The sequence below is a fragment of the Saccoglossus kowalevskii genome, chromosome 5 (assembly GCF_978046115.1).
Source record: "Saccoglossus kowalevskii chromosome 5, keSacKowa6.1, whole genome shotgun sequence".
NCBI classification, from domain to species: Eukaryota; Metazoa; Hemichordata; class Enteropneusta; family Harrimaniidae; genus Saccoglossus; species Saccoglossus kowalevskii.
In genome coordinates, this window is record NC_140645.1 from 31690747 (window position 1) to 31812642 (window position 121896).

Here is a 121896-nt window from a genome sequence, read left to right on the forward strand (position 1 = left end):
ACGTGAGCTCATTAATATGCGTAATCGTTATATCTCAAACACTGTTGCAGTTAGGAAGATGAATCCTGTGTCATTATGACAACAATGAACAAGAGATTTGATTAAAATAACAGATAACCATATATGGTCATGTGAACTCATTAATATGCATAACCATTATATCTTAAACACTGTCGCAGTTAGGAAGATAAATACTGTGTCATTATGACAACAGTGAACAAGAGATTTGATTAAAATAACTGATAACCATATATGGTCATGTGAACTCGTTAATATGCATAACCATTATATCTTAAACACTGTCGCAGTTAGGAAGATAAATCCTGTGTCATTATGACAACAGTGAACAAGAGATTTGATTAAAATAACAGATAACCATATATGGTCATGTGAACTCATTAATATGCATAGCAGTCATATCTGAAACACTGTTACAGAACAGGACATGTAACTAGTGTTATTATAAAGACATTGAATGAAAGATGTAACTGACATTAGAAATGGCTATATATGATTATGTAATCTCATTATTGTGCATAAGAACATGGCTCATTATATATCCTGAAAACCATATTTCGATAACCAAAGCAGGTAAATACATGGTACCAACTTTATTTCAACCTCATGTTACTGATAATTCAAGCTACCTGATTGTCTAACATGTGACCACATTAATTATGAAACAGAATCTTGTCAGCTTGGGCCCCGGTGACGCCGCTTGCGGCTTTAATTTCTTCTTCTTTCTTCCGTAACTTTTTTCGTCAAGCCGTTTGAGAAAACCGCTGAACAGAATGGTCTGACAATGCTCTATACTGATAGTCCATAATGTGAACTGGTGCAACATGCTTTCAGAATTTCGATTGGACAATTAGTTTGCCAGCCATATTGGATTGAAATAAAACCGGAAGTGGCTGTTTGACCACTTTCTGAGGGTCTAGGCGTCTAGATTTTTTTATGGTATATAGTACTACTCATGTGTAATAAATATCAGCAATAAAAACTTTAGCGGTCATGTGACTTTTCCCGCCATTTTGTTTTTCCTAAAAACGGCAAAAAACACTTGAAAATCTTCTTCTTCAGAACCACCAAGCAGAATGCTCTCGTATGTAGTATTTAGCTTCTATATATGAATCCCATTTATGTTTGAAAAAATGTTTACGATTGGTCACGTGGTTTGGCCACCATTTTGGATTTCTTCTAAACAGGAAGTAGTTTTTTACTCTGGCAACACTTGAGGGAATATTTTCAATTTTGCTTCATGGCATCTGTGTATCAAGCCCTTTCAGAAACCTAAAAAAAATTTCAGATCAGTCACATGGTTTGGCCGCCATGTTGGATTTTAAGTAAAACTTACCAAAAGTTTGGGTATTTGTTTCTCAGAGACGATTCAACCAATCTACTAGCTGTTTTTATATTTACCATGCCTGGCCTTAGCTGCATACGAGAAAAATAATATTATTTTGATCAGTCACGTGGTTTGGCCGCCATCTTGGATTTTGTGAAAATAGAAATTATGCAACTACATGTTTTGTATTAGTCTGATTTCTTTCAAATTTTGTATGTGCATTTGTGTCATCAGATGCATCATTTTGCCCCAATAGCACACTGTTAGGCCTCGTGGCTGGGCACCCATGGGGTGGGGGGCTTCTAACCTCATTAATATGCATAACTGTTATAACTCAAGCACTGTTGTAGTTAGGATGATGAATCCTGTGTTATTATGACAACCTTGAACAAGAGATTCGATTAAAATAACAAATGACCATATATGGTCATGTGAGCTCATTAATATGCATAACTGTCATATCTCAAACACTGTTGCAGTTAGGAAGTGGAATTCTGTGTTATTATGACAACATTGAACAAAAGATTTGATTAAAATAACAGATGACCATATATGGTCATGTGAACTCATTAATATGCATAACCATTATATCTTAAACACTGTCGCAGTTAGGAAGATAAATCCTGTGTCATTATGACAACAGTGAACAAGAGATTTGATTAAAATAACAGATAACCATATATGGTCATGTGAACTCATTAATATGCATAGCAGTCATATCTGAAACACTGTCACAGTTAGGAAGATGAATCCTGTGTTATTATGACAACAGTGAACAAGAGATTTGATTAAAATAACAGATGACCATATATGGTCATGTGAACTCATTAATATGCAAAGCAGTCATATCTAAAACACAGTCCCAGAGTAGGACATGTAACTCGTGTCATTATGAAGACATTGAATGAAAGATGTAACTGACATTAGAAATGGCTATATATGATTATGTAATCTCATTATTGTGCATAAGAACATGGCTCATTATATATCCTGAAAACCATATTTCGATAACCAAACCAGGTAAATACATGGTACCAACTTCATTTCGACCTCATTTACTGATAATACAATCTACCTGCAGCTGATTGTCTAACATGTGACCTCATTAATTATGAAACAGAATCTTATCAGCTTGGGCCCCGGTGACGCCGCTTGCGGCTTTAATTTCTTTCTTCTTTCTTTCTTCCGTAACTTTTTTCGTCAAGCCGTTTGAGAAAACTGCTGAACTGAATAGTCTGAAAATGCACTATACTTATAGTCCCTAATGTGAACTGGTGCAACATGCTTTCAGAATTTCGATTGGTCAATTAGTTTGGCAGCCATATTGGATTGAATTAAAACCGGAAGTGGCTGTTTGACCACTTTCTGAGGGTCTAGGTGTCTAGATTTTTTTATGGTATATAGTACAACTCATGTGTAATAAATATCAGCAATAAAAACTTTAGCGGTCATGTGACTTTTCCCGCCATTTTGTTTTTCCTAAAAACGGCAAAAAACACTTAAAAATCTTCTTCTTCAGAACTACCAAGCAGAATGCACTCATATGTAGTATTTAGCTTCTATATATGAATCCCATTTATGTTTGAAAAAATGTTTACGATTGGTCACGTGGTTTGGCCACCATTTTGGATTTCTTCTAAACAGGAAGTAGTTTTTTACTCTGGCAACACTTGAGGGAATATTTTCAATTTTGCTTCATGGCATCTGTGTATCAAGCCCTTTCAGAAACCTAAAAAAAATTTCAGATCAGTCACATGGTTTGGCCGCCATTTTGGATTTTAAGCAAAATTGACCAAAAGTTTGGGTATTTGTTTCTCAGAGACGATTCAACCAATCTACTAGATGTTTTTATATTTACCATGCCTGCCCTTAGCTCCATATGAGAAAAATAATATTATTTTGATCAGTCACATGGTTTGGCCGCCATCTTGGATTTTGTGAAAATAGACATTATGCAACTACATGTTTTGTATTAGTCTGATTTCTTTCAAATTTTGTATGTGCATTTGTGTCATTAGATGCATCGTTTTGCCACAATAGCACACTGCTTGGCCACGTGGCTGGGCACCCATGGGGTGGGGGTTTCTAACCTCATCAATATGCATAACTGTTATAACTTAAGCACTGTTGTAGTTAGGATGATGAATCCTGTGTTATTATGACAACAGTGAACAAGATATTTGATTAAAATAACAGATGACCATATATGGTCATGTGAACTCATTAATATGCATAACCATTATATCCTAAACACTTGCATTTAGGAAGATGAATCCTGTGTTATTATGACAACAGTGAACAAGAGATTTGATTAAAATAACAGATGACCATATATGGTCATGTGAACTCATTAATATGCATAACCATTATATCCTAAACACTGTTGCATTTAGGAAGATGAATCCTGTGTTATTATGACAACAGTGAACAAGAGATTTGATTAACATAACAGATGACCATATATGGTCATGTGAACTCATTAATATGCATAGCAGTCATATCTGAAACACTGTCACAGAACAGAACATGTAACTAGTGTTATTATGAAGACATTGAATGAAAGATGTAACTGACATTAGAAATGGCTATATATGATTATGTAATCTCATTATTGTGCATAAGAACATGGCTCATTATATATCCTGAAAACCATATTTCGATAACCAAAGCAGGTAAATACATGGTACCAACTTTATTTCGACCTCATGTTACTGATAATAAGAGCTACCTGATTGTCTAACATGTGACCTCATTAATTATGAAACAGAATCTTATCAGCTTGGGCCCCGGTGACGCCGCTTGCGGCTTTAATTTCTTCTTTCTTTCTTTCTTCTTTCTTCCGTAACTTTTTTCATTGAGCCGTTTGAGAAAACTGCTGAACCAAATAGTTTGAAAATGTTCTATACTGATAGTCCCTAATGTGAACTGGTGCAACACGCTTTCAGAATTTCGATTGGTCAATTAGTTTGGCAGCCATCTTGGATTGAAATAAAACCGGAAGTGGCTGTTTGACCACTTTCTGAGGGTCTAGGCGTCTAGATTTTTTTATGGTATATAGTACAACTCATGTGTAATAAATATCAGCAATAAAAACTTTAGCGGTCATGTGACTTTTCCCGCCATTTTGTTTTTCCTAAAAACGGCAAAAAACACTTAAAAATCTTCTTCCCCAGAACCACCAAGCAGAATGCTCTCATATGTAGTATTTAGCTTCTATATATGAATCGCATTTATGTTTGAAAAAATGTTTACGATTGGTCACGTGGTTTGGCCACCATTTTGGATTTCTTCTAAACAGGAAGTAGTTTTTTACTCTGGCAACACCTGAGGGATTATTTTCGATTTTGCTTCATGGCATCTGTGTATCAAGCCCTTTCAGAAACCTAAAAAAAATTCAGATCAGTCACATAGTTTGGCCGCCATTTTGGATTTTAAGCAAAATTGACCAAAAGTTTGGGTATTTGTTTCTCAGAGACGATTCAACCAATCTACTAGATGTTTTTATATTTACCATGCCTGGGCTTAGCTCCATACGAGAAAAATAATATTATTTTGATCAGTCACGTGGTTTGTCCGCCATCTTGGATTTTGTGAAAATAGAAATTATGCAACTACATGTTTTGTATTAGTCTGATTTCTTTCAAATTTTGTATGTGCATTTGTGTCATCAGATGCATCATTTTGCCCCAATAGCACACTGTTAGGCCACGTGGCTGGGCACCCATGGGGTGGGGGGCTTCTAACCTCATTAATATGCATAACTGTTATAACTCAAGCACTGTTGTAGTTAGGATGATGAATCCTGTGTTATTATGACAACCTTGAACAAAAGATTTGATTAAAATAACAGATGACCATATATAGTCACGTGAGCTCATTAATATGCGTAATCATTATATCTCAAACACTGTTGCAGTTAGGAAGATGAATCCTGTGTCATTATGACAACAGTGAACAAGAGATTTGATTAAAATAACACATAACCATATATAGTCATGTGAACTCATTAATATTCATAACCATTATATCTTAAACACTGTCGCAGTTAGGAAGATAAATCCTGTGTCATTATGACAACAGTGAACAAGAGATTTGATTAAAATAACAGATAACCATATATGGTCATGTGAACTCATTAATATGCGTAATCATTATATCTCAAACACTGTTGCAGTTAGGAAGATGAATCCTGTGTCATTATGACAACAGTGAACAAGAGATTTGATTAAAATAACACATAACCATATATAGTCATGTGAACTCATTAATATGCATAACCATTATATCTTAAACACTGTCGCAGTTAGGAAGATAAATCCTGTGTCATTATGACAACATTGAACAAAAGATTTGATTAAAATAACAGATGACCATATATAGTCACGTGAGCTCACTAATATGCGTAATCATTATATCTCAAACACTGTTGCAGTTAGGAAGATGAATCCTGTGTCATTATGAAAACAGTGAACAAGAGATTTGATTAAAATAACACATAACCATATATAGTCATGTGAACTCATTAATATTGTAATGGAATTTATTCGGGGCTCCACTACAAAAAGAACGTTACCCGGCCTAGTAATTTAGGGGCGATAAACGACGACACTTTTTACCGCGATACTGTGTCGCACGGTGTTTTGGCGGACACACAGCACGCACTTTCTTCTCTCAGGGGGATCCTGGTACCGCCTCGGTTCAACCACTTCACGATGTTATCTGAATAAAACAATTCACACACGGATTGTGGATGAAAACAGAGTAGTTATATTCTCCATGAACCATCACATCAACGCCATGCTGCTCGAACAGAATTACAGAGTGCGTACATGTCAATCAAAAATAGTCATGTGATATTATATACTCAACCCGATAGGCTAATATCTGTAATAGGCGTACATCTAATACATATATGGAGTGGAATATTCCACCACTACCTGGCGACCCGAAAGGTCTACCTAGGTTAACAAATATCGTAGTTTAATAATATAATAAAGCACAGGTTTCCATTACACTCCTCCTCCCTAGACCAAACTACATCCTGTGTTTGAGTCGTAATCTCAACAGTAGTTACAACAAGTCTAGATTCACATAGGTTACCTACAATAAACATTGTCAATCCTACCTGTATATACCTGTAAAAGAAATAGTTAACAATAAATCACAAACACATAACTCTAAATAGACTTGCATGCATGCAGGCTGCTGGTCTATATAACATCAATATTTTCACACACAAAGAGTTCATGCATCTAAAACAAAAGTAGTTTTCTACAGATCAGTGTTTACATAAAATGTCCAAATACATTCTCAAACTTGATGAACATCTTCATCATCCAGGTTTACACGTCTAATCCTTCCGAACCCATAATAATGTGTTTGTTTCCGATCTCGTCTTGGGTACTTAGACTGTCTGTCACTCTGGTTGTTCTTCTCACAATTATTATCTTCACAAGGCACAGTCTTGGTCTCAGTTTCAGTGTTCGCTGGCTCTTCTGGCCCTCCATGTGGGTCTAAAGGTGGAGTTTCAACAGCTTCTTGCTCTGTGCCACCAGTCACATCCAGTTGGTGATCACAGGTAGCGTCTGTGTTCACATTGGGCTTCAATAAAGTTGTTGAACAATCTTCCACTGGTGCATCCGGCAACATGACAGGACTTAATGATTGGTCAGCAGAAATCTGGTCCGTCACCTTCGTAGTTTGGAGTTCTTCTGGGTGACCATCTTGTATTCTCTGTTCCAAGACTGCTAATGGTACACGGTCTAGCCAAGGGGGGATTGGTTTTCCTTGGTATCTTTTCAGTTTCTCATAATGAACTACTTTAAACTTGCTGCGGAGACTACACTGGATGCGGTAAACCACATCAGATATTCTACTGACAACCATATATGGACCTTCAAAGTTCATTTGTAGTTTGGGGCTGAGACCTTTCCTCCTCCGTTCTTCCTTTAGCCACACAAACTCTCCGACTAGATACCCTTTCTTATCGAGGTAACGGTCATAATGTCTCTTTTGATGACGAGCACTTGCACCTAATCGTTCTCTTGCCAATGCATGTGCACTCTGCATTTTGGCCTTTAGATCCAAAATATAGTCAGATTTACCACTGTCACACTCATCGTTGTTGACTTCAAACATTAAATCTACCGGTAATGTTACTTCTCGTCCCAACATCAAAAAGTTTGGGCTTTCCCCTGTAGATGCATGTACGGATGAGCGATAGGCCATGGACACATATGGCAAGTACTGATCCCAATCACGCTGGTGGGCCAATGGGTCTAGATAAGACTTAATTACTCCCACTACGACCTTCATATGCCTTTCTACCATTCCATCACTTTGAGGGTGTCGTGGAGTGGTGTAGGTTTTGGAAATTCCCAACAATGAACACACTTCCCGGAAGGTAGATGAGATAAAATCTCGTCCTCTGTCTGAATGAATTTCACTTGGCATACCAAAACGACTGAAGACAACACTAACCAAAGCTTTGGCAACTGTTGTTGCTTTCTCATCTTTCAAGGGTATACATTCTAGCCACTTAGTAAAATAGTCAGCAAAGACCAAGACCTTTTTGTTTCCCTCAGAACTTTCAGTAAAAGGCCCCAATATGTCAATTGCCACTCGCTCCATTGGATTTCCTACCAAGTCTGTTTGTAGTGGTGCCTTTCTTGGTTTTCGTGCAGATTGACGTTGAGCACAAACATTGCAAGACCTCACATATGCCCGCACATCTGAAGCCATGCCATACCAGAAATATCTCATTTTCAGTCTAGAAAGGGATTTTTCCATTCCCAAGTGACCTCCAGATTTAGCAGTATGTAATTCTTGCAGTACACGTTCTCGACACTCAAATGGAAGGAACATTTGCCACCTCACCCTGAGACCATCAGGTGTTTCAAACAGGCGATACAAAACTCCATTATTTACTCGCAGATGATCATACGCAGCCCAGCACATCTTAACCTCATGTGAGAACAATGAAATGTCTTTCCAAGCAGGTCTCTCTGCACCGGTTTCCACAGCAGAAATCAAAATTTTCATACCATCCACCTGAAGTTGTTTTACACGAAGTTCCATGTTGGTCCATAGTGGTTTTGCTATCAGTATCCCAACATCATGCTGCTCGCTTTTCTGACCAATATCAAGGTCTTTATTACTATCAGAAGGGGAATCCATGCTCTTGGCCACCAAAGGCTTCCCTGCAGTCCCCATCCTCACAGATAGAGATTGAACAGCATCACCAACTTCTACAACTTTGTTATGCTCTGTACCTGCTACAGGGACATACTGTGGAGCTTTAGGATCTAACGCAAAAGTTCTCACATTTGTTTCCTCTAACTTCTGCTGACATTCAGAAATATAGCTACTGGGGTGAATCTGTCCACATTGTTTGCACTGATATGATGGCAGGCGACTGAGGGCATCTGCATTAGAATGTTTCACACCTGGTCTATGAATGATTTTAAAATCAAATTGTTGCAACATTTCTAGCCAACGGGCTAGTTGTCCTTCAGGATTACGGAAACGCATCAACCAAATTAGAGATGCATGATCTGTACGCAATATGAAATGCCTCCCAGACAAATAATGACGGTAGTACTTTACATAGTTAACTACAGCTAACAACTCCCTCCTAGTTACACAGTACCGACGTTCAGCAGCAGACAGAACACGACCAGCATAACCAATTGGAATTTCTTTGTTGTCCTGGACTTGAGAGAGGACAGCACCTATGCCAGTATTGCTGGCATCAGTGTCCAGGACAAAAGTACCATGTTGAGAAGGAAAACCTAGAATCGGGACTGTAGTCAAAGCTTTCTTTAGACTATCAAATGCACTCTGGCATCTTTCGTTCCAGTTAAAAACAACATTCTTCTTTGTCAGGTCATGTAATGGGCGAGACAACTCTGCAAAGCCTCCAACAAAACGCCGATAATAAGATGCTAAACCTATGAATGCACGTACCTCGGATACAGATTGAGGAGTGGGCCAATTTTGCAGAACCTCTACTTTACTAGGATCGGTTTCAACCCCCTTTGCTGAAATCCTGTGACCAAGAAATTCTACAACCTTACCAAACAGAATGCATTTGTTAGGCTTGAGCTTCAACCCTGTTTGCCTTAATCGAGTAAAAACCGTCTCCAGCCGAAGCAATGCATCACCAAAGGTCCTAGCAAAAACTATTATGTCATCTAGATATAAGAGTAGTATCTTCCATGACAGACCACTGAAGCAACGTTCCATTATTCGTTCAAATGTGCTTGGAGCATTAGCAAGACCAAAAGGACAAACATTCCACTGATACAATCCTGTTTTAGTACAAAATGCAGTGTAAGGCTTGGACTTCGGTTCCACCTCCACTTGCCAATAACCTGATTGCAAATCCAGCGTGGAAAACCACTGTGAACCATGAAGAGACTCTAGAATGTCATCAATTCGTGGGAGGGGAAAACTGTCTCTGACTGTTACAGCATTCAATCTTCTGTAGTCAACGCACAGTCGTTGAGATCCATCCCTTTTTTTTACCAACACCACAGGAGAAGACCATGGACTGACAGAGTCCTCTATTAAACCTCTTTTCAACAAATCGCTTGTTTGCCTGTCTATCTCCTCTTGCTTCCATCTAGGTGTACGATAAGGCACCTGTCTCACAGGAGTTCCCTGTACTATGATTTTATGTTTTATTAAATCTGTCCTACCAAGGTCTCTATCATCACAACTGAATACATCACCGGATTTTCTCAACAATTCAGCAAACTCATGTTTCTGCTGAAGGTTCAGTTCTGTGCTACCCTTATTAAACAACTCAAGAAGATGACTAGGAACTATTGACTCACAAGAATCCGAAATATTAATAACAGAGGGTTCACAACTAGCAGTGTTTATCTCTTCACAATCACCACTATTATTAACATTGCCCTCAGGCAGATCAAACTGTTCAACTTCTCCTGTCCCAACTCGCAAAAGTGCTATAACTGTACCTGCCTTTAAGAACTGATCAGTCTCATTCACATTGAGCACACGGACAGGTATTCTGGTACTCCAGGGATTCACAATAGCGTTACACACACCAATCCCATTTTCAAAAGATTTAGTTGAAACCGTAGGACCCAACAGTGCAGTGCACTCTGTGTCACATTTCATACAAGCAGTGACTCTATCTGCAGCTTTCCCACCATTAGTTTTATAACATGGTTTCAAGTAGTACCCAACCTCACCAACCCTTGGTGGTTTAACCTTTCTACCAATCACCAAAGATTCGCTCAATGCAGGGATATATGTGTCTTTGGTGACACTTATCCTCGAGACATAAGGTTTAAATTCAACATTATTATCAAGTTTATCAGAACATGTAATAATTTGTCCATCCATCTCCAACACTCCATTAAAAGCATCAATTTTACAATTCAATGGCCCAATAGAAGAAAGACCCAAGACACCAATGTCCCAAGGTTCCAACTCTACTATATACACTGGTACCAATACATGCTTTCCATTTAAAGCAATGTCTAAATGGCACATTCCAAGAATTTCCTGTTTACTGTCCCCAAAAAGAATAACTGACTCGTGAATGGCCTTCAGCTGAGGTCTATCTTTTTCTGGAATTTTGAGGAACCAATGTTCCGCAAGAAAGGTATCTGTGGCACCTGTGTCAACTTGTATATGACCTTTGACACCCTGAATTGTTACTTCAGTGAATAGTTTAGTTTTACCACACCAAGTAGTTCCACCATGTTTTAAATCATTCTTTGTAGCTTCATTTTTAACACCTTGGGCCAACCTGACATTACTCTTATTACCTATTTGGACTGGGGGTTGACCCGTACACCCAGTCCGCTGGTGTTTAAACTTTGCTCTTTTACTTCTAATGCAGGACATTCATAACGTTTATGTCCAGGTTGGTGAAAATTCCAACACTCCAAGTTTTTGACTTTACCCTTGGAATATCTTTGACCTTTCCCCTGACCTTGATCTCGAGTCGAAGTTGAATTTTTCAGAGTAGTAATTTCACCCTGTATTTTATCAACACTCTGCAGCAACTGTTTCACAATACCAGTCAACTCATTTATTTTGTCAGAGGAGTCCTCTCTATCACCAACAACTCGTACAACAGGTCGTTTTCTGGGACCAGTTAGTGTCAAATAATTCTCCTCCAATATGCTCTCACGCACTACTTCATCAAACATACACCCTGGTTTACGTGCAGTTTCATTAACTTTTCTACGAACTTCTGGAATATCTATTGCATTGAAGTCACCCTTGGTATCGGGATAACCAACAGAAACTAGTTCTCTGATTTCTTGTGCCAAACCTTGTAAAGAATCACCATCTTTTCTCACACACTGTTTTAGTCGCAACCTACAGATATCCCTTCTACCTATGGAACCAAACCGATCAGCAAGTTTTTGGCAAAGTTGGGAATATGTCGGACTTTCAATATCCAGAGAATTCAACAATTGCAGTGCAGGGCCAGTCAACAATGCCAACAAATACTCTTTGCGTTCCATTTCATCAAGTTTGTGCATATCACAGTAAATCTTGAAATGGATTCGATATATATCCCACGATACATTTCCTGAATATCGTTCAGGGGTCAGCTTATAACGATATGAAGTGTGCCTAAATTTATTGTCAACCCAGGTACTCGTAACATGCTCCGTTTGACTGGGACTGTTAACCATAGGATGACTGGATTTAGTTCCCATAGCAACAGGCGGTTTCTGTTCAGGGTACATCGGGACACCAACATTAGTCGCATGCACAGAAACATCACTAGTATTTTCCTTCACTTTAATACAAGTCGATTCTGGGGAAAAGTTCACAGGCTTGTCGAATTCACGTTTAAAAACAGCATTATGCATGATCGGGGTTTGTGGTGAAAATAACACGTCACTATGCTTTTCCTGCCTTGTCTCTACAGGTTGATTTTCTCTGTCTGCTACCTTCAATACGGACTCAGACAAATAGAAAAATTGCCACGCCTTCTTTAATTCATTATTTTCCTTTTCAAGGCGTTCTTGTTCATCGGCTAAAGCTTGTTTCCAGCTTTTCATTTTATCACTTTCTTGTACTTTATCGCTTCCCGCCAAAGGGGTACTGCTCACTTGTTTCTGTGACGATGCAGAAAACCCAGAGTCAACATTAAATACAATCTCGCTATCAGAACCCTCCATACTACATCGATCGAACCAATCACCTCACGGTTATGAAAGAAGGAATGAAGAAAAAGTAGTATTGTATTTTTAGACAAGAAGGAGGTGTGACGCGTGACCGTACCGACTCGATAGAATTTCCCTAGCTAATAAACAACGTGATAGCAGACCCTGTAGTTCAAATACCCAGAACATTGAAAAAAAGAAGACAATTCGTTTTTCTCTCTGTCGGAAACCACATCGAGTGTGCAAAAATCACCGACGTTCAATCGCCAAATTACAACGTTCGTATCCACTGGCAATCTGATGAGTCAACACAAATATGGCCGACCAACATGTACTGAAATGGTAACGTGGTACTTACAAGCGGCCAAATTAAATACCCAAACACAAAATCTGCTTTGGGCTGAGAATCGGAAAACTTGACAACTCAACAGTCATCCCACCGCTGCCACCAAATGTAATGGAATTTATTCGGGGCTCCACTACAAAAAGAACGTTACCCGGCCTAGTAATTTAGGGGCGATAAACGACGACACTTTTTACCGCGATACTGTGTCGCACGGTGTTTTGGCGGACACACAGCACGCACTTTCTTCTCTCAGGGGGATCCTGGTACCGCCTCGGTTCAACCACTTCACAATGTTATCTGAATAAAACAATTCACACACGGATTGTGGATGAAAACAGAGTAGTTATATTCTCCATGAACCATCACATCAACGCCATGCTGCTCGAACAGAATTACAGAGTGCGTACATGTCAATCAAAAATAGTCATGTGATATTATATACTCAACCCGATAGGCTAATATCTGTAATAGGCGTACATCTAATACATATATGGAGTGGAATATTCCACCACTACCTGGCGACCCGAAAGGTCTACCTAGGTTAACAAATATCGTAGTTTAATAATGTAATAAAGCACAGGTTTCCATTACAATATGTATAACCATTATATCTTAAACACTGTCGCAATTAGGAAGATAAATCCTGTGTCATTATGACAACAGTGAACAAGAGATTTGATTAAAATAACAGATAACCATATATGGTCATGTGAACTCATTAATATGCATAGCAGTCATATCAAAAACACTGTCGCAGTTAGGAAGATGAATCCTGTGTTATTATGACAACAGTGAACAAGAGATTTGATTAAAATAACAGATGACCATATATGGTCATGTGAACTCATTAATATGCATAACCATTATATCTTAAACACTGTTGCAGTTAGGAAGATGAATCCTGTGTTATTATGACAACAGTGAACAAGAGATTTGATTAAAATAACAGATGACCATATATGGTCATGTGAACTCATTAATATGCAAAGCAGTCATATCTGAAACACTGTCGCAGAGCAGGACATGTATTTAGTGTCATTATGAAGACATTGAATGAAAGATGTAACTGACATTAGAAATGGCTATATATGATTATGTAATCTCATTATTGTGCATAAGAACATGGCTCATTATATATCCTGAAAAGCAGATTTTGATAACCAAACCAGGTAAATACATGGTACCAACTTCATTTTGATCTCATGTTACTGATAATTCAAGCTACCTGATTGTCTAACATGTGACCACATTAATTATGAAACAGAATCTTGTCAGCTTGGGCCCCGGTGATGCCGCTTGCGGCTTTAATTAGGGACCCAAGCCTGAAGGGCGAGGCCCCTATTCTTATTGTCCGTTTTTTAGGGGCCCAAGCCCAAAGGGCGAGGCCCCTATTCTTATTGTCCGGTTTTTAGGGGCCCAAGCCCAAAGGGCGAGGCCCCTATTCTTATTGTCCGGTTTTTTCTTCTTCTTTCTTTAGGGGCCCAAGCCCAAAGGGCGAGGCCCCTATTCTTATTGTTCGGTTTTTAGGGGCCCAAGCCTGTAGGGCGTGGCCCCTATTCTTATTGTTCGGTTTTTTCTTCTTTCTTCTTTCTTTCTTCTTTCTTCTTTCTTCTTTCTTCCGTAACTTTTTTCGTCAAGCCGTTTGAGAAAACCGCTGAACGGAATGGTCTGATAATGCTCTATACTGATAGTCCCTAATGTGAACTGGTGCAACATGCTTTCAGAATTTTGATTGGCCAATTAGTTTGGCAGCCATATTGGATTGAAATAAAACCGGAAGTGGCTGTTTGACCACTTTCTGAGGGTCTAGGCGTCTAGATTTTTTTATGGTATATAGTACCACTCATGTGTAATAAATATCAGAAATAAAAACTTTAGCGGTCATGTGACTTTTCCCGCCATTTTGTTTTTCCTAAAAACGGCAAAAAACACTTTAAAATCTTCTTCTTCAGAACCGCCAAGTAAAATGTTCTCATATTCAGTACTTAGCTTCTACATATGGAGCAGATTTAGATTTGAGAAATTCATTATGATTGGTCACGTGGTTTGGCCGCCATTTTGGATTTGTTCTCAACAGGAAGTAGTTTTTCACTCATGCCACACGTGAGCGATTATTTTCAATATTGCTACATGGCATCTCTATATCAATCTCTTTCAGAAACCTATAAAAGATTTCAGATAAGTCACATGGTTTGGCCGCCATCTTGGATTTTGAGGAAAATTGACCAAAAGTTTGGGCATTTGTTTCTCAGAGGTGATTCAACGAATCTACTAGATGTTTTTATATTTACCATGCCTGGCCTCAACTCCATATGGAAAAAATAATATATTTTCGATAAGTCACGTGGTTTGGCCGCCATCTTGCATTTTGTGAAAATTGAAATTATGCAACTACATGTTTTGTATTAGTCCGATTGGAATAAAATTTTGTATGTGTATTCTACTCTTTAGATACATTCTTTCCCCTGAATGGCATATGGCTAGGTCATGTGGCTACACGCCCATGGGGTGGGGGCTTCTAACCTCATTAATATGCATAACTGTTATAACTCAAGCACTGTTGTAGTTAGGATGATGAATCCTGTATTATTATGACAACGTTGAACAAGAGATTTGATTAAAATAACAAATGACCATTTATGGTCATGTGAGCTCATTAATATGCATAACCATTATATCTCAAACACTGTTGTAATTAGGAAGATGAATTCTGTGTTATTATGACAACAGTGAACAAGAGATTTGATTAAAATAACAGATGACCATATATGGTCATGCGAACTTATTAATATGCATAACCATTATATCTTAAACACTGTTGCAGTTAGGAAGATGAATCCTGTGTTATTATGACAACAGTGAACAAGAGATTTGATTAAAATAACAGATGACTATATATGGTCATGTGAACTCATTAATATGCATAGCAGTCATATCTGAAACACTGCCGTAGAGCAGGACATGTAACTAGTGTCATTATGAAGACATTGAATGAAAGATGTAACTGACATTAGAAATGGCTATATATGATTATGTAATCTCATTATTGTGCATAAGAACATGGCTCATTGTATATCCTGAAAACCATATTTCGATAACCAAAACCAGGTAAATACATGGTACCAACTTCATTTTGACCTCATGTTACTGATAATTCAAGCTACCTGATTGTCTAACATGTGACCACATTAATTATGAAACAGAATCTTGTCAGCTTGGGCCCCGGTGACGCCGCTTGCGGCTTTAATTAGGGGCCCAAGCCCGAAGGGCGAGGCCCCTATTCTTATTGTCCGGTTTTTTAGGGGCCCAAGCCCAAAGGGCGAGGCCCCTATTCTTATTGTTCGGTTTTTAGGGGCCCAAGCCCAAAGGGCGAGGCCCCTATTATTATCGTTCAGTTTTTTTAGGGGCCCAAGCCCAAAGGGCGAGGCCCCTATTCTTATTGTCCGGTTTTTTCTTTCTTCTTTCTTTCTTCCGTAACTTTTTTCGTCAAGCCGTTTGAGAAAACTGCTGAACAGAATGGTCTGATAATGCTCTATACTGATAGTCCCTAATGTGAACTGGTGCAACATGCTGTCAGAATTTCGATTGGTCAATTAGTTTGGCAGCCATATTGGATTGAAATAAAACCGGAAGTGGCTGTTTGACCACTTTCTGAGGGTCTAGGCATCTAGATTTTTTTATGGTATATAGTACAACTCATGTGTAATAAACATCAGCAATAAAAAGTTTAGCGGTCATGTGACTTTTCCCGCCATTTTGTTTTTCCTAAAAACGGCAAAAAACACTTAAAAATCTTCTTCTTCAGAACCACCATACAGAATGCTCTCATATGTAGTATTTAGCTTCTATATATGAATCCCATTTATGTTTGAAAAAATGTTTACGATTGGTCACGTGGTTTGGCCACCATTTTGGATTTCTTCTAAACAGGAAGGAGTTTTTTACTCTGGCAACACTTTAGGGAATATTTTAAATTTTGCTTCATGGCATCTGTGTATCAAGCCCTTTCAGAAACCTAAAAAAAATTTCAGATCAGTCACATGGTTTGGCCGCCATTTTGGATTTTAAGCAAAATTGACCAAAAGTGTGGGTATTTGTTTCTCAGAGACGATTCAACCAATCTACTAAATGTTTTTATATTTACCATGCCTGGCCTTAGCTCCATATGAGAAAAATAATATTATTTTGATCAGTCACGTGGTTTGGCCGCCATCTTGGATTTTGTCAAAATAGAAATTATGCAACTGCATGTTTTGTATTAGTCTGATCTCTTTCAAATTTTGTATGTGCATTTGTGTCATCAGATGCATCATTTTGCCCCAATAGCACACTGCTAGGCCACGTGGCTGAGCACCCATGGGGGTGGGGGCTTCTAACCTCATTAATATGCATAACTGATATATCTCAAGCACTGTTGTAGTTAGGAAGATGAATCCTGTGTTATCATGACAACAGTAAACAAGAGATTTGATTAAAAATAACAGATGACCATATATGGTCATGTGAACTCATTAATATGCATAACTATTATATCTTAAACACTGTTGCAGTTAGGAAGATGAATCCTGAGTTATTATGACAACAGATTTGATTAAAAGAACAGATGACCATATATGGTCATGTGAACTCATTAATATGCATAACCATTATATCTTAAACACTATTGCAGTTAGGAAGATGAATCCTGTGTTATTATGACAACAGTGAACAAGAGATTTGATTAAAATAACAGATGACCATATATGGTCATGTGAACTCATTAATATGCAAAGCAGTCATATCTAAAACACTGTCGCAGAGCAGGACATGTAACTAGTGTCATTATGAAGACATTGAATGAAAGATGTAACTGACATTAGAAATGGCTATATATGATTATGTAATCTCATTATTGTGCATAAGAACATGGCTCATTATATATCCGGAAAACCATATTTTGATAACCAAACCAGGTAAATACATGGTACCAACTTCATTTCGACCCCATGTTACTGATAATTCAAGCTACCTGATTGTCTAACATGTGACCACATTAATTACGAAACAGAATCTTGTCAGCTTGGGCCCCGGTGATGCCGCTTGCGGCTTTAATTAGGGGCCCAAGCCTGTAAGGCGTGGCCCCTATTCTTATTGTCCGGTTTTTAGGGGCCCAAGCCTGAAGGGCGAGGCCCCTATTCTTATTGTCCGGTTTTTTCTTCTTTCTTCTTTCTTTCTTTCTTCCGTAACTTTTTTCGTCAAGCCGTTTGAGAAAACCGCTGAACGGAATGGTCTGATAATCTTCTATACTGATAGTCCCTAATGTGAACTAGTGCAACATGCTTTCAGAATTTTGATTAGTCAATTAGTTTAGCAGCCATATTGGATTGAAATAAAACCGGAAGTGGCTGTTTGACCACTTTCTGAGGGTCTAGGCGTCTAGATTTTTTTATGGTATATAGTACAACTCATGTGTAATAAATATCAGCAATAAAAACTTTAGCGGTCATGTGACTTTTCCCGCCATTTTGTTTTTCCTAAAAACGGCAAAAAACACTTAAAAATCTTCTTCTTCAGAACCACCAAGTAGAATGCTCTCATATGTAGTATTTAGCTTCTATATATGAATCCCATTTATGTTTGAACATTTTTTTACGATTGGTCACGTGGTTTGGCCACCATTTTGGATTTCTTCTAAACAGGAAGTAGTTTTTTACTCTGGCAACACTTGAGGGATTATTTTCAATTTTGCTTCATGGGATCAGTGTATCAAACCCTTTCAAAAATCTAAAAAAAAATTCAGATCAGTCACATGGTTTGGCCGCCATTTTGGATTTTGAGGAAAATTGACCAAAAGTTTGGGTATTTGTTTCTCAGAGACGATTCAACCAATCTACTAGATGTTTTTATATTTACCATACGTGCCCTTAGCTCCATATGAGAAAAATAATATTATTTTGATCAGTCACATGGTTTGGCCGCCATCTTGGATTTTATGAAAACAAACCTTGTGCATTTACATGTGTTGTGTTGGTCCGATTTGGCTAAAATTGTACATGTGCATTCTACTCATGAGATGCATTCTTTCAACCGAATGGCACGTGGCTGGGTTTTGTCGCCAAGCGCCTAAGGGGTGGGGGCTTCTAACCTCATTAATATGCATAACTGATATATCTCAAGCACTGTTGGAGTTAGGAAGATGAAACCTGTGTTATTATGACAACATTAAACAATTGATTTCATTAAAATAACAGATTACCATATATGGTCATGTGAACTCATTAATATGCATAACCATTATATCTCAAACACTGTTGTAGTTAGAAAGATGATTCCTGTGTTATCATGACAACAGTGAACAAGAGATTTGATTAAAATAACAGATGACCATATATGGTCATGTGAACTCATTAATATGTATAACCATTATATCTTAAACACTGTTGCAGTAAGGAAGATGAATCCTGTGTTATTATGACAACAGTGAACAAGAGATTTGTTAAAATAACAGATGACCATATATGGTCATGTGACTCATTAATATGCATAACCATTATATCTTAAACACTGTTGCAGTTAGGAAGATGAATCCTGTGTTATTATGACAACAGTGAACAAGAGATTTGATTAAAATAACAGATGACCATATATGGTCATGTGACTCACTGATATGCATAACCATTATATCTTAAACACTGTTGCAGTTAGGAAGATGAATCCTTTGTTATTATGACAACAGTGAACAAGAGATTTGATTAAAATAACAGATGACCATATATGGTCATGTGAACTCATTAATATGCAAAGCAGTCATATCTAAACACTGTCGCAGAGCAGGACATGTAACTAGTGTCATTATGAAGACATTGAATGAAAGATGTAACTGACATTAGAAATGGCTATATATGATTATGTAATCTCATTATTGTGCATAAGAACATGGCTCATTATATATCCTGAAAACCATATTTCGATAACCAAACCAGGTAAATACATGGTACCAACTTCATTTTGACCTCATGTTACTAATAATTCAAGCTACCTGATTGTCTAACATGTGACCACATTAATTATGAAACAGAATCTTGTCAGCTTGGGCCCCGGTGACGCCGCTTGCGGCTTTAATTTCTTTCTTCTTTCTTTCTTTCTTCCGTAACTTTTTTCGTCAAGCCGTTTGAGAAAACCGCTGAACAGAATGGTCTGATAATGCTCTATACTGATAGTCCCTAATGTGAACTAGTGCAACATGCTTTCAGAATTTCGATTGGTCAATTAGTTTGGCAGCCATATTGGATTGAAATAAAACCGGAAGTGGCTGGTAGACCACTTTCTGAGGGTCTAGGCGTCTAGATTTTTTTATGGTATATAGTACAACTCATGTGTAATAAATATCAGCAATAAAAACTTTAGCGGTCATGTGACTTTTCCCGCCATTTTGTTTTTCCTAAAAACGGCAAAAAACACTTTAAAATCTTCTTCTTCAGAACCACCAAGCAGAATGCTCTCATATGTAGTATTTAGCTTCTATATATGAATCCCATTTATGTTTGAAAAAATGTTTACGATTGGTCACGTGGTTTGGCCACCATTTTGGATTTCTTCTAAACAAGAAGTAGTTTTTTACTCTGGCAACACTTGAGGGAATATTTTCAATTTTGCTTCATGGCATCTGTGTATCAAGCCCTTTCAGAAACCTAAAAAAAATTTCAGATCAGTCACATGGTTTGGCCGCCATTTTGGATTTTAAGCAAAATTGACCAAAAGTTTGGGTATTTGTTTCTCAGAGACGATTCAACCAATCTACTAGATGTTTTTATATTTACCATGCCTGGCCTTAGCTGCATACGAGAAAAATAATATTAGTTTGATCAGTCACGTGGTTTTGCCGCCATCTTGGATTTTGTGAAAATAGAAATTATGCAACTACATGTTTTGTATTAGTCTGATTTCTTTCAACTTTTGTATGTGCATTTGTGTCATCAGATGCATCATTTTGCCCCAATAGCACACTGTTAGGCCACGTGGCTGGGCACCCATGGGGTGGGGGCTTCTAACCTCATTAATATGCATAACTGTTATAACTCAAGCACTGTTGTAGTTAGGATGATGAATCCTGTGTTATTATGACAACCTTGAACAAGAGATTCGATTAAAATAACAAATGACCATATATGGTCATGTGAGCTCATTAATATGCATAACTGTCATATCTCAAACACTGTTGCAGTTAAGAAGTGGAATCCTGTGTTATTATGACAACATTGAACAAAAGATTTGATTAAAATAACAGATGACCATATATAGTCACGTGAGCTAATTAATATGCGTAATCGTTATATCTCAAACACTGTTGCAGTTAGGAAGATGAATCCTGTGTCATTATGACAACAATGAACAAGAGATTTGATTAAAATAACAGATAACCATATATGGTCATGTGAACTCATTAATATGCATAACCATTACATCTTAAACACTGTCGCAGTTAGGAAGATAAATCCTGTGTCATTATGACAACAGTGAACAAGAGATTTGATTAAAATAACAGATAACCATATATGGTCATGTGAACTCATTAATATGCATAGCAGTCATATCTAAAACACTGTCGCAGAGCAGGACATGTAACAAGTGTCATTATGAAGACATTGAATGAAAGATGTAACTGACATTAGAAATGGCTATATATGATTATGTAATCTCATTATTGTGCATAAGAACATGGCTCATCATATATCCTGAAAACCATATTTCGATAACCAAACCAGGTAAATACATGGTACCAACTTCATTTCGACCTCATGTTACTGATAATACAATCTACCTGCAGCTGATTGTCTAACATGTGACCTCATTAATCATGAAACAGAAACTTATCAGCTTGGGCCCCGGTGACGCCGCTTGCGGCTTTAATTAGGGGCCCAAGCCCAAAGGGCGAGGCCCCTATTCTTATTGTTCGGTTTTTTCTTCTTTCTTCTTCTTTCTTCCACAACTTCTTTCGTCAAGCCGTTTGAGAAAACTGCTGAACTGAATAGTCTGAAAATGCTCTCTACTGATAGTCCCTAATGTGAACTGGTGCAACATGCTTTCAGAATTTCGATTGGTCAATTAGTTTGGCAGCCATGTTGAAATGAAATAAAACCGGAAGTGGCTGTTTGACCACTTTCTGTGGGTCTAGGCGTCTAGATTTTTTTATGGTATATAGTACAACTCATGTGTAATAGATATCAGCAATAAAAACTTTAGCGGTCATGTGACTTTTCCCGCCATTTTGTTTTTCCTAAAAACGGCAAAAAACACTAAAAAATCTTCTTCATCAGAACCACCAAGCAGAATGCTATCATATGTAGTATTAAGCTTCTATATATGAATCCCATTTATGTTTGAAAAAATTATTACGATTGGTCAAGTGGTTTGGCCACCATTTTGGATTTCTTCTAAACAGGAAGTAGTATTTTACTCTGGCAACACTTGAGGGATTATTTTCAATTTTGCTTCATGGCATCTGTATATCAAACGCTTTCAGAAACCTAAGAAAGATTTCAGATCAGTCACATGGTTTGGCCGCCATCTTGGATTTTAAGCAAAATTGACCAAAAGTTTGGGCATTTGTTTCTCAGAGGTGATTCAACCAATCTACTAGATGTTTTTATATTTACCATGCCTGGCCTTAGCTCCATTTGAGAAAAATAATATTATTTTGATCAGTCACGTGGTTTGACCGCCATCTTGGATTTTGTGAAAATAGAAATTATGCAACTACATGTTTTGTATTAGTCTGATTTCTTTCAAATTTTGTATGTGCATTTGTGTCATCAGATGCATCATCTTGCCCCAATAGCACACTGCTAGGCCACGTGGCTGGGCACCCATGGGGTGGGGGCTTCTAACCTCATTAATATGCATAACTGTTATAACTCAAGCACTGTTGTAGTTAGGATGATGAATCCTGTGTTATTATGACAACCTTGAACAAGAGATTCGATTAAAATAACAAATGACCATATATGGTCATGTGAGCTCATTAATATGCATAACTGTCATATCTCAAACACTGTTGCAGTTAGGAAGTGGAATCCTGTGTTATTATGACAACATTGAACAAAAGATTTGATTAAAATAACAGATGACCATATATAGTCACGTGAGCTCATTAATATGCGTAATCGTTATATCTCAAACACTGTTGCAGTTAGGAAGATGAATCCTGTGTCATTATGACAACAGTGAACAAGAGATTTGATTAAAATAACAGATAACCATATATGGTCATGTGAACTCATTAATATGCATAACCATTATATCTTAAACACTGTCGCAGTTAGGAAGATAAATCCTGTGTCATTATGACAACAGTGAACAAGAGATTTGATTAAAATAACAGATAACCATATATGGTCATGTGAACTCATTAATATGCATAACCATTATATCTTAAACACTGTTGCAATTAGGAAGATGAATCCTGTGTTATTATGACAACAGTGAACAAGAGATTTGATTAAAATAACAGATGACCATATATGGTCATGTGAACTCATTAATATGCAAAGCAGTCATTTCTAAAACACTGTCGCAGAGCAGGACATGTAACTAGTGTCATTATGAAGACATTGAATGAACGATGTAACTGTCATTATAAATGGCTATATATGATTATGTGATCTCATTATTGTGCATAAAAACATGGCTCATAATATATCCTGAAAACCATATTTCAATAACCAAACCAGGTAAATACATGGTACCAACTTCATTTTGACCTCATGTTACTGATAATTCAAGCTACCTGATTGTCTAACATGTGACCACCTTAATTATGTAACAGAATCTTATCAGCTTGGGCCCCGGTGACGCCGCTTGCGGCTTTAATTAGGGGCCCAAGCCTGAAGGGCGAGGCCCCTATTCTTATCGTCCGGTTTTTTCTTCTTTCTTCTTTCTTTCTTTCTTCCGTAACTTTTTTCGTCAAGCCGTTTGAGAAATCCGCTGAACGGAATGGTCTGATAATGTTCTATACTGATAGTCCCTAATGTGAACTGGTGCAACATGCTTTCAGAATTTTGATTGGTCAATTAGTTTGGCAGCCATATTGGATTGAAATAAAATCGGAAGTGGCTGTTTGACCACTTTCTGAGGGTCTAGGCGTCTAGATTTTTTTATGGTATATAGTACAACTCATGTGTAATAAATATCAGCAATAAAAACTTTAGCGGTCATGTGACTTTTCCCGCCATTTTGTTTTTCGTAAAAACGGCAAAAAACACTTAAAAATCTTCTTCTTCAGAACCACCAAGTAGAATGCTCTCATATGTAGTATTTAGCTTCTATATATGAATCCCATTTATGTTTGAACATTTTTTTACGATTGGTCACGTGGTTTGGCCACCATTTTGGATTTCTTCTAAACAGGAAGTAGTTTTTTACTCTGGCAACACTTGAGGGATTATTTTCAATTTTGCTTCATGGTATCAGTGTATCAAACCCTTTCAGAAATCTAAAAAAAAATTCAGATCAGTCACATGGTTTGGCCGCCATTTTGGATTTTAAGCAAAATTGACAAAAAGTTTGGGTATTTGTTATTCAGAGACGATTCAACCAATCTACTAGATGTTTTTATATTTACCATGCCTGCCCTTAGCTCCATATGAGAAAAATAATATTATTTTGATCAGTCACATGGTTTGGCCGCCATCTTGGATTTTGTGAAAATAGACATTATGCAACTACATGTTTTGTATTAGTCTGATTTCTTTCAAATTTTGTATGTGCATTTGTGTCATCAGATGCATCATCTTGCCCCAATAGCACACTGCTAGACCACGTGGCTGGGCACCCATGGGGTGGGGGCTTCTAACCTCATTAATATGCAAAACTGTTATAACTCAAACACTGTCGCAGTTAGGGTGATGAATCCTGTGTTATTGTGACAACGTTGAACAAGAGATTTGATTAAAATAACAGATGACCATATATGGTCATGTGAACTCATTAATATGCATAACCATTATTTCTTAAACACTTTTGCAGTTAGGATGATGAATCCTGTGTTATTATGACAACGTTGAACAAGAGATTCGATTAAAATAACAAATGACCATATATGGTCATGTGAACTCATTAATATGCATAACTGTCATATCTCAAACACTGTTGCAGTTAGGAAGTGGAATCCTGTGTTATTATGACAACATTGAAAAAAAGATTTGATTAAAATAACAGATGACCATATATAGTCATGTGAGCTCATTAATATGCGTAATCGTTATATCTCAAACACTGTTGCAGTTAGGAAGATGAATCCTGTGTCATTATGACAACGTTGAACAAGAGATTTGATTAAAATAACAGATAACCATATATGGTCATGTGAACTCATTAATATGCATAACCATTATATCTTAAACACTGTTGCAGTTAGGAAGATGAATCCTGTGTTATTATGACAACAGTGAACAAGAGATTTGATTAATATAACAGATGACCATACATGGTCATGTGAACTCATTAATATGCATAGCAGTCATATCTGAAACACTGTCGCAGAGCAGGACGTGTAACTAGTGTCATTATGAAGACATTGAATGAAAGATGTAACTGACATTAGAAATGGCTATATATGATTATGTAATCTCATTATTGTGCATAAGAACATGGCTCATTATATATCCTGAAAACCATATTTCGATAACCAAACCAGGTAAATACATGGTACCAACTTCATTTCGACCTCATGTTACTGATAATTCAAGCTACCTAATTGTCTAACATGTGACCTCATTAATTATGTAACAGAATCTTATCAGCTTGGGCCCCGGTGACGCCGCTTGCGGCTTTAATTAGGGGCCCAAGCCCGAAGGGCGAGGCCCCTATTCTTATTGTCCGGTTTTTTCTTCTTTCTTTCTTTCTTTCTTTCTTCCGTAACTTTTTTCGTCAAGCCGTTTGAGAAAACCGCTTAACGGAATGGTCTGATAATGCTCTATACTGATAGTCCCTAATGTGAACTGGTGCAACATGCTTTCAGAATTTCGATTGGTCAATTAGTTTGGCAGTCATATTGGATTGAAATAAAACCGGAAGTGGCTGTTTGACCACTTTCTGAGGGTTTAGGCGTCTAGTTTTTTTTATGGTATATAGTACAACTCATGTGTAATAAATATCAGCAATAAAAACTTTAGCGGTCATGTGACTTTTCCGCCATTTTGTTTTTCCTAAAAACGGCAAAAAACACTTAAAAATCTTCTTCTTCAGAACCACCAAGCAGAATGCTCTCATATGTAGTATTTAACTTCTATATATGAATCCCATTTATGTTTGAAAAAAATATTACGATTGGTCACGTGGTTTGGTCACCATTTTGGATTTCTTCTAAACAGGAAGTAGTATTTTACTCTGGCAACACTTGATGGATTATTTTCAATTTTGCTTCATGGCATCTGTATATCAAACTCTTTCCGAAACCTAAAAAAGATTTCAGATCAGTCACATGGTTTGGCCGCCATCTTGGATTTTAAGCAAAATTGACCAAAAGTTTGGGCATTTGTTTCTCAGAGGTGATTCAACCAATCTACTAGATGTTTTTATATTTACCGTGCCTGGCCTTAGCTCCATATGAGAAAAATAATATTATTTTGATCAGTCACATGGTTTGGCCGCCATCTTGGATTTTATGAAAACAAACCTTGTGCATTTACATGTGTTGTATTGGTTCGATTTGACTAAAATTGTATTTGTGCATTCTACTCTTGAGATGCATTTTTTCAACCAAATGGCATGTAGCTGGGTTTTGTCGCTAGGCGCCTAAGGGGTGGGGGCTTCTAACCTCATTAATATGCATAACTGTTATAACTCAATCACTGTTGTAGTTAGGAAGATGAATCCTGTGTTATTATGACAACATTGAACAAGAGATTCGATTAAAATAACAGATGACCATATATGGTCATGTGAGCTCATTAATATGCATTACTGCCATATCTCAAACATTTTTGCAGTTAGGAAGATGAATCCTGTGTTGTTATGACAACATTGAACAAGAGATTTGATTAAAATAACAGATGACCATATATGGTAATGTGAACTCAATAATATGCATAACCATTATATCTCAAACACTGTTGCAGTTAGGAACATGAATCCTGTGTTATTATGACAACAGTGAACAAGTGATTTGATTAAAATAACAGATGACCATATATGGTCATGTGAACTCAATAATATGCATAACCATTATATCTCAAACACTGTTGCAGTTAGGAAGATGAATCCTGTGTTATTATGACAACAGTGAACAAGAGATTTGATTAAAATAACAGATGACCATATATGGTCATGTGAACTCAATAATATGCATAACCATTATATCTCAAACACTGTTGCAGTTAGGAAGATGAATCCTGTGTTATTATGACAACAGTGAACAAGAGATTTGATTAAAATAACAGATGACCATATGTGGTCATGTGAACTCATTAATATGCATAACCATTATATCTTAAACACTGTTGCAGTTAGGAAGATGAATCCTGTGTTATTGTGACTACAGTGAACAAGAGATTTGATTAAAATAACAGATGACCATATATGGTCATGTAAACTCATTAATATGCATAGCAGTCATATCTGAAACACTGTCGCAGAGCAGGACATGTAACTAGTGTCATTATGAAGACATTGAATGAAAGATGTAATTGACATTAGAAATGGCTATATATGATTATGTAATCTCATTATTGTACATAAGAACATGGCTCATTATATATCCTGAAATCCATATTTCGATAACCAAACCAGGTAAATACATGGTACCAACTTCATTTTGACCTCATGTTACTGATAATTCAAGCTACCTGATTGTCTAACATGTGACCACATTAATTATGAAACAGAATCTTGTCAGCTTGGGCCCCGGTGACGCCGCTTGCGGCTTTAATTAGGGGCCCAAGCCCAAAGGGCGAGGCCCCTATTATTATCGTTCAGTTTTTTCTTTCTTTCTTTCTTTCTTTCTTCCGTAACTTTTTTCGTCGAGCCGTTTGAGAAAACTGCTGAACCAAATAGTTTGAAAATGCTCTATAATGATAGGCTCTACTATGAACTGGTGCAACATGCTTTCAGAATTTTGATTGGCCAATTAGTTTGGCAGCCATATTGGATTGAAATAAAACCGGAAGTGGCTGTTTGACCACTTTCTGAGGGTCTAGGTGTCTAGATTTTTTTTATGGTATATAGTACAACTCATGTGTAATAAATATCAGCAATAAAAACTTTAGCGGTCATGTGACTTTTCCCGCCATTTTGTTTTTCCTAAAAACGGCAAAAAACACTTAAAAATCTTCTTCTTCAGAACCACCAAGTAGAATGCTCTCATGTGTTGTATTTAGCTTCTATATATGAATCCGATTTAGGTTTGAAAAAATGTTTACGATTGGTCACGTGGTTTGGCCACCATTTTGGATTTCTTCTAAACAGGAAGTAGTTTTTTACTCTGGCAACACTTGAGGGATTATTTTCAATTTTGCTTCATGGCATCTGTATATCAAACTATTTCAGAAACCTAAACAAAATTTCAGATCAGTCACATGGTTTGGCCGCCATTTTGGATTTTAAGCAAAATTGACCAAAAGTTTGGGTAATTGTTTCTCAGAGACGATTCAACCAATCTACTATATGTTTTTATATTTACCATGCCTGGCCTTAGCTGCATACGAGAAAAATAATATTATTTTGATCAGTCACGTGGTTTGGCCGCCATCTTGGATTATGTGAAAATAGAAATTATGCAACTACATGTTTTGTATTAGTCTGATTTCTTTCAAATTTTGTATGTGCATTTGTGTCATCAGATGCATCATTTTGCCCCAATAGCACAATGTTAGGCCACGTGGCTGGGCACCCATGGGGTGGGGGCTTCTAACCTCATTAATATGCATAACTGTTATAACTCAAGCACTGTTGTAGTTAGGATGATGAATCCTGTGTTATTATGACAACCTTGAACAAGAGATTCGATTAAAATAACAAATGACCATATATGGTCATGTGAGCTCATTAATATGCATAACTGTCATATCTCAAACACTGTTGCAGTTAGGAAGTGGAATCCTGTGTTATTATGACAACAGTGAACAAGAGATTTGATTAAAATAACAGATAACCATATATGGTCATGTGAACTCATTAATATGCATAGCAGTCATATCTAAAACACTGTCGCAGTTAGGAAGATGAATCCTGTGTTATTATGACAACAGTGAACAAGAGATTTGATTAAAATAACAGATGACCATATATGGTCATGTGAACTCATTAATATGCATAACCATTATATCTTAAACACTGTTGCAGTTAGGAAGATGAATCCTGTGTTCTTATGACAACAGTGAACAAGAGATTTGATTAAAATAACAGATGACCATATATGGTCATGTGAACTCATTAATATGCATAGCAGTCATATCTGAAACACTGTCGCAGAGTAGGACATGTAACTAGTGTCATTATGAAGACATTGAATGAAAGATGTGTCCTGTGTCATTATGACAACAGTGAACAAGAGATTTGATTAAATAATAGATAACCATATATGGTCATGTGAACTCATTAATATGCATAGCAGTCATATCTAAAACACTGTCGCAGTTAGGAAGATGAATCCTGTGTTATTATGACAACAGTGAACAAGAGATTTGATTAACAGATGACCATATATGGTCATGTGAACTCATTAATATGCATAACCATTATATCTTAAACACTGTTGCAGTTAGGAAGATGAATCCTGTGTTCTTATGACAACAGTGAACAAGAGATTTGATTAAAATAACAGATGACCATATATGGTCATGTGAACTCATTAATATGCATAGCAGTCATATCTGAAACACTGTCGCAGAGCAGGACATGTAACTAGTGTCATTATGAAGACATTGAATGAAAGATGTAACTGACATTAGAAATGGCTATATATGATTATGTAATATATGATTATGTAATCTCATTATTGTGCATAAGAACATGGCTCATTATATATCCTGAAAACCATATTTTGATAACCAAACCAAGTAAATACATGGTACCAACTTCATTTTGACCTCATGTTACTGATAATTCAAGCTACCTGATTGTCTAACATGTGACCACATTAATTACGAAACAGAATCTTGTCAGCTTGGGCCCCGGTGACGCCGCTTGCGGCTTTAATTCTTCTTTCTTCTTTCTTTCTTTCTTCCGTAACTTTTTTCGTCAAGCCGTTTGAGAAAACCGCTGAACGGAATGGTCTGATAATGTTCTATACTGATAGTCCCTAATGTGAACTGGTGCAACATGCTTTCAGAATTTTGATTGGTCAATTAGTTTGGCAGCCATATTGGATTGAAATAAAACCGGAAGTGGCTGTTTGACCACTTTCTGAGGGTCTAGGCGTCTAGATTTTTTTATGGTATATAGTACTACTCATATGTAATAAATATCAGCAATAAAAACTTTAGCGGTCATGTGACTTTTCCCGCCATTTTGTTTTTCCTAAAAACGGCAAAAAACACTTAAAAATCTTCTTCTTCAGAACCACCAAGTAGAATGCTCTCATATGTAGTATTTAGCTTCTATATATGAATCCCATTTATGTTTGAACATTTTTTTACGATTGGTCACGTGGTTTGGCCACCATTTTGGATTTCTTCTAAACAGGAAGTAGTTTTTTACTCTGGCAACACTTGAGGGATTATTTTCAATTTTACTTCATGGCATCAGTGTATCAAACCCTTTCAAAAATCTAAAAAAAAATTCAGATCAGTCACATGGTTTGGCCGCCATTTTGGATTTTAAGCAAAATTGACAAAAAGTGTGGGTATTTGTTTCTCAGAGACGATTCAACCAATCTACTAGATGTTTTTATATTTACCATGCCTGCCCTTAGCTCCATATGAGAAAAATAATATTATTTTGATCAGTCACATGGTTTGGCCGCCATCTTGGATTTTGTGAAAATAGACATTATGCAACTACATGTTTTGTATTAGTCTGATTTCTTTCAAATTTTGTATGTGCATTTGTGTCATCAGATGCATCATTTTGCCCCAATAGCACACTGCTAGGCCACGTGGCTGGGCACCCATGGGGTGGGGGCTTCTAACCTCATTAATATGCATAACTGTTATAACTCAAACACTGTCGCAGTTAGGGTGATGAATCCTGTGTTATTATGACAATGTTGAACAAGAGATTTGATTAAAATAACAGATGACCATATATGGTCATGTGAACTCATTAATAAATATAACCATTATATCTTAAACACTGTTGCAGTTAGGAAGATGAATCCTGTGTTATTATGACAACAGTGAACAAGAGATTTGATTAAAATAACAGATGACCATATATGGTCATGTGAACTCATTAATATGCATAACCATTATATCTTAAACACTGTTGCAGTTAGGAAGATGAATCCTGTGTTATTATGACAACAGTGAACAAGAGATTTGATTAAAATAACAGATGACCATATATGGTCCTGTAAACTCATTAATATGCATAGCAGTCATATCTGAAACACTGTCGCAGAGCAGGACATGTAACTAGTGTCATTATGAAGACATTGAATGAAAGATGTAACTGACATTAGAAATGGCTATATATGATTATGTAATCTCATTATTGTGCATAAGAACATGGCTCATTATATATCCTGAAAACCATATTTCGATAACCAAACCAGGTAAATACATGGTACCAACTTCATTTCGACCTCATGTTACTGATAATTAAAGCTACCTGATTGTCTAACATGTGACCTCATTAATTATGAAACAGAATCTTATCAGCTTGGGCCCCGGTGACGCCGCTTGCGGCTTTAATTAGGGGCCCAAGCCCAAAGGGCGAGGCCCCTATTATTATCGTTCAGTTTTTTCTTTCTTTCTTTCTTTCTTTCTTCCGTAACTTTTTTCGTCAAGCCGTTTGAGAAAACCACTGAACGGAATGGTCTGATAATGCTCTATACTGATAGTCCCTAATGTGAACTGGTGCAACATGCTTTCAGAATTTCGATTGGTCAATTAGTTTGGCAGCCATATTGGATTGAAATAAAACCGGAAGTGGCTGTTTGACCACTTTCTGAGGGTCTAGGCGTCTAGATTTTTTTATGGTATATAGTACAACTCATGTGTAATAGATATCAGCAATAAAAACTTTAGCGGTCACGTGACTTTTCCCGCCATTTTGTTTTTCCTAAAAACGGCAAAAAACACTTGAAAATCTTCTTCTTCAGAACCACCTAGCAGAATGCTCTCATATGTTGTATTTAGCTTCTATATATGAATCCCATTTACGTTTGAAAAAAATATTACGATTGGTCACGTGGTTTGGCCACCATTTTGGATTTCTTCTAAACAGGAAGTAGTTTTTTACTCTGGCAACACTTGAGGGAATATTTTCAATTTTGCTTCATGGCATCTGTGTTTCAAGCCCTTTCAGAAACCTAAAAAAAATTTCAGATCAGTCACATGATTTGGCCGCCATTTTGGATTTTAAGCAAAATTTACCAAAAGTTTGGGTATTTGTTTCTCAGAGATGATTCAACCAATCTACTAGATGTTTTCATATTTACCATGCCTGGCCTTAGCTGCATACGAGAAAAATAATATTATTTTTATCAGTCACGTGGTTTGGCCGCCATCTTGGATTTTGTGAAAATAGAAATTATGCAACTACATGTTTTGTCTGATTTCTTTCAAATTTTGTATGTGCATTTGTGTCATCAGATGCATCATTTTGCCTCAATAGCACACTGTTAGGCCACGTGGCTGGGCACCCATGGGGTGGGGGCTTCTAACCTCATTAATATGCATAACTGATATATCTCAAGCACTGTTGGAGTTAGGAAGATGATTCCTGTGTTATCATGACAACGTTGAACAAGAGATTTGATTAAAATAACAGATGACCATATATGGTCACGTGAACTCATTAATATGCATAACCATTATATCTTAAACACTGTTGCAGTTAGGAAGATGAATCCTGTGTTATTATGACAACAGTGAACAAGAGATTTGATTAAAATAACAGATGACCATATATGGTCATGTGAACTCATTAATATGCATAACCATTATATCTTAAACACTGTTGCAGTTAGGAAGATGAATCCTGTGTTATTATGACAACAATGAACAAGAGATTTGATTAAAATAACAGATGACCATATATGGTCATGTAAACTCATTAATATGCATAGCAGTCATATCTGAAACACTGTCGCAGAGCAGGACATGTAACTAGTGTCATTATGAAGACATTGAATGAAAGATGTAACTGACATTAGAAATGGCTATATATGATTATGTAATCTCATTATTGTGCATAAGAACATGGCTCATTATATATCCTGAAAACCATATTTCGATAACCAAACCAGGTAAATACATGGTACCAACTTCATTTTGACCTCATGTTACTGATAATACAAGCTACCTGATTGTCTAACATGTGACCTCATTTATTATGAAACAGAATCTTGTCATGATAGATCAGCTTGGGCCCCGGTGATGCCGCTTGCGGCTTTAATTTCTTCTTTCTTTCTTTCTTTCTTTCTTCCGTAACTTTTTTCGTCAAGCCGTTTGGGAAAACTGCTGAACGGAATGATCTGATAATGCTCTATACTGATATTCCCTAATGTGAACTGGTGCAACATGCTTTCAAAATTTCGATTGGTCAATTAGTTTGGCAGCCATATTGAATTGAAATAAAACCGGAAGTGGCTGTTTGACCACTTTCTGAGGGTCTAGGCGTCTAGATTTTTTTATGGTATATAGGACAACTCATGTGTAATAGATATCAGTAATAAAAACTTTAGCGGTCATGTGACTTTTCCCGCCATTTTGTTTTTCCTAAAAACGGCAAAAAACACTAAAAAATCTTCTTCTTCAGAACCACCTAGCAGAATCCTCTCATGTGTTGTATTTAGCTTCTATATATGAATCCCATTTAGGTTTGATAAAATTATTACGATTGGTCACGTGGTTTGGCCACCATTTTGGATTTCTTCTAAACAGGAAGTAGTTTTTTACTATGGCAACACTTGAGGGATTATTTTCAATTTTGCTTCATGCCATCTGTATATCTATCTCTTTCAGAAACCTAAAAAAGATTTCAGATCAGTCACGTGGTTTGGCCGCCATCTTGGATTTTAAGCAAAATTGCCCAAAAGTTTGGGCATTTGTTTCTCAGAGGTGATTCAACCAATCTACCAGATGTTTTTATATTTACCATGCCTGGCCTTAGCTCCATATGAGAAAAATAATATTATTTTGATCAGTCACATGGTTTGGCCGCCATCTTGGATTTTATGAAAACAGATCTTGTGCAATTACATGTGTTGTATTGGTCCGATTTGGCTAAAATTGTATATGTGCATTCTACTCTTGAGATGCATTTTTTCAACCGAATGGCACGTGGCTGGGTTTTGTCACTGGGCGCCTAAGGGGTGGGGGCTTCTAACCTCATTAATATGCATAACTGATATATCTCAAGCACTGTTGGAGTTAGGAAGATGAAACCTGTGTTATTATGACAACATTAAACAATTGATTTCATTAAAATAACAGATTACCATATATGGTCATGTGAACTCATTAATATGCATAACCATTATATCTCAAACACTGTTGTAGTTAGGAAGATGATTCCTGTGTTATCATGACAACAGTGAACAAGAGATTTGATTAAAATAACAGATGACCATATATGGTCATGTGAACTCATTAATATGCATAACCATTATATCTTAAGCACTGTTGCAGTTAGGAAGATGAATCCTGTGTTATTATGACAACAGTGAGCAAGAGATTTGATTAAAATAACAGATGACCATATATGGTCATGTGAACTCATTAATATGCATAGCAGTCATATCTGAAACACTGTCGTAGAGCAGGACATGTAACTAGTGTCATTATGAAGACATTGAATGAAAGATGTAACTGACATTAGAAATGGCTATATATGATTATGTAATCTCATTATTGTGCATAAGAACATGGCTCATTATATATCCTGAAAACCATATTTCGATAACCAAAGCAGGTAAATACATGGTACCAACTTCATTTCGACCTCATGTTACTGATAATAAGAGCTACCTGATTGTCTAACATGTGACCTCATTAATTATGAAACAGAATCTTATCAGCTTGGGCCCCGGTGACGCCGCTTGCGGCTTTAATTAGGGGCCCAAGCCTGTAGGGCGTGGCCCCTATTCTTATTGTTCGGTTTTTTCTTCATCTTCTTTCTTCTTTCTTCCGTAACTTTTTTCGTCAAGCCGTTTGAGAAAACCACTGAACCAAATAGTCTGAAATTGCTCTATATTGATAGTCTCTAATATGAACTGGTGCAACATGCTTTCAGAATTTTGATTGGCCAATTAGTTTGGCAGCCATATTGGATTGAAATAAAACCGGAAGTGCCTGTTTGACCACTTTCTGAGGGTCTAGGCGTCTAGATTTTTTTATGGTATATAGTACAACTCATGTGTAATAAATATCAGAAATAAAAACTTTAGCGGTCATGTGACTTTTCCCGCCATTTTGTTTTTCCTAAAAACGGCAAAAAACACTTTAAAATCTTCTTCTTCAGAACCGCCAAGTAAAATGTTCTCATATTCAGTACTTAGCTTCTACATATGGAGCAGATTTAGATTTGAGAAATTCATTATGTTTGGTCACGTGGTTTGGCCGCCATTTTGGATTTGTTCTCAACAGGAAGTAGTTTTTCACTCATGCCACACGTGAGCGATTATTTTCAATATTGCTACATGGCATCTCTATGTCAATCTCTTTTAGAAACCTATAAAAGATTTCAGATCAGTCACATGGTTTGGCCGCCATCTTGGATTTTGAGGAAAATTGACCAAAAGTTTGGGCATTTGTTTCTCAGAGGTGATTCAACGAATCTACTAGATGTTTTTATATTTACCATGCCTGGCCTCAACTCCATATGGAAAAAATAATATATTTTCGATAAGTCACGTGGTTTGGCCGCCATCTTGGATTTTGTGAAAATTGAAACTATGCAACTACATGTTTTGTATTAGTCCGATTGGAATACAATTTTGTACGTGTATTCTACTCTTTAGATACATTCTTTCCCCTGAATGGCACATGGCTAGGTCATGTGGCTACGCGCCCATGGGGTGGGGGGCTTCTAACCTCATTAATATGCATAGCTGCTATATCTCAAGCACTGTTGCAGTTAGGAAGATGATTCCTGTGTTATCATGACAACAGTGTACAAGCAATTTCATTAAAATAACAGATTACCATATATGGTCATGTGAACTCATTAATATGCATAACTGTTATATCTCAAGCACTGTTGCAGGTAGGAAGATGATTCCTGTGTTATCATGACAACAGTGAACCTGAGATTTGATTAAAATAACATATGACCATATATGGTCATGTGAACTCATTAATATGCATAACTGTTATATCTCAAACACTGTTGCAGGTGGGAATATGAAACCTGTGTTATGATGATGTTAAACAAGAGATTTGAATAAAATAACAGATGACCATATATGGTCATGTGAGCTCATTAATATGCATAATCGTTGTATCTCAAACACTTGCAGTTAGGAAGATGAATCCTGTGTTATTATGACAACAATGAACAAGAGATTTGATTACAATAACAGATGACCATTTATGGTCATGTGAACTCATTAATATTCATAACATTAATATCTCAAATAAATATATGGAACCAACTGCATGGGGTGGGGGCTTCTAACCTCATTAATAATCATAACTGTTATAACTCAAGCACTGTTGTAGTTAGAATGATTAATCCTGTGTTATTATGACAACGTTGAACAAGAGATTTGATTAAAATAACAGATGACCATATATTAATAACCTTTATATCTCAAATAAATACATGGAACCAACTGCATTTCGACCTCATGGTACTAATCATTCAAACTAATTGTGTATCATTTGACCTCATTATTTATGGCATGTATACTTGGGCCCCTGTGACGCTGCTTGCAGCTTTAATCTTTCTTTCTTCTTTCTTCCGTAACTTTTTTCGTCAAGCCGTTTGAGAAAACCGCTGAACGGAATGGTCTGATAATGCTTCATACTGATAGTCCCTAATGTGAACTGGTGCAACATGCTTTTAGAATTTCGATTGGTCAATTAGTTTGGCAGCCATATTGGATTGAATTAAAACCGGAAGTGGCTGTTTGACCACTTTCTGAGGGTCCAGGTGTCTAGATTTTTTTATGGCATATAGTACAACTCATGTGCAATAGATATCAGCAATAAAAACTTTAGCGGTCATGTGACTTTTCCCGCCATTTTGTTTTTCCTAAAAACGGCAAAAAACACTTGAAAATCTTCTTCTTCAGAACCACTATGCAGAATACTCTCATATGTAGTATTTGGCTTCTATATATGAAGCCCATTTACGTTTGAAAAAATTGTTATGATTGGTCACATGGTTTGGCCGCCATTTTGGGTTTCTTCTAAACAGGAAGTAGTTTTTTACTCATGCCACACTTGAGGGATTACGTTCAATATTGCTGCATGGCATCTGTATATCAAACTCTTTCAGAAATCTAAAAAAGATTTCAGATCAGTCACATGGTTTGCCCGCCATCTTGGATTTTTGGCAAAATTGACCAAAAGTTTGGGCATTTGTTTCTCAGAGGTGATTCAACCAATTAACTGCTGGTTTTGAATATAACATGCCTGAACATTGCTACATGTGAGAAAAATAATATATTTTCGATAAGTCACGTGGTTTGGCCGCCATCTTGGATTTTGTGAAAATGAAACTTGTGCAATTACATGTGTTGTATTGGTCAGATTTGGCTAAAATTGTGTATGTCAATTCTACTCAAAAGTCGCATTCTTTTCCCTGAATGTCACATGGCTAGGTCGTGTGGCTACGCGCCCATGGGGTGGGGGCTTCTAACCTCATTAATATGCATAACCATTATATCTTAAACACTGTTGCAGTTAGGAAGATGAATCCTGTGTTATTATGACAACAGTGAACAAGAGATTTGATTAAAATAACAGATGACCATATATGGTCATGTGAACTCATTAATATGCATAACCATTATATCTTAAACACTGTTGGAGTTGGGAAGATGAATCCTGTGTTATTATGACAACAGTGAACAAGAGATTTGATTAAAATAACAGATGACCATATATGGTCATGTGAACTCATTAATATGAATAGCAGTCATATCTGAAACACTGTCGCAGAGCTGGACATGTAACTAGTGTCATTATGAAGACATTGAATGAAAGATGTAACTGACATTAGAAATGGCTATATATGATTATGTAATCTCATTATTGTGCATAAGAACATGGCTCATTATATATCCTGAAAACCCTATTTCGATAACCAAACCACGTAAATACATGGTACCAATTTCATTTCGACCTCATGTTACTGATAATACAAGCTACCTGATTGTCTAACATGTGACCACATTAATTATGAAACAGAATCTTGTCAGCTTGGGCCCCGGTGACGCCGCTTGCAGCTTTAATTAGGGGCCCAAGCCTGTAGGGCGTGGCCCCTATTCTTATTGTTCGTTTTTTAGGGGCCCAAGCCCGAAGGGCGAGGCCCCTATTCTTATTGTCCGCTTTTTAGGGGCCCAAGCCTGTAGGGCGTGGCCCCTATTCTTATTGTTCGGTTTTTTTAGGGGCCCAAGCCCAAAGGGCGAGGCCCCTATTATTATCGTTCAGTTTTTTCTTTCTTTCTTTCTTTCTTCCGTAACTTTTTTCGTCAAGCCGTTTGAGAAAACCGCTGAACGGAATGGTCTGATAATGCTCTATACTGATAGTCCCTAATGTGAACTGGTGCAACATGCTTTCAGAATTTAGATTGGTCAATTAGTTTGGCAGCCATATTGGATTGAAATAAAACCGGAAGTGGCTGTTTGACCACTTTCTGAGGGTCTAGGCCTCTAGATTTTTTTATGGTATATAGTACAACTCATGTGTAATAGATATCAGCAATAAAAACTTTAGCGGTCATGTGACTTTTCCCGCCATTTTGTTTTTCCTAAAAACGGCAAAAACTACTAAAAAATCTTCTTCTTCAGAACCACCAAGCAGAATGCTCTCATATGTAGTATTTAGCTTCTATATATGAATCCCATTTATGTTTGAAAAAATGTTTACGATTGGTCACGTGGTTTGGCCACCATTTTGGATTTCTTCTAAACAGGAAGTAGTTTTTTACTCTGGCAACACTTGAGGGAATATTTTCAATTTTGCTTCATGGCATCTGTGTACCAAGCCCTTTCAGAAACCTAAAAAAAATTTCAGATCAGTCACATGGTTTGGCCGCCATTTTGGATTTTAAGTAAAATTGACCAAAAGTTTGGGTATTTGTTTCTCAGAGACGATTCAACCAATCTACTAGATGTTTCTATATTTACCATGCATGGCCTTAGCTGCATACGAGAAAAATAATATTATTTTGATCAGTCACGTGGTTTGGCCGCCATCTTGGATTTTGTGAAAATAGAAATTATGCAACTACATGTTTTGTATTAGTCTGATTTCTTTCAAATTTTGTATGTGCATTTGTGTCATCAGATGCATCATTTTGCCCCAATAGCACACTGTTAGGCCTCATGGCTGGGCACCCATGGGGTGGGGGCTTCTAACCTCATTAATATGCATAACTGTTATAACTCAAGCACTGTTGTAGTTAGGATGATGAATCCTGTGTTATTATGACAACCTTGAACAAGAGATTCGATTAAAATAACAAATGACCATATATGGTCATGTGAGCTCATTAATATGCATAACTGTCATATCTCAAACACTTTTGCAGTTAGGAAGTGGAATCCTGTGTTATTATGACAACATTGAACAAAAGATTTGATTAAAATAACAGATGACCATATATAGTCACGTGAGCTCATTAATATGCGTAATCGTTATATCTCAAACACTGTTGCAGTTAGGAAGATGAATCCTGTGTCATTATGACAACGGTGAACAAGAGATTTGATTAAAATAAGAGATGACCATATATGGTCATGTGAACTCATTAATATGCATAACCATTGTATCTTAAACACTGTTGCAGTTAGGAAGATGAATCCTGTGTTATTATGACAACAGTGAACAAGAGATTTGATTAAAATAACAGATAACCATATATGGTCATGTGAACTCATTAATATGCAAGCAGTCATATCTAAAACACTGTCGCAGAGCAGGACATGTAACAAGTGTCATTATGAAGACATTGAATGAAAGATGTAACTGACATTAGAAATGGCTATATATGATTATGTAATCTCATTATTAAGAACATGGCTCATTATATATCCTGAAAACCATATTTCGATAACCAAACCAGGTAAATACATGGTACCAACTTCATTTTGACCTCATGTTACTGATAATTCAAGCTACCTGATTGTCTAACATGTGACCACATTAATTATGAAACAGAATCTTGTTTTATTCTTGTTACTTGATTCTTGTTTTATCATTGAATACTTGTGTTCCTATTTCAACTGCTGCTTATTGACAGTTAATGATTTGCCTAATGCAGAAGCTGTATTACTTTATGAAATCGAAGATTTCTAATAATTGAATAGATTATTTCAATTAGTGTTTTGAGATTGTTACTTGTTTGGCCAAGTACAGGATCAACATCATTATTTAATAAAATCAAAGATTTCTAATTGTTGGATAGCTATTTACCTGTTTTCAATTCGGTGTTTTTGCTTTTTACATTACCAATAAAAGACCAAAATTAAATATTTGTTGCATTTTAATTTTTCAACTGCAGTGAACTTGCAATATTCCGATTCTTGCGTTATTTTCATGCCAATCTCCTTTTCCTTGGGCCCCTGTGATGCTGCTTGCAGCTTTAATCTTTCTTTAGGGGCCCAAGCCTGTAGGGCGTGGCCCCTATTCTTATTGTTCGGTTTTTTCTTCATCTTCTTTCTTCTTTCTTCCGTAACTTTTTTCGTCAAGCCGTTTGAGAAAACCACTGAACCAAATAGTCTGAAATTGCTCTATATTGATAGTCTCTAATATGAACTGGTGCAACATGCTTTCAGAATTTTGATTGGCCAATTAGTTTGGCAGCCATATTGGATTGAAATAAAACCGGAAGTGGTTGTTTGACCACTTTCTGAGGGTCTAGGCGTCTAGATTTTTTTATGGTATATAGTACAACTCATGTGTAATAAATATCAGAAATAAAAACTTTAGCGGTCATGTGACTTTTCCCGCCATTTTGTTTTTCCTAAAAACGGCAAAAACACTTTAAAATCTTCGTCTTCAGAACCGCCAAGTAAAATGTTCTCATATTCAGTACTTAGCTTCTACATATGGAGCAGATTTAGATTTGAGAAATTCATTATGATTGGTCACGTGGTTTGGCCGCCATTTTGGATTTGTTCTCAACAGGAAGTAGTTTTTCACTCATGCCACACGTGAGTGATTATTTTCAATATTGCTACATGGCATCTCTATGTCAATCTCTTTCAGAAACCTATAAAAGATTTCAGATCAGTCACATGGTTTGGCCGCCATCTTGGATTTTGAGGAAAATTGACCAAAAGTTTGGGCATTTGTTTCTCAGAGGTGATTCAACGAATCTACTAGATGTTTTTATATTTACCATGTCTGGCCTCAACTCCATATGGAAAAAATAATATATTTTCGATAAGTCACGTGGTTTGGCCGCCATCTTGGATTTTGTGAAAATTGAAATTATGCAACTACATGTTTTGTATTAGTCCGATTGGAATAAAATTTTGTACGTGTATTCTACTCTTTAGATACATTCTTTCCCCTTAATGGCACATGGCTAGGTCATGTGGCTACGCGCCCATGGGGTGGGGGGCTTCTAACCTCATTAATATGCATAGCTGCTATATCTCAAGCACTGTTGCAGTTAGAAAGATGATTCCTGTGTTATCATGACAACAGTGAACAAGCAATTTCATTAAAATAACAGATTACCATATATGGTCATGTGAACTCATTAATATGCATAATTGTTATATCTCAAGCACTGTTGCAGGTAGGAAGATGATTCCTGTGTTATCATGACAACAGTGAACCTGAGATTTGATTAAAATAACATATGACCATATATGGTCATGTGAACTCATTAATATGCATAATCGTTGTATCTCAAACACTTTTGCAGTTAGGAAGATGAATCCTGTGTTATTATGACAACAATGAACAAGAGATTTGATTAAAATAACAGATGACCATTTATGGTCATGTGAACTCATTAATATTCATAATATTAATATCTCAAATAAATATATGGAACCAACTGCATGGGTGGGGGCTTCTAACCTCATTAATAATCATAACTGTTATAACTCAAGCACTGTTGTAGTTAGAATGATGAATCCTGTGTTATGACAACGTTGAACAAGAGATTTGATTAAAATTTAAAATAACAGATGACGATATATTAATAACCTTTATATCTCAAATAAATATATGGAACCAACTGCATTTCGACCTCATGGTACTAATCATTCAAACTAATTGTGTATCATGTGTATCATTTGACATTATTTATGGCATGTATACTTGGGCCCCTGTGATGCTGCTTGCAGCTTTAATTAGGGGCCCAAGCCCAAAGGGCGAGGCCCCTATTCTTATTGTCCGGTTTTTTCTTCTTCTTTCTTCTTCTTCTTCTTCTTCTTCTTCTTCTTCTTTCTTCCACAACTTCTTTCGTCAAGCCGTTTGAGAAAACTGCTAAACTGAATAGTCTGAAAAAGCTCTATACTTATAGTCCCTAATGTGACCTAGTGCAACATGCTTTCAGAATTTTGATTGGCCAATTAGTTTGGCAGCCATATTGGATTGAAATAAAACCGGAAGTGGCTGTTTGACCACTTTCTGAGGGTCTAGGCTTCTAGATTTTTTTATGGTATATAGTACTACTCATATGTAATGAATATCAGCAATAAAAACTTTAGCGGTCATGTGACTTTTCCCGCCATTTTGTTTTTCCTAATAACGGCAAAAAACACTTAAAAATCTTCTTCTTCAGAACCATCAAGCAGAATGCTCTCATATATAGTATTTGGCTTCTATATATGAAGCCCGTTTATGTTTGAAAAAAATTATTACGATTGGTCACATGGTTTGGCCACCATTTTGGATTTCTTCTAAACAGGAAGTAGTTTTTTTACTCATGCCACACTTGAGGGATTATTTTCAATATTGCTGTATGGCATCTCTATATCAATCTCTTTCAGAAACCTAAAAAAGATTTCAGATCAGTCACATGGTTTGGCCGCCATCTTGGATTTTAAGCAAAATTAACCAAAAGTTTGGGCATTTGTTTCTCAGAGGTGATTCAACCAATCTAGTAGATGTTTTTATATTTACCATGCCTGGCCTTAGCTCCATATGAGAAAAATAATATTATTTTGATCAGTCACATGGTTTGGCCGCCATCTTGGATTTTATGAAAACAGATCTTGTGCAATTACATGTGTTGTATTGGTCCGATTTGGCTAAAATTGTATATGTGCATTCTACTTTTCAGATGCATTTTTTCAACCGAATGGCACGTGGCTGGGTTTTGTCGCTGGGCGCCTAAGGGGTGGGGGCTTCTAACCTCATTAATATGCATAACTGATATATCTCAAGCACTGTTGGAGTTAGGAAGATGAAACCTGTGTTATTATGACAACATTAAACAATTGATTTCATTAAAATAACAGATTACCATATATGGTCATGTGAACTCATTAATATGCATAACCATTATATCTCAAACACTGTTGTAGTTAGGAAGATGATTCCTGTGTTATCATGACAACAGTGAACAAGAGATTTGATTAAAATAACAGATTACCATATATGGTCATGTGAACTCATTAATATGCATAACCATTATATCTTAAACACTGTTGCAGTTAGGAAGATGAATTCTGTGTTATTATGACAACAGTGAACAAGAGATTTGATTAAAATAACAGATGACCATATATGGTCATGTGAACTCATTAATATGCATAGCAGTCATATCTGAAACACTATCGCAGAGCAGGACATGTAACTAGTGTCATTATGAAGACATTGAATGAAAGTTGTAACTGACATTAGAAATGGCTATATATGATTATGTAATCTCATTATTGTGCATAAGAACATGGCTCATTATATATCCTGAAAACCATATTTCGATAACCAAAGCAGGTAAATACATGGTACCAACTTCATTTCGACCTCATGTTACTGATAATAAGAGCTACCTGATTGTCTAACATGTGACCTCATTAATTATGAAACAGAATCTTATCAGCTTGGGCCCCGGTGACGCCGCTTGCGGCTTTAATCTTCTTCTTCTTTCTTCCGTAACTTTTTTCGTCAAGCCGTTTGAGAAAACCGCTGAAGGGAATAGTCTGATAATGCTCTATACTGATAGTCCCTAATGTGAACTGGTGCAACATGCTTTCAGAATTTTGATTGGCCAATTAGTTTGGCAGCCATATTGGATTGAAATAAAACCGGAAGTGGCTGTTTGACCACTTTCTGAGGGTCTAGGCGTCTAGATTTTTTTATGGTATATAGTACAACTCATGTGTAATAAATATCAGAAATAAAAACTTTAGCGGTCATGTGACTTTTCCCGCCATTTTGTTTTTCCTAAAAACGGCAAAAAACACTTTAAAATCTTCTTCTTCAGAACTGCCAAGTAAAATGTTCTCATATTCAGTACTTAGCTTCTACATATGGAGCAGATTTAGATTTGAGAAATTCATTATGATTGGTCACGTGGTTTGGCTGCCATTTTGGATTTGTTCTCAACAGGAAGTAGTTTTTTACTCATGCCACACTTGAGCGTTAATCTCAAATATTGCGTCATGGCATGTCCCTATCTAACCCTTTCAGAAACCTAAAAAAAAATTCAGATCAGTCACATGGTTTCGCCGCCATCTTGGATTTTAAACAAAATTGATCAACAGTTTGGGCATTTGTTTCTCAGAGGTGATTCAACGAATCTACTAGATGTTTTATATTTACCATGCCTGGCCTCAACTGCATATGAAAAAAATAATATATTTTCGATAAGTCACGTGGTTTGGCCGCCATCTTGCATTTTGTGAAAATTGAAATTATGCAACTACATGTTTTGTATTAGTCCGATTGGAATAAAATTTTGTATGTGTATTCTACTCTTTAGATACATTCTTTACCCTGAATGGCATATGGCTAGGTCATGTGGCTACACGCCCATGGGGTGGGGGCTTCTAACCTCATTAATATGCATAGCTGCTATATCTCAAGCACTGTTGCAGTTAGGAAGATGATTCCTGTGTTATCATGACAACAGTGAACAAGCAATTTCATTAAAATAACAGATTACCATATATGGTCATGTGAACTCATTAATATGCATAACTGTTATATCTCAAGCACTGTTGCAGGTAGGAAGATGATTCCTGTGTTATCATGACAACAGTGAACCTTAGATTTGATTAAAATAACATATGACCATATATGGTAATGTGAACTCATTAATATGCATAGCTGCTATATCTCAAACACTGTTGCAGTTAGGAAGATGAATCCTGTGTTATTATGACAACAATGAACAAGAGATTTGATTAAAATAACAGATGACCATTTATGGTCATGTGAACTCATTAATATTCATAACATTAATAATATCTCAAATAAATATATGGAACCAACTGCATGGGGTGGGGGCTTCTAACCTCATTAATAATCATAACTTATAACTCAAGCACTGTTGTAGTTAGAATGATGAATCCTGTGTTATTATGACAACGTTGAACAAGAGATTTGATTAAAATAACAGATGACCATATATTAATAACCTTTATATCTCAAATAAATATATGGAACCAACTGCATTTCGACCTCATGGTACTAATCATTCAAACTAATTGTGTATCATGTGTATCATTTGACATTATTTATGGCATGTATTCTTGGGCCCCTGTGATGCTGCTTGCAGCTTTAATTTCTTCTTTCTTTCTTTCTTCTTTCCGCCGTAACTTTTTTCGTCAAGCCGTTTGAGAAAACCGCTGAACGGAATGGTCTGATAATGCTCTATACTGATAGTCCCTAATGTGAACTGGTGCAACATGCTTTCAAAATTTCGATTGGTCAATTAGTTTGGCAGCCATATTGAATTGAAATAAAACCGGAAGTGGCTGTTTGACCACTTTCTGAGGGTCTAGGCGTCTAGATTTTTTTATGGTATATAGGACAACTCATGTGTAATAGATATCAGCAATAAAAACTTTAGCGGTCATGTGACTTTTCCCGCCATTTTGTTTTTCCTAAAAACGGCAAAAAACACTAAAAAATCTTCTTCTTCAGAACCACCTAGCAGAATCCTCTCATGTGTTGTATTTAGCTTCTATATATGAATCCCATTTAGGTTTGATAAAATTATTACGATTGGTCACGTGGTTTGGCCACCATTTTGGATTTCTTCTAAACAGGAAGTAGTTTTTTACTATGGCAACACTTGAGGGATTATTTTCAATTTTGCTTCATGGCATCTGTATATCTATCTCTTTCAGAAACCTAAAAAAGATTTCAGATCAGTCACGTGGTTTGGCCGCCATCTTGGATTTTAAGCAAAATTGCCCAAAAGTTTGGGCATTTGTTTCTCAGAGGTGATTCAACCAATCTACCAGATGTTTTTATATTTACCATGCTTGGCCTTAGCTCCATATGAGAAAAATAATATTATTTTGATCAGTCACATGGTTTGGCCGCCATCTTGGATTTTATGAAAACAGATCTTGTGCAATTACATGTGTTGTATTGGTCCGATTTGGCTAAAATTGTATATGTGCATTCTACTCTTGAGATGCATTTTTTCAATCGAATGGCACGTGGCTGGGTTTTGTCGCTGGGCGCCTAAGGGGTGGGGGCTTCTAACCTCATTAATATGCATAACTGATATATCTCAAGCACTGTTGGAGTTAGGAAGATGAAACCTGTGTTATTATGACAACATTAAACAATTGATTTCATTAAAATAACAGATTACCATATATGGTCATGTGAACTCATTAATATGCATAACCATTATATCTCAAACACTGTTGTAGTTAGGAAGATGATTCCTGTGTTATCATGACAACAGTGAACAAGAGATTTGATTAAAATAACAGATGACCATATATGGTCATGTCAACTCATTAATATGCATAACCATTATATCTTAAGCACTGTTGCAGTTAGGAAGATGAATCCTGTGTTATTATGACAACAGTGAGCAAGAGATTTGATTAAAATAACAGATGACCATATATGGTCATGTGAACTCATTAATATGCATAACCATTATATCTTAAACACTGTCGCAGTTAGGAAGATAAATCCTGTGTCATTATAACAACAGTGAACAAGAGATTTGACTAAAATAACAGATAACCATATATGGTCATGTGAACTCATTAATATGCATAGCAGTCATATCTAAAACACTGTCGCAGTTAGGAAGATGAATCCTGTGTTATTATGACAACAGTGAACAAGAGATTTGATTAAAATAACAGATGACCATATATGGTCATGTGAACTCATTAATATGCATAACCATTATATCTTAAACACTGTTGCAGCTAGGAAGATGAATCCTGTGTTATGACAACAGTGAACAAGAGATTTGATTAAAATAACAGATAACCATATATGGTCATGTGAACTCATTAATATGCAAAGCAGTCATATCTAAAACGCAGTCGCAGAGCAGGACATGTAACTAGTGTCATTATGAAGACATTGATTGAAAGATGTAACTGACATTAGAAATGGCTATATATGATTATGTAATCTCATTATTGTGCATAAGAACATGGCTCATTATATATCCTGAAAACCATATTTCGATAACCAAACCAGGTAAATACATGGTACCAACTTCATTTCGACCTCATGTTACTGATAATACAATCTACCTGCAGCTGATTGTCTAACATGTGATCTCATTAATTATAAAACAGAATCTTATCAGCTTGGGCCCCGGTGACGCCGCTTGCGGCTTTAATTAGGGGCCCAAGCCTGAAGGGCGAGGCCCCTATTCTTATTGTCCGGTTTTTTAGGGGCCCAAGCCCAAAGGGCGAGGCCCCTATTATTATCGTCCGGTTTTTAGGGGCCCAAGCCCGAAGGGCGAGGCCCCTATTCTTATTGTCCGGTTTTTTCTTCTTCTTCATCATCTTCTTTCTTCCGTAACTTTTTTCGTCAAGCCGTTTGAGAAAACCGCTGAACAGAATGGTCTGATAATGCTCTATACTGATAGTCCATAATGTGAACTGGTGCAACACGCTTTCAGAATTTCGATTGGACAATTAGTTTGGCAGCCATATTGGATTGAAATAAAACCGGAAGTGGCTGTTTGACCACTTTCTGAGGGTCTAGGCGTCTAGATTTTTTTATGGTATATAGTACAACTCATGTGTAATAAATATCAGCAATAAAAACTTTAGCGGTCATGTGACTTTTCCCGCCATTTTGTTTTTCCTAAAAACGGCAAAAAACACTTGAAAATCTTCTTCTTCAGAACCACCAAGCAGAATGCTCTCATATGTAGTATTTAGCTTCTATATATGAATGCAATTTATGTTTGAAAAAATGTTTACGATTGGTCACGTGGTTTGGCCACCATTTTGGATTTCTTCTAAACAGGAAGTAGTTTTTTACTCTGGCAACACTTGAGGGAATATTTTCAATTTTGCTTCATGGCATCTGTGTATCAAGCCCTTTCAGAAACCTAAAAAAAATTTCAGATCAGTCACATGGTTTGGCCGCCATTTTGGATTTTAAGCAAAATTGACCAAAAGTTTGGGTATTTGTTTCTCAGAGACGATTCAACCAATCTACTAGATGTTTTTATATTTACCATGCCTGGCCTTAGCTGCATACGAGAAAAATAATATTATTTTAGTCAGTCACGTGGTTTGGCCGCCATCTTGGATTTTGTGAAAATAGAAATTATGCAACTACATGTTTTGTATTAGTCTGATTTCTTTCAAATTTTGTATGTGCATTTGTGTCATCAGATGCATCATTTTGCCCCAATAGCACACTGTTAGGCCACGTGGCTGGGCACCCATGGGGTGGGGGGCTGCTAACCTCATTAATATGCATAACTGTTATAACTCAAGCACTGTTGTAGTTAGGATGATGAATCCTGTGTTATTATGACAACGTTAAACAAGAGATACGATTAAAATAACAAATGACCATATATGGTCATGTGAGCTCATTAATATGCATAACTGTCATATCTCAAACACTGTTGCAGTTAGGAAGTGGAATCCTGTGTTATTATGACAACATTGAACAAAAGATTTGATTAAAATAACAGATGACCATATATAGTCACGTGAGCTCATTAATATGCGTAATCGTTATATCTCAAACACTGTTGCAGTTAGGAAGATGAATCCTGTGTCATTATGACAACAGTTAACAAGAGATTTGATTAAAATAACAGATAACCATATATGGTCATGTGAACTCATTAATATGCATAACCATTATATCTTAAACACTGTCGCAGTTAAGAAGATAAATCCTGTGTCATTATAACAACAGTGAACAAGAGATTTGATTAAAATAACAGATAACCATATATGGTCATGTGAACTCATTAATATGCATAGCAGTCATATCTAAAACACTGTCGCAGTTAGGAAGATGAATCCTGTGTTATTATGACAACAGTGAACAAGAGATTTGATTAAAATAACAGATGACCATATATGGTCATGTGAACTCATTAATATGCATAACCATTATATCTTAAACACTGTTGCAGTTAGGAAGATGAATTCTGTGTTATGACAACAGTGAACAAGAGATTTGATTAAAATAACAGATAACCATATATGGTCATGTGAACTCATTAATATGCATAACCATTATATCTTAAACACTGTTGCAGTTAGGAAGATGAATCCTGTGTTATTATGACAACAGTGAACAAGAGATTTGATTAAAAATAACAGATGACCATATATGGTAATGTGAACTCATTAATATGCAAAGCAGTCATATCTAAAACACTGTCGCACAGCAGGACATGTAACTAGTGTCATTATGAAGACATTGAATGAAAGATGTAACTGACATTAGAAATGGCTATATATGATTATGTAATCTCATTATTGTGCATAAGAACATGGCTCATTATATATCCTGAAAACCATATTTCGATAACCAAACCAGGTAAATACATGGTACCAACTTCATTTCGAACTCATGTTACTGATAATTCAAGCTACCTGGTTGTCTAACATGTGACCTCATTAATTATGAAACAGAATCTTATCAGCTTGGGCCCCGGTGACGCCGCTTGCGGCTTTAATTTCTTCTTTCTTTCTTCTTTCTTTCTTCCGTAACTTTTTCGTCAAGCCGTTTGAGAAAACCGCTGAACGGAATGATCTGATAATGCTCTCTACTGATAGTCTCTAATGTGAACTGGTGCCACATGCTTTCAGAATTTGGATTGGTCAATTAGTTTGGCAGCCATATTGGATTGAATTAAAACCGGAAGTGGCTGTTTGACCACTTTCTGAGGGTCTAGGCGTCTAGATTTTTGTATGGTGTATAGTACAACTCATGTGTAATAGATATCAGCAATAAAAACTTTAGCGGTCATGTGACTTTTCCCGCCATTTTGTTTTCCCTAAAAACGGCAAAAAACACTTAAAAATCTTCTTCTTCAGAACCACCAAGCAAAATGCTCTCATATGTAGTATTTAGCTTCTATATATGAATACAATTTATGTTTGAAAAAATGTTTACGATTGGTCACGTGGTTTGGCCACCATTTTGGATTTCTTCTAAACAGGAAGTAGTTTTTTACTCTGGCAACACTTGGGGGAATATTTTCAATTTTGCCTCATGGCATCTGTATATCAAACCCTTTCAGAAACCTAAAAAAGATTTCAGATCAGTCACATGGTTTGGCCGTCATCTTGGATTTTAAGCAAAATTGACCAAAAGTTTGGGCATTTGTTTCTCAGAGGTGATTCAACCAGTCTACTAGATGTTTTTATATTTACCATGCCTGGCCTTAGCTCCATATGAGAAAAATAATATTATTTTGATCAGTCACATGGTTTGGCCGCCATCTTGGATTTTATGAAAACAAATCTTGTGCAATTACATGTGTTGTATTGGTCGGATTTGGCTAAAATTGTATATGTGCATTCTACTCTTGAGATGCATTCTTTCAACCGAATGGCACGTGGCTGGGGTTTGTCGCGGGGCGCCTGAGGGGTGGGGGCTTCTAACCTCATTAATATGCATAACTGATATATCTCAAGCACTGTTCGAGTTAGGAAGATGAAACCTGTGTTATTATGACAACAGTGAACAAGAGATTTGATTAAAATAACAGATGACCATATATGGTCATGTGAACTCATTAATATGCATAACCATTATATCTCAAACACTGTTGTAGTAAGGAAGATGATTCCTGTGTTATCATGACAACAGTGAACAAGAGATTTGATTAAAATAACAGATGACCATATATGGTCATGTGAACTCATTAATATGCATAACCATTATATCTTAAACACTGTTGCAGTTAGGAAGATGAATTCTGTGTTATTATAACAGTGAACAAGAGATTTTAGTAAAATAGCAGATGACCATATATGGTCATGTGAACTCATTAATATGCAAAGCAGTCATATATAAAACACTGTCGCAGAGCAGGACATGTAACTAGTGTCATTATGAAGACATTGAATGAAAGATGTAACTGACATTAGAAATGGCTATATATGATTATGTAATCTCATTATTGTGCATAAGAACATGGCTCATTATATATCCTGAAAACCATATTTCGATAACCAAAATAGGTAAATACATGGTACCAAGTTCATTTCGACCTCATGTTACTGATAATACAAGCTACCTGCAGCTGATTGTCTAACATGTGACCACATTAATTATGAAACAGAATCTTGTCAGCTTGGGCCCCGGTGATGCCGCTTGCGGCTTTAATTAGGGGCCCAAGCCTGTAAGGCGTGGCCCCTATTCTTATTGTCCGGTTTTTTCTTTCTTCTTTCTTTCTTCCGTAACTTTTTTCGTCAAGCCGTTTGAGAAAACCGCTGAACGGAATGGTCTGATAATGCTCTATACTGATAGTCCCTAATGTGAACTGGTGCAACATGCTTTCAGAATTTCGATTGGTCAATTAGTTTGGCAGCCATATTGGATTGAAATAAAACCGGAAGTGGCTGTTTGACCACTTTCTGAGGGTCTAGGCCTCTAGATTTTTTTATGGTATATAGTACAACTCATGTGTAATAGATATCAGCAATAAAAACTTTAGCGGTCATGTGACTTTTCCCGCCATTTTGTTTTTCCTAAAAACGGCAAAAACTACTAAAAAATCTTCTTCTTCAGAACCACCAAGCAGAATGCTCTCATATGTAGTATTTAGCTTCTATATATGAATCCCATCTATGTTTGAAAAAATGTTTACGATTGGTCACGTGGTTTGGCCACCATTTTGGATTTGTTCTAAACAGGAAGTAGTTTTTTACTCTGGCAACACTTGAGGGAATATTTTCAATTTTGCTTCATGGCATCTGTGTATCAAGCCCTTTCAGAAACCTAAAAAAAATTTCAGATCAGTCACATAGTTTGGCCGCCATTTTGGATTTTAAGCAAAATTTACCAAAAGTTTGGGTATTTGTTTCTCAGAGACAATTCAACCAATCTACTAGATGTTTTTATATTTACCATGCCTGGCCTTAGCTGCATACGAGAAAAATAATATTATTTTGATCAGTCACGTGGTTTAGCCGCCATCTTGGATTTTGTGAAAATAGAAATTATGCAACTACATGTTTTGTATTAGTCTGATTTCTTTCAAATTTTGTATGTGCATTTGTGTCATCAGATGCATCATTTTGCCCCAATAGCACACTGTTAGGCCTCGTGGCTGGGCACCCATGGGGTGGGGGCTTCTAACCTCATTAATATGCATAACTGTTATAACTCAAGCACTGTTGTAGTTAGGATGATGAATCCTGTGTTATTATGACAAACTTGAACAAGAGATTCAATTAAAATAACAAATGACCATATATGGTCATGTGAGCTCATTAATATGCATAACTGTCATATCTCAAACACTGTTGCAGTTAGGAAGTGGAATCCTGTGTTATTATGACAACATTGAACAAAAGATTTGATTAAAATAACAGATGACCATATATAGTCACGTGAGCTCATTAATATGCGTAATCGTTATATCTCAAACACTGTTGCAGTTAGGAAGATGAATCCTGTGTCATTATGACAACAGTGAACAAGAGATTTGATTATAATAACAGATGACCATATATGGTCATGTGAACTCATTAATATGCATAACTATTATATCTTAAACACTGTTGCAGTTAGGAAGATGAATCCTGTGTTCTTATGACAACAGTGAACAAGAGATTTGATTAAAATAACAGATGACCATATATGGTCATGTGAACTCATTAATATGCAAAGCAGTCATATCTAAGCACTGTCGCAGAGCAGGACATGTAACTAGTGTCATTATGAAGACATTGAATGAAAGATGTAACTGACATTAGAAATGGCTATATATGATTATGTAATCTAATTATTGTGCATAAGAACATGGCTCATTATATATCTTGAAAACCATATTTCGATAACCAAACCAGGTAAATACATGGTACCAACTTTATTTTGACCTCATGTTACTGATAATTCAAGCTACCTGATTGTCTAACATGTGACCTCATTAATTATGAAACAGAATCTTGTCAGCTTGGGCCCCGGTGACGCCGCTTGCGGCTTTAATTAGGGGCCCAAGCCTGTAGGGCGTGGCCCCTATTCTTATTGTTCGGATTTTTCTTCTTCATCATCTTCTTCTTTCTTCCGTAACTTTTTTCGTCAAGCCGTTTGAGAAAACCCCTGAACGGAATGGTCTGATAATGCTCTATACTGATAGTCCCTAATGTGAACTGGTGCAACATGCTTTCAGAATTTCGATTGGTCAATTAGTTTGGCAGCCATATTGGATTGAAATAAAACCGGAAGTGGCTGTTTGACCACTTTCTGAGGGTCTAGGCGTCTAGATTTTTTTATGGTATATAGTACAACTCATGTGTAATAAATATCAGAAATAAAAACTTTAGCGGTCATGTGACTTTTCCCGCCATTTTGTTTTTCCTAAAAACGGCAAAAAACACTTGAAAATCTTCTTCTTCAGAACCACCTAGCAGAATGCTCTCATATGTTGTATTTAGCTTCTATGTATGAATCCCATTTACGTTTGAACAAATTATTACGATTGGTCACGTGGTTTGGCCACCATTTTGGATTTCTTCTAAACAGGAAGTAGTTTTTTACTCTGGCAACACTTGAGGGATTATTTTCAATTTTGCTTCATGGCATCTGTATATCAAACCCTTTCAGAAACCTAAAAAAGATTTCAGATCAGTCACATGGTTTGGCCGCCATCTTGGATTTTAAGCAAAATTGACCAAAAGTTTGGGCATTTGTTTCTCAGAGGTGATTCAACCAATCTAATAGATGTTTTTATATTTACCATGCCTTGCCTTAGCTCCATATGAGAAAAATAATATTATTTTGATCAGTCACATGGTTTGGCCGCCATCTTGGATTTTATGAAAACAAATCTTGTGCAATTACATGTGTTGTATTGGTCAGATTTGGCTAAAATTGTATATGTGCATTCTACTCTTGAGATGCATTCATTTTAACCGAATGGCTTGTGGCTGGGTTTTGTCGCTGGGCGCCTGAGGGGTGGGGGCTTCTAACCTCATTAATATGCATAACTGATATATCTCAAGCACTGTTGGAGTTAGGAAGATGAAACCTGTGTTATTATGACAACATTAAAGAATTGATTTCATTAAAATAACAGATTACCATATATGGTCATGTGAACTCATTAATATGCATAACTGTCATATCTCAAACACTGTTGCAGTTAGGAAGTGGAATCCTGTGTTATTATGACAACATTGAACAAAAGATTTGATTAAAATAACAGATGACCATATATAGTCACGTGAGCTCATTAATATGCATAATCGTTATATCTCAAACACTGTTGCAGTTAGGAAGATGAATCCTGTGTCATTATGACAACAGTGAACAAGAGATTTGATTAAAATAACAGATGACCATATATGGTCATGTGAACTCATTAATATGCATAACCATTATATCTTAAACACTGTTGCAGTTAGGAAGATGAATCCTGTGTTATTATGACAACAGTGAACAAGAGATTTGATTAAAATAACAGATAACCATATATGGTCATGTGAACTCATTAATATGCATAACCATTATATCTTAAACACTGTTGCAGTTAGGAAGATGAATCCTGTGTTATTATGACAACAGTGAACAAGAGATTTGATTAAAAATAACAGATGACCATATATGGTCATGTGAACTCATTAATATGCAAAGCAGTCATATCTAAAACACTGTCGCAGAGCAGGACATGTAACAAGTGTCATTATGAAGACATTGAATGAAAGATGTAACTGACATTAGAAATGGCTATATATGATTATGTAATCTCATTATTAAGAACATGGCTCATTATATATCCTGAAAACCATATTTCGATAACCAAACAAGGTAAATACATGGTACCAACTTCATTTTGACCTCATGTTACTGATAATTCAAGCTACCTGATTGTCTAACATGTGACCACATTAATTATGAAACAGAATCTTGTCAGCTTGGGCCCCGGTGACGCCGCTTGCGGCTTTAATTAGGGGCCCAAGCCCAAAGGGCGAGGCCCCTATTCTTATTGTTCGGTTTTTTCTTCTTCTTTCTTCTTCTTCTTTCTTCCACAACTTCTTTCGTCAAGCCGTTTGAGAAAACTGCTGAACTGAATAGTCTGAAAATGCTCTATACTGATAGTCCCTAATGTGAACTGGTGCAACATGCTTTCAGAATTTCGATTGGTCAATTAGTTTGGCAGCCATATTGGATTGAAATAAAACCGGAAGTGGCTGTTTGACCACTTTCTGAGGGTCTAGGCGTCTAGATTTTTTTATGGTATATAGTACAACTCATGTGTAATAGATATCAGCAATAAAAACTTTAGCGGTCATGTGACTTTTCCCGCAATTTTGTTTTTCCTAAAAACGGCAAAAAACACTTGAAAATCTTCTTCTTCAGAACCACCAAGCAGAATGCTCTCATATGTAGTATTTAGCTTCTATATATGAATCCCATTTATGTTTGAAAAAATGTTTACGATTGGTCACGTGGTTTGGCCACCATTTTGGATTTCTTCTAAACAGGAAGTAGTTTTTTACTCTGGCAACACTTGAGGGATTATTTTCAATTTTGCTTCATGGCATCTGTGTATCAAGCCCTTTCAGAAACCTAAAAAAAAATTCAGATCAGTCACATGGTTTGGCCGCCATTTTGGATTTTAAGCAAAATTGACCAAAAGTTTGGGTATTTGTTTCTCAGAGACGATTCAACCAATCTACTAGATGTTTTTATATTTACCATGCCTGGCCTTAGCTGCATACGAGAAAAATAATATTATTTTGATCAGTCACGTGGTTTGGCCGCCATCTTGGATTTTGTGAAAATAGAAATTATGCAACTACATGTTTTGTATTAGTCTGATTTCTTTCAAATTTTGTATGTGCATTTGTGTCATCAGATGCATCATTTTGCCCCAATAGCACACTGTTAGGCCACGTGGCTGGGCACCCATGGGGTGGGGGCTTCTAACCTCATTAATATGCATAACTGTTATAACTCAAACACTGTTGTAGTTAGGATGATGAATCCTGTGTTATTATGACAACCTTGAACAAGAGATTCGATTAAAATAACAAATGACCATATATGGTCATGTGAGCTCATTAATATGCATAACTGTCATATCTCAAACACTGTTGCAGTTAGGAAGTGGAATCCTGTGTTATTATGACAATATTGAACAAAAGATTTGATTGAAATAACAGATGACCATATATAGTCACGTGAGCTCATTAATATGCGTAATTGTTATATCTCAAACACTGTTGCAGTTAGGAAGATGAATCCTGTGTCATTATGACAACAGTGAACAAGAGATTTGATTAAAATAACAGATAACCATATATGGTCATGTGAACTCATTAATATGCATAACCATTATATCTTAAACACTGTCGCAGTTAGGAAGATAAATCCTGTGTCATTATGACAACAGTGAACAAGAGATTTGATTAAAATAACAGATAACCATATATGGTCATGTGAACTCATTAATATGCATAGCAGTCATATCTAAAACACTGTCACAGTTAGGAAGATGAATCCTGTGTTATTATGACAACAGTGAACAAGAGATTTGATTAAAATAACAGATGACCATATATGGTCATGTGAACTCATTAATATGCATAACCATTATATCTTAAACACTGTTGCAGTTAGGAAGATGAATCCTGTGTTATTATGACAACAGTGAACAAGAGATTTGATTAAAATAACAGTTGACCATATATGGTCATGTAAACTTATTAATATGCATAGCAGTCATATCTGAAACACTGTCGCAGAGCAGGACATGTAACTAGTGTCATTATGAAGACATTGAATGAAAGATGTAACTGACATTAGAAATGGCTATATATGATTATGTAATCTCATTATTGTGCATGAGAACATGGCTCATTATATATCCTGAAAACCATATTCCGATAACCAAACCAGGTAAATACATGGTACCAACTTCATTTCGACCTCATGTTACTGATAATTCAAGCTACCTGATTGTCTAACATGTGATCTCATTAATTATGAAACAGAATCTTATCAGCTTGGGCCCCGGTGACGCCGCTTGTTCTTCTTTCTTTCTTTCTTCCGTAACTTTTTTCGTCAAGCCGTTTGAGAAAACTGCTGAACGGAATGGTCTGATAATGCTCTATACTGATAGTCCCTTATGTGAACTGGTGCAACATGCTTTCAGAATTTCGATTGGTCAATTAGTTTGGCAGCCATATTGGATTGAAATAAAACCGGAAGTGGCTGTTTGACCACTTTCTGAGGGTCTAGGCGTTTAGATTTTTTTATGGTATATAGTACAAGTCATGTGTAATAAATATCAGCAATAAAAACTTTAGCGGTCATGTGACTTTTCCCGCCATTTTGTTTTTCCTAAAAACGGCATAAAACACTCAAAAATCTTCTTCTTCAGAACCACCAAGCAGAATGCTCTCATATGTAGTATTTAGCTTCTATATATGAATCCCATTTATGTTTGACAAAATGTTTAAGATTGGTCACGTGGTTTGGCCACCATTTTGGATTTCTTCTAAACAGGAAGTAGTTTTTTACTCTGGCAACACTTGAGGGAATATTTTCAATTTTGCTTCATGGCATCTGTGTATCAAGCCCTTTCAGAAACCTAAAAAAAATTTCAGATCAGCCACATGGTTTGGCCGCCATTTTGGATTTTAAGTAAAATTGACCAAAAGTTTGGGTATTTGTTTCTCAGAGACGATTCAACCAATCTACTAGATGTTTCTATATTTACCACCTATGGCCTTAGCTGCATACGAGAAAAATAATATTATTTTGATCAGTCACGTGGTTTGGCCGCCATCTTGGATTTTGTGAAAATAGAAATTATGCAACTACATGTTTTGTATTAGTCTGATTTCTTTCAAATTTTGTATGTGCATTTGTGTCATCAGATGCATCATTTTGCCCCAATAGCACACTGTTAGGCCTCGTGGCTGGGCACCCATGGGGTGGGGGCTTCTAACCTCATTAATATGCATAACTGTTATAACTCAAGCACTGTTGTAGTTAGGATGATGAATCCTGTGTTATTATGACAACCTTGAACAAGAGATTCAATTAAAATAACAAATGACCATATATGGTTATGTGAGCTCATTAATATGCATAACTGTCATATCTCAAACACTTTTGCAGTTAGGAAGTGGAATCCTGTGTTATTATGACAAACTTGAACAAGAGATTTGATTAAAATAACAGATGACCATATATGGTCATGTGAACTCATTAATATGCATAACCATTATATCTTAAACACTGTTGCAGTTAGGAAGATGAATCCTGTGTTATTATGACAACAGTGAACAAGAGATTTGATTAAAATAACAGATAACCATATATGGTCATGTGAACTCATTAATATGCATAACCATTATATCTTAAACACTGTTGCAGTTAGGAAGATGAATCCTGTGTTATTATGACAACAGTGAACAAGAGATTTGATTAAAAATAACAGATGACCATATATGGTCATGTGAACTCATTAATATGCAAGCAGTCATATCTAAAACACTGTCGCAGAGAAGGACATGTAACAAGTGTCATTATGAAGACATTGAATGAAAGATGTAACTGACATTAGAAATGGCTATATATGATTATGTAATCTCATTATTAAGAACATGGCTCATTATATATCCTGAAAACCATATTTCGATAACCAAACCAGGTAAATACATGGTACCAACTTCATTTTGACCTCATGTTACTGATAATTCAAGCTACCTGATTGTCTAACATGTGACCACATTAATTATGAAACAGAATCTTGTCAGCTTGGGCCCCGGTGACGCCGCTTGTTAGGGGCCCAAGCCCGAAGGGCGAGGCCCCTATTCTTATTGTCCGGTTTTTTTAGGGGCCCAAGCCCATAGGGCGAGGCCCCTATTCTTATTGTCCGGTTTTTTCTTCTTTCTTTCTTTCTTTCTTTCTTTCTTCCGTAACTTTTTTCGTCAAGCCGTTTGGGAAAACTGCTGAACGGAATGGTCTGATAATGCTCTATACTGATATTCCCTAATGTGAACTGGTGCAACATGCTTTCAAAATTTCGATTGGTCAATTAGTTTGGCAGCCATATTGAATTGAAATAAAACCGGAAGTGGCTGTTTGACCACTTTCTGAGGGTCTAGGCGTCTAGATTTTTTTATGGTATATAGGACAACTCATGTGTAATAGATATCAGTAATAAAAACTTTAGCGGTCATGTGACTTTTCCCGCCATTTTGTTTTTCCTAAAAACGGCAAAAAACACTAAAAAATCTTCTTCTTCAGAACCACCTAGCAGAATCCTCTCATGTGTTGTATTTAGCTTCTATATATGAATCCCATTTAGGTTTGATAAAATTATTACGATTGGTCACGTGGTTTGGCCACCATTTTGGATTTGTTCTAAACAGGAAGTAGTTTTTTACTATGGCAACACTTGAGGGATTATTTTCAATTTTGCTTCATGGCATCTGTATATCTATCTCTTTCAGAAACCTAAAAAAGATTTCAGATCAGTCACGTGGTTTGGCCGCCATCTTGGATTTTAAGCAAAATTGCCCAAAAGTTTGGGCATTTGTTTCTCAGAGGTGATTCAACCAATCTATCAGATGTTTTTATATTTACCATGCCTGGCCTTAGCTCCATATGAGAAAAATAATATTATTTTGATCAGTCACATGGTTTGGCCGCCATCTTGGATTTTATGAAAACAGATCTTGTGCAATTACATGTGTTGTATTGGTCCGATTTGGCTAAAATTGTATATGTGCATTCTACTCTTGAGATGCATTTTTTCAACCGAATGGCACGTGGCTGGGTTTTGTCACTGGGCGCCTAAGGGGTGGGGGCTTCTAACCTCATTAATATGCATAACTGATATATCTCAAGCACTGTTGGAGTTAGGAAGATGAAACCTGTGTTATTATGACAACATTAAACAATTGATTTCATTAAAATAACAGATTACCATATATGGTCATGTGAACTCATTAATATGCATAACCATTATATCTCAAACACTGTTGTAGTTAGGAAGATGATTCCTGTGTTATCATGACAACAGTGAACAAGAGATTTGATTAAAATAACAGATGACCATATATGGTCATGTGAACTCATTAATATGCATAACCATTATATCTTAAGCACTGTTGCAGTTAGGAAGATGAATCCTGTGTTATTATGACAACAGTGAGCAAGAGATTTGATTAAAATAACAGATGACCATATATGGTCATGTGAACTCATTAATATGCATAGCAGTCATATCTGAAACACTGTCGTAGAGCAGGACATGTAACTAGTGTCATTATGAAGACATTGAATGAAAGATGTAACTGACATTAGAAATGGCTATATATGATTATGTAATCTCATTATTGTGCATAAGAACATGGCTCATTATATATCCTGAAAACCATATTTCGATAACCAAACCAGGTAAATACATGGTACCAACTTCATTTTGACCTCATGTTACTAATAATTCAAGCTACCTGATTGTCTAACATGTGACCACATTAATTATGAAACAGAATCTTGTCAGCTTGGGCCCCGGTGATGCCGCTTGCGGCTTTAATTCTTCTTTCTTCTTTCTTTCTTTCTTCCGTAACTTTTTTCGTCAAGCCGTTTGAGAAAACCGCTGAACGGAATGGTCTGATAATGTTCTATACTGATAGTCCCTAATGTGAACTGGTGCAACATGCTTTCAGAATTTTGATTGGTCAATTAGTTTGGCAGCCATATTGGATTGAAATAAAACCGGAAGTGGCTGTTTGACCACTTTCTGAGGGTCTAGGCGTCTAGATTTTTTTATGGTATATAGTACTACTCATATGTAATAAATATCAGCAATAAAAACTTTAGCGGTCATGTGACTTTTCCCGCCATTTTGTTTTTCCTAAAAACGGCAAAAAACACTTAAAAATCTTCTTCTTCAGAACCACCAAGTAGAATGCTCTCATATGTAGTATTTAGCTTCTATATATGAATCCCATTTATGTTTGAACATTTTTTTACGATTGGTCACGTGGTTTGGCCACCATTTTGGATTTCTTCTAAACAGGAAGTAGTTTTTTACTCTGGCAACACTTGAGGGATTATTTTCAATTTTACTTCATGGCATCAGTGTATCAAACCCTTTCAAAAATCTAAAAAAAAATTCAGATCAGTCACATGGTTTGGCCGCCATTTTGGATTTTAAGCAAAATTGACAAAAAGTGTGGGTATTTGTTTCTCAGAGACGATTCAACCAATCTACTAGATGTTTTTATATTTACCATGCCTGCCCTTAGCTCCATATGAGAAAAATAATATTATTTTGATCAGTCACATGGTTTGGCCGCCATCTTGGATTTTGTGAAAATAGACATTATGCAACTACATGTTTTGTATTAGTCTGATTTCTTTCAAATTTTGTATGTGCATTTGTGTCATCAGATGCATCATTTTGCCCCAATAGCACACTGCTAGGCCACGTGGCTGGGCACCCATGGGGTGGGGGCTTCTAACCTCATTAATATGCATAACTGTTATAACTCAAACACTGTCGCAGTTAGGGTGATGAATCCTGTGTTATTATGACAATGTTGAACAAGAGATTTGATTAAAATAACAGATGACCATATATGGTCATGTGAACTCATTAATAAATATAACCATTATATCTTAAACACTGTTGCAGTTAGGAAGATGAATCCTGTGTTATTATGACAACAGTGAACAAGAGATTTGATTAAAATAACAGATGACCATATATGGTCATGTGAACTCATTAATATGCATAACCATTATATCTTAAACACTGTTGCAGTTAGGAAGATGAATCCTGTGTTATTATGACAACAGTGAACAAGAGATTTGATTAAAATAACAGATGACCATATATGGTCCTGTAAACTCATTAATATGCATAGCAGTCATATCTGAAACACTGTCGCAGAGCAGGACATGTAACTAGTGTCATTATGAAGACATTGAATGAAAGATGTAACTGACATTAGAAATGGCTATATATGATTATGTAATCTCATTATTGTGCATAAGAACATGGCTCATTATATATCCTGAAAACCATATTTCGATAACCAAACCAGGTAAATACATGGTACCAACTTCATTTCGACCTCATGTTACTGATAATTAAAGCTACCTGATTGTCTAACATGTGACCTCATTAATTATGAAACAGAATCTTATCAGCTTGGGCCCCGGTGACGCCGCTTGCGGCTTTAATTAGGGGCCCAAGCCTGAAGGGCGAGGCCCCTATTCTTATTGTCCGGTTTTTTCTTCTTTCTTCTTTCTTTCTTTCTTCCGTAACTTTTTTCGTCAAGCCGTTTGAGAAAACCGCTGAACAGAATGGTCTGGTAATGTTCTATACTGATAGTCCCTAATGTGAACTGGTGCAACATGCTTTCAGAATTTTGATTGGTCAATTAGTTTGGCAGCCATATTGGATTGAAATAAAACCGGAAGTGGCTGTTTGACCACTTTCTGAGGGTCTCGGCGTCTAGATTTTTTTATGGTATATAGTACAACTCATGTGTAATAAATATCAGCAATAAAAACTTTAGCGGTCATGTGACTTTTCCCGCCATTTTGTTTTTCCTAAAAACAGCAAAAAACACTTAAAAATCTTCTTCTTCAGAACCACCAAGTAGAATGCTCTCATATGTAGTATTTAGCTTCTATATATGAATCCCATTTAGGTTTGAACATTTTTTTACGATTGGTCACGTGGTTTGGCCACCATTTTGGATTTCTTCTAAACAGGAAGTAGTTTTTTACTCTGGCAACACTTGAGGGATTATTTTCAATTTTGCTTCATGGCATCAGTGTATCAAACCCTTTCAAAAATCTAAAAAAAAATTCAGATCAGTCACATGGTTTGGCCGCCATTTTGGATTTTGAGGAAAATTGACCAAAAGTTTGGGTATTTGTTTCTCAGAGACGATTCAACCAATCTACTAGATGTTTTTATATTTACCATACCTGCCGTTAGCTCCATATGAGAAAAATAATATTATTTTGATCAGTCACGTGGTTTGGCCGCCATCTTGGATTTTGTGAAAATAGACATTATGCAACTACATGTTTTGTATTAGTCTGATTTCTTTCAAATTTTGTATATGCATTTGTGTCATCAGATGCATCATTTTGCCCCAATAGCACACTGCTAGGCCACGTGGCTGGGCACCCATGGGGTGGGGGCTTCTAACCTCATTAATATGCATAACTGTTATAACTCAAGCACTGTCGCAGTTAGGGTGATGAATCCTGTGTTATTATGACAACGTTGAACAAGAGATTTGATTAAAATAACAGATGACCATATATGGTCATGTGAACTCATTAATATGCATAACCATTATATCTTAAACACTGTTGCAGTTAGGAAGATGAATCCTGTGTTATTATGACAACAGTGAACAAGAGATTTGATTAAAATAACAGATGACCATATATGGTCATGTGAACTCATTAATATGCATAACCATTATATCTCAAACACTGTTGCAGTTAGGAAGATGAATCCTGTGTTATTATGACAACAGTGAACAAGAGATTTGATTAAAATAACAGATGACCATATATGGTCATGTAAACTCATTAATATGCATAGCAGTCATATCTGAAACACTGTCGCAGAGCAGGACATGTAACTAGTGTCATTATGAAGACATTGAATGAAAGATGTAACTGACATTAGAAATGGCTATATATGATTATGTAATCTCATTATTGTGCATAAGAACATGGCTCATTATATATCCTGAAAACCATATTTCGATAACCAAACCAGGTAAATACATGGTACCAACTTCATTTCGACCTCATGTTACTGATAATTCAAGCTACCTGATTGTGTAACATGTGACCTCATTAATTATGAAACAGAATCTTATCAGCTTGGGCCCCGGTGACGCCGCTTGCGGCTTTAATTTCTTCTTCATCTTCTTCTTTCTTCCGTAACTTTTTTCGTCAAGCCGTTTGAGAAAACTGCTGAACGGAATGGTCTGATAATGCTCTATACTGATAGTCCCTAATGTGAACTGGTGCAACATGCTTTCAGAATTTTGATTGGCCAATTAGTTTGGCAGCCATATTGGATTGAAATAAAACCGGAAGTGGCCGTTTGACCACTTTCTGAGGGTCTAGGCGTCTAGTATTTGTTATGGTATATAGTACAACTCATGTGTAATAAATATCAGAAATAAAAACTTTAGCGGTCATGTGACTTTTCCCGCCATTTTGTTTTTCCTAAAAACGGCAAAAAACACTTTAAAATCTTCTTCTTCAGAACCGCCAAGTAAAATGTTCTCATATTCAGTACTTAGCTTCTACATATGGAGCAGATTTAGATTTGAGAAATTCATTATGATTGGTCACGTGGTTTGGCCGCCATTTTGGGTTTGTTATTAACAGGAAGTAGTTTTTTACTCATGCCACACTTGAGCGTTAATCTCAAATATTGCGTCATGGCATGTCCCTATCTAACCCTTTCAGAAACCTAAAAAGAATTTCAGATCAGTCACATGGTTTCGCCGCCATCTTGGATTTTATACAAAATTGATCAAAAGTTTGGGCATTTGTTTCTCAGAGGTGAGTCAACTAATCCACTAGATGTTTTTATATTTACCATGCCTGGCCTTAGCTCCATATGAGAAAAATAATATTATTTTGATCAGTCACGTGGTTTGGCCGCCATCTTGGATTTTGTGAAAATAGAAATTATGCAACTACATGTTTTGTATTAGTCTGATTTCTTTCAAATTTTGTATGTGCATTTGTGTCATCAGATGTATCATTTTGCCCCAATAGCACACTGCTCGGCCACGTGGCTGGGCACCCATGGGTTGGGGGCTTCTAACCTCATTAATATGCATAACTGTTATAACTCAAGCACTGTTGTAGTTAGAATGATGAATCCTGTGTTATTATGACAACGTTGAACAAGAGATTTGATTAAAATAACAAATGACCATATATGGTCATGTGAACTTATTAATATGTATAACTGCCATATCTCAAACACTTTTTCAGTTAGGAAGATGAATCCTGTGTTATTATGACAACAATGAACAAGAGATTTGATTAAAATAACAGATGACCATTTATGGTCATGTGAACTTATTAATATTCATAACATTAATATCTCAAATAAATATATGGAACCAACTGCATGGGGTGGGGGCTTCTAACCTCATTAATAATCATAACTCTTTTAACTCAAGCACTGTTGTAGTTAGAATGATGAATCCTGTGTTATTATGACAACGTTGAACAAGAGATTTGATTAAAATAACAGATGACCATATATTAATAACCTTTATAACTCAAATAAATATATGGAACCAACTGCATTTCGACCTCATGGTACTAATCATTCAAACTAATTGTGTATCATTTGACATTATTTATGGCATGTATACTTGGGCCCCTGTGATGCTGCTTGCAGCTTTAATTCTTCTTTATTTATTTCTTCCGTAACTTTTTTCGTCAAGCCGTTTGAGAAAACCGCTGAACGGAATGGTCTGATAATGCTCTACACTGATAGTCCCTAATATGAACTGGTGCAACATGCTTTCAGAATTTTGATTGGCCAATTAGTTTGGCAGCCATATTGGATTGAATTAAAACCGGAAGTGGCTGTTTGACCACTTTCTGAGGGTCTAGGCGTCTAGATTTTTTATGGTATATAGTACAACTCATGTGTAATAAATATCAGAAATAAAAACTTTAGCGGTCATGTGACATTTCCCGCCATTTTGTTTTTCCTAAAAACGGCAAAAAACACTTAAAAATCTTCTTCTTCAGAACCGCCAAGTAAAATGTTCTCATATTCAGTACTTAGCTTCTACATATGGAGCAGATTTAGATTTGAGAAATTCATTATGACTGGTCACGTGGTTTGGCTGCCATTTTGGGTTTGTTCTCAAAAGGAAGTAGTTTTTTACTCATGCCACACTTGAGCGTTAATCTCAAATATTGCGTCATGGCATGTCCCTATCTAACCCTTTCAGAAACCTAAAAAAAAATTCAGATCAGTCACATGGTTTCGCCGCCATCTTGGATTTTAAGCAAAATTGATCAAAAGTTTGGGCATTTGTTTCTCAGAGGTGAGTCAACCAATCTACTAGATGTTTTTATATTTCCCATGCCTGGCCTTAGCTTCATATGAGAAAAATAATATTATTTTGATCAGTCACGTGGTTTGGCCGCCATCTTGGATTTTGTGAAAATAGAAATTATGCAACTACATGTTTTGTATTAGTCTGATTTCTTTCAAATTTTGTATGTGCATTTGTGTCATCAGATGCATCATTTTGCCCCAATAGCACACTGCTAGGCCACGTGGCTGGGCACCCATGGGGTGGGGGCTTCTAACCTCATTAATATGCATAACTGTTATAACTCAAGCACTGTTGTAGTTAGAATGATGAATCCTGTGTTATTATGACAACGTTGAACAGGAGATTTGATTAAAATAACAAATGACCATATATGGTCATGTGAGCTCATTAATATGCATAACTGCCATATCTCAAACACTTTTGCAGTTAGGAAGATGAATCCTGTGTTATTATGACAACAGTGAACAAGAGATTTGATTAAAATAACAGATGACCATATATGGTCATGTGAACTCATTAAATATTCATAACATTAATATCTCAAATAAATATAAGGAACAAACTGCATGGGGTGGGGGCTTCTAACCTCATTAATAATCATAACTGTTATAACTCAAGCACTGTTGTAGTTAGAATGATGAATCCTGTGTTATTATGACAACGTTGAACAAGAGATTTGATTAAAATAACAGATGACCATATATTAATAACCTTTATATCTCAAATAAATATATGGAACCAACTGCATTTCGACTTCATGGTACTAATCATTCAAACTAAGCAATTGTGTATCATTTGACCTCATTATTTATGGCATGTATACTTGGGCCCCTGTGACGCTGCTTGCAGCTTTAATTTTGACTTTTTCTTGTAAAGTACCAGCTCAATTACTTTGATACTTGGTATGTAGGGTCCATGGGTTTACCTCCATGAAATTTCAACAAGATGATAACAACTATAACTTACCATGGCAACAACAAAATAATGCACCATGGTTGTAGTATGGCAAGAGCATTGTGGGAACACTAATTACCATAACAAATAGTTAATATCTCAGTTTTCTTGTAGCAGCAGTAATACAATAACACATATTGGTTTAACATATAGAAATTGATATAGGCAGGGGGTTTAACTCATCAACACAGCTTGTTTTAGAGAACCCATCACAATGAAATTTCTTGACACCAAATTCCAAGAATTTTGTTTTCGTCATCCGTTGTATTCCAGCAACATATATTGTTAGCCACACATGCATGAGATATGGGACTCATATGAACAAAGATGGTGACTTTAACTGTTGTGCAGACCAACAAGTACAAACTGAGACATTACCAAGTTGCTACTAGCTAATTTTTTGGGTGATTGTAATGTTTTGAAAGCGTCACCACCAGTAGTTACCGGGGTATATAGTGCAAGTGCAAACTTGTGTGATTTTCATTAGGAGAACACATCGGATTGTTGGAAAATAAATTTTTATCAACACAAATGTTGCACATGCGTGGTGCAGTGCGGCAACCATAAGTAGTGTAAAAACATCTCTTATAATGTAATACAATAACAGGCTGGATGCTTAATAAAGTTCACTTGGTGATGGTAACCTGCTTATTTAAAATAAATTATGAACACAAAAAATCATGAATTGTTTTCTAACAAATTTAATGAAAATATTCTTGCAATTTGCATTACTCTCATTCACGAAAATTTATTTACATCATATCTTTCAATTATATTATTTTTCTACAGTTGCTGTCAATACAATTATAATATCAGATGATGCTAATACTGGTGGATATACATCAGGCGATGACGTCATAGTTACAGATGGTCTATCACATATACTGACGTGTAAAACCATTGGATCAAAACCTGCAGCTTCTAGTATAAACTGGGACACTCAGAATATACCAGTTGTACAGTCATCAAAGTCTGACAGTCCAAACAGTGGAGACAATAGATTATTTGATACAACATCTACTATAGAATTTACACCATTGTGGTCATATCATAGTAAAACTATTACATGTGAAGGAAGGAATTCAGCAAATATACAATCAGTTATCACAAATATTAAACTAGATGTACAAGGTAAGTAAACATTGATATAATATAGAGTAGATGATAGATTATTTGATACAACATCTACTATAGAATTTACACCATTGTGGTCATATCATAGTAAAACTATTACATGTGAAGGAAGTAATTCAGCAAATATACAATCAGTTATCACAAACATTGAACTAGATGTACAAGGTAAGTAAACAATGATATAATATAGTGTAGGTAATAGATTATTTGATACAACATCTACTATAGAATTTACACCATTGTGGTCATGTGAAGGAAGTAATTCAGCAAATATACAACCAGTTATCACAAATATTAAACTAGATGTACAATGTAAGTAAACAATAATATAATATAGTGTAGATAATAGATTATTTGATACAACATCTACTATAGAATTTACACCATTGTAGTCATATCATAGTAAAACTATTGCATGTGAAGGAAACAATTCAGCAAATATACAACCAGTTATCACAAATATTAAACTAGATGTACAAGGTAAGTAAACAATAATATAATATAGTGTAGATAATAGATTATTTGATACAACATCTACTATAGAATTTACACCATTGTAGTCATATCATGGTAAAACTATTACATGTGAAGGAAGTAATTCAACAAATATACAACCAGTTATCACAAATATTAAACTAGATGTACAAGGTAAGTAAACAATGATATAATATAGTGTAGATAATAGATTATTTGATACAACATCTACTATAGAATTTACACCATTGTAGTCATATCATGGTAAAACTATTACATGTGAAGGAAGTAATTCAGCAAATATACAACCAGTTATCACAAATATTAAACTAGATGTACAAGGTAAGTAAACAATGATATAATATAGTGTAGATAATAGATTATTTGATACAACATCTACTATAGAATTTACACCATTGTAGTCATATCATGGTAAAACTATTACATGTGGAGGAAGTAATTCAGCAAATATACAACCAGTTATCACAAATATTAAACTAGATGTACAAGGTAAGTAAACAATGATATAATATAGTGTAGATAATAGATTATTTGATACAACATCTACTATAGAATTTACACCATTGTGGTCATATCATAGTAAAACTATTACATGTGAAGAAAGTAATTCAGCAAATATACAACCAGTTATCACAAATATTAAACTAGATGTACAAGGTAAGTAAACAATGATATAGTATAGTGTAGGTAATAGATTATTTGATACAACATCTACTATAAAATTAACACCATTGTGGTCATATCATAGTAAAACAATTACATGTGAAGGAAGTAATTCAGTAAATATACAACCAGTTACCTCAAATATTAAACTAGATGTACAAGTAAACAATGATATAATATAGTGGAGACAGCAGATTATTTAGTACAACATCTGCTATAGAATTTACACCATTGTGGTTATATCATAGTAAAACTATCAATTAAATATTCGTTATTTTTGTTATTTCTATTTCAGTATCTCCTAACAGTGTTGCCATTTCAGAAGAGTCATCTGGTGTTGTCATAGTTAATTCTGGTCACATGACTTCATTAACTTGTGTTGCTATGGGAGCACGTCCTGCATCTGACATACAGTGGACTGTTGATAATGATAATCCAGATGACATTGAGACAATATCAGATAATATACAAGATAGTGATCTGAAAGATACAACAAGTACCACGACATTCACACCAACTTATCTCGATCATCAGAATACAACGTTGACATGTAAAGCTACAAATGATGCAACTATTGCTAAAAGACAACCTGTTATTAAAGAACTTTTACTTGATGTGTGGGGTAAGCAAATATATTATGATTACATTTAACTCAGTAATACTAAAGTACTCTCATAAGATTATACAGTATTAGATGTATGTATATGTGTTATTAGACTAGTGTACATAGTGACATATTTGTTAAAGCATGCATTCATTTAGTCATTTATCATAGCTTGAAATCAAAGCCAGATAAAGAAAATCTGCATATGATCTTGTCTACAGTGTTACGACTGTCCTTTGCAAATTACAAGTCATTCACATAATTGAAAGTGTTAAAAAACAGTCTTTTAAACAATTGTAATAGTCAAAGAAGCACAATAACGATACTTATTAGTTATTACTCTTAGATAAACATTGGTACGGCATATGTAAGACATTATTCACCCATATCTAAGCTTTCAGGTGATGTTATTACTGCAAAGTGAATTGAGGATTTTCCTATGATGTAACAAATGAATATTTTATTTTTAATTTCATTCAATTTTGTAATCTGTTTAGTGTACTAAATATAACCAAATATATGCTGCCGCCTTGTAATCTGTTTCCCCTGTAATATAATCACATCTTCCATTAAAGCTACCACCATGTTTTATTGTGCTGCAAAGTATTGGAGATTGAATAATTGAATTGGATAAATATTAATAAACAGGTACTATTTTAGTGCATAACATATTGTTGATGGCATGTTATAGGGATGTACTAGTTTTGCTGAGGAGTATGCTTATTAGAATATACTTGAAAAATTAGATATAATATGATAAATACTGTGCTCATTATCTTCCATTACACCATCATAAATGTTTTGCTGGTCTGCACATTGAGTTGATGTCTGGTTTCTCAGTATGTACCAATCCTTTCATTAACTACATGAATTTTGCCAAATGCAAATGTTGGACCAGTTATATGCTGTATCAGTAATATATAATTATATTGCATTTTTATGTTTTTGAAAACCAATTTTTATGAATCATATTTAAAGGGGAACCGCGCTCAATCCCTTGGATTGCACCAAGTGCTCATGGGTAATTAACTCCGCCTCTGTCCACTGAGTAAATGCTTATCTTTCCCCCTGTACCGCTAATCCCACAAAACAACAACTGATATAAACATCCTAAGAATGGATTACAATTTGCTTGTTTAAATATAACATAGCAATTGAATATCAAACAAATACAGAGCAGTCTTCATGTGCCATGATTTGAAACATCACGCGCTCGGTAATTTATACATCGTCGGAAAAATATGACGCGGAACTAATTCAAGTTGATGATGGCCAACAAGAAAAGGCGGCAGTCCACCGGATACACATGGCCAGAGTGTTGCTAAACGGTCGCGAAGAAAATACGCCGACTCAAGTTTATTTGCCTGTTTCCGTTGCGTCGGTCTATTGGCGGTACTGATCTTGTATACAGTAAACCTGAGAACAAAACTTCCTGTGCAAATTCTGTATACATACTATTTTCATATTTCCGTCACAAATCGGTAAACAGAACGTGTATTTACTATTGCCCCTAAATTTCCATATAATATTGACTAATTGGTAGAGGCGACAATGAAAAAGTTTACTGTATATTATAAGTACAGGTTATTACACGGAAATTCCCGTGATAAAATATCAAAATCATTAGTAAAGAAAAGTCGCCGCGACATCACAGGCCACTCGTGTGGAAAATCAAAATGTGCACGGGTGGTACCGGCTTGTATCTCGTGTGAGATTTGAGTTCTTGTGATCTGGTGAGTGAACATCGGTTGACTTTACAGTCAAAATCAAATGAGCGATGAGAGGGAGAAGAGCGTTCTGTCAAAACAATTTTACCGTAGACTCAATGTTAACGACTAATCTGCAGCGTTGTATTTATTATAAATAAGAATCCAAAAATAGAATATAAATACACACATACACTTGATTACATTTTCTGGACATATATGCGACGCATGAACGAAAACGATCTATTGTAAAAGATATGAATTGGACCTGCCTGTGACGTGTTGTTGGTATAATCTCACAAATTCGACATTATGTCCCAAAGTATATTCTTATTCTATTATATAATACCCTGATTCTTCCACATTTAACGTACTGTGTTGAAATATGGGGAAACGCTTATCCTACCCTTCTTGAACCGATTCTACGACTCCAGAAAAGACTTGTGCGGCTTATCACTTTTTCAAAATGGAACTCGCATTCTGCAACACTGTTCCGTTCTCTTCAAATTCTGGACATTCACAAACTATGTAAATTCCACTCTTGTCTATATATTTTCGATTTAAATAAAAATCGTTTCGCACGCTGTCCTGATACCTACATCAACACTCCTTCTCATAATTATCCCACTAAAATAAATAAATTTCAATTTAGTTTCATCGATTCCGGTCGCATGCAAATGCTCGACACCTTATAGGTCAAATCGCTAATCAGCCAGTCAAAATACTCGATGATGCCAACGTGTTCAAATTACCAAAACGGAGGAGATTTGCTGATGTTCCAGCTCGATCTTTTACCTCTGGTTTTGGTGGGAAGACAACACGTTTTTTTTTTTTTTTTAAATCAAAACATTAGCTGTTTTCGATGATAAACTGACCATTTGAAGACTATTTTTACAATGATAACAGCTTTATTGTCGAATCGAAGCTTTACCCATTCACGCTAACCACCATAAACGTTGTACTCTTGAATAGGTGTCAATGACTACGGTAAAATTCGTAAGATTGTGGGTCAGGAGTGAGTGTTGTTTTGACTTGGGTATTGTGTTTTACATTCCAACAGGAAATTTTTGCGTGGTATTATTTTCGCGCTTTTGGACTCACCGCGAAATTTAAACCACGCGTATGATTTCTACTTCTACATTTAATTTATTGCAATGGATATCCGAAAGCCTGTAACCCAATGTTATTGACATTGTTTACTGTCTTACATCGTCATGTCCCAGTGTTACCGATGGTTAGACCATGGAGGTGGTTAGACATACACAAACTACGTAACGATAATGCTGTTTGTAAACCAACAAGTTTTGTAGATTGAATACATATCTAGGGGATTTACATTTTCGTTTACTCAAACTGTGATTGACAGGAATTTTGCATACATTAGCCACCATTTTAAACTCGTGATTTTCACTGGTCGTGGCACTTTTTGACCGAAAATAACAACATTTATACATCAAAAGCCCAACCAGACGAGTGTAATCGCTAGCGTACATATTCATGCCCCCGTGGATATTTGGAACCACAGCTTGATCTCCAAATATCGTAAATGGCATATTTCACGGAGCTCCTGCCACAATGTTAGCTGCTTGGTTCGGATTAGCATACTAATATGGTGGCCATCTTGACCCTTATTTATAGTATCGGTTCCCCTTTAAACAATAGAATAGGCAATTTAAATGATGTTTGCAGTATGTTTTGTTGTGTTCACAAAAAAGTTGATGTGTAATGTGTATAATGTCGATAATTAGTTTAGAATTTATACATTCTATTAGTACTACCATGTATATTCCAATACAAATGTTTTCTCTGACTGAGTAAATAGTTTGGGAAAAATAAGTACTGACAGTAAAATCTGACTATTCCAAAAACCTAAGCAACAGTTTATATATTAGGTTTTTAGTTTTCTTTATTGTACATCAGGAAGTCTATTTTTGTGGGTGGAGGTACATCACAGAATGTTCTATAATGCTCACCACTGTACCATGTATTTCTATTTGCTCTGTGTGAGCTACTGTAAAACACTGAATAAGGAGCCTGTGAAAACAGCTTAAGTAGAGAAAACAGCACAAACTCAACTATGGGACATTTTATATATACATGTATATTACACATGTAGTGTTAATCAGGTTCAGGAAGGAGAGTTTCAACAACTAGCCATAAGTAAATTTGTTGACCTTTGTTTTTATCACTTGTGGTTGCGATGAAAATGCCGAGATGTTTTGCTACCAAGAATAGAAAAGTGATCGGGTTACACACAGATTGGTTTAGATATAATGTTATTGTGGATTGCCATTCATGAAATAGCTGTATCTACTTGCATAGACATCTATGTATAGCAAATATAACTATACTAATAAATACATGTGTTGAATGTGAGGACTTCATATACCATGGAATAACATGTTCTTATTATACTTTACAGTATCTCCAGACAGTTTATATTTTGATGGTCACCCTAACAACAGTGATGTTACCATGACATCTGGAAAACCATTTGCCATCACCTGTAGAACTACTAAAGCCCATCCTGCTGCCAGTATACTGTGGTACATAGATGATGATATAATTACCAGCAATGTCAACAGTAGAATATTATGGGATAGTGATGGTAGAAAAGACACAGTCAGTGAATTATCAATGATACCAAATAGGGGAGATTTTGGAAAAAAATTAAAATGTGAAAGCAACCATGATGTCCAGAATAATCCACAAACTGTATTTGTTAATGTTATTGTGCAATGTAAGTATAAGTGAATAGTATGAAATAAGTTATGTGCATGTGGGTTTTTTTTAGATGACCAATTTTTATTTTGACTTCTCATTTCTAAATTGACAGTAGTGACAAGGATAGAACAAATACCTCAATAGAAGTTCATGTGCACCAAAAATGCAATGCAAGTATTTGATAAATTAAAAATTTTGTTTTCCTGTTTGACTCAACTTTTGTTTATTTGGTTATTAATTGTTGACTATTACCTACCAAATATCTTGTTTTGCCCATTGTGATGAAATGTAATACAGCTACGGTATATATGCATATTGCAGCATAATAAGATACCGGTAACAATAAAATTTACATTAATTATTGGGAGTCATGTCATGCAAAAATGTGCATATGTTTAGTTTTCATATTTATTCATATTCCACAGACTCTGCTGCAATTTTCAATGATACTTTAGATGAAAGTTCAGCAGATCAAGGTCAGAATGCTACCATTATGTGTACATCTATGGGATATCCAATACCAGATATAAAGTGGTATACATGGACTAACGGTAGTAAAGTGGAGCTTATGAGTTATATGACCAGAGTTGTGATAATACATGAACCATATACAGTTAATAGAACAATACAAAGCACATTGTATATACTAAACGTGATACCTGAATTAGACCATGGTGTATATACATGTCATGCTAGTAATATTATTGGTAGTGATAACTATAATATTACACTGGCTGGTAGAAGTAAGTATAATATTATTACCATAGTTCCCTGTTCCAGCACAGCCACTCGTACATCTTGACGATTCAGTCAAAATGATTATTTTGAACCTCAGGCATTAATCTGCGATTCAGCCAATGATGGAGAGAGAAATCTAGGTCAGGGGAAGCCCCATGACCTTAAGATTTTCTTCCACGTAACACATACGTGACCAAGATCAAGAGTCAGCACCAACTTGCCTCATGTTCACTCTCTGTTTTCTCCGCACTGAGTGTGTATTGTAGCAAAACAGTGCTGTTCAGTCAGCAGTTTGTCAGTCAGCAGTCTGGTAGGATAACATTTTTCTCATGTTCATTTCTTAGTGTAGCTAAAATGGCCAACAAGAAGAAGGGAAAGCACCTCCTGTGTTGTCACCCCAAAAGTCAGATCTCCCGGGTTGAAACCCCCATAGTAAATGTCACCTTTGTTAGCTCCGCTGTCGACTTTGTCAAGCAGAGCTTATCATATGAGTGATTGTCCATCGTCATCTCCGTCGTCCGTGTCAATGTTTTACTTTTTCGACTTCTTCTTGAAAAATATAAGTCTGAATGCTTTGATACTTGGTGTATATGTACCTTGGCTAGACCTTTCTTAGATTTGTTCATTTCATGGTAATATCTTCAATTTTTCAAGGCGTTAAAATTAACTTGGATTAAAAAGTCCCAAGAAAAAAGTGCTCACCCGTGGAAAATACTTTATTTTAATATTTTTAGGAAAATTGGACATTATAAGATTTGGGAAGCAGATGCAAATTTTATTAAAAAGTATATTACTTCAATTAAAAATAACTTTTGGTCGGAAATAATGGACATTTGGCATTCTTGTATAAATCATCAAAAATTTAATTATCAAAGTCAGGTTTTGTGGCATAATTCAAATATTGCTATAAAAGATGATTATGTCAACAGGAGGTTGTGGCAGGAAAAGAATATTTGGTATGTAAATGATTTATTAGGAGATGATGGTCATTTTTTAAGTTATGAAAATTTCAAGTGTAAATACGACTGCAATGTTAATTTTTTTGAATTTCAATCTGTGTTAAAAGCTATTCCCAAGTCATGGAAAAAGGAGTTGCAGGAGAATCCTAAGAAATTAAATTCAATTCACAATTATTTTGTCCTTAATGTTAGAGACAAACCTAAACCTCACAAAAAAATGTATTCGGATTTGGTTAGGAAAAATGTACCTCCTTTGGGCTGTCAAAATAAATGGGAAAAACGGCTTGAAATTCGAATTCCGGACGAAGATTGGAAACCCATTTTTAAACTACCATTTCTCTGTACATTTGATTCCAGGCTGCAGGCATTTCATTATAAATTTTTACATAGGGCAATTTACACAAATAACACTTTGTGCTTATGGAAATTAGTTGATAGTACATTGTGCACTTTTTGTAACGCTGATATTGAAACTCTTGAGCATCTTTTTATTACATGTACTATTACTAGAAGATTTTGGGGGAAATGTCAGCAACTCTGGAAAAAATGGACAAACGTTGATATTTTATTGTCTGACAGGGATATTTGTTTTGGAATACATGGCAGTTTTTATTGTAATCTTCTCAACCTTTTTATTTTAATCTGTAAACAGCACCTCTATTCTGAATCGAAAAGAGGTTCTGTCCCAAAGGTGGAAGTCGTGGAGAGTATAATGTTAAACACTCGCATTGTAGAGCGACAAATAGCTATCAATAATGGTTCAATGTCTAAATTTAATGAAAAATGGAATAATTTTAATTATGAGTAATTCACTTATTAGCCAGATTTGTCAGCTTATCAATAATGTTCCCCCACTTCCACTTCTTTTAAGCCATCCACTTTTCTTTTTTTTTCTAATTTTTTTTCTTTCTTTTTTTTTGTAACTGTATTTATTTAAAGTAATAAAAAAATAGATATAAAAAAAAAAAAAAAAATATCTTCAATTCTCTAATTTTAGTGAATATATTTGTCATTTTTGGTAAAAAGTGATATTTTCGACTTCTCGTTAAAAACCACAAGTCCAATTGCTTTGATATTACATATATAAGTACTACTTGTGGACCTCTCTCAGATTTGTTCATTTTGTAATGATATCTTCAATTCTCTAATTTTGGTGAATATATTTGTCATTTTTGGTAAAAAGTGATATTTTCAACTTCTTTTTAAAAACGCAAGTCCAATTGCTTTGATATTACATATATAGGTACTACATGTGGACCTCTCTCAGATATGTTTATTTCGTGATGATATCTTCAATTATCTAATTTTGGTGAATATTTTTGTAATTTTTGGTGAAAAGTGATATTTTTGAATTCTTGTTGAAAACAGAAGTCTACATATTGTTAATTTTCTAATGATATCTTCTGTTCTTTAATTGAAATGTGCATTGCTAACAGCGGAGCTGTCTCCTCCAACAGGCTGCTTGTTTAGAATGCGTTCAGGGTTTTGCCATGAGGGCATGTGCTCTAACTAGAATGCCAAGACTTGGGACAATTCCCAAAACCGCGTTCATGTTGCCGAGACTGGTCGTGTTGCCTGAGCTTGGGCTAGTCGCGTGATTGGTTTGGGTGGCCCTGCGAGTGTGAGTGAGATGAGTGCTAGTATGGATGGGAAGTCCTGCTTTTTGGGTACCAGTGCCTTGGGTGCTGTGTCGGCAAGTGCGGCCCGGCAGCGGTGTAGTCAAGACTTCAACCCCCCCCCCCTCCCCAGTTGACCTGAGGCCATCCTTGCATCCTGCTAATGCAGGCAGAGGTCTGCTTGATCGTGTTAGCAACGCACAGGAATGGCAACATCCCATGCAAGTCGGGTGGACAAGCTGCAGGTGGAGCGGGTTGCCTCCACTGCAGACGCCTCTCGGTCGACGAACGTGAAAAAGCACACCAGTGAGCAATTTTCACATTTAAAGGGTGCTTCCTGAAGGCTCGGACAGGTAATACAGTCCTTGTTGCTCCACACCTCAAACGTTTACAAGACCATGGCTCCAAAATTGGCCATTACTTCCATTATAACATTCATAACTAGTCAGCAATAAACAGTTGATCCCAAAGATAAAATAATTGCACTGTTCACTGCTGCTGTTTATTAAATGAACCGGTACATGTTCCAGTTAATAAAAACAATGTATGGGTAATACATACTGTCAAATTCGATCATGAGCTGATCACTGAGCGAAATTTGTTTGATATTCGTATCTTTATAATAATGTAAATAAATGACATCCTAGTGCAATAATCTATACATTTTTGTCAACTGGCATATAACAAATGTCAGATCAGCACTACATGGAGCTTGTGTTGTATTGTATATAAGTTTATCTATATTTGTTTACAGGAGAACCAGATTCACCCACCAATGTAAGAACCACTGATATATCATGGGACTCTGTCAATATTACATGGGATATAGGATATAACGGTGGATCATCACAATGGTTCTATGTGTCATACAGACAGATATATGTCAATGATTTCATCAGATCAAATAAAGTTGAGATGCCACCTTATCACATCGATGGATTGAATTCATCCACTGAATATGAAATATATGTAACAGCTGAGAATGTGATAGCCTCAAGTCAACCAAGTGACTCCATCACATTTTGGACAGGTATGAATTTTAATCAAATTCGTCAAAATCAAACTTTTCTGTCATTCTGGAACACAATCTCAGTCATGTAAGAATTGTTTTCATTAAAACTTGGTATATGTATTGAACATTATAGGACCTTGATACACTTTGTTTTACAGATTGGATTCAAAATGGCAACTAGCAACCATTATGCTTTGACTTGCTTTTTCCGATAATGTTCAGACTTCACAAATACATCATACACATTGGGATACATAATATGCACATTTATTTGTTTCATGGTCCCATTCAAGATACCTAAATGGCAGCCATTTTACTGTCAAAAATTCATTATCAAAATCAATCATTTCTCTTATTCTCAAACCAGATCTCGGACATGCATGAATATCACTCAAACTTAGTACATACATTGAACTTTATAGGACCTTATTGAATGACTCTTTGTTTTGCACATGCTCCTGATACTGTATGTCTTGCTTATCATGTAACATGTATATATTTTTTGAAGGTTTTATTATATTTTTATCTATGTAATTGTTTTGTATTTCAATAGGAAATATTGCATTTACCATTTTCTAAGTGATAGATATAAAGTTTTTTGGATTGATATATTCCAGTCTTTTCTTAACTTGGCAACTGAAATTCATTGTTTTGGATTTGGAACGTGTATTGCATTCAGTAATATGAGCCAATCTATCTACTGACAGAAATACATGTAACATATAAAGCAGTTCCATAATTACAAAATTTATGTTAACACAAGTCTTTACATTTTTTGCATTACTTGGTTTCCCAATAATAATGCCATTACTGAATCCCCTTTTTTAGCTCCGCTTTCGTCAAAGTCGACGATGTGGAGCTCTTCATATTACTGATTGTCCGTCATCTGTAGTATGTAGTCTGTTGTCAAATTTTTAGCCCGGCTGTCGACTTTGTCGAGCGGAGCTTATCATATGAGTGATTGTCCGTCGTCGTCCATGTCAATGTTTTACTTTTTCGATTTCTTCATAAAAACTACAAGCCTGAATGCTTTGATAGTTGCTGTATATGTACCTTGGGGAGGACCTCTCTTAGATTTGTTCATTTCATGATGATATCTTCAATTTTCTAAATTTGATGAATATTGGTAAAAAGTTATATTTTTGACTTCTTGTTGAAAACCAAAAGTCTGTTTGCTTTGATATTACATATATAAGTACTACATGTGGACCTCTCTCAGATTTGTTCATTTTGTGATGATGTCTTCAATTATCTAATTTTGATGAATATTTTTGGTGAAAAGTGATATTTTTGAATTCTTGTTGAAAACAGCAAGTCTGATACATATACATATTATACATATTGTTGATTTTGTAATGATATCTTCAGTTCTGTAATTGAACTGTGCATTGCTAACAGCGGAGCTATCACGGCTGACAGGCTGCTTGTTACATTTTTGTCTTCTTCAAAACCATTAAAACCAAATGCTTTCATATTTGCAATATAGATTCTTGGGGTAGTCCTGAGTCAGATTTGTTCATTTCGTGATGATATATTCAAGTCTCTAATTTTGATGAATATTTTTGTCATTTTTGATAAAAGTAGACCTCTCTCAGATTTGTTCATTTTGTGATGATATCATCAATTATCTAATTTTGATGAATATTTTTGTCATTTTCGGTAAAAAGGGATATTTTTGAATTCCTGTTGAAAACTGAAAGTCTGATTGCTTTCATATTATATTTATGGGTACTACATGTAGACTTCTAGTCCGATTGCTTTGATCCTATACATATTGTTCATTTTCTAATGATATCTTCAGTTCTTCAATTGAAATGTGCATTGCTATCAGCGGAGCTATCTCAGCCGACAGGCTGCTTGTTTGAAAACACACACATGTAAATGCCCTGATTAAAAAGTTGAGTTAAATCCTACAAAACATTTACAGCATGCATACAACAATAGTTGCTGATTTACATCTAGTAGAGCAAATAAAGTATATTTTTTAATGTCATGTCTGTTCTTACTATGAATTTATGTATACTAATTTTATCATTGTAATGTGCTTTATTATATACATCTTCTTTTTCAGCTGAACCACCTACAACTGCAAGTTTACCAACTGGAACCGGCTCTCAAATTGCAGTACCGGTAATTGCTGGTATGGGTGTTGCAAGTGCTGTGCTTATTATTGTGATAGTTGTCTTTGTCATGCTTATACGCAGATACAAAGGAGAGAAACGTCCTGGTGAGTATAACAGATATATGATGTAAGATATACTTTTATTTTTAAAATACACATGACTTAGGTAAGGTTGGTTTCAAAACTTTTAAGGCATACTTTGGGCTTAAAGCCTAAACTTTAAGGCTGACCAAATCTTTAAATATATCCACTGACAAGCCTTATCAGTCAGTTGATAACTGTGTAATAAATATTCAAGTTCACAAACAATTTATAGCAACAAGGATCTTAGTCATCTGAACTACATATTAAATAACTCTGCCTGCTGTTTCCATAACTAATATTGAAATTTTTCTTTTGTGTTCCATTTATTATTTCTTGACCGATCAACTTGTTAATATTAATGACAAACAATGGTTTCATCTTGAAGATAACTAGAACATAGACATTCAAATCCTACTTGGGGTTTGTGTACTAGGTAAATAGGGGACAATCTCTTCCCACAGTGAGTGTGCCACAGACCATAACAAGAGTGTGTACATATAAAAGCTTATTTTTATAGAATAAAATATTGCTTTGTTATTAATTCACCTTGAACAAAATTTGTTATTTCTTTTTGGACTTTTGAGAATTAAGAACAAATCATCACTTAAAAACATTTAATATAAAGAGAACTGCTTCAGAGCAGCATTTCTTCCCTTATATAATGCCTATATATACTGAAATTCTGCTAATAATTGTTATACAAATTGCACAAACTTTAATATAGCGTTAAACATTTCAACTGTGATCCTGAAAATTGCCTTGTCATCTAGCATTCTAGAGCTTTCGTGGGGTCTTGAGACAGACTACAGTTAATATGTAATGAAAAATATTTGATAGTCTGATTTTGCATGCAGTGAAGGACACAAAACTAGGATTTGTTTCAAATTCTTGCAATCCACAATTATTTGCAGCAAAAGTGAATCTTCAGCAGCAGAACTATCTCAGAGTATGATTGTTGGTTTATATTAGGGACGACGTCAAAAGATCGATGTCGGATAAAAAACTTATTTGCTTTAGTTTGGGGGTGGGGGGTTTTGACCTCAAAAAGTTTCCATCCTACAAAAACGATTTTATTTTTTAATGAAGTCAAAAAAATCTTGGAGTACATGTATTTGTAGTTTGTTTTTTTTCTATCCAATCATGGACAGAAATAACAGAAAATGAAAAAAAACAAACATCCAAGACGAGAAAATGGTTTGGTCAGAGTGTAAATATGTGCGTCAAATGAGGTGCATTTGTAAAGTCTTTTTACACCCACCCGACAACTAACTGCTATGCCATACTACTGTCCGGTTATCAATTTGTATTTAATGGTGAATGTAGTCTGACGCCATGACCAATATTTATCAATTATATTTTAAGTGGGGGGGGGGGGGTTTGGAAAAAACTAAAGGAATTAAGTTTTTCATCCGACATCGATCTTTTGACGTCGTCCCTTAGAGATGTACCTCTGGTAGAGCAAATACAGCATTGACACATACAAATATTACAAAACAAGAAATTTTAACAACAATCAAAAATCATATTACATAAACAGTTAGAATGCAGGAAAAAAGAGCATACCACTATGTTACATGCATTCAAATGTCAACTTTTCTATAGGATTGTATTACAACTCTTTCTCATGTCGAGGATTTCATCACTGTATTCTTTTTATTTGCAGAAGACATGGAATTGTCAGGGAGGTGAGTTTCAGCTCTCAATTGAATAAAGCATTCTGATCATAAAATCAAATCAATTAATTTTTGAATATTCATACAAGACATTCAGATTTCATATATTCTTTTTTTTTTGCCCCAGCAAAATAGTAGAGATAACATTTCAAAAATTTCTTGTACAAATAAAGTGACATTGAAACGTATTATACTAATTTATATGAATACATTTGTGTGCTGATGAAAATCTGACCCTTTTTCTATTTAGTAATCGTGCAGCAGATAACCCATACTCAGGTGTAGACAACCCTTCTATGGATAGCCATGACATAATAGATACGTCTCTACCAAATGGTAATCACTTAGTTGGAGCTATCCCACAAGGTGATTATTATTTATATTTTATTATTATTAATATCAAGTTTTAATTCTTGATTTGTATTTTTCTCAGACATAACACAGAAGAGGCTTTACCTCTTACAGATGATTTTACTTGCTCACATAATTCAGACCCAGATACATCAGGTATTCTTTAAAATGCACTATATTGCTACTGAATATTGCTTGGCTCATGAAAATTATATGTATACAAAAAGTAGGGTAATTTTCTGTAAAAAAAAAAAAAACTATTTAAATGGACAATGTTATGTTATTATGAAAATTTTAAGAGAACTCAAAATCACCATTTATTGAAAAAATATTACTGACAACTAATTAATGTTTATAATTAATTACCATGTGTAAGGAGTAACCTGGTACATGTAATTTTTTGGGTGGGGGGGGGGCAATCTTTTTGTTGAAGATTTCTATATAGACAGTAGGTAGTGTATTTATGGTAATGTGAGCGGGGTAAATAGGCTATTACCAAAATTCTAAGCAGACCCACCCACCACTACCCTATAAAAAAAATAACCTACGTGCACCAGAGTGATTCTTAATGCATACAAATTCAGCTGATCATTATCATTATATTGTCCAACATTATTATTTACGTTTCTCCTGGTGCAAATGAAAATGTTCTTGTAATTTTGTGATAACATAACTTTCTGTTGTGTATAGTTGGTATTGTAAACTGCATGTTACAAATGCATGAGCATTTTAGCCATAGTTTTGTTTTAGAAACAATGTAGTTTATGTGTTATAGTGATATGTAATGCAAGTAAAATACCAGTTCATGTTTTATTTAACATTATATTATATTTAATCTATCAGAATTTTAATCTACAGAAGGCATATAATATTAAGGTTATACACAAAATACCTGAATTTATGTTCTCATGCATTGTTCTGATTAGTCAAGAACATTTTTTTTATATTCATCACAAAAATAATCCAATGGGTCATATTGCAATGCTGCATCACTGTTTTGCTAACAACATTGCTGTACAGCTATAGCAGTATTGCTTAATATCTATTTTTCAAAATACAACAAAATATTAGTAAGAGGCATCACAATTTTACAACACCCTTGTACATCATCATTTCTGGGACTACCAATTGATCAAATGCAAACAAAATTGGCATATTGCAGATTGCATATCATGTAGATTTTTCTCTTTTTCACAAACTGTTTGTAAAAAACAGACACCCAACCCAGGCATGCAAGCAAAATTATTAATCCCATACTGAAAAGTTTACGCTTACATACAGACTAAAATATGTGCCACAACAAACTTTGTGGCCAAATATTATTAAAAAAACACCTGTGGAATTTCTGCAAACATTGAATGCATGTTAGTATAATTGCCCGTGTAGATGCATACTTAGTTACTGGTACTTTTGATTCATCACTCAGTATTTCATGAGAAACTGAATCAACTGTAATTTACTTCTGCTATTTTAAATTATCAATTTCCATCTTTTCTTTTATTATTTGTGCATCATTTTTTAATCACTAAAACTAAACTCTAATTCATTAAATCAGCAGGTACTGCAGGTATGTATTCAGACATTGACCAACCAGCACCTGCTGCTGCTACACCTGCACTGGCTGTGAATTTAGGTGAACTTTATTCACAAGTGCAAAAAAAGACTGACAACACCTCTTCTGCTGCAATGCCGGTATATGGGAAAGTTAACAAAGATAAGAAGCCCAAAAAAGATGATAGAGTCACCGATGTGTATGCACAACCTAAGAAAAAGCCAAAGAAAGACGATGAAGTCACGGATGTGTATGCGCAACCTAAGAAAAAGCCAAAGAAAGATGAGGAGAAGAAGAAAAAGAAGGCAGTGGATAAGAAGAAAAACAATGATGACAAGGATAAGGGTACAGCATATATTTAATATGAATAAGTGTGCAATTGGAATAACATTTTTTTAAATGTATAAAAAATTCACATTGTCTGTTTTGGTTTTAAATCATAAAGAAACAGTATATTTATAATCTCAAGACTTTTTGAAAAGGCATCCCTGTTCCAAGTCAAAAAGTTCTTAGACTGAATGAAATACATTGTTTTTATTATTAAGAGCCTCGAACAGGTGCTTCACCTTTTGGAGTTGGATGGCCAACATGTCCTGGAAAATTGCATTACAATGAATAGCAATTGCTGAAAAATTATTCATACCCCCTGGTGTGTGGTATTCATACATTTAAAAGGGTCATCTATGTTATGGCTTAAATATATCAATTTTCAGCCCTGTGTTAACATGAATGAATATACTAAGGTAGTTCTTACTCACCACAGCATTGTGTAAATAGACTTGAATTCTGTTATTATTACAGTGATTTTATCCTTACTGCTAATTTGTTACAAAATGTTTTTAACTCATCTAGGTTTCAAGAAATTTCTTCTCACATCATGACTAAAGGAAAACCACTATCACGGGCTAATAATACATATTCCTTTCTTTTCATGCTTATATCAGGTCTTGGCTATCAAACTGCTTCAGCTCTTTGGGTATGAATAACTCTCTCTGCTTATTACTTAATAGTCTGCATTTAACTAATACTGCTATATATAACATTGGCATTTCTGGCAAGGATCTTTTAAATCTGTATCAACAACCTAATTCTTGATCATTGCAGCAATATTTTAGATTATTAATATATAAATTTTTCCAAAGTTTCCAAATGTGCTTAAAGCCCCTGTCTTTCACTATTGCAATTTCTAAATTTTATTCTTGTTGTTGTGCATATGTACCTCAATGGTTAGGTTTATAAGCAATATGAAACTATACAACCACCTGTTAATACATTTCAGAATGTGAACATATACTGATAGTCATGTAATTACAGCTCTGATATTTACATTGTCTCAATTGTAGTTTTAATTAAAACACTGTTTGTATTTTGTCTTTTTCAGTTCCTGATAAACCCAAACAACCAGAGGGAGACATGTATGCAAATCTACCTGGCAGTCATTCAGGTACACAAGACGTGCCTCCATTTTTCATTAACGGACAAGGTATTAACCTAGCCACCTGTGTTTGTTCATGTCCTTTCACTAGTTTATTTATCAGTATTATACATGTGTCAAAATTGTCTATTAGTGATTAGATGCATTTGGTGTATACATGATGACATTCAAATCCTTATCTCATAATTATCATTATTTGGACATTAACAGACAATACATTCTAAATTATTTTGAGGCATTCTGCAAACTATGGTAGTAAGATATAGTAACATGTTTGAATGTAAATGCATTCAAGGAAAAAAAACACATTATGCGAAAAAGAAAGATTTTTTTTTTGCATGTCTTTTGCTAATTCGCTATGTGCTAGTTGATAAGCTCATGGTCCGTCTTTGTTCATACTTTGCAGTATTCTGGCCGTAAATGCATAACCATATTACCAATCATCCAATGTAGTCCTAACCATTATTGCATGTTTCAATGATTCATACATGCATGTAGACCTGTAGGATATAATGCGTAAAGTGTCAGTTGAGAAAGATTTTTCTAAAAATTTCTTTTCAAATACATAACCAAAAATACATGCAGTATTAAAAATACTATGTGGGACAGAAAATTCTGAAAATGTTTTAACCTTTTCACCACCAGACTTTCTCGTCCAATTTTGTCTGCACTTTTTGTCTAATGTTCTTCAATATTTCTGGAAATGAACCTTAATTTTGGAAACAACAGAAACAATTTGAGTCTCAGTTTTCACTCAACAATTTGTCTCTTTTTGTCCCAATTTTCTGAAGGAAAGTGCAGACTATCAGTGCACTATTTTGTGATGAAAAGAGGAAACTGGTGTAAATACTGAAATTATTGGGAGCGTATCACAAAGTATGCATGAAGGCAGGATAATAGTGACCAATGTGTTATGGAAGTCAATGTGATCCTGTACTGCTTGAGTGCATACTTTGCTGTATTCTCACAATAACCTTTAATTATTACACATCATTTCCTACTTTTAGTGAAAGTTTTGTGACATGATGAATGTGACATATATTTTTGATGCATATTTTCCATATAAAGCAATACATTTGTACAGGTTTCTATGGACCAGTGAATTTTGTTGTTTTTGCTGCCAGCTGTATCATGTACTGTAGAATACTTTATTTTCGCTTGGAATTTATTTTCGCTATTTTCGCTGAAGGGATGAGTCCGTGAAAATAAAATCCACCAAATATACATTTTTTCCTATATTTCACAATCACCTCATCAAAAATCAGTGAAAATAAATTCCATAAAGAACGCCCATAAAGCCTTTTCAGCGAAAATTCATTCCAGCGAAAATAAAGTATTCCACAGTACATAGTTTAGACTGATTGATTGAATGGATTCCTTTGACATGGTGATTTAATTTAAATACTCTAACCTTAATCATAACAAATCCTTAAAAAACTGTATGGGGCTGGTACAATTAGGCTTTATATATAATAGACAGATGTTTGATTTTCAAAAATCTCTTGTCTTCATGTTACTGTTGATTTTTTTCAACCGATGCTGGTCAAGGTGTAACTTTTGATACCAAGATTTGAAAGTAAATAAAAAATCCATTGGCTAATTATAGCTTTTAGACAGACATTCATTTGGATATTCAAATTTAGGGTTAAAAGTAAAAGTGTCTATCCATTAGATACATTGTATACATAAAAGTGATCAACCAAATCAAACTACCTTGAGATATTTTATTTATTCCATGCACATGTCAAAACAGTTTGTACACCAAAAGATAATAGCTGACCACAGGCAAAATATGAATCACATGGCTTACATGTTTATGGGAGATATGATGTGAAACGTTTTTGAATTTTAGTTCAGGTGTAAAAACGAGAGAAACAGATAAGAGGGTTACAGTTTATCAATTCATGGCATAAAGACTGTTTGGTTCAATCACAAAAAGGTCTTTTCCATTAATTTAGGCATTATGTTAAGTTTTTCAATATGCAAAGTTTCCTTAGTTAACACATCACCTGCTAACACTGTTTTTCCTATTCACCTTTACTTTCAACAGGCATTGTGTGCTAAAGTCAAGAGGGAAAATGTTTCATGAAAAGAGCAACATTGTTTAAATAAAATAAAATAAGCACATTGATTATGGAAAAACAAATTGACCAGAAATATTTTTTTTTTTCTTCTGGGACTGATGTTACTGAGGAAGGGAGGTAATTTCAATCATTTCAATTTCAAGCCATGTTTGATGTCACTTGTTTTTAGGTACCGATGGCATGGCATATGCTAATCTACCTGGTACTCATGATGCCACTGGAGGACAGGATGATGCTTATGAGGATGTAAAAACAAAGCCAAAACAGTCTCACAAGAAGAAGAAACCAGTATCACCCCGTAAGAAGCCAGAATCTAAGGCACCACCCAAACCTGATAATGCAGATCAACCATATGACGATGTATCTCATGAACAAAACATGCCCATTGTACTGCCAGACAATACATATGAGGTAGCACAGAAAAAGCCAGAAAGACCACCAAAACCAATGGTGAGTATAAAATATTTTTTGGCTCACCGATTACTGCACCATGCTGAAGCCGCGGATTTATATTTGTTCCTGGTCTTGAGATTCGATTGTGCTGAATTGTTGTGAAAATGTATTTTTACAACATTTGGGGGAGCAACCATTCTGCCCCATTCTTCATTTGTTATTCCTATAAATTTGTCTTGCTTAACTGTCACCACATGTCATGAAAAGGTTTATAATCATTATCACAAGAATGTCATAGGATAGTCCAACATTAAGGTCACAAAATTGTCATGGGATGGTCCATCACCACTGTCATTACAATGTGATTGTCACTGTCACCACAATGTCATGGGATGCTCCATCATCACTATGACCACAATGTCACATAATTGTCCATCATCACTGTCATTACATTGTCACTGTCACCACAATGTCATGGGATGCTCCATCATCACTGTGACCACAATGTCACATGATTGTCCATCATCACTGTCATTACATTGTCACTATCACCACAATGTCATAGGATGCTCCATCATCACTGTGACCACAATGTCACATGATTGTCCATCATCACTGTCATTACATTGTCACTGTCACCACAATGTCATGGGATGTTCCCATCACCATTGTGACTACACTGTCATTACATTGTCCATCATCACTGTCATTACAATGTGATTGTAACTGTCACCACAATGTCATGGGATGCTCCATCATCACTGTGACCACAATGTCACATGATTGTTCATCATCACTGTCATTACATTGTCACTGTCACCACAATGTCATGGGATGGCCCATCATCACTATGACCACAATGTTATGGGATGCTCCAACATCACTATGACCACAATGTCACATGATTGTCAATCACTGTCATTCCAATGGCATTGTCACTGTCACCACAATGTCATGGGATGTTCCATCACCATTGTGACTACACTGTCATTACATTGTCCATCATCACTGTCATTACATTGTCACTGTCACCACAATGTCATGCGATGCTCCATCATCACTGTGACCACAATGTCACATGATTGTCCATCATCACTGTCATTACATTGTCACTGTCACCACAATGTCATGGGATGCTCCATCATCACTGTGACCACAATATCACATGATTGTTCATCATCACTGTCATTACAATGTCACTGTCACCACAATGACATGGGATGCTTCATTATCACTGTGACCACAATGTCACATGATTGTCCATCATCACTGTCATTACATTGTTACTGTCACCACAATGTCATGGGATGATCCATCACTGTGACCACAATATCACATGATTGTCCATCATCACTGTCATTATGTTGTCACTGTCACCACAATTTCATGGGATGCTCCATCATCACTGACCACAATGTTACATGATTGTCCATTATCACTGTCATTACATTGTCATTGTCACCACAATGTCATGTGATGGTCCATCATCACTGTCATCACATTGTCATGGGATGGTCCATCGTCACTCATTACATTGTCACTGTGACCACAATGTCACATGATTGTCCATCATCACTGTCATTATGTTGTCACTGTCACCACAATGTCATGGGATGCTCCATCATCACTGTGACCACAATGTCACACGATTGTCCATCATCACTTTCATTATATTGTCATTGTCACCACAATGTCATGGGATGCTCCATCATCACTGTGATCACAATGTCACGTGATTGTCCATCATCACTGTCATTACATTGTCACTATCACCACAATGTCATGGAATGCTCCATCATCACTGTGACCACAATGTCACATGATTGTCCATCATCACTGTCATTACAATGTCACTGTCACCACACTGTCATGGGATGCTCCAACATAACTGTCATTGTCACTGTCACCACAATGTTACAGGGTTGTCCAACATCACTGTCATTGTCACTGTCACCACAATGTCACATGATTGTCCAACATCACTGTCATTGTCACTGTCACCACAATGTTACAGGGTTGTCCATCATCATAATTACAGTGTCATGGGATGGTCCATCGTCACTCATTACATTGTCACTGTCACTACAATGACATGTGATGGCCCATCATCACTGTGACCACAATGTCACATGATTGTCCATCATCATTGTCATTATGTTGTCACTGTCACCACAATGTCATGGGATGCTCCATCATCACTGTGACCACAATGTCACATGATTGTCCATCACCACTTTCATTATATTGTCATTGTCACCACAATGTCATGGGATGCTCCATCATCACTGTGACCACAATGTCACATGATTGTCCATCATCACTGTCATTACAATGTCACTGTCACCACACTGTCATGGGATGCTTCAACATCACTGTCATTGTCACTGTCACCACAATGTTACAGGGTTGTCCAACATCACTGTCATTGTCACTGTCACCATAATGTCACATGATTGTCCAACATCACTGTCATTGTCACTGTCACCACAATGTTACAGGGTTGTCCATCATCATAATTACAGTGTCATGGGATGGCCCATCATCACTCATTACATTGTCACTGTCACCACAATGACATGTGATGGCCCATCATCACTGTGACCACAATGTCACATGATTGTCCATCACCACTTTCATTATATTGTCATTGTCACCACAATGACATGTGATGGCCCATCATCACTGTGACCACAATGTCACATGATTGTCCATCATCATTGTCATTATGTTGTCACTGTCACCACAATGTCATGGGATGCTCCATCATCACTGTGACCACAATGTCACATGATTGTCCATCACCACTTTCATTATATTGTCATTGTCACCACAATGTCATGGGATGCTCCATCATCACTGTGATCACAATGTCACATGATTGTCCATCATCACTGTCATTACATTGTCACTATCATCACAATGTCATGGGATGCTCCATCATCACTGTGACCACAATGTCACATGATTGTCCAACATCATTGTCATTTTCACTGTAACCACAATGTTACAAGGTTGTCCATCATCGTAATTACAGTGTCATGGGATGGTACATTGTCACTTTCACCACAATGTCATGGGAGGGTCATAATCACTGTTACTGGAGTGTCACTAGATTGTCCATCACTGTCATCACAATGTCACAGGTTTGTTCATTACAATGTCATTACAATGTCATTACAGCATCATTACATGTTTCATTGTAACTGTCACCACAATGTTATGGGATGGCCCATCATCAATGTGACCACAATATCACATGATTGTCCATCATCACTGTCATTACAATGTCACTGTCACCACACTGTCATGGGATGCTCCAACATCACTGTCATTGTCACTGTCACCACAATGTCACAGGTTTGTTCATTACAATGTCATTACAGCATCATTACATGTTTCATTGTCACTGTCACCACAATGTTATGGGATGGCCCATCATCAATGTGACCACAATATCACATGATTGTCCATCATCATTGTCATTATGTTGTCACTGTCACCACAATGTTATGGGATGGCCCATCATCAATGTGACCACAATATCACATGATTGTCCATCATCACTGTCATTACATTGTCACTATCACCACAATGTCATGGGATGCTCCATCATCACTCTGATCACAGTATCACATGATTGTCCAACATCACTGTCATTACAATGTCATTGTCACTGTCACCACAATGTCATGGGATGCTTCATCATCATTGTGACCACAGTGTAACATGATTGTCCACTATCACTGTGACCACAATGTCACTTACAATGTCACATCACTGTCATTACAATTTCATTGTCACTGTCACCACAATGTCATGTGATGACCCATCATCACTGTCACCACAATGTCACAGGGTTGTCCTTCACTGTAATTACAGTGAAATGAGATGGTCCATTGTCACTTTCACCACAATGTCATGGGAGGGTCATCATCACTGCCACCACAATGTCATGGGGGAGTGGGATCCATTGTCACTGGCACTACAATGTTATGGGTGATGCCAAGTTATGAGCATTAATAGCAACAAAAGTAAAAATCATGACTTCTCATAGATTGTTCAGCCAATGAGATATTTTTCACTACAATTTGTCCCCAATTGAGTCTCTATTCAGGATGTCTATATTAAACCACATAGGCAGCTATGTCTGCTGTAGCATATATTATTTGTGCTTTTATTTTATTTGCTGAAATTTGCCAAGACAATGAACAATCAAAATTTGCATTTGATGGCCCGTTCCCCAACACAAAAATGACTCATCATGACTGTGAAATAAATAGTGTTTCTTGTAACATTGAAAAGAAAATTAGGGTAGGTAGGTGAGAAAACAATTTTTTTTTTTGTTATTTATCTTTTTAGCTCCGCTGATTGTCCGTTTCCGCCGCCACCATCGTTGTCGTCAACTTTACATTTTCGACTTCTTCTTAAAAACCACAAACTGTATAGCTGTGAAACTTTCTAGGAAGGTACCTTGGGTGGTTCTCTTTCAGATTTGTTCATTTCGTTTGGATATGTTCAACTGTCTTATTTATAGCGAATTTTTTTGTCATTTTCGACTTTTTCTTGAAAACCGCTAGCCCAAATGCTTTGATACTTGGTATGTAGGTACCTTACTTTCTGATATGTTCATTTCGTGATGATATCTTCATTTCTCTAATTTTGATGAATATTTTTGTCATTTTTGGTAAAAGTGATATTTTCGACTTCTTGTTAAAAACCACAAGTCTAGTTGCTTTGATATTATATATACTACATAGGTACTACAGGTAGACCTCTCTCAGATTTGTTCATTTCGTGATGATTTTGTTCTTCAATCATCTAATTTTAATGAATATTTTTGATAAAAAGTTGTATTTTCGAATTTTTGTTGAAAACAGCAAGTCTAATTGCTTTAATACTATACATATTGTTCATTTTCTAATGATATCTTCTGTTCTTTAATTGAAATGTGCATCGATAACAGAGGAGCTATCTCAGTCGACAGGCTGCTAGTTATTTAAATTTGATTGTTTTCAACAAGATGCTGCAGGGCATGTTGGTACATACTGTTGTACATAATCATTTCATTTGCAAATGAAATTGTTTTACAGGGTTGGCATGCTTAGTCTATGCAGTAAATTTATTCGGCCTTAGAACTCACTTTAAAATTGGCAAGGTATGCCTATCACTATATACAGAACAATTTGTAGTTCTGCTTGTTATAAATATAATTCTACCTGATTGCTGATCACGAGACAGCTCTTTAATTAAAACTAGTGTAATGTGTTAAAAATACAAAAGATGTACAAATCATTGAGCTTAGTAGATATATTATTGGTATTAAACATGAGTGTGTTGAGTCATAATCATATTCAGTATCACAGCGACCTAAATACATATATAATACAATACCCTTGATGATATCTGCAACCAGACAGTAGACAGCTCACATACTATAAGAAAAATGCTGATAATAATAACTGAGAATCAATATACGTTTTATCACAATTTATTACAATATTCATTTTTAAATTTTGAAAAGTAGCTTTTATTTTTAGTTAATTTACATATTACTGCTGAATCAAACATTTCAAAATAATAATATAAAAGCCTTCTCTATTATCAGTATCACAAATTTCTTCTTGGCTTTCAAGCAATTAAGCTTATGAACACATACTGCAATAAATTAAATATTATCAATATAATTCAACAAAATTCATGGCAATTCGGAGAAAAATGCAGCAGCTGCCTGGCTAAGTTACACTGTTTTTATATAACCAGCTGATGAGGCTATACAAGTGTGATTAGCACATGAATACTCAGTACCTAACCATGTGTTGACAAGCTTTGAAAGGTAATATGTGACCTCTGACCCCAGTCTAGATTCTGTTCAGTTTTGTACTCTGCTTGCTATGCTTGAGTTAAGTAAAAATCAAATGAAAAGTAAACATCAATCTTATAATAATTTTGTTAATAATTTGAAGGAAATTAGGACTCATTTTAATTGTTGTTTTTTTTATGTTTTTTTTTGTGTATATAATACATCACTGTTGTGATATTGTGAGTGCTTCACAGAAATCCTAAAAAAACATCCTGTGGCAAATGCACATAACCACACCACTTATACATCACCTAAATCCCACCACATCACACCATATCCCTCCCCACACCTTCCAAATCCATCCCATCCAACCCAACCCAACCCAACCCACAAACAGAGTATACAAGTGTGATTAGCACATGAATAGTCAGTACCTAACCATGTGGTGACAGGCTTTGAAAACTAACGTGTGACCTCTGACCCTAGTCTAGATTCAGTTTTGTACTCTGCTTTCTATGCTTGGGTTAAGTAAAAACAAATGAAAAGTAAACAGCAATCTTATAATCAATTTTTTTATAATTTTAATGAAATTCAGGTTCATTTCAATTATGTTTCTAGTGTACATAATTAATGCATACATGCACATCTCCTTACCACCCTACCCCATCCCACCCCATCCAAACCAAACTACAACCGGATAAACTTATACTTAAATTTATTTAGTTTGGGATTCCATATAATAAAAATAATAATGTTTCATTGCATCTTTAGAAATAGCATTTTTCTCAGTGTACAACCAAAAAGTGTAATATAAAATACAATATAAAATGAAAAATGATCATGAGTCAATGCAGTCCTAATTGGAAAATGGAACAAATTTTATATAAATATTCTCCAATCTGTCTGACCAAGGTGTCTTCAGTTGTACTAATTAGGTAAATTAATTCTTGTCTGTGTTTTCTATATTTTGTACATTCCATGAAGAAATATTTTCAATCTTTCCTTGTATACAATATTTACATGTTTTGGGGTTGGGTATACCCCTTCTTCATTTCAAATGTATGGTTACTTATTCTAAAACGCTCCCTTGTGTTTATTTCTTCTAAATTGAGTACAAAATTGAGCTAAAAAATGTACAGCTTCTTAAATTTGACAAAGTCCTGAGTTTGCTATTTTCATTTTTTATCTTTAATCTCCAGAATTCGACATATTTCTTTTTAATATTGTGGGTGATTGGTTTTAATACTGTATCTAAAGAATCTATTGAAAAATGTGTATCATTTTCTCTTATCATTCCTTTAACCCATGATAAGTTCAAATCATGTTGTTCATAAAATGCCTGTGGATAACATTTTCTTGAATTTTTTTTAGTCAAAACCAATATTTTACAAGAACTTCTTTAATATCCACCAATAATGGGTATTTGCTGAGTTCTGATCCATATTACTTTGAAAAAATATATAAAAACAGTGTTTCCTCTAAAACCTAATTTATAGGAAATTGTTTTAGTGAGAAGCCCAAATTTCCCTGTGTAATTCAACTCTGATTTAACATTTCTTCAAATAAGCTTTTTTTGATAAAATCACCTCATTTCTCAGTGCAACTTTGCTTGGGGTATATTGAACACTATTTATAGAAAAACAAAGTATTTCTGTAAAACTAAATTTTTTGAAAAGGAAGTTATCATGGCTATAGTGAATGCTTGAGATGAAGTAAAAAAAAGTTGATATTTTGGTTTAAGCTTTTATTTATAAGGAAGTAAAACTGGGGTTAATGTTGATGCTTAAGATGGACAAAACTTTATGATTCACTTATTGTCATTGTACATGGTCAAACAAATATATCACACCACAGCTGCTGGATTCAAGCCAGCATTGTCAATTCACTCACTGTGGGACAGTGTTTATTGTAGTAAGAACTTGCAGAAGAAAGTAGATAGAGAATGTACTATAGTAACAAAAGAAAATAGCTAAGCCATGTCAGATGTGATTCCCTCTTCAAATTTCAAAATCCATACAGACAATTAAATTCTAATGGTGCTAGTGCTACTATTATTCAGTGTCATGTATATTTTACGGCAATAAAATAATACTGAACATAAAATATTATAAAATAAATAAAAATAAAGATTTTTGTTCAGATTTAAATAAAATACAGCAATGTCAAAATAGGGATTGCGATAAAAAGTAGTGTTTCTTTTTTATTTTAGTCTACCATTTACCATTTTTGATCAATTAAGTAAATACTAAATAATGAACAAATTTATATTTTTAAAAATAACATACATGCTGTGTGTGAGGAGGCTTTTTTCTTGGTTCTTTTTGCCCTACTTCTAGTGCCACTAACATCATGTGATATGTTGACCGGACTGACTTGTTTGTGTACTAGTAGGTAAATTTATTGGTTTTCATTGTGTTTGAGGTATTTATGAAACATAAATTTTACATAAGTTGAGGTATTTTGACATTTATTTGTTAGCATTTTGGGAGTAGGCAAATATAAAGTGTGTCAAGTATTACTTTACTCATATTTCAGTCACCATAAAATCGTTAAGTTCAAGACAATAATTTTTACTGGTGATACATGTATAATGAAAAAAAAATTGTTTTACCTTTTGTAGTTGTTAATACTTTTTTTAAAAAAGTTTTTCGTTCAGTCAGTAGCAATTACCGTAGCAATTATTTTGGAATGTGGACAAAACTCAAAATATTTTGCAAAGTGTGCAACAACGTCATTTTATGCAACTTTTTTTTTTAAAGTTTTTCATTCAGTCAGCAGCAATTACCGTAGCATTATTGTGGAATGTGGACAAAACTCAAAATATTTTGCACAGTTTGCAACAACGTCATTTATGCTACAACACAAAATTCACTTTTCCAGAGCTCATTCTGCAAATTATCTAATAACATTATTGAGCTCTGATGAATGTCACTCAAATTAGAGGACATGAAAACTAGAGATAATATTGTTTAGATTTCTAAGGGAAATTAAACTGTTTTGATAGAATTATCTATCTGAGGCACACAAGCTAGTATCCATTTGTACCCCCGGTAATCAGTGATACCAACAAATCAATGTGTTTGGTCTGATACTATTCCGTATATGTAGAAACTGTTCTTTGTAAGTTATCTCTTGCATTGAAAGGAAACGAATTCACACAATTGTTCCAGATATTTTTTTTCTTATAAGTTGGATAGGTGTACTTATACTGTCTCAACTTATTTATTTTTGGCCTACTTTGTATTTTACGCTCTATTAGACTTATCACATTTTCAATAAATGTTTTCAAAAAGTTGTTCACCTATAATCCACTGCGGAGCTACGTCAACGTTCTACGTTATGGGGTCTGTGTGTGCTGCTGTCCAACGCTGATTGAAAGGCCGGTGAAAACATCTTAAGTAATACTTGGCTACCAAATTTGTACTTGTAGCACATACAGGGGTAATCTTTTGACACTATTTGAGAGAGTCTCAACAACTCTTCCAAAGTACTGTTTTCTGAGAGTTTTCGGCCTTTGTTTTCATCGTGATGGTTGCCAGGCGGTGAAAATGCCTGTCCGCTCCCGAGAATTCTATCATATGTTTACATTTTTGCCAACCAGCATGCAAATGTATGATAACAAATGCCGCTTGATCAACACATGCTTGCAATCTGCTGCAATACTGTTGCTCATAAGCTGTTTGTTTCTAGCAGGAACACATACATACATAATATATTTAATAACAACAGCAGTGAACAATGATGTAAACAAGCGCCACAGCCTATATTAGATAGAATGGTATATAAACCCAAAATAGCATTTGGTGTAGATTGATTCATTAAACGATATTTGCTATATTATTAGGTTATTAAGTAACGTAAATGAGATGTGTCTATGCATGGTCATAATAGGTGATTTTTCGTACAATTGCAAGATCTCGCGAGATGCATGAAAGACGCGCGTCGAACGTCTGCCGCAAAAATCGAACGATTTGATTTTGAACTCGAATTTCCTTATTTCGTAGCTCACACCGACCGGCCGATCTTCGACAGAGGAATATTGCTTCCGAATACCCTTACTTAATTGAAATTGCCTATCATCAAATCTGGACAGCACATTGTTAAGCATGGAAATGCCCCCAAAATACTTTCGCGTTTGTCGAATCCCATGCGATGTTTGACGCCACTACGACGCTATGACCTTTGTTTGTCCTGTTTTTACGTTCGATTTCACGCATAACGCGTGATTCTCGCAGTGTACGGAAAATGGTCTATTTGAATGATCCAGTATAAATAAATGTAATGGTTCATTTATTTTGAAAGTACATTTATAGGCAAGTGCAATAAAAATATTAAATTTATTTCTCATTTAATAATGTAATTAAATTTCTATGATGACAATAAACATAATATAGCTAAAAACTAAATATTAATTACATAAAATAAATCTGTAGGTGATACATGTAGATTATTATGATGTCAAATGTCGTTCTAATACTGTAAAAAAAATTATTTTAGCTTGGAATATATTTTAACTGAAGTGAAAATAAAATCTAGCGAATATATCTTTTCCCTATATTTTACATTAAACTCATCAAAAATCAGTGAAAATAAACACCCAAACAGTTTTTTTCAGTTAAAATGAATTACAGTTAAAATAAATTATCTTACAATAGAGCATTCAGAAAAGTGATTTCTCCTAATAACCACATTTTTTGTTCAGTTAAAATAGATGCTTGTGCATATTTGTAGACTAGATATCATCTATGATTGTATATAATTACATAGCGATTCACCAGACCATTTTTGCATGTACTAGGAATGGCTGGATTCCAGGCTATCGTATTTGAAATAAAAGAACTAAATTGAGACACTGTTAATTCTCATATTACAAAATATTCAGTTGAATAAGAGGGTTGTAGAAATTTATATGAAAGTCAGAACTCTAGGTAATCTTGGTCAACACCTTTGTGGGAGTACCAGTATAATAATCTCTTTCTATTTAGGTAGTGAAAACAAAAATAGTAATTCCTATCATGTATATAATTAGAAGAAATAGACTTGTTTTATTTTCATTTCTTAGTACTACTGTACAATTCTTGATCCTGCGAGTCATACATAAATACTTGGCTGAATAGAGGCTTGACGAAGTGAAATATCAGGTGAATTCTACTAGGTAGTTTTGTGCAACACCTTTGAAAAGTACCAGTATATGACCTATTTCTATTGAGATAGCGAAAATAAAAATAGTATTTCATATATGATTAGGAGAATATAGTTGTCTTATTTCCATTTCTTAGTACTGCATTTCTTGATCCTGTGAGTCATGCATAAATATTCCACTGAATAGAGACTTGAGGAAGTGAAATACTTGGTAGTCTTGGTCAACACCTTTATTGACAGTGACAGCATATGACCTCTTTCTATTGAGATCTGTACAACACAGTTCAATGAATCGTTCAACTTAGTACGACCTACCTACAGTCAGTTATGCAGGCTTTCTCAAATTACTGAGGCTATAGTTAAGTCATATAATGTAACTTGTATTTAATTTCTATTTACTAACAGAAAAAGCCAGCCAGTAAATTTAGGTAGCCATGATATTTGAATAAAAATGAAGACTTAAAATTCATGAAGACCATTTAATGCCAAATGTGATGGTTTAAACCAATTAATGCTCTAATTTTGTCATGTGCTTTACAGTGGTAGGAATAGGGCATAGAATTTAATTGCAAACTGAGGGCTTCACAAATTTAGGAGCCAAACAAAACTGTCTCTCTGCCACAACACATATGACAAGGGGATGGCAGGATAGGTTTAGATGTGAGATTGAGAGGGATTAATGGTGAGTAGGCAGAGTAGTGAGCTTAGGACATAGGAATAATTAATTATTGTGGCTGCTTGTATGAAAAACAAGCTTCTAAACCATAGGAAACTGGGTAAAATTTGCATCTTGTTGCTAAGGATAGCTCCTCTTATTTCAACCAGGTAGAATATATTAATCATGGTACCTTAAATTCAGAATTTTAATGATGCACATGTAGTAGTCCTGAATATACATTTGTACAGCACACACTGATATATATCATTATAATATTCTTAACATAATAATTAGTTGTGTATGATGTAACCCATAAATTTATCCAAAATACATTAATTTAGCCAGTTAGAGGGTACAGTAGTAATTCTAGGGGCATGGTGTCATGTATAGCTAGGGTATTTGTGCACACTGGGTGTGGTACCAATATAAGGGAAAGTCTCATATTTCATAAAATGACATTAGGTTATTTATAGAAATACAATCATAGATGGATTACATTGGAACAATGGTCTGTTATTTCAATAAACAGCCTTTTAATTATGAGTACATGAGAGAAATAAAATCAGAGTAAAATTACTAATTCAGTTTCTATGGAGTGATATTTATTAACTATACATGTTGCCATGGATACTGTAATGCGATAGTTGATTCCTTTTCGAATGTTTAATAATTTTAAATTTGTCTTAAATTTAACATGATATGTTAAAGCTAAGTATAAATCCTATTTTATCAGTGTGTTTTCTATTTATTGTTATCATTGTGTAGAAGACAGTGTTTGATTTACCAATCTATCATTATCTATCTAACGATTGAGCAGCCAAACTTATTAGTGTGATTTTATTTTGTAAATTATACCGTCATATATGAATATACATTTAGTTATCTAACATGATTATACCAAATCCTCTTTGGTGATTTAAGTGATTAAAAAATTAATTTGTCTCATTTGAAGAATAAAAAATATGCATGTGGGAAAAACAATTTATTTACCTCTAAACAAGTAAAATACTCTGAGGTGATAGTATTTGGGGGGGGGGGACTATACAGAGACAATTTTGAAAACTGTGGGGAAAAAACACGTTTGATGGAGAAAAGCCAAACATTTATTTCCAAGTGTTTTTTAAAAAAAGTGCTCTCAGCAAGTAAAGGCAGGCATAGTTGTTCATCAGATCAATTTGAGAATTCTTTTGCTCTTTGAGAGGCAACTTTTTGACTGATTAATTTATTTGTGCAGACAATCCTACATAAATTAACTAATAAAGAAATAGGAGAAGGAAAGTAAGTGTGATGTAGTTTGGTTAGCTTAAAGGGTGATGCATGGTCATCGCATCGTTTTCTTTTTGATGTGGGACTCCCAGCAAGGTATACAACACATGTAAAATACATTGTTTACATGTAATTTGAACACATGCTGTGTGACGATCATTGCCTTTTAATTCCTATCGTTTTGTGAGAACCCACAAAAAATAGAAAGGCAACTAAGCTAGTTGTGATGAAACACTTCTCTCTGTATTGATATAAAAGTCAACAAGAAATCATTGCAAGATAATCTTAAATCTTTAAATATGACTACCGGGTACGTAAAGGGAAATGCAAAATGGAAGTAAAAGTGTGAAATTATTTTATTGTACTTCAGTAGAAATCTTGTATACATTTAAGAGGAAATGGGAAATTTTCTCAAACTACCAGATTAGACTTGAAACCTAGAAGGAAGTAGTAGAAGGAAATGCTTTAGAGAAAACACCCAGTTAAGAAAACAATGAGAGGCATGAACTAAGTTGGAACTGGTTCAAGAAGTTTGTATTTAGGTCACAGGGTTGGACGTTATTTCTTTAGGGCCTGCTATCCTTCTACATTTTTGTAAAATAAATATTCTCATTATATTACAGTACAATACAATTCCTTCAAGCACATTTTCTTTTATAATTCTACAAGAACAGTTTTGATGTTTTATATTAAATGTCTCCTCTTGTGTGGAAAGTTAATGGTCAGCTCCTTGTTGAATGGCAGTGAGTGCTATATTTATTCACAGGGGAAAAACCCAAGATATTGACAGGAGCACTTTGTAGTGGTGTTTGTCACCAAGTAGCAAGTTGTAGTCTTGGTGACTATGGCAACAAAGAATAGGGGCTACTGGTAACTTCCTTCTAATCTATAGCATGCATATAAATCATGCTATATTTAGTAACAGGAAGAAACCCATGATTTCCATGTAGAAATTTAGTGGTGGTGTTTGCAATATCTTGCAGTGTTGTGATCTTGGTGACCATGGCAACTCAAGGACAACAGTTTGACCTCACTACACTGGTGCACCCATCCCCACCCCAGTGTGGGGGTGCATTCATTTTATCTACTTCTCTAATCTAAAACACTAAATGACAATAAATACTACCGGGTACTTGCTATTTTGCAGTACAGACCAATTGTTTGCATTTCATGACCTTAGCAACCACGGAGACACTAGGACATTTGCACTACGTTAAGAAGGTGCCTAGGCAATTTATATCACCACTGTTAATTCAATATAAAGTACTGGACATAATATAGTAACCAAATCCATAAAGGTTTTTAACATGTGTCTGGAATCTGTGTTAATCCCATAGCTTGCAAAAGGATTACTTGAATGAAGTAGGACGAAAGGTCACCAGTAAAACACATGGAAATAGACTTTGTAAATACAGCTGGTGTTTTCAATTTTTCTTTCAAGTTATATAAACTTCTTTATTTTTTGTGATATTTTTTCCTTCAACAACCAATCTTATCTGAGCCAAGCATTCATAACTCAGCACATGCCCAGGATTATCTCTATCCAAGAATTAAGCAGACTCACCACAACTATTTTCAGCTTTTGCCAGGGCATTAAAAAATGGTTTTTGACAAGTGCTAACAGCATTCATCTGTACTCCAGTGATAGATTGTATTGGTACTGGATATTTCTTATAATACAGAGCTTTAATGTTACATGCCAAATCAAGAAATAACAACAACTTGTATTTATGTTTTTCAGGAGAAATTGTAATCAAGTAAAGTCATTTTACTGTGATATTTCAATGAAAGGGATTATATTAGAAATTAATTTGAGCGCCATATTTTTTTCCGCTAAAATTCTTGTGCAACATTTTGTCAATTTTTATGCATTTTTCGAAATTTTGTTAACTTTGGCGCTCAACATGTTAAGCATGTTTATGTACAGAAAAATTTGCTCTGTTATTAAAGCACTAGTTACCACAAAATTTATATTTAAAACTATTGATTAACATGCAGGATAATAATATGGAGCGATGCATTCGGACAGAACATAAATATTCTGTGTGTTGTGTGCAAGTTTAAACATGAGACTCCGCCATGTTGGATTTATAGATTTTTACTGGTGCGAAAGAGTAGAAAACAACAACTCTGTTCTAGATCTCTGTCATAAATACAAGCAGCTGAAGATGCTTGTCATGAATTGAGGTCAAAGTACAGCCATTGAAAGCAGTTTCTATGCTAACAATGTGTCTGCATATAAATAAGTCTAAGGGGAAAAAACGGGGAACCCCCTAGCATGCAAATTAGGAAAATATGAATAATTCATGAGTTCCTGGGAAAATAAAGTATGAGTCATCATTGCATTTTGGCAGATGATGTCAGCATATACATAAAACTAACTGTGATGGCGGTATTGATCATTTTGCTCTCAAGGAAGGTCCAAGTTGTAAAATTTAATTTGCATATCAAAGGTTTTGAGGACATGAACCTAAGTAGCCAGTCTTCACTTCATTCATAAATGACCTTTGAGTTGATCTGTATTGTGTACCACATTCCATGGTGTTTAGTAGTAGAGTGGGGCAATACAAAATTAGTTCCAGTCAACAATTTTATTGTGACTAAAATACACTTGAACTTAAATTTGTAGAATGTTTATAACAGGAGGGGATGAGTTCATCTAATAAGATTTTATATTTATTAGTGTCTTTGAAAAGCATGTAAAAATATAAATACTAGTAGTTGTACATGAATTTATTTGTATTGTGGCATAGAATGGTGACTGTACATCATTTCATTTATAAAAAACAATAGAAGAAAAATGAGATTGAAAATAAAGCTATATGACTTCAAAGTCAATTAATGTCACAGCATAGTTTTATAATTTTATTATATGAAATTAATGTGAGTCGAAGCGACAAGAAGTTTATAGTAAGTTAGATTTTAATGAGCTATGTATAGGATAGACACCAGACGGGAAATAAACATACCGGTAGTGTCGATAGGTTTCTATGCTATATAGAGCCAACAGCAAGTTTGACAGCTGTTTAATTTAAGTTTTAGCACATACTGTGGAATACTTTATTTTCGCTGGAATTTATTTTCGCTGAAAAGGCTTTTTGGGCGTTTTGTGTGGAATTTATTTTCACTGATTTTTGATGAGTTTAATGTGAAATATAGGAAAAAAAGTATATTCGCTGGATTTTATTTTCATGGGATCGTCCCTCTAGCGAAAATAGCGAAAATAAATTCCAAGCGAAAATAAAGTATTCTACAGTAGTGTCTAATATTTTGGCTGGTGTCGACTCAGAAGGTTAACATGACTTGTCTAACATATGAGAACAAAGGCGCTATTTCTAAAACATGAAACAGGTCGCTATCCACACAGTCCAGGTGAAAAATCAAATTTCTGTCAAATATTGTGAGAGAAAAAATCTATTATCATTATGTTTTTAGTCCCCGTTCGGACGCAGTCCGAAAACGGGGACTTATGTTTTGCCCTGTGTGCGTCCGTGCGTCCGTGATCACCTGTATCTCGAACATGCATGGACCGATTAAGTTCAAACTTCACTCATACATCACACCTTATATGGGACATATGCACATGCATTTTTTTCATGATCCGATTAACGATAGCCGAATAGCGGCCATTTTAAGGCCGAAAATGCATCAAAATCGCACATTTTCACCATTCCGGACCCGGATCTCAGTTATGCATGGACGGATTTTGTTCAAATTTGGTACATACATTAAACATAATAGGACCTTGATGCACGTCATTTTTTTTTTCGGATCAAGTTCGAAATAGCCGACTGGCCGCCATTTTGTTTTAAAGAATTCAGTTCTGGATCCGTATCCGAGACATGTCTGGATTGATCAAGTTGAAACTTCACACACACAAGGTACATCATGTCACAAATATGTATGTGCATTTGTTTCATGATCTCATTAACGATAGCCGAATAGCGGCCATTTTAAGGCCGAAAATGCATCAAAATCGCACATTTTCACCATTCCGGACCCGGATCTCAGTTATGCATGGACGGATTTTGTTCAAATTTGGTACATACATTAAACATAATAGGACCTTGATGCACGTCATTTTTTTTTTGGATCGGGTTTGAAATGGCCGACTGGCGGCCATTTTGTTTTAAAGAATTCAGTTCTGGATCCGTATCTGAGACATGCTTGGATTGATCGAGTTCAAACTTCACACACACAAGGTACATCATGTCACAAATATGTATGTGCATTTGTTTCATGATCTCATTAACGATAGCCAAATGGCGGCCGCTTTAAGGCCGAAAATGCATTGAAATCGCACATTTTCACCATTCCGGACCCGGATCTCAGTTATGCATGGACGGATTTCATTCAAATTTGGTACATACATTAAACATAATAGGACCTTGATGCACGTCATTTTTTTTTCGGATCAAGTTCGAAATAGCCGACTGGCGGCCATTTTGTTTTAAAGAATTCAGTTCTGGATCCGTATCCGAGACATGTCTGGATTGATCAAGTTCAAACTTCACACACACAAGGTACATCATGTCACAAATATGTATGTGCATTTGTTTCATGATCTCATTAACGATAGCCAAATGGGGGCCGCTTTAAGGCCGAAAATGCATTGAAATCGCACATTTTCACCATTCCGGACCCGTATCTCAGTTATGCATGGATGGATTTTGTTCAAATTTGGTACATACATTAAACATAATAGGACCTTGATGCACGTCTTTTTTTTTTTCGGATCAAGTTCGAAATGGCCGACTGGCGGCCATTTTGTTAAAGAATTCAGTTCTGGATCCGTATCCAAGACATGTCTGGATTGATCAAGTTCAAACTTCACACACACATGGTACATCATGTCACAAATAGATATGTGCATTTGTTTCATGATCTGCTTAACAATAGCGGAATGATGGCTATTTTAAGGCCGAAAATGCATCAAAATCACATATTTTCACAATTCCAGAACCGGATCTCAGTCATGCATGGATGGATTTTGTTCAGATTTAGCACAATGTGTTGTACATATGCAGGTGCATTTCGGTCATGATCTGCTTTGAATGTATATGTCACTCAAATATGAATGGAACGGGGACGTGTCATTGACAATGACTTGTTAATAAATTAAATACAATGCATTTAACCAACTGAACTACACAGTACATTTTTACATCAATCTATGATTAAAACTGAACCAATAGACATAAAATCATGTTCAAAAATTCCAGATAAAAAATAAACGGCACTGACCAAACATCATTCAATTCAGGAAAAAACAGTTTTGATCAAAATAGAAAAATATTTTGCTCTGCTGTACCCCCTTTGTGTTTCTATTGATTTACCCTTATGTTCACCTTTCCCTTAGAGAATACATCTTAACATTGCTGTACATAGCAAGTACCAGGGTACCGGTACATATCTTATATCATTCTCTAGTTCTTTTGTATTTCACTGTATTTAATATTATGCAGTATAAATTGAGCATACTGTGTCTTGTATCAACATTTGTTGATAAGTCTTTCTGAAGATCTCAGATCTGCCAAGTATTCACTCTAAGACTCTATCCTCTTATAATTTGCTTTTAAAGGAAGAAACCTTGAGCGTCTAGTAGTCATTGCAAACTTGTTTATGAACTGTAAATTATTATAGACTGATTGCTCAGATATTATGCAGTCTACTAGTAAATATTTTGATCAGATTAAATTCAGTGTAATTGATAAACAGTTGGCAAAGGCTACCAGTAGATATAATTTCCCAATATATGTATATGTATATAAGACACACCCATGATTTACTGTAGGCAACAGTGCCACACCCTGTCTGAGTCATAAAGTAAATATTTTGTAGTCAGCTTTTATCCTTCCAAAAATATTTATTTTGCTGGTGGCCATGCATGTCAGGATTTTTTTTTCTTTTTTATCAGAATTTTAGAAAAATTGAGCAGAAGAATGTTGGTGCAAGGCAGGAACAAAATTACCTGGGAAAGCCATTGCACCTAATTTTCAGAAATAAAGGAATTGCATAGTCAGTGAATTAGTCATTCTACTCGGCGGCTATTTTTGAGTAGCACAATTGAAGTAATCCATCTTTTTTGCTTGAAAAGTAAAGCCGATGAGTTGCTTAGCAATGTATACAAAACATCATATATATTTCATGAAGGTGAACATAATAATTAGTTTGTGTCAGATGCTCTCATCAAAATTCCATGTCATGCTCTGACATGAGCTGGTCTATTGTAATGTGATTTATATTTTCTCCATTAGTAGCTGTGCATAAAAACAGAAAGCCATATTTTAATAAACCGGCATACATGGATTAAATTTGAATTTTAGTTGCTTCAATTGGAGATGTGCTTCTACTATTTACGAATACAGTATTGTGTTTGAGTCATAGCATATTACCCCCACCTCAATGGACTAGCGCTTGACTTTCTGAACTATTAAAGACCTAGCAAAGCCATCACACTTAATTTTCAGAAATAAAGGAATTGCATAGACAGTGAATTAGGCAGCGAATTAGCCGATAGCTATTTTTGAGTAGAACAATTGAAGTGATCCATCTTTTTTGCTTGAAATGTGAAGCTGATAAGTTGCTTAGCAATGTATACAAAACATCATATATTTTTCATAGTGGTGGACATAATAATTAATTTATTGTATGAGATTCTCTCATCAAAATGTCATCTCGTGTTCTGACATGAGCTGGTCAATTTATTTCTTGGACTGTATTTTCTCTATTAGTAGCTTTACATAAACAACAGAATAGTGTGCTATGTCACAGAATATTATGCCATATTTTAATAACCCAGCATACATGAAATAAATTCCAATTTTGGATGCTTCTATTGGCGATGTGCTTCTACCGGGGTACTAAAGCAATTTCAGTATTGTGTATGGTGTATAATTTCATTAATAGAAGCATTATATTATCCCCATCTCACCAAACTAGTGCTTGAATTTCTATTAAAGGCTATTATGGATGTAGGGATGATGCTACAAACAGTACTCATACATGACGATGAACCATCTTATTTACTGGCAAATGAAATTGTTCATTTCGACAAAATTAATCCTTCAAAACTCCTGTTTTCACACTTTACACCAGTACTAGCGACTTGGTAACTTTCCAATTTTGTGAAAGTACTTCATGGCACATTTCTGCTTCAATACCAGCAGAGCTATTAAGGGACGACGTCAAAAGATCAATGTCGGATAAAAAACTTAATTCCTTTAGTTTTTTTCAAAAACCCCCCACCCCCCACTGAAACTTAATTGATAAATATTGATCATGGCGTCAGACTATATTCACCATTAAATACAAATTGATAATCAGACAGAAATATGGCATAGCATTTGGTTGCCGGGTGGGTGTAAAAAGACTTTACAAATGCACCTCATTTGACGCACATATTTACACTCAGACCAAACCATTTTCTCGTCTTGGATGTTGGTTTTTTTCATTTTCTGTTATTTCTGTCCATGATTGGATAGAAAAAAAAAAACGAATTACAAATACTTTTTGATTTTTTTGACTTCATTAAAAAATAAAATCGTTTTTGTAGGATGGAAACTTTTTGAGGTCAATACCCCCCACCCCAAAACTAAAGCAAATAAGTTTTTTATCCGAAATCGATCTTTTGACGTCGTCCCTAAATCATGTGAACATTAACTAGAGGGGGAGACTGGCCCAGTGAAGGGCTAGAGATTATCAAGAATTTTTGAACAAAATAAAAAGGTATATCTTTTAAAACATTTTTTGTTTGAATTTGTTTCATAACATCCTAGGCTAAAGCTGTACCAAACGATGGAATAGTATATGCTGACTTGGATGAACTAGATTTAAAGAAGCCAGCCAAACCAAGTATCCAGCCAAAACCAAAGCCACCACCACCACCACAAGAAGATGATGTTCAATATGCTGCAGTGGATTTTGCAATGACGGAGAGACTACGAAAATCCTAGACACTGGTAAGCTTGACACTTTCTCATACTTTTTTTTATTTCATTTCATTCTAGCTTGCTATCGTATTTGTCTGACTTAGTACCAATGCTTGACTAAGCTACTTTTGGCACATTTCTCTTTTCAGGGTTGTATTCAGTTATTAATATTATTTAATACTTCATATTTTAAAAGGAGTTGTCACCTACACATACAGCAGACGACAGAGCATGTCATTGTTTACAAACAAGCGTCTACTCATGAACTTTTGTGTTTTTAGCATGTGTTTTTATCATCACCTAGGACTCAATTCCTGTGTCTGTGCAGGTGACAACCTTTGCGATTTTAATAAACTGGTGGGAATAAACTCATCATTTTGTCAGTGGGAATGGTGAATAATTTACCATATAGTATAGTTTTCTAGGCATAAATTTATATGCTGAATTGTTTCAACCCTTCTCCCCCTTATTTGTATTGTAGTGGTTTTCTCACCAGGCTTATCATGGGAAGTACCAGGTTTGAGTTCAAATTTTTGATATGCTTGCATATCATAGATTTTGTATTTTACCCCTACCACACCAACAATTGAAATTATTTACCAATGTGCTGCACAAATATTTAAAACTGAGTGAACATAATCTAGACTCATAATTTAGTCAATATATAGCATTGGATGTTGAAAATGTTCAATGCTACCTTTATTAAATTAGATGAAAAAATAAGATAAGCTTGGCATGTGATTGCTGGATAACATAGGTGCCATTATATCTTTAAGTTTGTTTCTTGACAGTTGGTGTAAAGCTGTCATGTTTTTGTATGATTAACTGCTGTGTAAAGATCCTTGCCCGACATGATGTCGGACTGGGCTTGTGCATTGTCGCGTTCACATTGTATATTTATTCATCTCTAAGATCATCAGGCAAATATCCCTGAAAATAAAGGTCTGGAATACTCGGTTATTACAAAGTGTGGACATTAGAGGAAGCAGTTACTGTACATTGGTAGTACAAGTTTTTTGAAATGCACTCAGGACAGAAGGTCCAAAACTTAGCACTATGGTGGTCTGGGCATATTAATGTATCAGTCTAATTTATATTGCTGAATGAGCAGTTTACTTTGAATGCAGGACTTGAAATTCATGAAGGAGTTGATTAGATGTCTCACCTGAAAACCCTGGTGCACTTCAAAAAAAGTAAAATATATCCATCACTTTTTCAACCAGTCCAAGACAATTTTAGAAGTTTTAATTTTAATTTTTAACCAAATGGACATAATTTTCTTTTGGTTTCGGTTAAAGTATTTAAAAAGATATAAAAAAAATAGGTAGTTTTGTAATATTTTTGGTATCTAAAGGGTTAGAGATCACAACCTCTTGGAGATACATCTCAAGATTTTAGTTTGGCTTTGCAGTGAAGAACTTTTATTTAGAATCACACGTAAAAATGGGGAAGGGGATTCTATCTCAATCAAAATACACTTTATTAACATACATAAGACATGACTCATGATTTTGACATATACATAGAATACCTTTCTGGAATAATTTTTTTTTATTTCAACCACATTATCATTTTAGTAAACGAGTGAAAATAATGTTTATTTACCCACAGCAACAGACAATTTCAGCAACCACCTGATTGCTAAATTTATGAGCAGCAAATTTGTATTAAATTATTTATACTTGTCAGTATGACTCAATCCATAAACAATCTCTGGGACAATGGTGTGACGAACTAAAAATCCACAGAATTCATTCAGAGCTCAATAATAGTAGTATTCTGTGACAAAAATTACCTATTCTAGAACTACATAACCGTTTTCTACATTAGAACTACATTACCCATTGAATTTTGTAGGCATGCTTGCCGTTAAATAACACTGCAAACAGCAAATGTAAAACAAGACAATAGATTACTAGAGCTTCAGTAATTCAGGATTCCCTCAGAATACCAGACTTCAAGCCTTCCATTAAAATACAGAAAACGTGATTTTCATTCATAGAAAATGACGTGATGTCTGTCTTAGGGGGAGTTAAAAAAAGGTCGTACGTTGCTACATTAATAATGATTGTTCGCAAGTAATATGTATCCGGGTGTGTTACACTGATTCACTTATCTGCAGAAATAATACTATAATATTTCATTAGATACTATTCCATTTGTAGTTTATTTTTTTTATTTATTAATTGTTTAGAATTATATTGTGTTTTCATTCTCCCCATGAATAGATGAAAAAAATATCTGCATTATGCATTCAAATTGAAGTGATATATTCATATACAAGTGACATCCTCCTGAAAATATGAAATAAATTGTTTCACGTGAGCGTAATATGTTTCAATGACAGCATGCTAGACAGGGGTGATGGGGCACTAGGGTTTTTCTACAGGTGTTAATGAGAAAAGTATCAGGTGTGTATTTCAGCCAATAATAATACAAATAATATTAACTATAGACTTGATTTAATAATTTTATATTATTCAAATTTTGTATGAAATATTACAAGAACATTTCTCTTATCAAAATCATTTTTAAAACATATGACGTGGACAATGCAAATAATTCTGATGAAATTTAGTGAATTTAGATGTGTCATAGCAAAATATGACATGGTCGCCATGATTGTTACAAACACAGACATGAAAGCAGCTGACTGTGTTTTATTTTTATGACACACCCAGACAACGACATAGGGAAATAGTGTTTACCCCCTCTAGTGGTGGTATCCTGGCATGGTCTGCTCTGTATGATATCAAAACAACTCCTTATATGGGTATGCTTAGGTTCAGGTTAAAGCATTTTATTGTGTCTGCTTATCTGAGGTCAGCACTGAGGTCAACTTCCTCATTCCATTTATTCATATTTAAATGAGTGTAAACGAATTTTATTGACACACCATGATGAACAGCTTTGTTTTTTGTGCTATTTAACATGCTCCAAATACCAACAAATTTATGGTGAAATCATGAATTTTACCACACACGGTCTAGTAATAAACATATAAATTGTGTCTTTGTTGTTGGATATCAGACACTCATTGGTGCTACCATGGCTATCCAGATAAACAGAAAGAAACATGTTCAGTATGGATGATTTATTGAGGCTGACCCAGTTTATTTATAGCATCACTTAAACAGAAGCATATGAAAGAGATCTATGTGAGGGCGCACTCACAAAATTTGTGTGAAAACTTATATTACGTTATATACATCTATAAGTAACAATAATACATGTTTATAATAAAAAATATGTAATCTCTGACTAAAATGCTTCTGTAATATTTTGGTTTACCTATTTCATAAATATAACCAACATTAGTATTTAAACATTTACTTCTAAAACAAAATTTTAAGAGCCTTAAGCATGTCCATGAACAGTACTTTGTCTACAACATAATTTTTTGAGACTGGTAAATCAAAGCAATATACATGAATAAAAAAAATTATCCAGATGTACTGAAAAAGAAATGTTGATTTTGGTATATAATATGCATTAAAGTTGTCACATGTATTTACACTATTGTACATTCAATATAAAAAAAATAATCTACATGTATTCAAATTGTATATTAAATGCACTATTTAAAATTTGGTGTAAATTTTTCAGTATTGTCAATACAATTGACAAATTTATGATGAAAGACGTAATACCACACACAGAGTGGTATCTTTATAGGAGCAATTTTACTTTTGGATATCAGCCAAATATCAACAAGCACCTTGGTGATCCAGTCAATACAAATAAACAAGAAGTCTATACCTCACTTCTAAATGAAAAGTGGTGACTATAATAATAAATCATGGTTAAGCACATGTCAACAGAGGTTACATTGAGAGGGCGTACTCACTCAAAATTTTGATTACTGTATTAGCTCTATTAAAAGTTCTATTCTAATAGGGAGTACATAAAGACAAAAAAATGCATTTATTTAATAAATAAAATACTTTCCCTCCTTACTTTCATAGATAGCTTGATTGTGATTTAGAAATTACTGAAAAGCATCTTAGTCTCACAAGAGAATAATTTTTGACACTCAATGAAAATCATAAAAAAAAATTCTAATAAACATTTCAGTAGGTTCTTCAAGCTAACATTGAATTTTACAAGATATCATCTTTACTATCTATCTATTATGGTGATCTCTCTCCAATGCACCCTGTTTTTGGCAATTGGCTTGGCTGTCCACCGAAATAACTTCCTTTCCTTCTCTTCCAGTCACCTCCATGTTGTTTCAGGGCACCCTAATTTACTTCTCCTGTTTGGTGCCCCTGTGAGGGCTGTAATGCAATAGCAGTTATCCTCGAATTCATTTCTATCTCTTGTATTTGACTTCATTGCTGATCTGTCACTACGTCACTATTAGATACAACATATGGCCCATCTGATTTTGATTATCTTCCTCAGACATTTGAATTGAAATGTGTCCAGCCACTTGTAACTTTCATTGATTTACCATGTCTCACATCCATAAAATTAGGCCAGGTGATTTGGACAGTCTTAGCTTGATTATTAATGGAACCTTGCCAGTGTTTCAAATTTTCTTGAGCCTGATGAAAGACACCTTTACTTTGTTGATTCTGTTGTTTGTATCATCTTTACAGATGCTATTAAATCATACAAATTTTTAGTAGTAATCTTAATGTAGTCTTTAGTAGTCTTAACATCGCATTCAGTACGCTTATGCAGTTTATTGCCACATTGACTTCCCTTTTGATAACACTGACATAATATTTTTTGTGAGGCTAATATTGTCACTAGCAAAATATATATTTAATAATATTTAAATCAGCAAAACAATCAAACTTATTTCCTTATGTGGTGCACGTACATTTTCACCTCTTGGAGATTGAATCCCAGACACATTGATGTAAGTCTTTTCAATCCATGCAATCAATAATAGCAGACATAAAAGGCCAGTACCATTCATGTCTCAATGGATGTCAGTTTTTGCAGCTGAGGTGACAAGGTCCCTAAAGGTGGACAGGTCATCCAAACATTTGTGTTACTTGATGATAGGGGGCAGTATACCATCTTGAATGCAATTCAGGTTGGTTTTCTTAAAAAAAACATCAAGAATCTACGGTACAATCTAGTTTAAACATAGATCTAGAGTTCATGTTTCAAATATCATTTCTTATAATAATGGAATCATCTAGACGAAAATAATGCAAACATATTCTTGAGCATAAAAGTAACATGCATTATGTCAAGTACATCATCTTGTGCCAAATTTCAGTGGATTTCAAGGGTTCTCGTATTATTATATACCAGTCAAATACATCCCAACACTCGCCCCATTCCAAGCCTATGTGGTTCATTTGTACTTATTGGTGGTAAACTAGAGACTTTCTTCACTAGACTAATATACCTACATTTGAATACTAATACTGTTGGCCAACACACTGAACTGTCATTTATTTGGAATCAGGTTAATACTAATTGGCACATCACAATGTACACTTGGTCTCTCATCATATCAACAAACTTGTTCAGAATTTTATTGTTGCAACTGGGTGATTTTTGTTTTCAACTTAATACATTGGCAATATTTTTAAAGATCTAATTAATACATGAAAGTTTTTTCAATTTCAATTTTTGTTATCTACAAAAATAAAATATCAATGTTAAAATTGATATAAAATGATCTTCCAATAACAAAAGTTACTGTAAAATCTGTATTAGAAACCGCGGCTTCTATTAAAATGGTACAATGCAATAGAGGGGATGAGGCTTCTATTAGAGCATCTACACATATGAGAAATGACGAATTTTTGGTTCTCAATTATTCAAAAAGAATGGGTGCGACTTCTATTAGGGATGCGGCTTCTAATACAGATTTTACGGTACTCATTTTAACATCTATCAAAATATCCCTGTGAGTGCGCCCTCTGTTGGCAACTGCTACAAGTATAATGACCAGATATATAATTGGGACATTGTCAGTTGACACATTAAGTTCAGGAAAACTTGGGAGATTTGAAATAAAACAACTCTTCAAAATTAACTAGGCCATACAAATCTGGAAAGAAATATTGAAATTTGTTTTGTAACTGAACATTTCACTTCCAGAATGCTGGAGTCTAGGATTTGTTGGCAACTGTGGGTCAACCACACATAACACATACCACTGATATTACTATAATATTATTTCATTTCATTAATTCATGTTTTTATACTACTGTAGTAATATAATTGTATCATGTTAAAATCAGTATTTTTTTTTCTTCTTGCAGATACTGGATGATTGGTTAACCTTTGACTGCACAAATTGTTACAACGATGCAGTTTGATGAATCTATGCTTCTGTGTTTCATTCACAACGCCATATAAGAAGTATATAAAATGCTTTTCATACCAAATATTTGCTGTAATTAGCCAGGTTTCATTCCATGCAGTATATTCAATCAATATTTGTCAATCTTCAGCAATGTAGCCCTATTTCGAAGCAGATTTCTGCAATTTCTGTCAGACCTTGTAATACTAGGCTTTGATATGTAGTGTTTTGACTAAGAATAGAAGGGAAAGCATTTAATCTTTTTTTTTAGGTTTACAGAAGAGAGCTATCTAATCAGCATGGTATTTGACGCCTGTTTCTTTTTTCAGGGAGTACAAATGTATGGAATGAAAATGTATTCCAGAAAAATGTTAATATCTTTTATAAAAATTTTTAATAATCAGACCATAAAAGAAAATTTGTACCCATAAGCAAGATTCACATCAATAACAATTTACTTTTTTTCAACCTTTCAATAATTTTCAATACTTTTGCAGAAACAAAAAAGAACATTTTTCCATTTATCACTATTATCTGGGCCGGTGCTAAACTGAAGTTTCTGGACCAGTAAGGGATGCAGTCTGATAAGAATGACACGAGTTACTGCACCCTTGATATGATATTCAAACAGTTTTTTAATTACATTTTTTTATAGAGCTTTTTCATTTCATTTATATCCAGAAATAATCCAAATTTGTGTCAGTTTAAAAAAAAAAAAAAAATTGCTATGCCTTTATATGTAGATTAATAGAGGCACCTCACCCTGTACTTACTGGAGAAGGTATATAATGAGTTTCAATCGATTCATTTGAAGCTGTGAATGAATGGTTGATTATATTTCAACAAAGATGTACATACAATGATGAATGTATATATATATATATATATATATATATATATATATATACATGTATATAAATATATTGTATGGTAAAACATAACATTTTGAATAATTAGTAAATAAAGTCCCCATAAAAAGAAAGAATCAACACATAAATATTGAATTTTTGAAAAAATGATTATTTTTTTTTGCATAGATAATGCAAATTGTGTTTTTAATTACTAAAAAACTGCCATGATTAGCTTGGACATAGTATTGTATGATAAAATGAATGTTTTTTTAAGGGATTGAAGATTCTATCAAAATTCAAACTGAATCCCCCCACTAGTACCTCAAAATTGTATAAATTGAACAAATATGAACTGGTCTTGGATATAGTATGCAATGTGCCAATTTGATGTACTGTAAACTTTTTTTTTCAAATTTCTATGCAACAAGTTGACCAGAATAAGATTTTTAATACATTTTAAAAAAAGGTTATGAGAGGGTACTGTGCCTATATATATTGAAAATAATGAAGTATAATAATTATATATTTAGTAATTCTATAAACAAAAAATGATATATCACATGACATAGTCATGTGTTTAATGTGTTGTAATGACAGTACACACATTTGTTTGCAGCTGGCATGCTATATTACAGAATAAGTATTTACTCTGTCATTTACTTTATAATGAGCTAATCTAACTTGGATATTCCTACAGAGTTACAAATAGTTCACTCCTAAACTAGTGATAGTGGATTATGCAGAATGTTTGGAAAGGAACATGTTGCAATCCAGATATAATTTAGATCTTCCTACAGAGTTACAAATAGTTCACTCCTAGTGATAGTGGATTATGCACAATGTTTGGAAAGGAACATGTTGCGATCCCGATATAATTTAGATCTTCCTACAGAGTTACAAATAGTTCACACCTAGACTAGTTATAGTGGATAGTGCAGGATGTTTGGAAAGAAACATGTTGCAACTTTTTTGTTTTGTTTAATTCATTTAATCCAAATATAACTTTAAGAGATCTTCCTACAGAGTTACAAATAGTTTAGGAGATCAGAAACAGTATGCATCTATCTTGAAGATGTTTTTACTAATTTTTTTTCACCTAATTCCTGTCATGCAATGTGTTTCATGCTTGCAACATATCGAGACAAACCATCATAACCTTTCTTAATTAAACAACATATTTGGATTTCAGTAAAGTGATAACCATTATATTGTCACCAAACATTTTATTGCAGTTATACTTAACATCACTGTCTTTATCACTAAAAGTTTTTAAAAAAAACTTCTGAGAAAAAAATTGTTTGTTTTTTTTCAATGATTTTAACCCAGACAAATTTTTCAAAGTAAATTTTATTTCATCCAGTGTGTTTTATATATGAAGTACATACCATATTGAATGAATGATACATTCATAGCCATGTATTATACCCAGGCAATGATACTCTCATTTGAATTCACTGTTCACAGCAACACACTTGAAAACCTGTTTTTGTTGCTGAATTATCTTACTACATGTACTTATCTATTCATTGATTGAATGATATACTGCTGTACATGTATGGATGAGAAAACATGCAGTGTTTCCAACTTGGTCCTGAGAGTATCACTGTTTGGTGTGACACTCTGAGCTGTATGTACTACAAGCTGGTTTAATACCAGTATTACCTAAAATTGTCAGTCATCAAAAGTTTAGGATATGATTGTTGGTGTAATAATAGATGTTTGGAAAGGAACATGTTGCACTTGATGAACTGGAGACATTTCCTTTGTTTTGTTTAATTCATTTAATCAAGATATGACTTGAGTTTACTGGTACCGTATGTGTTTGTTCCGGTGATATCCTGAATTTATATATTTTGATACCATTGCTAGGCCAGTGATTTGTAATTCCAAAGATGGATCACAGAAATAATTATTGACTTGCTTCAGAACCTTGTTGACTATGATAATTAGGAATGAAAGGCCAGCGTTGTATCATCATATATCACAAAATTCTTGCCAAAAAGGAAATTATCAGTATTATATTCTAAACATAATTTCAAAAGTTTTAATTGTAATGTTGAGTACACCATAGTCAATCTAATTTGCATCCATGGTTTTTTGTTCAGGAAAACACCGGTTACAGCTGTACATACCGATTCATCTATTTTAATATTCAAACATATAACCAAGATTTATACGTGCATTTAACAAAGTAGGGTATGTATTAATTTTAAGATTACTAGGTCACACCTCGGTATAGAGCAAGCGAATTCTGCTTCAGGTTATCCTTTTATAATAGGTTTGAAACAAACCACCTATTCATTTTATTTCTGTTCAGTCATATTCTAAATTTCACAAAAATGTATTTGGGTCATATACTTTAATATTAACATTAACACAGTTTTGACATGAAGAAAGACAAGCCTAGTTTAAACTGAGATCCTATTCAAAAGTTGCATACCCTACTTTCTTTGAGTTGTTTTACATTATATAATCCGATGCATGCCATCTTCTACAACCATGAATTGGTTGAAATAGTAAGGAAGATGTTGATATGATCAGCTATTTGAATTTAATGAATGAAAGCATGAAGTATAAGCCTAATGCTTCTTAGGTAAGCGTGTCTTAGAGCCCCCTCACCCATAATCCTAACCCTGCCCCTCCAGTACCTCTTCATTGTATATACCCCTTATTGGGTCACCTGCAATTATTTTTAGGGGCATAATGAATTACATTGGGGGGGGCACTTGAGTGTTACAGTTAGGGGTGAGGGGCTCTTAAGAACTCTATCTTCTTCTTATAGGTAGTTAAATCTATTGTCATTTCAGTCGCTGCTATTACTTTGGCTCATTGAATTCTCAGTATCTCGAATACAGCCTGTCAGATTCAGTGATGATCATGTGACTTTTAAACTTGTGGGGTCTGCACATTCTATGGTATGCAATACAAATGTTTCTAGTTTTATTGGAAAGGTTAGGGAAAGAAAACTTGCCTTACTAGGAGGAAAATATTATGAAAATTACATTTTCAAGTTTGTTGCCAACTACTGTCGCAAACTTTACCTATGATGCAGTGCATGAAACAGAGTGTAAGTGTTCCAAGGAAGCATGCATTTTGATTTGTATTCGAGAAACTGAGCTTTACAATCACATTTCTTTATCTACCCAAAATGAATTATACATTTATGATTAACACAAGTTATAGTTTGATTACTAGGACTGCTGGACAGTCTACTTATTAGGAAATAGCATAACAATATTCAAATGAGGTTTTGTGAATTTGTACCAGAGGAAGGGAGAAATAGGAATACAGACATTATTTACAGGTTATAAGAGTCAGTGATTGGTAACAATTACTGAAAAACTATGAATATCTAGATAGAAACATGCAGAAGGTAAACTGTATTTGGCTTGTTATCTTTTGAATTTACAATACCAAATTTCTTCCATAAGTAGTCAATGCATATTGAACAATAAAATTCTGTTCATTTTGCCTATCTAACTAGAAATAAGGGAGACTTTTTGAAAGGACATTTCACACACAGTTACAGACTTTTGTTAACACCTGTCCTTCTTGGGGCCTATGATCACTGTAACTTTTGTTGACAGCAGCTATTGGTCTATGTGTTGCATGTTGACAGACCGACATTAATAACATTTAACATGTTGCAAGTAAGGATTACAACATGTCCCTATTTACCAACCTGCTACATTGCAGCTATTAAGTCAACAAAAGTTTATATTTGGTGATATCATTTTATAACTGAATGAATACAAGTTTTTCTTCAAGAGTTGTATCTCGTATTGACTGCGAGTCTGTAAAGTTTTAGACATTGTTATAGATTGTAACAGATTCAATGTGATCAAATATGCACAAATTAATTGTTATGCAAACGATGCTTTTTTACTGCAGTCAGCAAGTTTTAATCAGAATTTTATAATCTTGTTTTGTAACAACTATATTTTTCTATATTTATCCAAGAATAAATAAAGTCCATTGGGCTTGAAATGCATAATTTGTTCATTCTAGTATTCTGTACGAATGTGTAACTGAGCGAGTCTGATTTGTGATATTTAAAATCGAATATACATGGTACTTTTTAATGTAACTGACTGCCCTCTATAATGCTCATACGAATTTTAAAGCATTAAACATTCACTGAGATCACTCAAAGCATTATTGAAGTATTGAGATTAAGATTTGATAGTCTGAGTTTGTGGGAAATTGTACTAAATGTTCAATTTTCATGTTGAAGATATTATCTTCAGCTTCTCATTTTAATTGATCAAACATAGTAAATGTTTACCAAAATGAAAATAGACAAGACTCTGGCAATTATATACCAGTTTCAATGTTATCTTTCTTTAATAAAATACTGGGGGAAAAACTAACCACACAATTCATCACCTACTTGATGATTAAGCTTGTAAACTATTTATTACAGCAAATTGATTGAGGTAACCCAACTATTGGTATATTCATAGACTTAGCATTCACCACTATTAGCCACTCTTCTTTTATAAAAACTTGAAAATTATGGATATGCGGTTCAAATGTCTAATATTTTACATGATCTTCCACAGGGCTTGGTTTTAGGACCCCTTTAATTTTTTTAAGCTTCACTGTGGAATTTTGTCCAACAGAGCTTATCATGTGAGTAATAGTCCGGCGGCATCGTCCATGTCAATTTTTTACTTTTTCGACTTCTTGAAAACTACAATTCTTATTACTTGGATACTTGGTGTATATGTACTTTTGGCAGACCTCTCTTAGATTTGTTCATTTGGTGATGAAATCTTTAATTCTCTAATTTTGATGAATATTTTTGTCATTTTTGGTAAAAAGTGATATTTTAGACTTCTTGTT

General features: G+C 35.1%; 1 protein-coding gene across 1 annotated transcript; it reads left to right on the top strand.

Annotated features, from left to right (window-relative positions):
* Positions 1 to 67821: 67821 nt before the first annotated feature.
* On the top strand, positions 67822 to 121045 carry LOC102805659 (uncharacterized). Its single transcript, XM_085498928.1, has 14 exons — positions 67822 to 67846; positions 68574 to 68771; positions 70372 to 70698; positions 74809 to 75126; positions 75536 to 75853; positions 79178 to 79453; positions 81507 to 81662; positions 83305 to 83326; positions 83748 to 83821; positions 85224 to 85562; positions 86599 to 86700; positions 88906 to 89186; positions 109774 to 109956; positions 116160 to 121045. Exons 1-13 carry the CDS (start codon positions 67822 to 67824, stop codon positions 109948 to 109950), a joined length of 2613 nt encoding a protein of 870 aa, XP_085355054.1. The 3' UTR covers positions 109951 to 109956; positions 116160 to 121045.
* The last annotated feature ends 851 nt before the right edge of the window (positions 121046 to 121896 follow it).

Bases quoted from the DNA above. Each gene is read 5' to 3' on its own strand.
- LOC102805659 (XM_085498928.1), top strand. From the start codon at position 67,822: ATGGTTGTAGTATGGCAAGAGCATT. The intron at 83,822-85,223 runs GTATTCTTTAAA...TTAAATCAGCAG, and splicing joins TTCAGACCCAGATACATCAG to GTACTGCAGGTATGTATTCA. The intron at 86,701-88,905 runs GTATTAACCTAG...ACTTGTTTTTAG, and splicing joins ATTTTTCATTAACGGACAAG to GTACCGATGGCATGGCATAT.